This window comes from Peromyscus eremicus, chromosome 5, assembly GCF_949786415.1.
Source record: "Peromyscus eremicus chromosome 5, PerEre_H2_v1, whole genome shotgun sequence".
Classification (NCBI taxonomy): domain Eukaryota; kingdom Metazoa; phylum Chordata; class Mammalia; order Rodentia; family Cricetidae; genus Peromyscus; species Peromyscus eremicus.
This window is the reverse complement of record NC_081420.1, coordinates 47,762,528-47,906,706: the sequence shown is the minus strand read 5'-3', so window position 1 is coordinate 47,906,706 and position 144,179 is coordinate 47,762,528. Positions and strand designations below refer to the sequence as shown.

The window sequence follows — 144,179 nt, the reverse complement described above, 5'->3', positions numbered from 1 at the left end:
TGAAGGGTGTGAGGGGAGATTCAGAAGCGGGAGATGTAAGAGAGGCTAAGAAGCGTTATAAGTAAGAGAGGTAGGCCTGGTAGCACAGGCCTGTCATCCTAGATACTTGCAAGGCTGAGGCGGGAGGGTGGGAAGTGGAAGGCCCACGTGAGCACAAAGTGAATTCAAGGCCAGTGTGCAGCTCAGGGAGACCCTGCCTCAAAACGAAATGTAAGCAGAGGATTGGGCTGCAGCTCAAGGATAAAGCGCTTGCTCGTCAGGAGCAAGGCCCCAAGCTCCATGTCTAGAACCCCCAGGACCACAACAAAAGTAAAATGAGATGGAGGACACACTGGGGAACCCCACAGAGAAGGAGCGGAAAAATTACAGATGCCCACCCCCTCCAGTCTTGCTCCCTATGGTTGCCATGGAGATGTAGCAGGCTGGACCAGTTTTGCACACATGACTGACTCTGGAAGTGGTTCACCCTGGATTTGGCCAGGACTCATGTATACTTATAGAAGGGTGAGGGAGGGCTGAGAACAGGTAAGACACCCCCAAAAGCACAGTCCCAGGCTGATGGCCTGGACCTGGACAAGGGCTTCCACACAACACCCAGGTTAGGCAGAGAAACCAGGGGACAGCCACATGACTTTGGTGCCACTATGGTGCTTAGGTAATAAGGTATCCCATCTCCTCACTTGGTCATTCTTTGTTAGGCCTTAATATCCAAATAAACGTGAATAGCCAGAGTTTAGTCACATCTGACAGACAACGGTAGATCAGTGAGGGAGGCTGCGAAGGACAGCTGCCTCCCGTCCCACACTGCTATTGTCTCTCCAGGGGACCTCCAGCGTCTTGAGAAGTTTCTTAATGTCCAAGTTGTTTTTTCTTTTTTTTTTTTAAATTAACTCCATGGGGACTGGAGAGATGCTTCAATGGTTAAGAGCATCAGCTGCTCTTCCAAAGGACCTGAGTTCAATTCTCAGCACCCACATGGCTGCTCACAACCATCTGTAACTCCAGTTCCAGAGGCTCCAACGCCTTCTTCTGGCCTCTGAGTGCACCAAGCACACAAGCGGTGCCTATAATGGAGGCAAAACACTCATGCACACATACAAACTCCATTTTAAAAATTAACTTCATGGCCTGGGGAGATGGCTCAGTGGTTAGGAACATGCTGCTTCTCCAGAGGACCCAGGCTCAGTTTCTACCATCTACATGGACCTGATACTTTCTTCTGATCTTCACAGGTTACAGGCACATACATACGTGCAGGCAAATCATTCATACACATAGAATAAAATCAGTAAGCCTAAAAAAATTTTAGTTAACTTCACAAGACAGCATAATGATATATCCCCTCCTGTGCGTGTGTGTGCGCGCACAAGAGGGGGGGGACTAAGAATTGGACCTAGGGCCCCATGCATAGCAGGTCAGAGCACTCCACCACTGAGCTCTATCTTAATCATGTGTGTGGGGGAACAGGTCTTTTTTCTTCTTTCACTTTGCAAGGTGAACTTAGTTGACATGTGCCACTTGGTGAATAAATTCCTCAGGAAGCAATACAGGAAGAACTTTTTTCCCCCTCAGTTTGAAGCAATTTCATTAACTTCTGTGTCATCCATTCATCCACTCATTTCTGCACTCGCTGAAGTAAAACGTGTCTCCACGGGGCTTTGTGTGTACTGGGTACTGTGGTGGGACTTAGGGGAGAGCTACGGGCGAGGCAGGCGCGTTCTAGCTGGAGCTCACTTCCCAGTGGAGAGAGTGACACCGGCCAAATGGAATCTAGAAACAGTGGGAGGAAGGTTCCAGAAGAGCCGAGAGAGTGCTCTCGGGCTGGGCGGGGGCCGGGCCTGGAGAAATAGGGGGTATGGGGTAGGGAAGGAAGGGTACAGGGAGATTTCCAGGTGGAGGAATCCCTGGGAGCCAGAGGCCAGGAGGCACATAATACAGAGCTTTTCAGAGGATAGAAGGGAGGCAGTGTGGCTGTCATGCCAAAAGCTAGTGACAACAGTTTTAAAAGGCTGGGTAAAGGATGTCAGGATGGATGGCACAGAGGAAACCTTCCAGGGTCTGGAATTTGTCCAGAAGTGAGTCTAACAGGAGGGTCACAGATATGCCTGATCAAGAATAATTCACTCTGACCGCCTTTTGGAGGACCGTTGACAGAAAGTGTACATCGGTGTGGAAACTCCAGAATGGTTTCAGAAAGCCAGGAGAAAGAGCGTGGTCTGAGGTTGGAGAGCTGAAATTTTCAGTCAACCCGCTGTAGATGTACACATCGGCACCACCCATGTGTGCACTTCAGAAGTGGAAGGGCCAGGTGGGGTGTCTGGATGGAAGCGCTCATGTGTCGAGACATGTATTCCATGGAGGAACCTCCTTGATGGATAGATTCCCAGGAATGGGAAAGGATATTCTTAATATCTCCCGGGCCTGAATATGTTCTTCACCATTCCCTGCCAAAGGGCCCCCCGAAGGAGGCCTCCTTCCCCTTTGTGGGGAGCGCCAGTCCATCTCTCCCTGAAGAGTTCACCTAGAGGTTTGGATTCCACCTCGTGAAGTGAGAGACACACTGGCTACAGGTCACCCTCTGTTCACACTACTCCACACATCCAGAGATTTGAAGGTCCCTTTACTGCAAGTTTTGGGCATCCATTCAGTATGGGCCAAGCTAATGAAGACCACAGCCGTAACTCTAATCCTATAACTCTGTAACTGTCTTCTAAGGTCATATATCTACCCCCACATACACAAGGCTTTGTGTGTGGGGGGTATATGTACATGTTCATGTGGGTACGTGCACGTGTGCAGGTGCTCATGCTCCTTTGTGTGTACAGACTAGAAGTCAGTTTCATTAACTGCTCTCTGTCTTGTCTGTGTGTGTGTGTGTGTGTGTGTGTGCGCGCGCGCGTGTGCGTGTGCGTGTGCGTGTGTGTGTGTGTGTGTGTGTGTATGTGTATGATGTATACGCACATTGTATGCAGGCATACGCAGCTGTGTACACATGTAGGCCAGAGGAGGATGTCAGGAACCCTGCTCTATCATTCTCTACCCACTTGAGACAGGGCCTCTCTCTGAAGCTGGAGCTAAGCTGGTGGCCAACAAGTCCCAGGGATCTTCCTGTCTCCACCCCACTCTCCACACTCTCCCCAGCCCTAGGGTTACAAGCATGGGTGCCATGGCTAGGGTTTTTATGTGAGTGCTGAGGATTTAAACTCAGATTAGAATTCAGGTTCACACACTTGAGTAGCAAGCTCTCTTTACCCACACAGCCATTGCCCTAACCTCTCTCCACATTTTGAGACAGGGTCTCTCACTGAACCTGGAACACATCCATTTGCCTTGGCTGGCTGGTCAGTGAGCTCCTGGAATCTGTCTGTCTGTCTGTCTCAAACAGTCCTCCCAGCACTGGGGTTACAGGTGGGCGACACCATGCCTGAGTTTTAATATGGGTGCTGAGGATCAGAACACAAGTACTCATGCTTGCTTGCTTGGCAGGCACTTTGCTACCTGAACTGTCCTGTTGGCCCTCCCTGAGGCTTGTTACACTGATGTCACTGCTGAACTGGTTTCCACCGCCCTCTCCCCACACTTTCTCTGGTGCCAGAGATGTTGGGGTGCAGCTCGGGCAAATGTTACCGGTATCCTCCTCACCCAGTGAATTCCCTCTCTCCATCTTTAAAATCCCCCCACCAGTATCATTTAATAAGTCTGGGATCATTATGACTAAAATCGGCCCCAAACACCCCTTGGCATCTTATCAATAAGGTTCTCAGCACAGGAAGGGTACTGTTGGGAGTAGGACCAGGATGAGAGAATCGTTCCCTTTATTTCCCATTCTGTTCTTGCAAACAATGGGAGGGATGGCCAATTCGTTTCAATTGATAGCCTTCTGATCATGCCACACTTGAATAATTTGGTTCTTTCTTCGATGTCACCAGTAAACAGCCCCCTCCCCAAATCAGCCCTTCAAGGTGTCCATGTGGCCATTGGGCTTAATCTTCCAGCCACTGCCAGACATATGGTATCTCCTCAGTCAGGTCAAGCCATTAATCGGGGCTGAACAGCTGAACTCTGTCCCTGCACCGGCTCAAGAAATGAAATGTGAAACACAAGCAGTCACATCTATCCCAGCAGTCCCGACCGACCGGTCTGGTTCTGGATGGCTCTCACCAGAGCTTCCAACCTCAACAAAACCAGAGAGACCCAGTGTACTCCGAGGGACACCCCATCCATTCATCAGGCGTGTCCCACAAACACCGATGAAATGTTTAGCTAGGTTGCAGGAGGACAGGGGGAAATCCCCGGAAGATGAAGTTTAAAGAGAATTTTACTTAAATGCACGCAGGGAGAAGCGATAGAAAACTCTAGGTGCTGGCCTCAGGTATAAAAGCACAGCGTTTTTATGTACTAACGGGACTAGAGGCCTCCACGGGTGGGGTCTGCGAAGGTAGGCTCGGCCTCGCGGCTCTGTGGATAGTATAATAGTTTATACTACAGCTCGGAAGGTAAGTCTTAAACAGAAGCAAAACCATCTCAGCAAAGTGGAGCCAGGAGGGAGAAGGCGTGTGAGTGGGGAGCAAGGGAGAGCCTGGGAGGGGGCGCAGACTCCTTCGGTGTTCTTCTCTGCCCAAGGTTTGCCGACTTGTTTCAACCTGGCACCCGCGTGGCCCAGAACAAAAGCGCTCGTCTGGGCCTCCGCGTGGGGAGAGGAACCACGCACACCTTGCCCCCGTGTGCAGGAGGCGAGCAGGTCAGCTGCTGCTCACAGAGGGGAAGCACAGGGGTAAGAATGGGAGAGGTAGGGCAGTGTGCCACCACTGTCCTCATCCAGCCTGGCACACATTTGGCGCAGGCCCTGGTGTCCTGAAGCGCTCTCAGGGGTGACTGGGGTTCAATCTCACGAACCCAGCTGGTGGTCACGCTCCAAGTGCCGGCGCAGCACGGTGCCACTTTACCTGAGCGCAGAGGGTCATCCGGAGAAGCCATGAAGACCAGGAGGTGACAGACGAGTGTCCGAGCGGGGCTGGGCAGCCTCTGGGACCCCAAAGAACAACAGCAGGATCGCCGGGACCCAATCTCCTGCGTGGCAATGCGCGACTCTAGGGCTCTGCGGGCTGCCCTGCTGCTGCTCCTCCTCCTCCTCCCTTCCCTCCTCCTCTTGATCTCTGCCACTTCTTCCTCGTGCTCACTTCCTGCAATTAGTAAAGCCCCTTCCCGGCGCGAGAGTCTCTCCAGAACTCTGAAGAGGATCCCGTGGTTGCGGTTGGACACGAGAGGACCCGGGGGTTCCGGAGCACGTGTCCTGCCGGTACCTAGGGCCTAGTGCGCAGGTCCCACCACGGGGGGCACACGCGATCGCAGCTGGAAGGGCCTTTCAGCCAACCTTGCACCCGCTGCCGCACGCGCGGGTGGCTTTCCTGGTTCCTAATCTCGCCCTCAGCTAGGACACCAAAGCGCTCCCAGCGTGCTCCTTGCACAGGCCCGGGCTGAGACGCCTGCCGGCGATCTGATGTTTGAACAGTTTCCTAATCTTCAGGCAGGCTGAACGGCTGCATGACCGCACATGCTAGCACTTTCTATTTTGATGTTTCTTTGGCATTAGTTACTGCCTGACCTCCTGGGTGAGCGCTACACAAAGGAGCGGGAAGAAAAGCCAGTCGCAAGGTCTCTTGCTCGCTCGTCTGGAGGAAAAAAAAAAAAAAAGCACAGTATAAGGTTCTGTCAGAAATGCAGAACCCATTGGCCTTTGAATGAATTAAGACTTAGTTTAAGTGGGATTTTATGCTAACTAAGCGATCAGAGAATGTGATCGTTTAAAATGGCTATATTTTATTTTATTTTAAATTTTAAAAAGTTATTTTTATTATTTTTAAACCACAGGGGGAAGGTATGTACAAGTGAGTGCAGTGCCTACAGAATCCAGAAGAGGGCGTTGGATCCCCTGGAGTTGGAGTTGCAGGTGGTTGTGGCCATGCTAGGAACTGAACTGGGGTCCTCTGCAAGAGCAATAAGCACTCTTCATGCTAAGACACCTCTCCAGCTCTAGTGGCCACATCTTCACTAACTGTTGGGTTACAGACAATTTAAATTTAATAGGGATCTCGGAAAGGTATCACATCATCTGTATCTGCCCTTGGACATAACCATAGACCTATAAAAAGGAGTTGAAAGGAGACAGCAGCCCGGGATGTAGTTCAGTAGTAGAGTGCTTGCCTGGCATGTGTAGGCCCTGGGTTTAAAACCTGGTACTGCAAAAATAAACATTTTAAATTAAAAGTTCATTTTAATCCCTGCCTGATGATGTATGCTTGTATTCCCAGCACACAGGAGTTTGAAACCAGCCTGAACTTTATGGCGTAATGCTATCTAAAAAAAAAAAAAAAAAAAAGTGTATGTGTGAGGGGGTGGGGTGGGGTGGGACATGCTCTTCAGAGAGGAGGCTACAATAAAACATGGGACTGTGGACTGTGTGGAAAGGAAGATCACAGTCCTCATCGGAGCTCACATAGGAAGGGAATTATTTTAGATAGGGTATTTTCTCAGGGAATTTATTTTGAGGTTTGCCTTGTGGTTCCTTCTGGACTTCCCATGGAGATGGAATTCTGAGGTTTGATGGTCAGGTACCACATATCAAGATCGTTAGCACAAGATCAAGTGACTTGTTTTTCCTAATGAAATTGTAGATACGTCTTCCTATGACACCCATCCTTCACTGAAGAGAAGATGATTCTAGAAATGTGTGTTGCCTTTCTCTCTGTCTCTATGTGAGCACGTGCCATGGGAGCAAATGTAGAGATCAGAGGGTAATCTGTCCAAATCAGTTCCCTCCTTCTACAATGGGGGTCATCGGGGTCAAACTCAGGTCATGAGGTTGGGCTGCAAGCATCTCCCTTCACCTGCTGAGCCTAGCCTCGTTGTTCTCTCTCTCTCTCTCTCTCTCTCTCTCTCTCTCTCTCTCTCTCTCTCTCTCTCTCTTTCTCCATTTCCTCCTCCTCCTCCTCCTCCTCCTCCTCCTCCTCCTCCTCCTTCCTCTTCCTTCTCTTTTGAGAAGGTCTCACTCTGTAGATACGCTAGCCTCAAACTATGATAATCTTCCCAATGCTTCACCCTCAAGAATTCTGGGATTACAGTGAGCTGCCACAGCAGACCAAGGTTAATTTTTTTTAACTTTTATGTGTGGGGTGTTTTGCCTGCATGTATGTCTGTGTACAATATTTTTTTTTTAAGAAAGATGGATCTGATGTTTTGGTGTGATTCTTTGGCTTCCGTTCCTATCGACTACAATGGCTGTCATCATCCTGTTCTTCCCCACATGTTGTGTGATCAATGAAGTATGATAGAAAACAGGATCTACTAGGGTTTTAGTATACAAAATAGTAATTAACAATATTTCTCATCCTCTGAAGTTCCCGTGCAATCCGTTTATTGTCACATTAGACTTCTCGGGGTCTGCTTCTGTTGCTCCCAGACAGTGTCACGCTTGGTAGTGGTGGTGGTGGGGGGGCAAGAATCACATGACCCTTTCAAAAGTATCTTTTAAGACTTATTTCTATTTGTAGAGGATGTGTCTATGTGTGTGTCTATGTGTGGGTATGTGTATGTGAGTACAGGTGCCCACAAATGCCAAGAGAGGGTGTCTGATTGCTGAGAACTGGAGTTACAGGTGATTGTGAGCCACCCAGCATGGGGGCCTGTGAACCAAACCAAACTTAGAGTGGCAAGTGCTCTTCATTGCTAAGCCACCTCTCCAGCCCCTAAAATAATATTTTGTTACGTTTGCTGATTTGGGGTGTGTGTGTGTGTGTGTGTGTGTGTGTGTGTGTGTGAGCTTGCATGTATGTGTGCACATGTGGAGGCCAGAGGACCGTTTTCAGGAGTCAGCTCTCTTTTCTCCTTGTGGGCCCTGGGGATAGAACTCAGGGCATCAGACTCAGCAGGGAACGTCTTCATCACTGAACCGTCTTGGTTGTCCTACACTTGTAACATTGGGCATTGGTGACATTTTCTTATAGTGCCCTAAACCGCATCGATCTTGAAGTCCTTTGTTAAGTTTCGTATTTCCCTTGCTTTAATGCTTTTGGTTTTGGTTTTGGTTTTGTGTGTGTGTGATTTATTTATTTGGGGGTTGGCATTGCGTGTGTCTTATGTGCTTGGACATGAGAGGCCAGAGAAAGATGTCAGGTTCTTCCTCTATTGCTCTCTCTCTCCTTTCCTTCCTTCCTTCCTTCCTTCCTTCCTTCCTTTCTTCCTTCCTTCCTTCCTTCCTTCCTTCCTTCCTTCCATTCTTTCCTAAGACAGTGTGTCTCTCTGAAGCTCATCATCCTGGTTAGTCTGGCTGGCCAGCAAGCTCCAGGGTCTGCCTCTCTCCACAGGCACTTGTGGCCATGCCCAACTTCTACAGGAGTGCTGGAGGTTTGAACTCAGGTCCTTTTGTTTTCATAGCAAGTGCTCTTATCCACTGAACCATTGATCCAGCTCTGTTTTTTTGTTTTGGTTTTTTGAAACAGGATTTCTCTGTGTGTAGCCTTGGCTGTCCTGGAACTAGTTCTGTAGACCAGGCTGGCCTCGAACTCATAGAAATCTGCCTGCCTTTGCCTCCTGAGTGCTAGGATTAAAGGTGTGTGCCACCACTGTCTGGCTATGTTTTGTGGAGGAGTTGTTTGTTTGCTCATATATTGAGAAAGGGTATCATGTAGCCCAGGCTGGCCTTGAATTCTCTATGTAGCTGAGGATGACCTTGAGTTTCTAATCCAACTACCTCCATCTCTGAGATTACAGGCAGGCATGTGCTACTGTGTCCAATGTTGTTGCTTTGGAGTTTATAATTGACCTCCATTTGTCCTATTCTGACTTGGTCATCTCAGAGCCAAACCAGCTGGCTTTGACTCTTGGGCATGAAACCACAAGCAAGGAACCTACTCTGAGGTGGTTTGTGGGACTGTGAACATTTACCGAAATAACAGGGACAGTGGGTATGACTCAGGGGAGGAACATTTGGTTAGCATGTTGTAGGCTGTTGGTTTGATATGAGCATTGCCAGGAAAAGGAAGGAAAGAAAGAGGCAGAGAGAGAAGTTGAAGGGAGAGTGAGAGAGGGAAGAACAGTGGAATAAGGAAGATGGAGGAGTAAGCCAGTGGCTGTCCCACACGTAGGTGGCTGTCATACGGCACACATTTTCCTTACAATTTAGGCTACTGAGAGCAGCTTTTGTTTTCTTCAATTTTTAAAAATTAAATATAAGTATATTTTTCCCCCGCCCTTCTCCTCCCTACAATCCCTCCCCTTCCCATCTCCCCTTGGCTCCCTTCTACATCCATGCCTCCAATCATTATTGTCACATAGATGTAAGTATGACCTTTTAGTGTTGCTTAGATGTGTGTGATTTCGTGGATGACCAGTTGGTATTGGATAACCAATTAGTGCAGTCATCTCTGGGGGAGACTATTTCTCCCAGTCTCAGCGTTTCATACTTGCTTTTAGTTCTTTATCCAGGGGTGGGCCCCGTGAGATTTCCCCCTTCTACGTTAGCCGGTCTGTTGGTGTTGTCATTGTTCAGGTCTTGATTAGGCAGCCATATTGCTGAGGTACCATGGGTGTAGCTTCTTTGTCATTTCTAGGAGACACAATCTCACAGCAGACTTAGGCTTTTATTGTCCTTTTCCAATAAATGTTTCAGTATATTTTGTTTTTACATGGCAGGGACCAGGAGAAGTAGATGATAGCATTCATTGATGATTTTGAGAGGGATTGAACCCAGGACCTTACGCTGAACTGTACCCCCAGCCCTTATTTTAGTTTTTATTTTGAGACAGGGTCCTACTGAGTTGCCCAGGCTGGCCTTGAATTAACACTGTAGCCCAGGCAGCAGTCCTGAACTTGTCATTCTCCTGCTTTAGTCTTCAGAGGTGCTGGGATGACCGGCTTACATCACCAGGACCCGCAAATATTTTCTTCAACTTGGTTCCATGCATCAAGCAAAATGCCAAGCACTGAGGCTGAAGAGATGACTCACGGTTTAACAACATGTATTGCTCTTTCAGAGAACCCAAGTTCGGTTCCCAGCACCCATGCCAGGGAGCTCACAACTGCCTACAGCTCCAGCTCCACGAGGATCCAACATCTCTGGTCACCACAGGCTCATGAACTCACACACACACACACACACACACACACACACACACACACACATACATACAGAGAGAGAGAGAGAGAGAGAGAGAGAGACAGAGACAGAGACAGAGACAGAGACAGAGACAGATTAAAATAACAACAACAGAAGAAAAAAAACCAAGAACTGGGATGGTACTTTGTGGCTGAGCACTTGCCTGGCATATGTATGATCTGAGATTCAGTTCTCAGGACTGTCAAATAAGTATCTACATTTTAAATTCTAATTCATTATAAGATATAAGTGGAGCAGCTCTGAAGGGAAAGGCTTCCCCAGCAGAAGTATTCTACTCTGCTGCAGCTGGGAAGGTTTCCCCAGTGCAAGTGTTACAGCTCTGAAGGGAAAGGTAACCTGGCAGTCAGGAGCCAAGGAATACCACCAAGTCACACCACACAACGAATCTCACACAAGAGATTTATTGGGAGGGAGAAAAACCAGCAGGGAGCAATGAATTGCTCCATTCAGGCAACAGAAGGTCATCACTCAAACCTCATCCAAGAGATTTATCAGGAGGGAAGAATCCAGGAGGGTGACTGCCTCTCCCAGGGTGGAAAAAGGCAGCAGCGAACTGAATAGGCACAGAGCTTATGCAGGGCTTCTTAGGGGTGGAGTTTTTCCAGGGTGGAGATTTTCAGGGTGGGAATTGGTCAGATTTCAATCCCTGGGCTTGGATAAGCTCAGAGATTGGCTGGATTTCATGCTAAGGGCTTACTTGCTTTTGTGCTCAGGAGTTAGTTGGTTTTTGTATTGAGTTGGTCAGGGGCAGAGTGTGTTTCTTTGGTCCTGGTTTCAGGGCCAAAGTGTGTTTCTTTCACTGGTTCTAGTTTCAGGGACAAAGTGTGTTTCTTTGGCTGGCTCTGGTTTCAGGGCCAGGGTGTGTTTCTTTGGCTGGCTCTGGTTTCAGGGCCAGGGTGTATTTCTTTGGCTGGTCCTTTTACCCTACACAGAGTGCTCTGTCATTTCTCCCTCTAACTTTCCATCATAGTGCCCCAGTTTTCTTCTGAAGACTCACTGTCCTGTTCAGTTCTTGGCATTTGGTAGGTTCAGGTGGTGAGTTGTCAATTTGCCACAACCTTGAATCACCTAGGAAGAGAGTCTCAAAAAAGAGTTAACTAGATCAGGTTGGCCTGTGGCATGCCCATAAAGGCTTTTCTTAGCAGGATTAACTGATGTGAGAGGGCCCAGCCCACTGTGGGTGGCACCATTTCCTAGGCAGGTAATCCTGGACTGTATAAGAAAGGGGAAGGCTAACCGAACACTAGCATGTAAGCAGGCAGGCCTTCGTTTCTCTCTGCCGGCTATGGACTATAGCCTGGAACAATTAGTCAAAATCAACCCCTTCTCCCTAAGTGGTGGGTTTTGTTTTGGTCAGGGTATTTTTTTTTTTTTTAATCACAGCAACAGAAATAAAAACAGGACAGTGGTGGACAATATCACCTCTAACCACTGACCCCAGGAGGTGGCAGTTGACTTTGTCACCGCCTCTCAGAACATAGCCACAGAAAACATCTATGGGGAACTGAGAGTGACTTGTCGGATAATTAGCCCAGTCATGCAGCTGGTGGCGGAAGAAACCGAGAAGAGGGAAACATTTTGGAGGATCTGCAATCTAGAGAGCCTTGAGCACCAGGCAGAAGCGTGTAGGACTAGTTTGTAGACAACAGGAAGTCAGGGAGCTGGGTTTGGGGAGGCAGAAGAAAATTGGTGTTTTGGAAAGATTAGTTTGGCAGCTGTGCGTAGGGGGAACAGAGAAGAGGAGGTAGGTGGGGAACTAATCTTTCCAGTACACTGTAATTTTTAAAAATTGTGTGTGTGGTATCTGTGTCTGTGTGTAAGTGTGTGTGCACACAGGGTGCACGCAGAGGCCAGAGGAGGACTCTGCCTTAGACCTTTGAGACAGAGTATCACACTCAACCTGGAGCCAGGCAGGTAACCAGCAAGCTTTAGTGGTCCCTCCGTCTCCACCCAACACAAGTCCTGAGGGTACAGGTCAGTATGAAGCCATATGTGGCCATACCTGACTTTTTTTTTTTTTATAGGGTTGCTGAGATCTCAGGTCCTCATGCTTATTCAACAAATGCTCTTACCATCTGAGCCATACTAGCCCCAGGCCCTCAGGACACCGTAGTTTCTTAAAGCAAATTTATGCCTTACTTAAATGGGGCTGTTATGATTTAAATGTGAAATGTCACTCACAGATTCATGTTTTGAACACTTGGTCCCCAGTCAGTGGTGCTATTTGGGAAGGCCATGGAACCTTGGGGGCATGGTGTCTGGCTAGCAGATGTAGGGGGCTGGTCTTTGAGGGTTACAACCCAACCCACTTCCGATGCAGCTCCCTGCCTCCTGATCTGCATGGCTGTGAACAAACTGTGACAGATGCTCCTGCTCTCATGGATAAAGCCACCGACCGCATCCACTGTGCCTTCCCTGCTCTGATGGCGCATACCTGGTGAAGCCAGGAGCCAAGATCAGCTGGCCCTCCCTGAGGCTGTTTTTTCAAGGAGTTCTCACAGTGGTGAGAAAAGGTGCTGGTGTACGGTGGGAACTCATCTGAAGACCCTCAGTGTCCTGATGCTTCTGAAAGCAGCCGTAGCTGCACACCAATCAGTTGCCTAGTAGATTTGCACGTATCCAGAAAGTAATCTGGAAAATCCCTATTGCAAAATGTTAGCCGAGGGACTAAAAACTTTAAAATATCTGCTTTGCTGGTTTGATTTCTGACTGTGAGAAGCACACCATCATTTTAGCATAAATAATTATTTTCTCATTTTTCTTTTTTAATGATTTTTTGTTTTCTTTTTCCTTTAATTTTTTTTCCCCCAAGACAGGGATTCTCTGTGTTGGCCTGGCTGTCCTGGAACTCTTTGTGTAGACCAGGCTGGCCTTGGACTCAGAGATCCACTTGCCTCTGCCTCCCAAGTGCTGAGATTAAAGGTGTGTGCTGCCACTGCCTGGCTTCTTATTTGTCTTAGCATATAAAATAATTGGTTTCAGTATGGCATTTTCATGCATATCCGTCATTGTAGTTTGTTCACTTGCACTCCCCATTGTCCTCTCTCGTCACCCCACAAGTCCCATCCCCCCCATCATGTAGTATTCCTTCTGTGTTCATATCGTATATGTGTGTATGCATGCCACATATAAGAGAAGACATGCAATATTTGGCTCCTTCATTCTCTCCATCACCTTCTGTTACCCCCTCTCTTTAGATCCTTTCTTTTCTGTTTTTTAAAGATTTATTTTATTATTTATTTTTATGTGTATGTGTATTCATATACACCACATGCCTGGGGTGCCCCCAGAGGCCAGAGAGAGTGATGGATCCCCTGGAACTGGAATTACAGGTAGCTGTGAGCTGCCTTTTGTGGGTTCTAGGAATCAAACTCAGGTCCTCTGTAAAAGCAGCAAATGCTCTTAACCAATAAGCCGTCTCTCCAGCCCCAGACTCCTTTCCTCTCCACATATAAGTCTGTATACTTTTCTCTTTGTATGCATGTGTGTGTGTATGTGTGCACATACATGCACATTCATGTGATCTGGGTGCAGGTGTGTCTGTACCACGGGTATCTGCAAGCTCAGATGACAACCTCAGGTATCGGTCCACACTGTCTACCTTCTTGGAGACAGGATCTCTAGTTGTTCACCATTGTGTACTCTAAGGCTAACTGGTCCATGAGCTTCCAGGTAACTGGTCCATGAGCTTCCAGGGATTCTCCCATCACTCCCTCCTGTCTCAATGTGGGAGTCCTTGGGCTATAGATGAGCATCCAGCTCTTCTTGGATTCTGAGGATCTGAACTCAGGCCTTCATGCTCATGCAAAATACTCTACCCACTGAGCTGTCTTCTGAAGCCAGAAGTGGGAATAATTTTTAAGTGTTTCCTTTTTGGTTTTATCCCTTCTAAGCACGTGAGATGAACTTGTCTTGCAGTTCATGGTTTATTTTGCATTGTGTATGTATCAGAGGCATGGGCTGTATTTGGTTTCCCACAAAAAGAATGGCAGAAGAGGCTGGAGAGATGGCTCAGTGGTTAAAAGCCCTTGTTGCTCTTGCAGAAGACCTAGGTTTGGTTCCCAGCACCTACACATTGGCTCACAACCATCCTTAGCTCCAGTTCCAGGAGATCCAGTGCCCTCTTCTGACCTCCACAGACACCAGGTACACACAGTACACACACATACACGTAGGCAGACCACATGTAAAATAAATCTAAAAATGAAAGAGAGAGGAAAAAATGACAGTGTCAGCAGGGTGGTGGCACACACCTCTAATCCCAGTGCTTTGGGAGACAGAGGCAGGTGGATCTCAGTGAGTTCCAGGCCAGCCTGGTCTACAGAGCAAGTCCCAGGACAGCCAGGGCCTCACAGAGAAACCCTGTCTCGAAAACAAAGAAAGAAAGAAAGATAGAAAGAAAGAAAGAACGAAACAAACAAACAAACAAAACAGCCATGTCAGTGATTTTCAGTAGAGCACTGCTGACTATACCCAGAGCAGATGGAAAGCAGGAGAGTGGGCACCGGGTGAGTAGCTGCCCTGCCGTGGCTGTGCAAAGGAGAGCTTTTGCATTCTTTGGCATTTTGGGGTCACTTTATATGTACATGGCCATCTACAATGAATGAGTAAGAAGAAGTTGAGAATTTTCTTTTTCTTTTTAAAGAGTTATTATTTTATGTGTATGGATCCAAGCTTACGTATGTATACCACATGCATATAGGTGTTCACGGAGGCCAGAAGAAGGTATTGAATCCTCTGGACCTAAATTTACACACATTTCTAAAGTATGATGTTGGTGTTGGGTACCGAACTTGAGTCATCTGCAAGAGCAGCCATGCTCTTAACCAATGAGCCATTTCTTCAGCCCCCAAAGAATTTTTGATAATGAGTTACTCCATCAATAGGATGGTGTCTTAGATAGGGTTTCTATTGCTATGAGAAAACACCACAATGGAAATCAAGTTGTGGAGAAAAGGTTTTATTTCAGCTTACAGTGTATAGACCATCATCCAGGGAAGTTAGGGCACGAGCTGGAGAAGGAACCATGGAGGAGTGCTGCTTACTGGCTTGCTCCCATGCCTTGCTCAGCCTGCTTTCTTATACAACTCAGAACCACCTGCCCAGGGACTGATACCAACCACAGCAGGCTGGGCCCTCCCACACTAGTCATCAATCAAGAAAATGTACAACAGGCTTGCCCTTTGGCCAATCTGGTGGGAGCGTCTCCTCAATTGAGGTTCTCTCTTCCCAAATGACTCTGGCATATGTCAAATGGACATAAAACTAGCCAGCACACCTGATGAGCCTCTAAACTCACCCTAATGAACTGTAGCGTGTAGGGAAGACTACATGGAGAAGCTCCTGGAGCCCCTCATCACCTCCAGGTGTCTTGGCACCTTCACTTTGGGTGATCTTGGACTCTGCGTTGCTTCCATCTGCTTTCTCAGAAAGAAATTCAGAGCACTGCATTTTCCATGCCAGATTTTAAGAGAGAATCTCTTCAAAGAGGTGGGTATTACATGCTATACCTTAAAGGGTTGGGGTGTGGCTCAGTGGCCAAGCGTTTGCCCAGCATTGCATGAGGTCCCGCTTTAACCCCACACACATGGAAAGTGGGAGGACACTGGAAACAGAGCCAACTAACAGCAGTGAGAGGAGATTCTGTTCTGTGTGTTTTGTCAGTGTTATCAGGGGAAAAGATCAAGTGTGACAACAGTCTAACCAACAGTGTTATTGGTGACCATGATCAACACATGTGGTTTCCTGTACTTTGTACTCCAGGATGAAGGATGCAGGCTTAAATTGGTGACGGGAATCTGCCACATCTTCAACAAATGGTTGTTTGGAATTCACAGGATGCTGAGAAGGTGGGCTTAGATCTAAGTGAACCAGCTGAGAAACTGCTAGAACTATTAAATAGCTACGTCTTGGCAGTAAGATGTTCTACAGCCAAATGAAGCCATAAAGTAACCAGGAACAAATTCAATAAACCTGTAAAAGAATATTACAAAACTAGGAAGCCTTATTAAAAACATTCCTTAAATATCTGACAAAATAGAAGCAGGGCGTAGTACTGAACACCTGTAATCTCAGTTCTCCAGAGGCTGAGGCAGAAGGATCACTGACTTGGAGGCCAGCCTGTGACACAGTAGTGAGTACCAGGTAGGCCAAGATTCAACAGCAAGATCCGGCCTCAAACAAAACAAAAGAAAACAAATCTGACAAAATTGCCATGCCAGGTTAATAGATAAGAAGGCTTAATGTTCTAAATATATCCACAGTTCCCTAATTAAACTATACATTCAGTGTAAACCAATCAAACCAACAATATTTTCTTGGAACTTGAAACTGATTGAAAATTAAACTCATATGGAAATGCAAATTCTCAATAATTTTTGGAACAATTAACAAAGAAGGAAATTTGCAAAATATTGTAAAACAATAGTTAAGTTGGGCTGGATTGATGGCTCAGCAGTTAAGAACACTTGCTCTTGAAGAAGACCCAAGTTCAGTTCCTAGCACCCACACTAGGCAACTCATAACTGACTGTAATTCCAGCTCCAGGAGATCTGATGCCCTCTTCTGGCCTCCTTGAGCACTGCACTCATGTGTAGGTACAGACACATACACATAATAATAAAATAAAATCTTAAAAAGATAATTATGCCAGGCGGTGGTGGCGCACGCCTTTAATCCCAGCACTCGGAAGGCAGAGCCAGGCGGATCTCTGTGAGTTCGAGGCCAGCCTGGGCTACCAAGTGAGTTCCAGGAAAAGGCGCAAAGCTACACAGAGAAACCCTGTCTCGAAAAACCAAAAAAAAAAAAAAAAAAAAAAAAAAAAAAAAAAAAACCCTCTCGTAAAAATAACAAAGACAAGCTGGGCATGGTGGTTCACATCTTTAATCCCAACACTCCAGAGGCAGAGGCAGAGATCTCTGAGTTCAAGGCCAGCCTGGTCTACATAGGGAGTTCCAGGACAACCAGAGCTACATAATGAGACTCTGTCTCAAAACAACAAAAAGCAAAAAGCCCACAAAGACAAAATTAAAAATATCCTTATTAAAAAAGACAGAGTATTAGAAAGGATTGTGAAGCAAGAATCAAGGAGCTGGCAAGATGGGTCGTTGGGTAAAGGCTCGTTGGGTAAAGGCTCTTGCCACCAAGCTCAATGATGTGACTTTGATCCCCAGAATCCATACACCAGAAGGAGACAGCTCTATTCCCAATGATTGTCCTCTGATTTTCATGTCCATATGCATATGCATACTTGCACAGATGCACACAAAATAAATAAATAAGAATATAATTTAAAAACCAAGATCCAAATATGTCTTATCTATGAGAACTCCACTTTAAATGCAAAGATATATGCATTAAAGGGTGGGAGAGATATAAACCATGCTAGCACTAATCAAAAGAAGGTGGAAATAACTACATTAAGTTCTAAAAGAGCAGACTTCAGATCAAGGAAAATTATCAGAGCCAAAGAGGGGAATTGCAGGGCTGGGGAGATGGCTCCATTGGAAAGTGCTTGTCGTGCAAATGAGAGAGCCTGAGTTTGAACCCTAGATTCCACGTAAGAAATCTGGGCATGGTGGCATGCACTTGTAATCCTAGGGCTGGTAGAATGGAGTCAGGAAGATCCTTGTTTTCGTTGATCAGCTAGATTAAGCCTACTTAGTGAGTTCCAGACCAATAAGAAAACTTGTCTCAAACAACATAAACAGCACCTGAGGAACAATAATATCTGAGGGTGTCCTCTGACCTATACGTGCACATACATACACACATGAGCACCTGCACACAACCTCACAAAGGTACATTGCAAAATGCAAAAGCAACTAATTCTAGAGAAAAAAAAAAAAACAGCCACCAAACCCATAGTCTTTAATTGTATGTATGGAACATTAGCACATCAAAATGTGTTGCAAAAACAACTGAAAGGAGACAGGGTCATCCATGGTTACAGTTGATGACTTCAGCGCCCTCTAGTGGACAGGTGCAGCATGCATGAAGAGAGTTAGGAGACAGGTGAATGGAATAGCAAATACCACCACAACGTTGCTAAAATGTCCAGTCAAAAAGTAAGCATTTGGGAGATGAAGAGTTTCTCGGTGGGTAAAGTACTTGCATGAAAACATGAGGACCTGATTTTGAATCCTCAGCACCCTGGTAAACAGCTGGGGCATGGGAGCCCTGTCTGTAACCCTGAAGGCAGAGACAGGCAGATCCTATGGACTTGATGGGCAGTTCATCTCGCTGAATCAGTAAGTTCCAGGTAAAAGTTCCGTAAAAGACAGTCTCAAAAAGTAATGTGGAGAGTGACAAAGAAAAACACCTGTTACTAACTCTGGCCTCTACATGCACCCACATGAGTGAGCACACACACACACACACACACACACACACACACACTCCTTTTGAAATACAGCTGGTGTTAGGAAAGGCATTAATTTTTTTGCACTTATTTTGTGTATGCCCCTGTGCATGTGCGGTGGTCAGAGAGCAACCTGTGGGAGTCAGTTCTCTCCTTCCACTTAAGTGGATTCTAGGGATTGAACTCAAGTCACCAGGCTTGGCAGCAAGAGCCTTTACCCTCTGAGCCATCTCACTGGCCTAGGAGATGCACTTTTGAAAGAGTGAAGTAACTTCAAAACAAGCTTTCTATCCTGAAAGCACTATATTGTAAAAATGGGGGGAAAAGTCACCAATCAACTTGATATAATTGACATGTCTCGTCTACTTTATCTAACAGCAGACTACACATTCTTCTCAGGAACTCTGAGAACAGTCACTGTGATGGCAATTTATTCTGGGTTATAAAACATGCCGTAAGAATAGGCTGAGACGTAGCTCAGAAATAGAGCACTGACATAACATGTGCAAGGTCCTGGCTTCAGTCCCCACAATGACAACAGAAACCTACAGTGCCGTAACAAGTTAAAAAGCATATGGTCGGAGGCTCGAGAGACAGTTCGGCAGTTAAGAGCAGCTGCCGCTTTTGCGGAGGGCCTGGGTTTAATTCCTAGCATCCACATGCAACTTACAACCACCCATGATTCAAGATCCAGAGAATCCAGCGCCCTCTTCTGACTTCTACAGGCACTAGTCACATATGCAGTGCACATGACAAGCATTCAGGCAAAATGCTCATACGTACACAAATACATACATACATACATACATACATACATACATACATACATACACACATACATAAAGCATATGGTATCCACTCTCAGACATGGAAATGGAAGAGGAGGAGGAACAGGAGAGATAGTGAGGGGAACAACCTATCACATATTGTCTCTCATTTAATCTAGATCAAATAAATGTATGCACATACACTCATATAGACACACAAACACCGTGATGGACTCTAGAATCACCATGGAAACACACACGTAACTATGAAATGGAAGCAGAGTGAGTCTCTTTAGGGGGAGGAAAGGGGCCAGCTCGGGGGAGGGCAGGGGAGGTCATGGAAGGGAATAAGAACAAGTTACAGTGATTCATAGCTATGGAAATGTCATAAAGAAGTCATTCTTTTGCATGCTAAAAAGTTATTTTAAGTCAAGAAAAAAAAATCCCTGGGCTTGCCTGGTACTTTAATGTGAGTCGTTTGTACATAAGCCAGCGTGTGCCTGCTGGAAAGGCACGGCGATACCTACTTGGCATCTGAGGAGAGCAAATGAACGGAATAAAATGTGCCACATCTAGGCTTTTAAGCATGTAAATGACTTAGAGTTGGTCTACAAAGGGGGAAAAATAACAGCCTTATAAAACAGGATTACAAAGGCAAACCTTAGTGTCTTAGACGCTCTAAGCTTGGCAACCCAGGGAGTTGAAGAAAAAATGTCTGTAGCTCTGGGGAGGGGTAATGAACCTCTCACTCTCCTCCTAAGCAACACCCGAAGCTGATTATCTGAACTGCCAGAAGAAGCAGCAGAGAGATAAAAGGATGCATTGTCTTTTAACAAGAACTCAAATAGAGCACAGTTGAGTGACTTTACCGAGAATAGTGTCCTTTCAAAGCACTGACCTTTGTCCTGGGTTGTCCTTCACGTCCTTGTGTCAGCAAGGATTTAGAATCACTATGGAAAGATGCTTTTTAGCATGATTATGCGGAAGCTTCTAGATTGAGTGAATTGAGGCAGGAAGATTCACCTTAAATGTGGGTGGCACCATTCCATGAGCTGAGGTCATAGACTGAAACAAAAAAAAAAAAAAAGGAGGAAGTGAGCCATGAACCAGTGCTCTCTCCCTGCTTCTCTCTCTCTCTCTCTCTCTCTCTCTCTCTCTCTCTCTCTCTCTCTCTCTCTCTCTCACACACACACACACACACACACACACACACACACACACACGCAAACTTAAATCTAGATTCTGTAATTAAGAGAAAACATGTATTTCTCTAAGTCTGACTTATTTTGTTTAACATGATTTCCTCAGTTCCATCCATTTCTCCTGCTAATGTTGTATTTTCCCTTTTACTAATGACTGAATAAGATTCTGTTGTGTATAGGTGCCACATTGTCTTTGTCTATTTGTCTGTTGTTTGGCTTCTGGGCTGATTGCTCTTCCTGGTTATTGTGAATAGTGCAGCAATAAACATGGATGTGCAAGTATCTCTGTGGTGTGCTGTCTTAGAGTCCCTGATACATACCCAAGTGTGCTGGATAGTTTTATATCAACCTAACAAAGCTAAAGTCATCTGAGAGAAGGAAACCCCAATTTAGAAAGTGCCTCCATAATATTGGGCTATAGGAAAACCTGTAAAGCATTTTCTTAATTAGTGATTGATGGGAGATGCCCAGCCCGTTGTGGGTGGTGCCATCCCTAGGCTGGTGGCCCTGGGTTCTATAAGAAAGCAGGCTGAGCAAGTCATGAGGAACAAGCCAGTAAGCAGTGCCCTTCCATGGCCTCTGCATCAGCTCCTGCCTCCAGGTTCCTGCCCTGTTTGAGTTCCTGTCCTGACTTCCTTTGATGATGAACACTGATGTGGAAGTGTAAGCTGAATAAACCCTTTTCTCTCCAACTTGCTTTGGTCTTGCACAAGATTACAGTTCCACCAAGACTAAATAAACCTTCCTCCCCTCCCCCATTTTTGCTAGCATTTGCTACCTTTTCCCCACTGAGGACAGCCATTCTGAGTGAGGCAAGATGGAATCTCAAAGTGGTTTTAATTTGCATTTCTCTGATGGCCAAGGATGTTGAATACATTTCAAGTATTTGATAGCTAATTGTATTTCTTCTTCTTCTTCTTCTTCTTCTTCTTCTTCTTCTTCTTCTTCTTCCTCTTCATCTTCTTCTTCTGTTTTTGTTTTTGTTTTTGTTTTTTGAGATAGGGTTTCTCTGTGTTGTTTTGGCGCCTGGATCTCGTGCTGTAGACCAGGCTGGCCTCGAACTCACAGAGATCCGCCTGGCTCTGCCTCCCAAATGCTGGGATTAAAGGCATGTGTCACCATTGCCCGGCCATATTTCTTTTTAAAAAAAAATAATTTATTTTATATATATTGGTGTTTTGCCTGTGTGTATGCCTGTGTGAGGGTGTTAGGTACTCTAAACTGGAGTTACAGACAGTTGTGAGCTGCCATGTGGGTGCTGGAAATTGAACCTGGGTCCCCTGGAAGAGCAGTCAGTACTCTTAACCACTGAGCCATAAATATCCAGTTCATAAGCCCGTTTAGTGATTGAGAGGGGTTTTTTTTTTTTTGGTATTTAATTTGTGTTGCTCCTTGTATACATTCTGTACATTGATCCCTTATTTAAAGTTTAGCTGATGACTGTTTCCCCCATTCTGTAGGCTGTTTACTCTGTCAATGGCTTCCTTTGCTGTCCAGAAACTTTTCAGCTTCACATAATCCCATTTGTCAACCCTTGGGGTTGTTTCCTGTGGGGCTGAAGCACCTTTCAGAAAGTCTTTACCTGTGCTTTCCTTGTAGCAGTTTCAGGTCTTACTTTAAGGTTTTTGAAACATTTTGTCTTGATTTTTGTGCAGGGGCTGGAGGAGATACAGATCTAGTTTCATTCTTCTCCACGAATACTGTAAAAATGGCAATAGGGCTGGAACTAATGTACAGATTCAACTCAACCCCATCAAAATCCCAGTGATGTTCTCAGAACTGGAAACATGATCCTAAGACTCACACAGTAACAAAACAGACCCCAAATAGTCCTTAGCAGAAAGAGCAATGTTGAGGGTATCATAATACTCAATTTCAAATTATATTACAGAGCCGTAGTAACAAAACCAACAAGTGATGGACACAAAAACAAACGCATAGACCCACGAATATACAAGAGGACCCAGAAATAAACTCACACAGAGTTATGGCCACCTAACTTTTGACAAAGCTGTTAAAGTCATGCGTGGGGGTAAAGGCAGTCTCTAACAAACGGTGCTGTCTGCAAGCGTTTCTCAGACATACAGGTTCTATGGCAGTATATGACCAGGAATTGGCTTCACAGGCGCAGAGCTGGGGACTGAGTAACTGGCGGAGCTGCTGGGACAGTGGAGTAGTCCGCTCAGCTTGACGGATGTGCTAGCTAGTAGGGGAGTTACCCCTAACTCCATTAGTACAAACCCTTTACTCTTTGCAGCCTGCCAGCCCTTTTATTAACTGTGAGCTGATATGGGAGAAGCTGCTGGGACCCCGTTGTTTGGACACCAGCCCAAATCAGAAGAAAGCTATAGGCGGCAGCACTAGGAATGGGAGTAATATCAACACAATTAAACTTGAATGGGCTCCTCCCGGGGTTCTTTTCTTAGAGGTGACATTCATCAAAAGGGAGTCTTGGGGAAGAGGCAGGCGTCTTCCACCCCGGTGATTACAGTAGCTTCCCTGGACTCCAGGTGGAAGAGCTGCTCTCAGGCAGGTCTGAGTCTGTGGTTTGCACCTGCACAGCCACCAGGATACCTAGTTTCTGAAATGAGCTTCAACTTAAGAGCCTGTATGTCTGAACAAGGAGAGTCCCGGTTTTGGAAAGCCTGAATCTCGGTTTGGGGAGCCAGCACGCAGCATTTAGAGCCCAACACAAGATGTTGGGAAGAAGACCAGAAGGGGGCGAGGTGGCCACCGAGGGCGTAGGAGCGGGCTCTGCTGTCACACTCCACCCTTGTTTTGGAGGCCACGTGGTTTACAGTCATTGGTCGCGGTGGAGCCATGGGCGGGGCAGTGGAGTAGTCTGCTCAGCTTGAGGGGTGTGGCGATGCAGAATGGGCGAGGCATCTATGCAAATGAGGTATCCCAGCTCACTCGGACACTCAGTTTCCTGGCTACCCCCTGTGGGTAGGGGCCTCCTTTGACCTCGGAGTCACAACCCATCCCGGAACTCCGACCTGGAGGACGTTATGCAACTCGCACCCAGGTGTGGGCAGCGCAGACACAAACCTGTGGGCTGGTGGCTTTGGAGCTTATGGGAAAAGCGAACCCGGGAAAAGCCCAACCGCTAAGTCTTTTGACTGTGGCTAGGAGGGTGAGCAGGCAGGGGGGCAGCGCGTCCATGGGATGTCTGAGTATCTGTCCTCCCCGATGCTTTTTTTACGCATCTCAGTGGGTATATCCTGTCATCCCTTGGGGCGCCTTGTGGGACGGTTCCAGCTGTGGGTTTGTTTCTGCAGCTGTTTCAATTTCTAAGATCTTTGGGGAATGCTTTTTCCCTAACTGTCACTTCTTGATAGGATATTCTTGCTGGTGCCTGTTCTTTAATTATACAGAGTTTGATGCCTGTTATTATAACTGACGTTCAACGCTGTGCTTTGTGTGAACAGTCTGCAACCAAGAGGAGGAGGCAGGGAACTGGCTTTACCAGTCACTCAGTTTACTTGTTTTCATCCTAAGAATAGCACTCTTTAATCTCTAGCCTACACAGTGTGTCGGTTATACAAACGAACTTTCTTCAAACTGACAGCTCTCGTTTTGCTCGCCTTTTTAGAACCGTTAATCATTTAAAACTTCATCCCGAATTTATCTGATTTATCTTCCTCTCCATCTAGTAAAGAAAACTTGAGTTTTATAGCTCTGTAAATAGACAGAAGGAAAACAATAGGCTCATTCTAGTTCCTTTTATTTTGAGAACTTGCCAAAGAAAGAAGAAAATAAATGCCAGCCATCTTATCACCAACCACAAATTACAAGTTATGCCTAAGTCAAGATGTAACTCAGTACATAAATCATCAGCCTCCTTAGAGGTCTATCACCCACCTCACAATATCTGTATTATGTATGCCGTGTAAATAAAAGTAGTTACCAGACCCCTGATGGCTTGTTAATCATAGCTGAGCTTCCTTCCAAAACTCCAAAGCTAAATTGCCTGTTCCATTTAATCCCACGGCCTTGACACTAACCCAGAGTGAGATGATTCCTAAACCAGCAACCCACAACATTCAAGTGGCAACAATACCCCTGATTGTATCAAGAAAATGTAAGTTGTCACTGCAATTTTCTTAATAATACAATTGCTTAACCATTGTAGTGACATAGAGAGAACCATGCACTTATATTGTCTGTCAAGCAGGCGCTGACTAAAGGAATTTTCCTTTGCTCTTTAGATGGCAGTCCCTGACATGGCAAACCCACACATGTTTGGAAGCCTGGTGGATTATTTGCCCGATGAATAGTATGCCTATGTTTTAGCACCATAAGCCTTTTTAAAAAATTAGTATTTATTTATTTGTGTGGAGTGGGTGGGTGTGCATGCACATATGTGGGTGGGTGTTCCATTCCTCAGGCACCATCCACTTTTTTAAAAATGAAAGATTTCCTACTGGCATGGAATTTGCCAAATAGGCTAGTCTGGCTGGACGGCGAGCTCCGGGGATACACCTGTCTCTCCCTCCCCAGCACTGGGATTACAAGCAGGTGCTGCCACTGAGTTTTTTACATTGGTTCTGGGAACTGAACTGGAGGTCCCATGCTTGTACAGAAGGCACTCTACTGACTGAGCCGTCTCCCTGGCCCCCCCTCCTAGTTCTTGACAAATGGTCAAGTGGGCAGTTAATTTACAAGATCAGAGTTCAGTGTGGGGCTATTCCGAACTTGCAGGTGAAGGGTATGACCCTGGATGTGAGCAGCTTATCCAAGGTTGAGGCCAGGCTAGCACAAAGGTGAAACTGGAACCAGGTCTGGATGCTTATGGGATCTGCCTGGTTGTGAAGTCAGACATTCAGGATTCAAACCTTGCTTCTCCTCTTTGCTATTTCTTGGTTTGTAACCCTGTTTCATAAATTATGAACTGAGGCTCATAATAGTCCCTGCCTGGAGGGTAATTGTTAGTGTTACATGTTTTTGATCTTGCCAGGCATTCATCACAGTTCTAAATGCTGCACACACATGCAAACACCTGTTAGTCCAGAAATGTCCCAGCATCGAGGTACCTTATCAGTGTACTTTGTACCCATGGTTGGTGGCTCTTGTGTCAAGCAATCATTAAAGAAGTTTTTTTTTTTTTTTTTCTGGTGAGATACTGAGCTAAGCTGTGAATGCAATGGGAATGCAGCACCTGGGGATTTTGTAACAGTTGTGGGTTGAGATTAAAAGTCGGCATGACAGGCTTTAAGGCAGCTCCTTACCCTCATGGATATCGATCATGAACTTTCAGTAACTTATCTCCCAGAGAGTGTCTAGGATAGGCTGATAGTCTGTTCAAATTTATCATTTGTTTGCCTGGAATTTTTGTCATTGTGTGTGTTTTCGTGAGAGTGCAGGTGTACCGGAACCGCCAATGTACGTGTGTAGATCAGAGGACAACCTCGGGTACCAGTCTTCACCTTCTACCTCTTCTTTGCTGTTCAGCACTGCACACTCCAAGCTGCTGGCCTGTGAGCTCCTAGGGAGTCTCCTGTCTCACCTCCTATGAGCGCTGGGATTACAGATGCAAACTACTTTGTTTGGCTTTATGTGGGTTCTGGGACTCTGAACACAGGTCCTCATGCTTACATGGCAAGTACTTGACCCACATAGCCACCCTCCCGGCCCAAATCAATTGTATTGACTCAGGATGGTGAGGCCCATGCTCCTTAGGAGCCGTAGAACCTTTTACCAGGCCTGGGCTCCCCTGGCGTCTGAGGCCAGCCTAAGAAAGATACAGAGGTCAATTCTGATCACTGTGTCTGAGGCAGGTTCCTAGAAATGGGGACTAATCAGGACTGAGATGTTGTCTCAGGGACATATTGTCACAGGGACTGGATGTCCTCAGCAATAGATGGAATAGCAAGGCAGATCTGCAGATATTGTAGAAGAAGACACAATAGTCATCCAAGCAGAGGTCCCTGTGGCAATTCAGGCCTGTGCATGACCACAGGGACACAGTGGTTCCTGTGACCTCCATGACTGTAGGGCTACAGTGACTCCTGTGACTCTGGCAGCTGGCTTTCCTGGTACCTATGCTCATACCCAGATGAACAAAACAGTTGGTTTTCAGTTTTCTAGTTCCAACTGCTGCCTACCCTTTCAGTGTTAGCAGACTGCTTCTCCTTCAAAGGCAGTGTGTACCTGTTAGAATTTGGGGTGCTTATATGCACAGTGGGGAGTGGCCAAAGGTTGGGGCCATGGGTATCTGAACCTAGCCTCCACTGTCCTTCGTAGACTAGGAAGTTCAGTCTTGTTCATCTCCTAGACCCCCATCTGTGGAGTTATATGAATGTGGTGGTTTGAATGATAATGATCCCCACAGGCTCACACATATGAATGTTTGGTCCCTAGTTTAGGGACCTGTTTGGGAAGGATTAGGAGATGTGGCCTTGTTGGAAGAGGTGTGTCACTAAGAGTGGGATTAGCTCTCTCTGTTTAGTTGGAATTTTCAGCTTGTTCCTGCACTATCTGGAAAGCCCCATTCCTATCTCTCTCCAAACCCCACCTACTCAGGGAGTCTCCAACAAAGAAAAGGTACCAAAAGACCCAGTTCTGTAGTTTTGGTAACTATTGCTACTTCCTCCCCTGTTGTGGATAGCAGCCCAAATTTCCCTCCCCCTAAGCGTTGAACTTTTGACCACACTTGGGCACAAATACACGTTGTGGCAAACATGTCATCACCCCTCACCTACAACCTATATAACCTCCCTGATTTAGCTCAGGGTTGCAGCTTCTCCAGCCTCAATCTCTTAGACTAGAGAACTCGCCCTGGGAGTTGCTTTGCTTAAGTAAACCTGTTATTATACTTTTTCAATTTGGCTTGATCTGGCTTACTGTTCAGTGGAAAAACCTATTAGCAGGGGAAAGAAAACCTATTACTCTCTGCCCCTTGATTGTGTCTCAAGATGTAAGCTCCCAGTTACTGCTCCAGCACCGTGCCTGCCTGCCTGCCTGCCTGCTGCCATGCTGCATACCATGATGGTTATGGACTCACCTCTGATATTGTAAGCGCCCAATAAATTATTTCTTCTTATAAGTTGCCTTGGTCATGGTGTGTTACCATAACAATAGAAAAGTAACCAAGGCAATGGTCTTAGATGTTAGAAAATTTGTCTGTTTCTGTTATTCACAGCCTGATACAATGCCCCTCCACTTTAACAGTAATTAATGCTACTAGTTTTGTGCTTCTAAAGAAATTAGGGTATTAATTAGCTAACCTTTGCTGTTGTGTGTCCACAAGGTGCTAGGTGCTGTGGATTTAGTGAAACAAGACTGACATTGTCATTTAAGGAAACCCGATAAAGCTCACTGTCATCTCTGTCCTTGTTTGTTGTTTTAGGGGAGTTACTTAAGGCCATTGGGAGTGTTCCAGCTGGCACATGGCTGATGGTTCTGCTGTAAAGAAAGGTTGTTTTTTTATTCCACAAACTCAGGGCTGAGCGCAAGTTGATGAGTTCGGGAAGAGGCAGGGGTCCAAAAGTTCTTTACCTACTTGAGTTTCTGTAGAATCTAAACATAGCTGGCCCACCTGCAATCCCAACACTTGGGAAGCTGAGGCAGGAAGATCATGTGATTGAGACTATCTTATGAGAGAAAGAGAGAGAGAAGTCTCAGTATTAGACTCTCCTGGACATGCCTATTACATTAAACTCCAGTGTAGAACATATTGGTTACTTTAGAATGTTTTTTCGCCACAAAATGTTATTTGTTAGAAATTTTAATGATACTAAGGTGAGTATATAGGTAGAATAGTGGGTAGAGTGCTTACCTAGCATGCATAAAAACCAGGATTTAGTCCCCAGCGTCATATAAATTGGGGTTGGGGCATGCCTGCTATCTCAGTACTTAGGAGGAAGTCAGGAAGATCCAGAGTTCAAAGCCATCCTTGGCTACATAGGGAGTTTGAAACAAGCCTGGGAAAGAAAGAAATTTTAATAATCTGGAATTATCTCATGATTTTCTACATTATACAGTAAAGAGAAGAAAATTTTATAGTCAAGAAGTATTTCAGGGGGATGAAGAGAAAGTCTCTTTTACTCTGTTGACTTTGTGTTTCTATGACTTTTCAAATGAAAGAGAAATGGGCAAGAGAGTGGTGGCACACACCTCTAATCCCCACCCCACATTCAGAGGCAGAGGCTGGAAGATCTCTGTGAGTTCTAGGTCAGCCTGGTCTATATAATGAGCTCTAAGCTATCCAGGGCTTTGGTGAAACCCTGTATCAAAAAAATACAAGTAAGCAAGCAAGCAAATGAGAGAGAGAGAGAGAGAGAGAGAGAGAGAGAGAGAGAGAGAGAGAGAGGGAGGAGAGAGAGAGAGAGAGAGAGAGAGAGAGAGAGAGAGAGAATGGAAGAAAAAAGTCATAGGAAAAGGTCAGAGAACTTATTGCAAACAAGAACTTACAGATATAAATCCAAGAAACAAATCACTAGCTGGTCCTTTATAACACAGAATACATAAGCATCAATATACAGTTGGCTCCTCAATCCAGTGCTTCTTGCTATTTAAAATGCAAATTGGGTTATTATGTTTTCAAGGTAACACTTTTATGTTGAACCAGAATTGTTCTTCAGCCATTTCCTCATTCATTAGAATGACAAGTAAACCACAAAATTCAAAAGTGAACCTGTTGAGTAACCCTGCATTTGCTAGCACTAACCAAATGAGAATACTCAATGAAATTTAATCACACTTACCCTTGTGCACAGAGCAATCTAACAGCAACTCCAAAACCTCTGCTACAAATAACCCCTCCCCATCCTGAGAAAACCTGGAATTAACAGGATTGTTAAATCTCTTGGACTGGAGATGTAGCCCCATTAGAAGAGTGCTTACCTAGCATGTACAAAATGAAGTCCTGGGTTTGAAAAAAGAGATTAATTCTCTCATATTTTTAAAAGAAAATGGAATTCATTGTGTGTCCTTGAGGTATTAAAATGATAGTATGGGGTACATATAGTGAAAAGATTGGAAGGAAACTAACAGATCCACATGCATTAATTATCCACATACCACATAGTTACTCATTTTGCTTCCATGACAAGAGCAGCTAACATCTATTTATTTGGAATCAATCCCAAATGCAGTAGATTTGTATTATCTAGTCTTCTCATGATACATTAGACTTGCTTATCTTACATGCCCACTGCTTTGTACCTCTGTCTCCTCTGTTCTGCTTCTTAGAACTGTTTATTCTCTCTGTGTTTTTGAGTTCTCTTCTTCCCTCCCTCCCTCTTGTCTTTCTTTCCTTCTTTCCTTCCTTCTGTTGGTGTAAAAACCACAGCTCTCATTTTAAGTGTATGGGGGGAACAAGAGATAGTTTATCCTGGGGACATTTTTAGTGACCATGGCCCTGGAACACAGATTTAGGTTACCCCAAATTCCATGTTCCAACATGCAAGCAGTTTCACGAAGTTGATAGTTTTACAGAACAAAAAATGTCATAAATCAAGATAAATTAAAAATACATTGGAGGGTACATCAGAGAGGTGGTTACGGCAAGATGGGGGAAGCTTTTCTATAGGCTCAAGATGTTCTCTGATGACATTCTAAGCTTTGGGGTTGGAGGAAGCTAGTGGTATGTTAAGTTAGTAGATTATAAAAGGTATATATATATATATTAGTTACAGGATTCAGAGGGGGCAAGAAATGGCTGCTCTGGAGAGCTAGAACTTACCCAAGGTAAGATAATTAGCCCCTGGACATATATTTCATGAAATCATGAAATACTTTTCCATGTCTGGGGTGATGGTTAGTTTTAAACATCAGCCACAACCTAGAATTGCCTAAGAAGGGAGTCTTAGTTGAAGGATGACTAGATCAAGTCAGCCTGTGGGCATGGTCTTGACAGTTGGTATAAGACCCAGCCCTCTGTGGGTAGTTCCATCCCTTCAGCAGGTGGTCCTGAACCATACATCACGGGAGAATGATGGATGGCAACAAACAGGAAAGCAGCCTGGCCACTCATTTCTCTCTGCTCTCAGATATGCTATAACTAGTTGCTCCCAGTTCCTGCCACCTTGATTTCCCCTCAATAACAGACTGTGGTTGGAACTGTAAGCCAGGTAAACTCTTTCCTCCCCTGAGCTGCTTTTGCTTACAGTGTTTTAACACAGCAACAGAAATGAAACTAGAATATTTGGCTTATTTCACATCCATGTTGTAGCACAAAGCAAGTTTTTGTTCATATTCTTCAGAGCTGAATCGTATTCCACCGTTGTTATGTTTTGGATCTGAACTCGCCCTGTGGTGATTTGAATGAGAAGCTTCCTCATAGGCTCAGTTTTCTGAATACTTGGTCCCCAGTTGGTGGTGCTGTCTGGGTAGGTTTAGGAGGTGTGGCCTTGCTGGAGATGATAGTATGTCACTTAGGGGTGGGCTTTAAGGCTTCTAGAAGCCTGTGTCATTTCAAGGTCACTCTCTGTGTTTCCTGCTTAATGTTCAAGGTGGGAGCTCTCAGCTTCCAGCTCCAGCTGCCATGTTACCTGCCTGCTGCCAAGTTGACCCTCTACTGTTGACCCTAACCCTCTGGAACCACACGCCCAAATGAACTTTTTCTTCTATAAGGAGGTGTCGGTCATGGTGTTTTGTCACAACAACAGAAACAGGACTATTAAACTCCTCCATACCTCATGTTTTGAAAATTTGGTTCCAACTCATGACATTCTTTTTGAAGATCGTAGACTCTTTAGGAGTTTGGCTGGTGGAAGCAGGTCAGCAGTGGAAAGCCTTTGAACGCTATGCCTGCCCCTGGTTCTGATATAGTACTCTTTGCTTCTTGTTTCTGGTGATCTGAATGAGCCATGCTACAAACTCCCAGCTCCATGAACTCCATCATCTCCTTTCTTCTGTGTGGAGTAAGACCCTCTGAAACCACAAGACAAAAAGGACCTTTCTTCCCTGGAGTCATTTCTGTCGAGTAAAACCTAACGGATTCCACTACATCCGCAATGTATCATGGCTTCTTCATCTGTCCACCCATCAACAGACACTTGGGTTGTCTCCATATCAGCAATCTCTTTTCCACGGACACTTAAAGGAAATGAAGTCACAACCTTGTGGGGTTATCTGCACTGCCGTGTCCTCTGCAATGTTGATCTGATGACCTTTTGAGTGAAAGAAAGCTCTGACGTCTTTTGTCAGTCAAAGGTCACTTCTCTCATGCTGCCTTATCCAGAGTGCCATATTTAAGCCTTCCAAAAGAAATGCTCAGAACATTGGAGAACCTGGACTCACATTGTACTTAGAAATAGTTTTTGTAGTTGTATGTGATGGTGTACACCTGTGATCTCAACACTTGGGAAGTGGGAGGAGAAAAAACAGGACTCCAGGGTCAGTCTCAGCTGAATAACAAACTCTATGTGTTTGAGGCCAGCTTGAAACACATAATTTTTAAAAATATGGTCCTTTAAAATCATATAATTTATTTTGAGATAGGGTCCCACTATATAGTCCTAAATGGCCTGGAACTTGCTACGGAGACCAGACTGGTCTCAAACTCACAGAGATCCATCCACCTGTCTCTGCCTCCTGGGTGCTAGAATTAAAGGTGTGTGCCACCGTGCTCAGCTGTAATGTATTTTTCTGTAACAGGTACGAGAAAGCACATAAAGAACTTTCTCCTGGGCAAGTGAATTCACGAGAGCATATCCTGGTGAATTTATAAAATGAAGTATGAGGTCATAGATGGTGACATAACCACCATGGTAATGCAGTAGGATGATGTAAACGTTAACATTTAGGTATGTTAAATTTCGACAGCAAATGAAAGCTGAAATTGCGTTTCCTAATAAACACATAGTAAGTGCAGTGTGCAACCTGACACTCAAAGTTTCTGTAGAAGGGAACAACATAGTTTGTACCTAAGAATGGATGAAGGCCTGGTTAGTACTTGAATGGGAGACCACCTGGGAATACCAGGTGTTGTAGGCAAAAGAAAAAAAAAGGAACAGATTAGGGAACTGGAGAGATGGCTCTGTCAGAAACGTACTTGTCCTGCAAACCCAGGGGTCTGAGTTTGACCTCCAGAACCACGTGGAGAAAGCCACATGTGATAGCATCCTTGTAATCCCAGCACCAGGGAGGTAGCCATGACATAGACCCCTGATGCTCACTGGCCAGCCAGCCTTGCTCATTTGGTGAGCCTCGTGAGTGAGAGACCCTGTCTCAAAAAAAGGTGGGCAGCATCCAGGTATGACAGTGAAGGTTGTCCAGTGGTTCCTACAAGCACTCCTTCATATGTGTACCTCCAAACGTGCATGCACACAGATACACACACAGAGAGAAGAAATATAAAATAAAAATGAAAACCACAAACAAGTTAGTGCAAGACAATGATTCTAATAAAAATGCCCAGAAATTCATCTTGGTGATGCTAAGAATAAGATTATGTTCAGAACTTTACCTTGTTTGGAAGAAGTGCTTTTCTCCTGGTGTTGCCATAGTGATCCATCAGTAAATACTTTCTAGCACGCCCCTTTTCTCTGCCTATGAATGACCATGTTGTATTGTCAAAAGCGTGCAGATTGATGTCATCTTCTCAACAAAATACTGTCATATTTTGTTGAGATCTTTTTGAGGTCTTTTGATGGCTTCAAATTTAATAACTTCCAAGTAAAAGTACCCAGGGCTTATAATTTTCTCTTACTGTGAAGGATGCCAATTCTAGGATGGCTATTGTGGATATCTAATGGAAAATGTAAACAGTATTTGATTCTAGCAGTGAATGCGCATTGATCACTGAGAGACAGAGAGAGAACTCTGATCAGTAAGGGGGTTACCAATTAAGGATTCTCTCACTGACAATAAAATAGGCATAGAACACAAACCTAGGTGGTAAGAGTGCATTGTGGGCTACATTAGCCCCTGGACTTCCTCACGGTTACTCATTTTGTGTGCATGTGTGGATGCCTGTGCACCTGCCGTGGTAAGCATGCAGGATCAGAGGAAAACGTTCAGGAGTCCGTTCTCTCCTTCCACTGTCCAGGTCTCAGGAATCAAACTCAAGTCGTCACACTTGGTGGCAAGGGCAGTCACCACCTGAGCCATCTCGTCAGTCCTGACCTTGGACTTGAAGAGAGAAATTGCTCTGGCCTGTGTCCCGAGGATCTGAGTTCAATCCCCTGGCCCCACACAGTGGAAGGGAAGAACCCACAGGTTGTTCTCTGACCTTCATATGCGTGCCGGTGCCTGCTCACATTCACCCACAACATATAAAAATAAAAAATAAAAACAAAAAAATCCACCCCTAACAAAAAACAAACCTTGATCAGATATCAAACAAATCAAAAATATTTAAAAATGTATTGAGAAAGCCAGGAGTTGGCTGACCAATATGCTCTCTAGGACTTCATGGAGAAAGTAAGTCAGCACTTAAAGTGTGCAGGAGCAGTGGCAACTACATTGGTGTCCCGAGGCCTTGTAAATCAAAACTAGGGGTAGGAGAAAACAAATGATTGATAGTTCACTGCCTTATTTATAAATATTGGGCCGGGTGGTGGTGGCGCACGCCTTTAATCCCAGCACTCGGGAGGCAGAGGCAGGCGGATCTCTGTGAGTTCGAGGCCAGCCTGGTCTCCAAAGCAAGTTCCAGGAAAGGCGCAAAGCTACACAGAGAAACCCTGTCTCAAAAAAACCAAAATAAATAAATAAAATAAATAAATAAATAAATAAATAAATAAATAAATAAATAAATAAATAAACAAATAAATATTGGTGAAGTACTTGTGGGCTTTGCATGCTATGGTGTTTGACCCACAGGATCCTGACTTTGAATTTGGCTGAGTGCATTGCTATTTTGGTAATCACCACATTCTGCCACCTCTAATAGCTGGTGACACTTCTGTTTGGTTTTGCTAATCTGTATGTTGTATTTTTAAAGATATTTTATTTGTTTACTTTTTTTTATCATTTATTAGTATTGACAGGGTCTCAGTATGTAAACCTCAGCCGAGTACTGGAATTATAGGTATGTGCCGCCACACTCTACAGCTGGTAAAAATGTCTAACCATCATCATTGAGGCGAGCTGTTGCAAGCTTTAGCCTGGTAGCATCCATGCAACATTAGATGAGAGCCTGGGCACCGTCTGCCAATAGCTTTGAGTCTCACAACTGGGACGGGGCTTCAGACCCAAGCAGGCAGAGCCCAGGAAGCAGGGGCCCCTCTTCACCCCGACAGCAGAAGTCTCTGACCCAGAATAACCATGACAGAGAGGCACTGTCATAGTTGAAGGAATGCCAAGACTTGGAAGGATGGGAGCACTGGCCGCAGGTGTGGCGCTCTTGTTCATGTCCTCTCTGTGTCCCTAAGGTCAGGAAGATTCTTTATGTCACTACACAGGAAGGGTTTCATCAAGGACAGTGTCATGCATCTCACTTGTCCCTCCCCAGGGTATGCTTTTTGCATCATGGGAAAGCTCAGAGCTACAGACCTCCCATCACCCAAGCTGCTGCTCCCGGTGGTAGTGCTCAGCTTTCCTGGCTTGCCATAATGCACAGTGAACCCCGGGTTAGCACCTTGTCTGAGGTGTCCAGCTCTCTGGTGGTGTGTCAGGAACCTTCTTGGGCTCCTTTCTTCTGAGAAATGACCCAGCACTTTTTTCCTCCTCCAGGAGGTACTCTCTCTGCAAGTGAATCTGTGTTCTCTCAGCTGGCCCTGGCAGCATCATTGTCTATGGATTCTCTTTTATTTTCTGTTTGCAGGGGTGTGTGTGTGTGTGTGTGTGTGTGTGTGTGTGTGTGTGTGTGTGTACGTGTGTGTGACACGTGGGTGGGCACAAACACCTATGTGTATGAAGGCCAGAGGTCATTCTTCCGACACTGCCTACATTCCTTTTGGAAACAGGGTCTCTCACTGGGATCTGTCTTCACCTCTTCAGTGCTGGGATTACAAACACAACCTACCATGCCTGCCTTTCTTATGGATTCTGGAGATCAGACTCAGGTCCTGATCCTAGTTCAGCAAATTACTGACTGAGCAGTCTCCCCACACTGGTTTCCTTTTGATGTAGAAGGAAGCAATGTGATAATGAATTTGGGGCTGTAAAACCTGGTGGGAAGCTTTAGAGAGAATGATCCAAAGGCTTTTGCAGAGCCCCACTTTGAAAACAAATTGTTTTATGGCAGCAAAAAACCAGGTGACTTATGGAAAGTGAAGCATAGGGAAACTGCAGGAGACCTGTGACATTGCCTCTGGGCAGCTGAAAGGCTACACAACAAAGGTTTTTAACTTTCTTCTTCCTCTTAAAAAAAAAAAAATGGAATTCTTCTTTGCACAGTGGGTTTTGAAAATAAGTCAGAAATGAATTGGTTAGGGCTGCGGATATATCTCAGTTGATAGAGTGCTTGCCGAGCGTGCTCAGCCCCAGATTTGAACCTCAGCACCCCATAAAATGGGTGTGGTGGTGCATGCCTGTGAGTCTGACACTCAGGAGGTGGAGGCCGGAAGAGTAGTTCAAGTCTTTCCTGGCGACATAGGGAACCTCTCTCTAGCTCCCACAAGGGAGTTTTAATCAGCCCTAAAGAACGACATTATGTCATTTTCAGGAGGATGGACAGATCGGGAGATCATTGTGTTAAGCAAAATGAGCCATCATATATGTATGACATGAAAGTGGATGTGACCTATGTGGGGGTAGTTCTGAGGGAAAAAGGGAGGGAGAACAAGAGAGGATGATGATGGAGGAAGAGAAAAGTACTGCATGCTTCTTCTCAGAGAATTGGGATTCTCTCTCTCTCTTTCTCTCTTTCTCTCTCTCTCTCTCTCTCTCTCTCTCTCTCTCTCTCTCTCTGTGTATGTGTGTGTGTGTGTGTGTGTGTGTGTGTGTGTGTGTGTGTGTGTGTGTGTAGAGAGAGAGAGAGAGACAGAGGCACAGACGTACATAAGGGAAACTATTTGGGGGAGGAAAGTGGCTAGGAGGAGGAAACAGGACTAGGAGGGTAATGGGTCAGTATGAGGAAAATATAATATGATATACATACATAAAAATGTCATAACAATGAAACCATTATTTTATCTGCTAACTACAATAATTTACAAAATTCACATAAAGAATTTTCATGAAGCAAATTCTTTGCTAGGTGTAGTGATGTGTATCTGTAATCCTATCTATTTGGAGGCTGAGGCAAAAGGATCCCAGAAATCAGGCATTTGAGAACAGCCTGGACATCACAGCAAGAACCTGCCTCTTAGGAGAAGACAAAACTCCCTCTGAAGGATTCTGTCTTATCACTTTTGTGTATGCCAGTTCAGGAGTATTTGAGGAAAACCCCTTAACAAGTCAGCAAAACTGGGTCGTGACTACAGCTTTCTACCGACATGCCACTGAGGTATTGTGCTGGTTTGAATAAGAATGGTCCCCATATACTCATCTATTTGCACACTTAGTCCCCAGTTGATGAGCTTTCAGGGAAGGATTAGGAGGTGTGGCTTTGTTGGAGTAGATGGGTCTTTGTTGGAGTAGATGGGTCTTCGTTGGAAGAGGTGTATTGCTGGGGATGGGTTTTGAGGTTTCAAAAACCCATGCCGGACAGGGCCACCAGTGCTCGCTGCCCTGGTGATGATGGACGAAGCCTCTGAAACTGTCAGCAAGCCTCCGGTTAACTGCTTTCCTTTGTAAGAGTTGCCTTGGTCATGGTGTCTCTTCACAGCAGTAGGACAGTAATTAAGACAAGTATATTATCTATACAGTTCTGGCATCTTGATTTAGCAGTTTCTCAAAAAGGCCATTTGTGAAATGAAAACCGAAATAAACTTTTAAAAAATTATCCTACAGTCCTAAAAAAGTATATAAAGATGATGCATTACAAAGTGTATCCTGCCAAAAGGCCATTTGATAAAAGAGCCCTTCACCACTTACACCAGCTCCTTCACAGCCTCTGAGGAGATGTTTGCACTGATATGAGCCTAAGGGGTTCTCTTCTTACACCCGCACATAGTCCATAATTGACCCTAATGGAGTGGACAGTCATCACCCAGAAAACTGACAGGCGTCTAAGAAAAAGGGCTGATGTCAGCGGAAAGCCCTGGGAGGCTGCGATCAAGGCAGCCACTTCAACGCCTATTAGCAGCTGGTAAGTAAAGACATTGGCTGCGTGGGCTGCTGGGGTCAGAGGGGGGATGAGGAAATGATGTGTATCCCGGTGCTAATGGCACAGTGACTGCGGGTTTGGCAGCTTGGATATTAATGTAAATTGCCCTGACTGCTGAATGTTGGCAGCTGATTCAATGTTTTTAACAATCTGGGGGCCGTACTTTGTAAGCTAAACAAAATAGTTCCATGAGTCCCATGAGGCCATGGGTCACCATTCTGAGACCCAGTGGTTAGAGCATTTTGTAAGGGAAGTTGAGAAACCTTGAGAACAGAGGTTGCTCTCTCCTCAGGTGAACCTGTTGCTGACGGTGTGGGGAGTTCTCGTTTTTGTTTTCTGTGGATCTTCTGTAGCTAAGGTTTATTCGAGGAATGTTTCTTGGAGCTAGGCCAGCTTCCTCCCTGTAGATGGAGTTCAAAGCCAATTTAGTCCCTTAACATTGTGTGTGTGTGTGTGTGTGTGTGTGTGTATGCATGTATGTGTGTGCTCTTGAGTGTGCACATGCGTGTGCACCTGTGTATGGAGGTCAGCTGTTAGCATCAGATGTCTTGCTCGGTCACCCTCCACCTTCTTTTTGAGTCAAAGTCTCCCACAGAAGCTGAAGCCACACACAGATCTGGCTAGACGGGCTTGCTAGCAGACCCCAGGGATCTGTCTGTCTGCTTCCTTGGTGACTGGATTATAGGTGTATGACACTTGGCCTAGATTTTTTTTTTTTAAACAGGTGCTGAGGAGCAAATTCAGATAGTAATTAGTAAAGTGCAAGGCAAGCACTTTACAAACCAAAGTATCTCCCATCCCCTTTCTCAACATTTTTTTTTTCAGCAAGCAGAGACCCTGTCTTTTTCCAGTAGTCACAAGCCAATCTTCTGAGTTGAATTCAATTACAGGGGATATGAGTGCCGTTTCTTCGGCGGTTTCAAAGCCTGGAATGGTCTCTATTTCCCTCTCGTATATTGATTCAGACATGGCTTCCCAGTTGCACATGATGGGATTGTGGAGTTTGACAGCCAAAGCAGGGAGCCAGGAGCAAGTGTCAGATCCACTAAGATTCCACAGTGGCGTAAACTAGAGCTCTGGGGAAAATGCCTCTTTCCAATTCTGATTCCTCCACTGATTTTGAAGCTGCCTGAATTTAGACAAGTTGTACAAGCCATCTATGATGTGTGAACAGCAAAATGCCTACCAGCTAGGACACTGCTGTGAGGATTAATAAGTTAGTAATCCTAACACAAAAACACTATGTTGTTAGCTATCATCATAAAAATACTATTTTGAAGGGCCGGAGAGGTAACTCAGTGGTTAAAAGCACTGCTTTCCATAGGATCTGGGTTCAATTCCCAGCACCCACATGGTGGCTCACAGCTGTCTGTAACTCCAGTTCCAGGGGACTGGCACCCACTTCTGGCCTCTCCAGGCACCAAGCATGCATGTAATGCACAGACACGCATTCAGGCAAAACACCCATACACATAAAGTTAAATTTGAAAAGTTAATCATATTCACCCTCTTTATTATTCTTTTCAGCTTGGAGTTATCTATAAGGAAGAAATGTTTCTGTTTAGCAAACAGAAAACCATTCCTTCTAGGCTATTCACCTATTCCAACTTTATGTCTTGGTGGAAAGTAAGTACAGAACTAGCTGACCCTGTTGAAGTAGAATGGAGAAACATGCTAAGAGGCTGAAGGGTAAATTCTAGTCCACAAGAGTAAGGAAGCAGTTGTAGTATGAGAATAAATTTGTAGAAATATATTGGAATTGGAGACTAAGATCCTTGGGAATCAGTATTTCCACTTCTGCTCTCTCTGATGCCCAGGTAGATCAAGGAATAGACAGTATATTGATTCCTGAAACTGGAGATGGTTGTGAGCTGCCATGTGGGTGTGTGGCATTGAACTTCAGCCCTCTGGATGAGCAGCCAGTACTCTTAACTGCCGAGACATCTCTCCAGCTGAGGGTGAACATGATTAAAAGTACACTATGTGTATGTATAAAATCATCAACTCCTTGCTCTGTACAATCAATATATGATCATAAGAATGATAACATATAATAAATAACTCCAAAGATTTCTTTTTAAAGATGTATTTTATTTTTGAGTGTGTGTGTGTGTATGTGTGTGTGTATGTGTGTGTGGTGCACTACCATGCTATGTTTACACAGTACCAGGAATGAACCCAGGGCTTTGTGCATTCTAGGCAAGCACTCTAACAACTGAACCACATCCCTAGCGCTGTTTTTATGTTTTTAAATAATATATTTCTAATTGTGTATATATGTGCATGAAAGTGCAGGTGCCCGCAGAGGCCGAAGAGGATTTCCAACCCTCTGGAGCTGGGAACTGAACTTGAGTCCTCTCAACAGCATTAAGCACTTCTAACTGCTGAGCCATCTCTCCAGCCCCCAACTTTGGGATGTCTGGGGGTCATTAGCAAGTTTGGGGTTTCAGCAAGAGTCAACTATGCTTTCCCCATTGCTAGGATATTTATCAGAGTTTCTTATTTGCTTCATTCTGTGTTGACTAGATTCTCAGAGAGCCCGGGGACCTGGGCACATGGAGTAGAGAGGCATTAACCATGTACCGGATGGTAAGCTGCATGACTTTGAGTTAAATTGCTTCTGTGTAGGATCACACTTTACTCCTCCAGTCTGCCTCAGCAGAGACACAGCTGTTACCAGCTTCGGCACTCTTGCTGCCCGGGGCCCTAGGAAACTCCTTCATGGTTGCTGCGTTCCTTGTCTTATTATTATTCAGCTGTTTTAACTAGGAACCCTGTCCTCCCAGCCAGGCTGGTTCTGTTATCCTCGTTGTTCCCAAGGTTATTTTTGTGCACTGGGCTGCAGGACATTTATGGACCTTGAGTTGGAAAGTCCTTGGCAAGACTGCTATGCTGTCGCTCACTAGGTCAACAAATAGTTACTGAGTTACTTCCTTGTGTCCAGTGCTCTGTCGTGTGCTGAGGAGACAGCAGAGGACAAATCAGGCAGGTCTCGTTCCCCTCCGTGGAATTACATTCTAGTTGAAGAGAAGGCCATAAGTTGGTCTAAAGTCAAAAGACTGGCAGATCTGGATCATGGATTGCTGTCTACTTGTTGTGTCCTTACATGGTAGAAAGAATGAAGATGCTTTCTAGAGTCCCCTTACACACACACACACACACACACACACACACACACACAGGTGTGTATATATATATATATATATATATATATATATATATATATATATACACATATATATGTATATATATGTATATATATATATATATATATAGAGAGAGAGAGAGAGAGAGTTAATTGCTTTTATTACATATGTATGAATGTTTTGACTGAATGTGTGTGCATCATATGAATGCATGCATGTCTGGTGCCCACAGAGGCCACAAGAGGGAGTCAGATCCCATGCAACTGGAATTATGGAAGGTTTCAAGCCACCACGTGGGTGCTGGGAATTGAACCTGGGTCCTCTGGAAGAGCAATCAGTGCTCTTAAACACTGAGCCATCTCTGTGTCCCTCTAGAGTCCATTTAGTAAGGCCACTAATCCCATTCACCAGGCTTCTTTCAAAGGCATGACATACAAATCCAGTTCCATCAGGGGGACACACAGCATTAGATCTATAGTAGACACTCAATAGAGTGCTTGCCACGCAAGGATGACAACCTGAGTTCAGATGCCCAACACCCAGGTAAAGAGACAGGTGCAGCAGTGCATGCCTGAACTCCCAGTGTTGGGGAGGTCGAGACAGAAGGCTCTCTGGAGCTCACTGGCCAGCCAGGCTAGCCAAATTGGTGAGCTCCAGGTTCAGCAAAGGACCTTGTCTCAAAAAATAAGGAATTGATTGAGGCATGACCCCAAATGTTGACTGTAGACCTCTTGGCCTCTGTGTAAATGTGCACACATAGATATGCACACACCAAAATAAGAAAGAAAACATAATTTTCTGAGAAGCATCCAGATATTTTATGGGGCAACAGAATAGAAAGTAATTTTTTGGCTAGGCATGGTGGTGCACGCCTTTAATCCCAGCACTCAGGAGGCAGAGGTGGGCAAACCTCTGTGAGTTCGTGGCCAGCCTGGTCATCACAGCAAGTTCCAGGACAGTCAGAGCTGTCACACAAAGAAACCCTGGCTCAAATAAAAATGTAATTTTTTTTTTGAATCATGGGAGAGGGACAGGCACAATTGGTTTAGCTCATTCTTGAGGAACTAGAGGATTTCCTAGAATGTACCTTACCTTACTATGATGATTCATCACACCCCTATGCAGGAATGTGGGGAGTCACAATCAAGGAGAATCCCATGGGGATTCCAACCAGGAGAGCAATAGGTAAGAAGCATATTCCATACCTTGAAGAATATGTACTAAGCTTGTCTTTTATTCCTCCCCCCCACAAAAAAAATAAGCACAGGATTCATTGTGTGTGTGTGTGTGTGTGTGTGTGTGTGTGTGTGTGTGTGTGTGTGTGTGATTTTATTTTGAACATGTGGGTGCAGGTGCACATGGAGGTCAGAAAGTCAGCCTTGGATCTTGTTCCTCAGAAGCCATCCATCTTGTTTTGTGAGACAGGGTTTCCCATTGGTCTGTAGCTTGCTGACTAGACTAGACTGACTAGCTCTCAAGCCCCAGGGATCCTCCTGTCTCCACCTCCCCACCTCTGGGATTACAGATGTGTACCACCACACCTGGTTTTTCATTTTTTGATGAAACATCCTAAATAAATGCTAGATGACCACCCTTCTCAAGTGGAGAAGATCCTGGTGGGATGTAAATCTCTGAGAACTCAATAGCCTTACACAATATGAAATAGAAACCATCAAGTAGGTGATTCTGTGAGGCTCAGATGGGACCCATGACAAATGTTGGCATGTGTATGAGAATGAGACACAGATGGCCAGGATACTACCCATATGGGACTTCAGAATAATAACCAGACTCCTTGAAAGCAGGGGAGGGGAGTGCAAAGTGATGAATGAGGCAGGGGTGTGAATGTGACTTTTGGAGAACCAGCAACAGCACAAGGCAAGGATGAAGTCATTGACAAAAACCAATGCACTTACCTGATTTCATTCAGGGAAAGATTACTGAATTCTGAGAAATAAATGTCTCAAGGTTCTCAGTGACTGAGGACGGGAACTGACTAAAGGGAAGAATTCAGGCAGTATTGACATACAACCACGCCACTATCTATATAGCTTTGGTCTCTGCCTGTCCCTCTCTGCAGTCCTCATCTCCATGATTGTCTTAGTCACTGTTCTATTGCTGTGAAGAGACACCATGATCAAGGCTCAAGGCAATTCTTATAAAGGAAAGCATTTAATTGGGGTTTACTTATAGTTTCAGAGGTTAGTCCATTATCATCATGGTGTATATCAGGCTTTTTCTTTTAGGGACCACCAACCAGCTTCCAAGTCATGACATGGAGACTTATTATTAGTTTTCAATGTGCATCCTTAGCTTAGCTTTTTTCTGGCTAGCTCTTTTAACTTAAATGAACCTGTTTATCTACCTTTTGCCTCGGGGCTTTTTCCTTTCTTTCTGTATATCTTACTTTCACTGCTTCTTGTGCCTGCTGGCTGGTGGCTGCCTGGCTGGCCCCTGAGTGTCTTCCTCATTCTCTCCTCTCTTCTTCTCTCATTCTTCTTCTCGTTCTTCTCCTGTTTATTCTCTCTACCTGGCAGCCCTGCCTATCCCTCTCCTGACTAGCTATCGACCATTCGGCTCATTATTAGACCAACCAGGTGCCTTAGGCAGGCCAGGTGAAACACATCTTTACATAGTCAAACACATGTCCTTACATCATTAAACAAATGTAACACACCATTACAAAGTTAAAGTAATAGTCTGTAGCATAAACAAATGTAACACTTTGCCTAGTTAAAATAATGTTCCACAGCAATGTTGGGGAGCATGGTGGAATGCAGGAAAGATATGGTGCTGGAGGAGTAGCTGAGAGTTCTACATCCTGGTCCCCAAGCAGCAGGTAGAGAGAGACTGGGCCTGGCATGGACTTTTGAAACCTCAAAGCCCACCGCAGTGACATACATCCTCCATCAAGGCCACACCTATGCCAACAAGAGCACACCTCCTAATCCTTCTAAGCCCTTTAACAGTCCCACTCCCTGGTAACTAAGCATGCAAATACATGAACTTTTGGGGGCTGTTCTTATTCAAACCACCACAAGGGCCTTGTCCTTCTATTTCTATTTCCTCTGATGCTCATTTTTATGTGAAAGAAATATTCCCTGGTGTTCACCTTCACTGAGATTAGCTCTGGCTGGTGTATGGCTCTGTATTAGCTATTCTTCCTTTTAAAGTCTTGCTTGTGTATTGGGGTAGAAGAGAGTGAGTAGGGGCCAGGTTATCCCAATGTATAGGGAGTCATGCAATTTTGTGATGGTGTGGAGGCTCTTGTCTTATAAGGATGAGGTGTACTTACTACTTTTCTTGTTGCTTTTGGCAAAATACCTGACAAAAGCTACTGAAGGAAGGAAGGCAGGGTTTATTTTGGCTTATGGTTGTGAGTATATTTCATCACTATAGGAAAAGATTATGCCATCATTATGGCAGAAGGAGTGTTATGCAGCTGGTCATATTGTAACCGCAGGCAGAAAGCACAAAGCAATGATAGTATTCATCTTGCATTCTCCTTTTATTCAGTCGAGGACCCCAGCACATGGAATAAAATGCTGTCTATAGTTAGGATTGGCTCTCCTACCTCAGTTAACCCAGACTAGAAACTGTCTTATCAGCATCCCCAGAGATTTCTCTCCTAGCCAGCTCTAGGGCTGCCAACTTGACAACATTAACTATCACAACCTCAGAGGTAGAAGATAGCATAAGAACGATTTTAGTTTTTTCATTTGTTTAACTGTCCCCACCCACTATCAAATCATAGTTTACTGGCAAGCCTGGTGGTGCAGGCCTATAATTATAGCTACTTGAAAGCCTGAGGCAGGAAGATCACAAGTTTAAGCCTAGCCTGGGCTATAGCGTGGGTTCAAGGTCAGCCTGAGCAACTCAATAAAACCATATCTCAAAATAGAAAGTAAAAAGAGGCCTCAGGGTGTAGCTCAGTGTCAGATCACTTGCCTATCATGGGTGAAATCCCAGCTTCAACCCCCCAGTATTATAAAGAAAACAAAAGATTATATATTCCCTTTTAGCACAGTAACATACTGAATGTGTTCTACAAAAGAAGGTTTTCTTTTTTTTCTTTTTTTTTTTTTTTTTTTTTTGGTTTTTCGAGACAGGGTTTCTCTGTGTAGCTTTGCGCCTTTCCTGGAACTCACTTGGTAGCCCAGGCTGGCCTCGAACTCACAGAGATCCGCCTGGCTCTGCCTCCCGAGTGCTGGGATTAAAGGCGTGCGCCACCAACGCCCGGCTCAAAAGAAGGTTTTATCCAAATCGCATAAAACCTGTAAGTGCCTTTGGGAATAGCAATGCTTCTTAACAGATTCAAGTCTATCAGCTTTAATGCTCCTTAGTAAACACACTTGAACATTGCAGCTGGGTAAATACTAAGAAGCACAAGGACACTTTAAAGGGAAGAATAGCTAATACAGAGCCATACACCAGCCAAGCTCTTTGGTTTTCATTACTTTTAATTCCAATTCATTGCAAAAGAAAAGGAGAAGAAATCCCCTCAGTTACAATTCAGAAATGTGATCACCAAGCAAAAAGTCCCTTGTAAGTCACAGATGGAGAGCCCATTAAAAAGGAAAAGAAAAAAATCTGTCCCCATGGTCATTTGTTGACACGATGGGGGCTATCAACACAGTTGTTTAAACACATCAGACTGCCACCTTGCAGGCTCGTTAATCACGATTCAGCTTGCTATCAAGAAAAAAATGTCTGGCGTTACTAAATTTCCACTCTATTGCCTTGACTTTTATTCAGAGCCGTTGGTCAGATTTTCCTCATTAGAAGTCAGGCATTATCCATGCCATAGAGCCATCAAAGAAACACAATGCACTTGAAGACACCTTGGAAATGTACATACTTAGTGCAACTTTGTTAAACCTAAGTCTCTTTGGCATCATAGTTATCCACACAGACTTTGCTTTAAAACAAACAAACAAACGAACAAACAAACACCAGCAGCAACAGACATTTCAAGTGGTGCTTGAGGTTACAACAACAAAAGTTAATTTTATAAAGGGCTTAGTTGCATATATTGACCTAAAACATTTTGATAAGACTCATTCTCCTTTATTGTTTCTTGTCCTCTGACACCCATTAGTCATCCTATTTCCCTTTAGGGAAACTGTTCAAACTTAGCTGTTGCAAGCATTGGCAACTCTTCCAGAGGACCTGGGTCCAATTACCAGCACCCACATGGTAGCTCATGACTGTGCGTAATGCCATTTCCAGGGGATCTGATGCCCTCTTCTGGTCTCCTTGGGCCCTGCACAGCCATGTGGTACACAGACATACATGCAGACAAAACACCCATACACATACTTAAAAAAAAAAAAAAACCTTTAAAAAAGTAATCATTTCTAGTGATGAGATTCCAGCAGTGTGACAGTCTGTTATTTTTAGTCTTTTTTTGGTCTCCAAATATACCTCTGTTCATGTCTTAATTAACAACTGTCTATTTCATTTTACTCCATTTTTTCAGGAATCTTCTTTTCCAAAATAAACTACCCAGCAATCCACAGGAAACATTTAGGGGCCCTAAGTAAGGGGTCCTGGTAAGTTCTAAAATAAATTGAGATAGTGAGCAACATTAACTACTAATCAACAAATATACACATCGATTGCTGTACATAAGGATTGAGATTGAGAGTCACAAAAGAATATAATGCAAGATAGATATGGCTAAAATTGCATACTCTAGGTGGATCCACAGATACAAGAGAAGTGAACTCCAACTTAGACCAGAAGACTACCAGATTTGGATAAAGGTTTGGGTAGGACTGTGGTGATATATTGTGTATCAAATAAAGCTTGCCTGAAGATCAGAGGGCAGAGCCAGCCACTAGATTAAACATAGAGGCCAAGCAGTGGTGGCACACACCTTTAATCCTAGCATTTGGGAGACATGAGTTCAACCCCACCCTGGACTACATGAGATTGATTCAGTCTAGGAGAGAAGCAGAGCCAGGCAGTGGTGGCACACACATTTAATCCCAGTATTTGGGAGTCACATGCCTTTAATCCCAGAACTTGAGATCTCATGCCTTTGCTACTAGTATTTGGGAAGCACACATGCCATTAATCCCAGCACTAGGAAGGAAGTGAAATGGCTAGGTGGAGAAAGGCATATAAGGTGTGAGGAGACAGGAAATAAAGCCTTTTGGCTGAGGACTCAGAGGCTTTCAGTCAGAGGATTCCTGGAGATAGGATCTCGCCTTCTATTCAGCCTGAGAATTCGGTAGTGGTGAGAAGTTTCTCTCTGATCTTTCAGCATTTACCCCAATATCTGGCTCCAGGTTTTTTTATTATAAGATCATTTAGGATTCAAGCAACATAGGACCACCTAGCATTTGGGTAAGTACGGGAATGAGGTGATCAGCTATCCTCTCAGAGAAGAGGGGGATGTGGAATGGGAAGGAGCAAAAGAAATCCATGAGTAGGATGGAGAGAACTACTCAGATTTGAAAGCAGCACAGTGAACCTGAAGGAATGATTCCTCTGCTGTTGTGCATATGTTTGTGACTATAGTTGCAGTGTGAGGAGTGTGTGGGTGTGGGTGGGTGTGCATGTGCATGCGCACTCAAGCGCCAGAGGCTGACATGCAGTGTTTTCAGTTGCTCTTCATCCTGTTTTTTTGAGATGAGATCTCTCACTGAACCTGGAGCTTACTGATTCTGCTAGCCAAACTGGCCAGCAAGCTCTAGGGATCGCCCAGTTTCCATCTCCTGGTGATGGGATAACAAGTGCAGTGCCACCATCTCTGGCTTTTATGTGGGTACCGGGAATCCACGGTCAAATCTTCATGTTTGCATGGCCAATGCTTTGCCAGCTGAACCATCTCCCAGCCCCCCACGAAGAGTGAATCTGAAAACCAGACCTTGTGGCAGAGGCCTATGAGCCCAGCTGCTCAGAAGGCCTAGGAAGGAGGATCAAAATGGCAAGGCCCAACTGGGAAACTTAGCAAGCTAAAATAAGCAAAGGGCTGGAGAGATGGCTCAGTGGTTAAGCCCCATTCACAGGATCCATTCAAAAAGGGGAAACATACTCAGGTCACTTGTATTCATTTGGGTTAGGCTCCTTTGAGAGTCACAGGAAATAAAATCATGGCTTACCGTCTGTCATAATTTGGATATAAAATGTCTGCAGAGGTTCCTGTATTTGAATCCTTGGCCAGCTGGTAGCACTGTTTTGGGAGGTTGTGAGCGCGTTAGAAGCCGGACCTGACTTGAGGAAATCAGTTTCTGGTGTGTGTGTGTGTGTGTGTGTGTGTGTGTGTGTGTGTGTGTGTGTGATGTGAGAGGGGCAATGGGTCAGCATAAGATTTATAGCCTGATTTGTTTCCTAGTCCACTGAGATATGAGCATGCAGCCTCATGCTCCCACTGCTACAGATTAGAGCCTGCTCCCCTGCTTCCGTGTACCTTCCTAGCCCCATGATGGACTCACCTGTTCCCCCTTGTTGCTTCTTGTTGGGTATTTGGTCATAGCAATGAGAAAAATAATACATCATCTGTACTAAGATTGATTCTCCCACAGAGTTAACTATAATCTATCCCAACCACATCAATGAGAAATCATCTCTGTTTGCCCTGAAGGAGTTGTACTAATTGACAAAGCTGGTCCTCACTCTTCCCAGAATTGATCTGGGAGGCTCATATATTTTTTCCACTTAAAAAAAATAATTTTCCTGCAGCTTAATTCCAGATAATTAGGCTTGTCTAAGCCAGGAGGTCTGTAAATAATAAATTGCATTATCCGCAAGAACATATTACTGCTGTGTTTGGCTGGCCAGTGTCCTGATGTATGCTTTTCAGTGTACCCACAGCCCAGGACATGTGAGATAACTTAATGAATGTATGAATGCAAGCCAAGGTAAAGAAAAGTGAATTGAAAGCCAGACCTGGTGGCAAAGGCTGTGATGCTAGCTACGCAGGGGGCTTGAGGCAGGAGAATCAAAACTCCATGGCCTCTCTAGGCAACTTAGCAGGATTTAAAAAAATAATACGGGAGTTGGAGAGGTGGCTCAGTAGTTAAGAGCACTTGCTGCTCCTGCAGAAGCCCCCAGTTCTGTTCCAAGCATCCATATCAGGCAGTTCCCAACCTCCTGTAACTTCAGTTCCTGGGGCTCTGATACCTTACTCTGTCCTCTGCAGGCACTGCATGCACAATGTGCACAAAAAGCAGGCACATACACGTACACGTGAATACAAATACATTTTTTGTCGAGACAGGGTTTCTCTGTGTAACAGCGCTGGCTGTCCTGATCCACCTGCCTCTGCCTCCCGGGTGCTGGGGTTAAAGGTGTGTGCCGCTATTGCCCAGTCCAAAAAAAAAAAAAAAATATATATATATATATATATATATATATATATATAGAGAGAGAGAGAGAGAGAGAGAGAGAGAGAGGAAGAAGAAGAAGAAGAAGAAGAAGAAGAAGAAGAAGAAGAAGAAGAAGAAGGGAGGGGAGGAGAGGAGAGGGGAAAGAGAGAGAGAGAGAAAGAAGAGAAGAGAGAGGAGAGCGAGGCGAGGAGAGATGGAGGGAGAGAGAGAGAGAGGAGGAGGAGGAGAGGAGAGGAGAGGGGAGGGGAGGGGAGAGAGAGAGAGAGAGAGAGAGAGAGAGAGAGAGGAGACTGGGGATATGGCTCAGCAGTACAGTATTTGACTAGCATGTGTGAGGTTCAATCTCTACTACCATAAGGAAAAAAAGTGAATTTGTATATATGACACTCTTTCCCTGGAATTATTAATGAGGTAAGGGAGTGGGTCTCACCATGCATCTGTGTACCTAGCCTATCTTCCCATTCTTTGTAGTTCTGTAGGGTTGTCAATATTTTTATTGTTTCTATTTCTATCTTCTCTTTTCCCCTCTGTCTTAGAGTTTCTATTGCTGCAAAGAAACACTATGACCAAAGACCAAGGTGGGGAGGAAAGAGCTTATTTGCTTATACTTTCAGATTGGGGAAGTAGGGACAGGAACTTAAATAGGGCAGGAACCGGGAGGCAGGAACCTGGAGGCAGGAGCTGATGCAGAGACCATGGAGGAGTGCTGCTTACTGGCTTTGTTCCCCTAGCTTGCTCAGCCTGCTTTCTTATAGAACCCAGGATCACCAGCCCAGGGATGGCACCACCCACTATGGGATGGGCCATGCCCCGTTGATCACTAATTGAGAAAATGCCTTACAGCTGGATCTCATGGAGGCTTTTCCTCAACTGAGGCTTCTTCTTCTCTGATGACTCTAACTTGTGTCAAGTTGACACACAAAACCAGCCAGTACGCCCCCTTTCAGCTAAACTCGAGGAATTTGGATAGGAGAGTAAATGATGAAAAGTAACTGGAAACAACGAGTCAGTACAATGGTAATGTTCTGGAAAAGACTAGCCAATAGTCCCTGCTCCTCTTGGCCCCTGAATTACACCCTGATGGACTCACCTTTCCAGAGCTGTATGTGATGAAGCCTTGTTCAGTCCCATGAGTGGTCATTTTTTTCTACTTACTGTTATTTTTCTTGTTCTTTTTAAATTTAGCTGGATCTGATTTTTTCCTATAGCTTGCCGTTAAAGGGATGTGGTTTGGCCTTCCTGTTTTTCAACTTGCAACCCAGTCATTAGGATGGCAAGTTTGAAACGGAGGATCTTAGATAGGAAGCATGGCTGGCATCATAGAGGCAATGCCTGCCCTAATGCTGGTTGCAATGCAGCTGATTTTCAGGAAAGCAGAAGTAAACAGCAAGGCTAAAACAGTGGAAGGCCCCTTGTTCATCAACTCCTAATCCCCTCACACTGCTCATTCCAATAAACACTACAGCAGATCACAGCACAGGTCAGTGGAACCCTCGGTACCTTTCTCATGAAAAACACCTACTTCTGATTTCACTCACCAAGGGGGAAGAATTGTTTCCAAACATCATGAGTCAAGTTTCTCAGCTGAAAAACAAACACTGTGTGCCACGTGCAAACTTTTTCCCTCCTATCAACTGATCACTCAAGTTTTTCTTCAGTGATAGACCCTGAAGTGCTCTGAATGTCAGGCATGGGTTCTGCCCTTGATACCAGATATTAAAAACTTTGAGATTTTAAAATAGAACAGTTTATGCTGAACAGTGGTGGTGCATGCCTTTAGTCCCAGCACTTTGGAGGCAGAGGCAGGTGGATCTCTGAGTTTGAGGCCAACTGGGTCTACAGAGTGAGCTTCAGGACAATCAGGGCTACACAGAGAAACTGTCTTGAAAAACCAAAATAAATAAACAATAAAAAATAGTACAGTTTGTAACTAATAAAATTTTATGGCCCTGTCCCATGATATATATGTTATCAGGGCCAAATGAAGCACAGAGGGGCTCAAAGAAAGTCCCCTGCATATCCAAAGCACAAAGAAATGAGGCCCACGGAAAGGCAGCTTTGAGAAGCAAGTTCAAGTTCTCTGTTGGTTGTGTAGGGAAAGAAGGCCTAGTCCAGAGTGGAAGCAACAGAAATGTGGAGGAGAAAGGGACAAAGGGAGCTGGCTTCATGAGAAGACTTGCAGAGGTCCAGGGCCTTGCACTTGGTTTATTGCTCTGCTGTCTCTGTCTTGAAATTCCTCACGTTTTTTGAAGAGTCCTTGAATTTTCATTTCTAGCTGACCCTACAGATTATGCAGTAGGTCCAGAGGAATCATGTGTGTGAATGCTCTTTGAAAGATATAAAGCACTGCTGGGTTATTAGTGGGCAATCACCGATGTCCCTGTCCTAATCTGTAGATGTGAGATGGCAAAAGAGTCGTCTTTGAAGATGTGACTAAGGATTTTGAGATAAAGAAATTGCCTGGATTATCTGGTCAAGCCCCATGCAATCACAGGTTTTTATATGCATGGGAACAAAAGAGAGAGGGCCAGAAAATACATGGCAACAGAAGCAGATTATGACACCGTGTCACGTGAGGTCCTAGGTCTAGAAATGCAAGTGATTCTAGAGCTGGAAAAAGCAAGGAAACATTGTTGTCTAGAACACTCCAAATGAATGCAGTACTGTGGATTCATTTTGGACTTCCGGCTTCCAGAATGTAAGATAATACATTAGGTTTGTTTTCGACCACTAAATTTGTGGTCATTTGTTACATTAACAATGACAAATTAATACACACTACCGAACGTATTTCCTACAACCCAGGAATATTGATAAAGCTAGCGGTTACCGTTTATTGAATACTTCCTATTTGCTAGGCGCTACAGGAAGCCTATGTACATAATCTTAATAGTCCTAGGACAATATTTGAGGTGTAATTAAGATCATGAAACTGACTTTGTGGTATTCCTTGGCTCCCAACTGCCAGGATACCTTCCCATCTGAGCCACAGTGCTTATAACTAGAATGTGTTAAATCTGGGATAGCCCATGTCGCTTCAAGTTTTTCTGTGCCTTTATCCCGATTCTTCTTTTTCGCTGTGTAGGTTTGAGTTTATCTTTATGCTTTAAAGTGCATTATAGATTTTTCCGGTGTTGGTAGAGGCATAGGGGAGACACCAAGCAACGGCATTCACTTCTGGGGCGTGTGACTTGAAGGAGGTGCTGAAGCCACCTTGACAAGATGCCAGGCAGTTTTAGGTAACTGCAGAGGTGAAAAAAGAGGCAAAGAAAGCTCTTGGGACAGCAGGTTAAAGCTCTCGCCTGTTGAGAATGTCTTGGCTCCAAAAGGACAAGCGATGACAAGGAGCAACCAGCACAAAGCCAGAAGCCCTGCGGGGGGCCCCCAGCCTCGTTTCCCAGAGCGACGATTCAGAGGCTTCGCCACCATCGCCAACCCCTAAAACAGTACCAAGTCTCCCGCCCGCTCTTGGGTGTTTTGGAGCCCTCGTGGTCCCGCCTCATTGGCCGCCGCGGAGCCCCGCCTCAGGGAGGCAGAGCGACCTCCGAGCCTGTAGTTCTCCATTTTCAAGGCCTTCCCGTTGTGGGGGGGCCTCACGGGGATGTCGGGACTACAACTCCCAGAAGGCTTTGCAGAGAGGGCGTGATCACAACTGAGGACGCCGGGGGCGGGGCCTCCTGGGATGAAGCGGGGGCGCGCAGCACTGGTACATCAGTCGCTGCTGCTGGGAACGGTAGAGTCTTCCCATCCTGAGGCCGGCGCGCAGACCTCGGGTCCTGGAGGCTCCCGGTTCCCGGGCACTGCCTCCGGCCGTCGTCGTCGCAGCGGCCCGCCTTTCCCCAGCTCTGAGCGGCCGAGGTCACCATGAGTCCGGGGTTCCGCCGGGCCGTCGCCGGGCAGGGGGCGGCGGCCGCCGTGCAATTGCTGGTCACCCTGAGCTTCCTCCCAAGTCCCGTCAAGACCCAGGTAAGCCCGAGGGGCGGGCGGCGGGGGACGGGCCGCGCCGGCGTCGCCGAGAGGCCGAGGTGCAGGTGCGAGTGGCCGGCCAGAGACGGAGAGAACCGCACCGGCTAGTGCGGGAAACGTCTGTAAAGCGCGGCTGGCGCGGGGACGCGACACGCGTGGCGGAGGCAGACGGAAGAGGAAGATGGTGACGGCCAGTAAGCGCTAGCGGCTTTATCATTGTGATGGTGACGGGGAGAAAAACCGCGGTGTCTAGAGCAAGAGGGGGATAGAAACCTCTGACACCTTTCCCTCTGGAGATGACAGGCTCTCCACCCTCTTCGTGAGAGGACTAGAGGGGGACAGGACTTCACTTCCTTGAACTTGTGTACTAGAGATTGTCAGGCTTTATCCACTTTATTACGCACCTGTCCTACGTATGCAAAGTGGCATCGCCAGGTAAGCCCACCTAGCGACATTTGGAGGGTCTGGGCCCTGACTGTGGGCCTCTAAGTCTATAGTGAGGCTTGCTGGCTGGAGAGTCCGTTGGACTTTGGGGTTGCCTCGATGGGGCAGATATTACTGTACCGTTCTCTATATGCTAGAAAACCAAGGGTTAGCTGATCACAGCCTCTTGCCTTGAAGAGAGATAGGTTTGTTGCTTTTTTAGGTGAGTAAGATTTGACTAGGTTGCCAGATGCTGCTGCATCTTGTCTGCACCTGCTGCAAAGTGTTAGCTCAAAGAGCCAAAACGAAGCAAAACAAAAGTGTCTCAGATGGCCTGGTAATGAGGGGGCATGCAGTTTGAAGCAATTAACGCTCATTGCTAAGAAAAAAAAATGATGGTAACTATGAGGGTAACCGTGTAAACATGTTTTTCCGACTTCGTTCTTGATGTTATAATGCCCAGCACTAAAACCTAGAATGCTTGAATATTCTGTTCCTGTTTATGTGAGTGCTCCTTAAATGAATAATTTGATAAAAATAGAAGCAACATCTGGGAACAGTGATACACACCTGTAACCCCAGCACTCAGGAGGCAAAAACAAAACAAAAAAAAAAAAAAAGGAGAATTGCCACAGGTTGGACCCTAGCCTGGGCTACATGCCAAGTTCCAGGCTAGCCAGGACTGCATAGAAAGACCCTCTCTCAAAAAAACTAAACAATGAGCCACGCAGAGAAAAAGGAAGGAGAAAGGGAAAGGAAAAGAAACTCTTTATTGAACATGGAGGTTCTCTGACCCCCTTCGATATATTCTGAGTCCATCTGGAACTGAGCAAGGAATCAGCATTTTAAACAAGCCTTGCAAGTATCTGTAATACAGTGTTGTTGTTTTTTTTCCCACTGCATCTTAGCCTGGCTTGGAAAACACTATGATAGAATTCTGGATGTATTTTCTAGACTTAGCAAAAATAAATTTCCCAGGCTGTCAGTGGCAAAATTATTTTCTAGTTACTAGTTTTGTTTGGTTTGAGTGGAATTTACATTTAGATGTTTTCATAAAGTCTGATTTCTCATTTTCTTGCTTAATATATGTCGTATATTAATTGCATACTTTATCACCAGTCTAGAAGCTTCACTTAAGGTTTCTCCAGCTACCAATAATCATACTTATTAGTGTTTTATAATGCACCTGTAATTCTATTTCCTTATATACAAATGACTATATATAGTTCAGCAATTAAATATTTGTGCATTTCAAAGTATCGCTGTGCTAAACAGGCTACAGAAGTGTATGTATGTTTTGTTTCCCAGTGATACTTTCTAATATAGTCTTTAATAACATTTTTAGATTGCACCTTAACCTGTAATGTGCTTAATTATATATTTTGTTTGGTACATATCGCAAATGTAAGGCTGTGGTAAGTGAAGTTCAGAGAGCTTAATTGATTTGTTAAGTGACATAAACTAGGGCCCTAATGTAGTCCCTTCTGCTCGACACAGTATTTACAAATTGGCATGCTTGCTTCAGAGTATAGAGAAGCAGAGACCAGAAAATCAGAAAGTGGAACTACGACAGTATTTTTTTTTAACTTCTCATGTATCCTAAACTTGGTAGAAAGAAAAAAAAAACAGTAAAGATAAAAGGAAGAAATTAGAATTTTTGAAAAACCCCTCTGTTCATAAGAAATCAAAGTCGTTTAAGGAAATAGGTACTTTGCCTTCTATATTGAAAGCAGGAAAATATTTTTGACTATGTGAAAGGATGTTCATTTGTATATCTCATGCCCCATTTTCTTATAAATGAAATGCAAATGTGATTCATCGCATGTTACATACAGTTTTCCTGTAAAGGCATTTCAGTCAGATATATTTGAAATCCTTTAAAATGCCTGTCTGCAGTGGCATAAAAAATCGAGAAGCACACAGCTCCCCACCAAATGGAAGTCAGAAATGTGGAACTCTGTGTGTAACTGTTCCATTACCCTGAGGGTTTCTTTAAAACCCCGAAGATCAAGCTTCTAGTCTCTCAGCTTTGTGGGGTGGAATTGGCAAGAACTTACACCATTGTCTTCCCTAAGCTGGGAGAATGTAAGGCCCCACCACAAAGCCTGGACCCCAGAGGGCTACATCCTTGGTGTAAGGTGAAAGTAAAAGAACTTGCTAGAAGAAAGGGATGAAAACTCAGTGGAGACCCTGCGACTGTGAGTGGCCCTCATGTGCCTTTGCAGGCCAACTTTGTTCCACTTGTGCTAGGATAAGCTTCGGCCGGAAGTTGAATTCACAGCAAGCCCAGGTTCATGTACCCAGGTTACCAGAGAAAGCAAATGCCTGTTCCTCCTAGAAAAGAGTATTTTCAGCTTAAGGACTTAAGATTTTTTTTTTTCAGAGATAGTGTTCAGTGGAATAAACAGCTAGCAGTGTGCCCAAAAAAGTAATTGCAAAACTGAAAGGCAAGAGAATGCTGTGATCAGATACGGATAGCCACTGTGTTAAGATGCTTGGATTTACAGTAATTTTTTTTTAACTTTACAGATGTTAGAAAGTTTATCTGCTTAGTAGAAACTACTTCATATTTTGATTTTTGTTTTCTCTGACTAGCTGTGCACTTTAATGCTAAACAGATACAGTAAGCCACAGTTCTCCGTCAGCTATGCTAACACAAGGGTAAACAACTTGTGCTCCCTAAGTTGTCTCCCGTGTTTCTGAGCTATGATGTATGGTAGGTTGTGTGTCTTGACTGCATTTCCATTTGATATTTTTGTTTTAGTGGGCTTATTGGGGGAGGTTTCTCATGGGAAGTTGAGGAACATCCATAGTGGAAACACTAGAGACAGTAAGTGACTTTAGGTTCTGAAATTTTTTATGTAAGTAATTTAAGTTTTAATGTATTCAAATAAAAAACACATAGAAGTCTGAAAAAACAGATTTAAAAGAATGATCAAAATATTAAAAATAATGAAATTGAAGTTTTCAAAGTAAAATGTAAACCAAGTGTGGTGATATACACCTATAATCCCTCTCAAGAGGTAGGAGACAGGGTCATAAATTCAAGGTTAGTCTCAGTTAAGTAGCTGATTCCTTCTTTTTTACAGGGTTTCTCTGTGTAGTTTTGGTGTCTGTCCTGGATCTCACTCTGTAGACCACGCTGGCCTCGAACTCACAGAGATCTGCCTGGCTCTGCCTCCTAAATGCTGGGATTAAAGACATACGCCACTGCCACCTGGCTAGCTGGTTCCTTCTTAGCCTGAGCTACTTGAGACTCTGCTCCCCCCCCCCCCCAACACACACACTCTAAAAAAGAAAAAAAGAAAGAAAAAGTAAAATTTGAAACTCAAAAGATGGATTAAATAGCTGATTACACCCAGCTGAAGAAATTTAAATTACATATTTTTCCACTTAGTTCTTCATCATCTGCTCTTCTGCCCTGTCAGCTCCATGCCTAACAAAAGAGAACTGCCCGCAGAGTGATCCATTTACTGGTCTCTGCCAGCTGTTGTGACTGTGTTGGTTACAACCACAGAGGAGCCATTTGTGCTCTTATAATGTATATTAGGGCCATTTCTTCTTCCCACTCAAGGGTACGGTTCCCTGCGTGTCTTCTATTTCTCCAGGTCTTTAATTTTTTTCTTCCCCCAATGAGTGGTTACTGTCATCCCATGATCTTGGGTTCTTGGTATTGAACTCTGGTCCTCACCAAGCATATTACTGATTGAGCTACCCCCTCCTCCTTTTTAAATTCTGTATCTAGAAAAATTCCTGAGTTGTTTTTATTGCTCCTGTTCTGTTTAGCCTATTTTAGTCTTCTTGTTTTATTTAGCCTGTTCATTACAGTCAGACTGCTACCCTGGAACTGCTCTCTCTTGTCAAGGTTACCATTGTCTTCGTTGCTAAGACTATAATAGTTCTCAGACCTCAGGTTTACCTGTCAGCAGAACGTTTTCCCCACAGCTCAACTCTTACTCTTTAAAGTACTTACTTCTTTTGGTATCCAGGATGCTAACTTTCCTGGTTGACTTCCTCTGAAGTGGGCTAGTCCGTCTTACAACACTTGCCTTGTTTCTCCTCTGCCCTTGATCACTGGTCATTTGAGCCTCAGGGTTTGTGTCTTTCTTGTTCATCTTATCTGTTTGTTTGGTTTGAAAACCCAGCTATGGGCTGGGGAGATGGCTCAGTGGTTATGAGCACTCATTGCTGTTCCAAAGGTCCTGAGTTCAATTCCCAGCACCCACATGGCAACTCACAACTGCCTGATGCCCTCTTCTGGTGTGCAGATGTACATGCTGACAAAGTACCCAAATAAATAAATAAATAAATAAATAATTTTTAAAAACCCAGCTATACCTGAGTCTCAGGTTTATAACTGAACACAAGAAATCTCAGTTCTAGATCACCATATCCAGTTTTTTATTTTCCAGCGTTTACATTTGGATGACAAGCATCTCAAACTTCAGAATTAGGGAGAAATGAATGTAGTACCTCATTAGGACAAATCCACTACTTCCTCATACCTCTTTGTGCTTTCTTGATTGGTAAAAATTAAACCGTAGATTAATATTAAATATTCAGGAGGGCATGGCTCAACATTACTCCTGATCATTGGTGGTGAGATACTGACCTAATGTAAAAACTTTGGAAGTCAGCCTGCTGTTCACCTATAAAGCTGAATGTGTACTTAGAGCAATTTTACACCTGAGATTATCACCTTTAGAAAGTCTTGCACATGTATCCAAGATATATGTACAAAGATGGTTGTGTACCTTTGTTCTTTAGCCTAATTTATAATCAATACGAAATACATTTGTTTCCTGTTTGCTGCTATAACAAATCTCCACAGTTTAGTTACTAAAAACAATATAATTTTTTTAATCTTATAATTTTGAAGGCCAAAAATCTGAAATTGAGTTTTACAGTGCTAAAATATGACAACAAGGTGGGAGCCCTGGAGGGTATAGATGGGAACTGTTTGTGCTTCTGCCAAGCTTCTAAAGGCATCTTTATCTTTGGCTTGTGACTTCTTCCTATATCTTCAATGTTGGTACTGCATCCTCTTCTAATTTCTCCTGCCTCCTCCTGATAAAAAAAAATCTGTTAACTCTATTGGTTTCCCTTGAGTAATCCAGTATAATCTTCATGTCTTAAGATCCTTAATCACATCTTTAAATTTTACTTTTTAAAATTTTTAGTGTGTGTGTGTGTGCCCTTGCTTGCTTGCACAGCATGCATGTAGAGATCAGAGGAATTGGTTGTTTCCAACTTTGCATGGATTCCAGGGATCAAACTCAAGTAACCATGCTTGCCCGGCAAGCATCCTTAACCCACTGAGCGATCTTACCTGTCCCCGTCACATCTTTAAAGCCTCTTGCTTTGTAAAATAATATCCTTTTTTTTTTTTTTTCCTCTGAGACAAGGTTTCTCTGTGAAGCAGTCCTGGCTGGCCTGGAACTCACTCTGTAGACCAGGCTGGCCTCGAACTCACAGAGGTCCACCTGCCTCTGCTTCCCGAGTGCTGGGATTAAAGACATGCACCACCACCACCTGGCAAAATAATATCCTCTTAAGATTAAGTTTGTGATCTGGGAAGTGATGGTGCACGCCTTTAATTCCAGCACTCAGAAGGCAGAGGCAGGTGAATCTCTGCGTTCAAGGTCAGCCTGGTCTACAGAGCAAGTTCCAGGATAACCAAGGCTACACAGAGAAACTGTGTCTTGAAAAACAAAATAAAACAATAAAAACAACAACAACAAAAAGATTAGATTTGTGAAATAGTATCTTAGGAATCAGGACTTGCATACCCTGGGATGTTCTTCCTTCTGCATGGAGCAAAATAGAATAGATAAGATGTGATTTTTTTCATATTATAAAGCACTATTTATAACAGGGAAAGTAAATGAGCCAACTGTAAGTAAAACTTACCATTATAGACAATGCCAAAGTAAAATGTTAGCAAAAGTAGCACCTTGTGGAAGAATTGAAAGGAAATGATACTGATATTAAAAAACAGAGGAATTGTGAGTATATTATTTAGGGATGCATACAAAGAAAATTGGTTACAACAGTAAGTTTTATTTTAACCTTTTAGGTAAAATGTAATTGAGAAGAAACTTCAAGGATGTGGGCAATATTCACATTTACATTTCAAACGTTTGGTGGCACACAGGGTTTATCTGAATAGTCTTTAAAAGTTACAGATATGTATTAACAGCAGTTTACACTTCTCACAATGAAAATGGCTTTTGTGCATGTGCATACATGCATGTGGAGGCTAGAAGTTGACATCAGGTGCCATCAATCTCTCTCCACCTTATTTTTTTGAGACAGAGTCTTGATGAAGTTGGAACTCATCAATTCAATTGTACAGGCTGACCAGCAAGGCCCAGGGATCCTCAGTCTCTGCCTCCTTAGTGCTGTCTCCCCAGCTTTTTATGTAAGTGTTGGGGATCTGAATTTAGGCTTTTATGCTTGTGTGGCAGGCATTTTGCTGATTGAGCCATCTTTCCAGCCCCTGAAAATATTTAAAAGTATGATGGTTTACAAACCAAAAGTTTTCAGTTTAAAAAAATTACTAAGATAGAGCAGTTACTTTAAAAGGTTTGTTGTTTGTTTGTTTTATTTTGGGGTGGGGAGGCAGTGTTTCTTTGTGTAATCCTGGCTGTCTTGGAACTCACTTTGTAGACCAGGCTGGCCTCAAACTCAAAGATCTGTGTGCTTTAACAAATAAATCTTGCCTGGAGATCAGAGTGAGGAGCTAGCCACTAGAGGCCAGACAGTGGTGTCACATACCTTTAATGCCAGCACTTGGGAGGTGGAGACAGGAAGTGATAAGGCAGGGCAGAGAGAGGAAGTGATAAGGCAGGGTGGAGACAGGAGCTCCACTTCTTTCTAGCTGAGGATTAGATAGAGGTAAGAAGTCTCTCTAGTGGCTGGCTCCTTTACTGATCTTTCAACATTTATCCTAATATCTGACTCTGGGTTTTTATTATTAAGACCAATTAGAATTTGTCTGCCTGCCTCTGCTTCCCAAGTGCTGGAATTAGAGGCATGTGCCATAATGGTAGTTTGAATAGGTATGGTCCCCATAGACTCATGTGTTTAAATGCTTGACCCATAGGGAGTGTCACTATTAGTAGGTGTGGCCTTGTTGGAGGAAGTGTGTCTGTGTGGAGGCAGGCTTTGAGGTCTCATATATGCTCAAGCCACACCCAGTGTGACAGTTTCTCTTTCTGCTGCTGTGGATCAAGATGTAGAAATCTCAGCTTCTTCTCCAGCACTGTATCTGCCTTCCATGATGACAGTAGACTAAACCTCTGTGACCTCTGTAAGCCAGCCCCAATTAAATGTTTTCCTTTATAAGAGTTGCCATGGCCAGGCGGTGGTGGCACACGTCTTTAATCCCAGCACTCAGGAGGTGGAGACAGATGGATCTCTGTGAGTTTGAGGCCAGCCTGGGCTACAGAGTGAGTTCCAAGACAGGCTCCAAAGCTACACAGAGAAACCTTGTCTCAAAAAAAAAAAAAAAAAAAAAAGAGTTGCCATGGTGTCTCTTCACAGCAATAAACCCTTACTAAGACAGCCACCGTACCTGACTTAGAAAAAGTATTTTAAAAACAGCTCTGTGTGTGTGTGTGTTGCTTGAGAACCTAGAAGTGCAATGAAATTTGGGAGTTAGTAAGAGGATTCTAGGAAGAAGGATGGTAAGTGCAGAATTCCAGAGCTGAAATGCTAGACAACTAACCCTTGTTCTTTATGTAAAGGTAACATTGCTGCCTCCATGAGGGAGGAAGTTGAAAGAGATACTTTCACTCAGGGAAAGAAGAAGGATTGGCTAGGACTTCTACTTCCGTTCACTGCTTGTGTGTCTCCTTCCATCCAAGGACTTCATGAATAGAACCTTTAATAGGCAGAGTCCTGTACCTGTTTTTAATGAAAACCTTGAACTGAGATAGTTGCAAGTGTAGGAAATAATACAGAGAAGTGCTGTGTTCCCTTTACCAAGTTATCACAATGGTAACATCTTGTAAAGATATAGTACAGAGTTATAAACAGGATGTTGCCATTGTAGGATGATTTAGTATTTTCCCGAATCTGTGTCCATTATTTGTATGTATTCACATTTTTATTACATTGCAGTTTTGTGCATTCACCACCACAGTGAAAATATGGATCAGGTTAATCACTTCAATCATCTATGCTGCTCCTATCCTCCTCCCCCCATCATTATCATCATCTCGTGTGTGTGTGTGTGTGTGTGTGTGTGTGCGTGTGCATGCGTGTGTGTGTGTGTGTGTGTGCGCGCGCGCGCGCGCCCGTACACCTGCACAATATGTGCACAATCCACCTGTGGATATGGACACATGTGGACGTCAGATGACAACTTTTGGGAATTGGTTCTTCCTTTCCACCGTGGGATCCAGGGATTGAACTCGGGTCGTCAGGCTTGGGGGATAAGTGTTTTTACCTGCTGAACCATCTTAGTGTCTGTATTGCCTTGCATTACCACACTATCTTGTTCCCACTCCAGCTCTTATCCCTACCTAGTCTCTAAGCCCTGGAGACCAGCACACTTTTCACCATTTCTAAAACTTTTCAGAATGTTCTGTACATGGAACCATAGCATGTAACTTTGGGGGATGCTGTTTTTTACTCAGGAGACTTCTCCCATCATTAATATTAATTCAAGTTGTACACACACACACACACACACACACACACACACACACACACACACATTGAGAGTCATTTTTAATAAAGCTGAAGAATGTCTTAGGGAATTTTTTGGACTTAGAATTTACCTCTTATATACCTGTTTCTCTTCTTGGATTCATGGATACAGACTTTAAAGCCTGGTAGATTTGGGCGTTAAGTTCTGTAGGTATGTAAAACAATCAATGTAAGCTTGTTAAACCATAATTTCCTTATTTTCAGGATAGTTTTAAAGAGTAGATGAGGTGACGTACTAAAGCTCCTAACTCCATGCCTGGCACATAAGTGACAGCCTAGAGGAAAGATGCAGGTGGTCTCAGCAGTGGCATCACACTGCGGCTTCCAAGTTAGTCTGGGATCCAGTGGCTCCTTGCATTTTTATTGGTGTTGAGGCAGAGGAAAGGCAGAAGTGTCTTCCATTTGGAGCCCTAAAAGGTTTGGTATTTCAAAGTAGATATATGTGACTTTCTTGGTTTTGTGGTTGTTTTTTAATATTCAACTGCCATAGTTAAACAAAATGACTGCTTTAATGTCATGAATCTTAAAAGTAGTTTTTACAGTAGTTATTTTGTGTATGTGTTGGGGGCTGAGTACACATGTGGCATGGCATGTATACAGAAGTCACAGGATAAGTTCAAGAGTCAGTTCCTGCCTTCATCTCTGTGGAGGGAGATTGAATTCAGGTCATCAGACTTGGCAGCAAGCACTTTTTACCCACTAGGCCATTTAATTGGCCCTAATGTTATGAATCTTAATCAGTAAAACTGGCCAACTTGAATGAATAAATTATCTTTTAATATAATAGACTAGATTTAAAACATTAGTGATTTGTATATCTTGTATCTTATACATATGTACGTTCTAGGTGACTGGAGTTCTGGATGATTGCTTGTGTGACATTGACAGCATTGATAACTTCAACACCTACAAAATCTTCCCCAAATTACAAAAGTTACAAGAACGAGACTATTTTCGTTATTACAAGGTAAGGTGGAAAATTTTAATTCTGTTAATCCAAAGATTTCTATGTAGTTGTCTGCAAATGTGACTTGTTTTATTATGTTTTTCAAAATAAATCTTTTAAAAATGAAACTTTAATAAAAGTATCATAGTGGAAAAATTATTTTATTACATACCAAGAATCTGCACCCCTTCCTATGTTTGAGGAATCACTCTTTCAGTTTTGGTTTTGAGATGAAGACTCCTCCTCTACAGACATTTCAGTTGGGCGTCATGTTTGTATAATGGGTGTGTTGTAAGCAATGCAGAGTAACAGACTGTCACTGACCTGCTGTGTGGGGGCTGCAGACCAAGTGATGTTACAAGTAGAACAAACCCTTGCAGTAATTCTGTAGAATCTGTTTTTAACCTAGCGTGAGTCTCTAGGCCTTCTGGAAACACCAGAAAAGGCAGTAGCAGACTTTTAAGTATGTCAGCAATCAGAACTCAAAGAAACAATTGCAATTTTACATTTTTAAGGAGAAAATACCAAAAGTGTAGTCTAGTGAATTAAAAAAATTATTAGTGTATATCCACCAAATAGTGGGCTTCATGATGGCCTTTTGGTTCACGTCCATCATGTACTTTGCCATAATTCACTCCCTGTTCCTCCAGTCCATGTCCTCTGTGTGTGTGCACAGCTCTATTTCACAACTAGATTTTAAAGCTGTGTTTGACTTTGGTCTTGTTCTTGCTTTCAGGATTTAGTTGGTATATAATTTGATTTTCATTTTAGTTTGTTCTAAAATTTAAACATGGTTTCCTTTTTAATCTTGATTCTGAATAGATTATCTTAGCTCTTTAAATATTTTTGAGGGTGAAAATTTTAATCTTTTGGCAATTGTAGGTTGTTCAAGAAGATAAATTAGAAAATTACAGATTTGGGAACCAATTCCTTTGCCCACAAATACTAAGAATATCCAGAAAGGAGTGAATGTTTCTCCTTTGTACAGAATCTGTTAGGAGTTCAAGGACAAATCTGTACCTAAACTATGGCTGATCTTTCATTTCTCCTTTGTACAGAATCTGTTAGGAGTTCAAAGACAAATCTGTATCTAAACTATGGCTGATCTTTCATTACAAATAAGATAGGTGCTTCTGAGTCCCAGCATGAAATCACTGACTGTATGTGTAGCTGTTTCTTTTATAATATTAGAAAAATCATGTGAAGTTACTTTCATATTTCAAAATGGTTGAACATACGAACTTCATGTGGTTCAGTCTAATGCAGTAGAAACTTCCTGTGTGCTGTCAGAGACTGTGCCTTCATCGGGTGTCCAGGTGACATTGCCACTGACTCTGTCCCAACCCTCACTCATGTGCACCTCCCTTTTGGGATTGCATTTTCTATTTTTGTATCCATACAAGGCCTGCTCCATTGAGGAATTGAATATTTGGATGAATAGATATCTCATTTACTCTTCATATGAAAATTTTGTTATTATCCACATTTTTAAATTGAAGAAATCATAGGCCTGAGTTTCCTAAGTAGGGTACTTGTGTTGAGTAAAAAAACAGAAGTTTGAGAAAGAGAGAAAATAATTAAGTAGTGTATGAAATTTAAAGACTGACTGAAGTAGTACACTTAAGAAAAGATGAAAGTGGAGCAGGCACTAGTGGCCGTTCTCTTTAGGATACCACCAAAACTTCGTGGTGGTTGAATCTAGGCTATCTGGCCTGTTAGGCATCTAGGCAAGCACTGTTCCACTGAGCTGTGTCATCGGCCCTACAACTTCCGGGCTGAATGAGCTGTTTTCCCGTAGTTTTTGTTCTTTATACAAGAGTCAAATTTCTAGAGGAGAGAATCATGATTGGTCCAGGTAGTCATGTGATACCTTTACCAAAAGAAGGAAGTATACTTTGGATGACAGTGCCATTCAAAGGAACATGAGGAATCATTGTTTATCGAGGAGAAATAAGAAGACCTCTCCAGAAGAAGGGAAAATGAAAGTTAAGTAGGCAAAAATAACAAAGTTGATTTCAAACACACACACAGATAGATACTTGGATTCAGCAAACAAGGAAGTGAGGTAGAAGCAACCACTCACCTTTGCAGCTGGGCAATTGGTCGCATTGATGACTTCATGACAGCCTCTAGTCTTAGTACTGTGGATACAGCAGTGAACAAGACAAAGCTTTGTTCTGCTTAGAGGGACAAACAATAAGTAACTAGACAGTGAACCGTAATGTCAGATGTAAGGTGAATGCTGTAGAGAAAAAGCAGGAGACAGTATAAATGGGGCAGCGTAAGGGATATAGAGATAAGTAGCCTTGCTTTGATGAAATGTTCAGGAAAGGATGGTATTTATGCTAATGTGACATTTGAGCAAAGACCATCCTAATGTGAAAGTATAAGTGTGGTGAGATCTGTGGAAAACATTCCAGGGAAGTTGAATGAGTAGGTTGAAGAGTTTTGACACAGGAGTGAGCTTAGTATATTTGAAGAATTAGAAGAAGGCCTAGGCCACAGAAGCAGGTGAATGAGGAGGAGGATTAGAGAGGTAGGTTGGGGTCAGCTTTAAAAGCATGAGCATGTACACATGGCACATACACAAATACATATACAAACACACACAAAAACTATACAGCAATATATTGGGTGGTGGTTACATTCTAATTACTACTTTAGAGGGTCTAGCCAAGGCCTGCTGCTGTTGAAAGACCTCAGTAAGGTGGAGAAACAAGCCCTCTGTAGGAGCAATAGCAGATAAAGAGAATGGGCAGTATAGAGGCTTTGGGACTTAGGAACCTGGTGTGTCAAGCAGAAATGTAGTGTAACAGATGAGGTAAAGGAGACAGAGGACAGTGGCTACAGAACGGCACCTGTAGAGCTGCTGCAGGGTTGGGTTTGCTCCTCCAAGGGGAGGAGAAGGCACAGGAAAAGCTCTGAGCAGACTCTGGTAGGGTCTGCTTGCTTTTGATGTAACTGTTGCTGTGTGTAATACGTAGTGGCAGAAGGTGGGGAACTGTTGCAGCAGCTTAGGCAGGAGACAAATGGTGGTTGTGGAAGTGGTAAAAAAATAAGTAACAAGTAAGAGAGGAAACAGAAAACGTTGATTTTTAGCTTGGGCAATACATCTGTAAGTCCTGTTGGATTATCAGCTTCCTGTTGTATGAAGAATTTGGAAATCAGTAACCTCTGCCATTTTGTCCATTCTTTGGCTCCTAACAATGGTGGAACTGGTGGTTCTTCATTCTTTTTTTGTTTGTTTTGTTTTTTTGAGACAGGGTTTCTCTGTGTAGCTTTGCGCCTTTCCTGGAACTCGCGTTGTAGACCAGGCTGGCCTCGAACTCACAGAGATTCGCCTGCCTCTGCCCACCAAGTGCTGGGATTAAAGGCGTGTGCCACCACCGCCCGGCGGTTCTTCATTCTTAACACCACAAAGCTCTCCATTGCTATAGCCAAATACACATGTCCCCCACTTTTCATCTTCCTAAAGTATGACCTCCTCAGAGGCTCCACCCATCAGCATCACTACTACACAACTCTGGGTTCTCCTTTGGAACATGTACTACAATTTGCAATGAAATAAACTTGTTAGTATTTGATTTCTCTTTTCTTCAGGATATTATAAGTCCTAGAGAGAGAAAGCTCTCTTTTGCCTTGAGCCTAACCTGGTGTCTGACAGATAGCCAGTGCTCAGTACATACTGACTAAGGGAGTGTGGGCACCCTGATGCTAAGGTGGTAGTAAGTGTTTGGGGAATGTTAAAGTCATTCTGAAATGCTGCCCAATGACAACTATGCTTCAGAGAAGCAATGAACTTAAATGCTGTCCCTCTTTTCCAGTGTCAGAGAACCCATAGCCATTTGTTTTAAAAGTTAACCTGCCACCCAGCTGCAGTCATTTAATATCTGAACTGTGTACGTGCCACAGGACAAGAAGTTTCTCCCTCTTATCACAACTGTGTTACCATGCCCAACATAGTGACATTGGCAAACATTCTATAATTATCGTACTCAATTGTTAATGTTGATTTCTTCTTCCTCGAAAGGTTAATCTGAAGCGACCATGTCCTTTCTGGGCAGAAGATGGCCACTGTTCAATAAAAGACTGTCATGTGGAGCCCTGTCCAGAGGTACAGTAAGTAAGAGTATAATAATGGGGGGGGGGCTTCCTCTTGGGCTTTCAAAAAACCACAACCTCTGTATCCTTGTATTTGGATTTATTCACAAACATCATAGGCTTTCAGCTCTTATGAGTAGACCCCTTGAAAGATGAGTTGAGGAATTCTTGTGTCCAGTCCTGTTGGTGATGGGATGTGAACATAAGTCTTGATTCTAAAATGGGAGGAAGATCAGAGCCTTGTTCTAGGATTAGACCTGCAGTGGCCTTCACTGATCTTGCTTCATAGGCAAAAAGAAAAGTTCAGGACTTTAAACTCTACATTTAAAATGGGAATTTCAGTACATGAAGTGAGAAAATCCAGCCTAGAGTTTCATTGCTTTTTTTCTTTAAAAATATGTTTACTACCATATAAATAAAGCATAACAATGTTTTTTACCAAGGGACTGTTACATTTTAGAGATGTGTGGGGGTGGGGGGTAGGGGGTTGTCAGAGAGACAGACAGACACACATACACATATGTATAGGAACCTACATTCTCACACATACCACTGAGATACACCCCAAGTTCTGATACTTCAGTTTTGACCTATAACAAAATTTAAAATTATTCTCCCTCAGTAACAATTAGTTTTAAGCTATATTTCAGTTTTCAATTCTTTTCTTACCATATCAGGCTAGTTTGTGGGCCTTAAAAATAGTTTTAAAAAAGAGCATCTGGACCAGTGTCATCCTAAATGGAAGATTCTTTAAAAATGATCTTTCTTTTCCAACAAGAATAAGATATTCATGGAAAGTGGTTTTAGTTTTAAATGATCTCAGACTTGTAGGAAAGTTCTAAGAATGGTTCAAGGACCCTATGGACGTGTTATTCAGATCACCTGGATGTACATGTTTGCTTTACTCCCTGAACCATTTAAGTGTGCTGTAGACTGGTCCTTTATGTCTGAATACTGTTGTATTTCATTAGAAGCAAAGCTTTTTTTTTTTTTTTGTATATATGACTATAGCCAAATTAACAAAATGAGGATATTAATCATTTTGATAGACAGTAATTACATGTCATCTGCTGACTATGTGTTGTGCTTTGTAGCTTGTCAGTCCAGTCCGATATAAGGGCTGCATGTTGTTGTCCTGTTTCTTTAGTTCCTTCTCCTCTGGAATAGGAGCCAGTATTTTTTTTTCCTTTTGGTGCTAGTGCCGAGATCAGAACCCAGGGCCTGTGCATGCCAAACAAGCACCTGGCCACAGAGCTATACACCCAGGCCTGCCCATTTTTAAATAGTTTTCTTACTGTTGAATATTAGAAGTTCATTATTTGGCTTTGGTTTTGTTTGAGATAGGGTCTCATTATGTAGCCCAGGTTGGCCTGGAAATTGATATGTTCCTGCCACAGCCTGTGCCATGTAGCTAGACCTGACCGATTTGACTTTGATACTCTGTATTTGTGTGTGTGTGTGTGTGTGTGTGTGTGTGTGTGTGTGTGTGTGTGTGTATTTGGATTTGGATTTTTGGAGATAGGTTCTTTCCCTATAGCCTAGGCTGGCCTTGAATTCATGGCAGTCTTCCTTCCTCAGTTTCCTGAGTTCTGGGATCACAGGTATGAGCCACAATGCTGGCTGGCTCATAATAGGTTTCTAAGTTGAGTGTTTAATTCCTAAGTTCAAATAACCAGTTACTTTCCATCTGTAGTGCATTATAACCTCTTCTGTGCTATATTTCTGATAAGAAATAAACACACTGTTGATCAAAAACTCACAACAGAGGCTGGAGAGGTGGCTCAGGGGTTAAGGGCATTTGCTGCTCTTACATAGGTCCTGTCTTTAGTTACCAGTACTCACATGGTAGCTCAGAGCCATCCATAACCACAGGTCCAGGGGATCCAGTGCCTGCCCTCTCTGGCTGCCACAGACAGTAGGCATACACATGATGTTCATGCATATATGCTGGCAAAACACTCATGCACATAAAGTACACATTTTTTAAAAAGAGAAGTCATAACATAGGAAACAAAGCACATAGGCATTTGAGATCAGTTTCTTCTTGTTCCCCTCCTTTCCCTCTGATAGCAGCCATCCTTTCTGATTGTCTTCTAAGTAATGTTACTGTTTTTCTTTTAAGAGCAAAATTCCAGTTGGAATTAAAGCTGGGCCTTCAAATAAGGTAAGTTACTTTTCTTCCTTGAGTATTTCTGAATACAGGTGGGCCACAAGTTTAGCTGAGCATGGAGACACTTGGCCTCAGAATTCAAGTCGTTAACTCTTTTTTTTTTTTTTTTTTGGTTTTTTGAGACAGGGTTTCTCTGTGTAGCTTTGCGCCTTTCCTGGAACTCACTTGGTAGCCCAAGCTGGCCTCGAACTCACAGAGATCCGCCTGGCTCTGCCTCCCAAGTGCTGGGATTAAAGGCGTGCGCCACCACCGCCCGGCTCAAGTCGTTAACTCTTGAATCAAGCAGTGAGACCATGCATTCCTAGCTTCTTTTGAAATGACATCCGTTTGCAGAATCTCTAGATGAAAAACTCTCAGTTGTAGCTGCAGCAAAAATACTAGCAGCTATTTTCATTCTTCTGTTTCAATTAGTGTCTGTTAGGTTCAGATTACATTGTACAAAGAAAATTATTACCATCATATTTTGAGCCAAGTACTTGGAAATGGTGTTAAGGTATTCTTTGTGCCTCCTACCCCCTTTAATGAGTAAGCTGTGTTCTTAGCTGGCAGTTAACTCTCATTTTCCACTGCTGCACATACATGACGAAGATCTTCTTTCTCTGCCTTCTTGTGTACTGTCTCCTTGTTCTATCCATCTCTTCCATGCATTGTTGATATTCACTCGCTCACATTTACTTTGGTTTCAAAGCTATAATAAACAAAGCAGTATCAAGGTAGTGCACCTGCTGAACACCATTCTAATCCCATTTTACTTCCTCCTCCCCAGAGCCATCCATTTCCTGAAGTGACTTATGTAGTTCTGCTCTGACTACATATGTATCTGTCTATAAATAACACACTTTCAGAGCATGTGTCTGCAGTACAGTAATATACAAATTATTTTATGGAAAGTTAAACATTTTAGTAATTTCTTCAAGTTGAAAATACTTTTCAGTTTACATTTTGGCTCATTGTTTTTGCTTCTAAACTTCTTTCTCTGTTGACACATTGGATCTTGTGCATTTACCCTCACGGCAATATGCTAGTTGTTTGTTTGACTAACAGTAACTCCCCTGCATGTGGACATTTAGTCATTCTGGTTCTTTGCTCTTGCAGTGAAGCACTGGCATTTTTATCCCCGGCTTCATTGTGTGCACATGAAAATTTCCCTAGTACTGTGTATAGAAGTGGGATGCTAGACAATAGGGTCTGTGTATCTCAGTATTTTAAAATGATTCAAAACGCTAAGATGGTTATAATATTAAAAAAATGTTTCCTTGGGATATGGTCTAAGTTGAAGACTCCATTCTAAGGACTTATGTGTCTGTAAAATTATAGATACATATTTATCCAATTTCTTTCCTGGATGACATCATCACCAGCATACACATGCTGTTGCATTTTTAATGCCTTTGCTCACTTAATGGGTAGAGATTTATGCCTTATTTTTAAGTCTTTCTTACAGTAAGGATTTTGATGATAGAACAAGTCATCATTGATAGATTTTCTGCTGAAGAAGAGCTAATCACTGTCATTCAACTTCATATGAATTTTCTTGTAGTACTTGCAAGTGGCAAACAATACCAAAGAGCTGGAAGACTGTGAGCAAGCTAACAAGCTGGGCGCCATCAATAGTACATTAAGGCAAGTTTAGTTGTACTTTGTTTATATCAATGACTTTTTTTTTTTTTTTCCAAGTCAGGTTTCTCTGTGTAGCTTTGGCTGTCCTGGAAGTCACTCTATAGACCAGGCTGGCCTCGAACTCAGAGATCTGCCTGCCTTTGCCTCCCAGTTGCTGGGATTAAAGGTGTGTATCATTACAGCCCAGTGTGCCACCACAGCCTGAGTTGTGATTTTGATATTTGGGGCTTGGTATTTGGGGGTTCTATAAATATGGAAGCAATTTAAATTTAAAGAATTCAGAAAACAAGCTAAACTACTTTAGAAAAAATAACATTATTACATTTGTATGTCAGTTGAGTTTTGTATATAAGGGCTTGTTATATGTTTTGTAAATTAAATTCAAAATAATTACTAGGGCTAAGAATCATTTTAAAGTAGTTAGGAAATATAAACAACTTATCGAAAGTGATAGCTGTGTTTTTCATGTGACTTTTTAATCATTCCTTTATTTAACTACTGCTAGAATTTGTGGCATCATCTTCTGAAGAAATGATCTCTATTTTTGTTCATTAGAATACAATGTTAAAATGTCAGCTCCAAATGTAATTGTTTTTTATTCCTCCTTCCCATAGTAATGAAAGCAAAGAAGCATTCATTGACTGGGCGAGATATGATGACTCACAGGATCACTTTTGTGAACTTGATGGTAATAAAATAAATTGTCATCATCACTTTAACCTGAAGCCTTTTATAAGACAAACTGTTGAAAATATGACCTAAATTAGTGTTTAACACTAGATTTCTTTACGGAGACCTTACCATTGGTAGTGGCATTAATTGTGAGAGGTTAATAGCAAGAGGCTAAGACATGATTCAGTCTTAGATCTGAGTCCCAAACCTGTATTAACATTCCAGCATGCCATCTCCTGTGGGCCTTCACTTCAGATCACTTGGTTCTGTGAACAGGCCATGAGAATTTGGGGGAGGTCTCAATAAACCATAACAATTCCTGCAGTACTAGGGAGGACTCTGACTTGACTTCCTCATAGCCCTCTCTTTCCAAGCATCCCTTGGAAGGATACATAGGCAGGATGGGGTCAGACAAGTAATTACTGCTCCTCTTAACAAAAGAAAATTACAGTAACTCAGAATTGGCTGAGAATATTTCCACTGTGTTGTGCATTCAAATCATTCATTTGGCTTCTCTTCAGTTTTTAATGCAGTGTTAACTTGTGGGAAGTAGGAAAGAACTTGAAACTCAACCTACACAGACGGAAATGGACAGCAGCAACTTCCCAGTCCTTTAGGAATCTTAAGGTGGTCATGCTGCTTTGTAACGAATTGAAGAAGATTCTTAGATTGTCTTAGTTTTCTATTGCAGTGATAAAATACCTCTACCAAAGCAGCTTATACAAGAAAATTTAAAAAAGAGCATTTAACTGGACTTCATAGTTTTAGAGGGCTAGAGTCCGTGGTGGTAGAGTGAAAGCATGTGGCAGGAATAGCTGAGAACTCACATCTGGATCCTCAAGCACGAGGCAGAGAGAGGGAACACCAGGAATGGCTGGAGTCTCTTGAAACATCAAAGCCCACCCCCAGTGACCCAGCTCCTCCAACAAGGCATCTTCTGATCCATCCCAAAGAGTTCTACTACCTGGGGATCAAGTATTCAAACATATGAGTCTATGGAGCCATTCTCATTCAGAACACACCAAACTGTGCTGTCGTGCACTTTAAGATGGAGTAAGTTACGAGGGCTCATGCTGTAGAAGAGTCAAGATGAGAACTGAGAGCTGAAGTGTTACCATGGTTATCTAGATATACAAATAGACAACCAGGGCAATGTGAAATGCCCTCATTGTGATGGTTAGAGTTGATGGTTTGTCAGAGCTACCTTCTGAGGGGAAGTACCTCAAGTCACTGTTTATTTTGCTTCACTGTTCTTTCATTTGCTCTGGTTGACACTCAAGTATGCTTACCAGAGAGGCACTTCTTAGTGCCACGACTCATGCCTGTGATCCTGTACTTGGGATATGGAGGAGGGAGGATCAGAAATTCAAGGTCATCCTTGGCTACATAGAAGTCAAGGCTAGCTTGGCTACAGAGACCTTATCTCAAGGTAGAGGCAGGACAGACAACTGAGGTTACCCTCTGATCTCTATGTGGTTAGCATGGTCAAATAGAAAAGATAGCTTTGTAGAGGGAAGAAAACTTTCAGGGAGGGGGACATAGGAGTTATAAGGCACATCAGTGTAAAGAATACAATTTCTGTTTGAATTAGTTAGAATCAATGTCATAACTGACTTGCGGGGGAGGATAGCCGTAGCACCACTATGGGAACTAGCTGCATTGCTCACTCTGGACAGAAGGAATTCTTTATCAGTGTGGGTCAGAGGTTGTCAAGTTTTTTTTAAAAATATCAGGTAGAAGTCTTGGGTTTTGTGAACTCTGTACCTGTGGCACACTCTCAAGTCTGGGGTGATGTGAAAGCGGCACTTGAGCACATGCTCCGTGGTCTTCAGGACCTGTCCTTCCCAGCCCCAAGCCACACTCAGCCCCGAGTAGCTTGCCAACCCCCTTGCATAAGTTAACAAATCCTACCCTTTCCATGATTTGAAAAAGTATTAAAAAAATTTTTAAATGAAGGAAACCCAAGAATAAAAGTTTTATTTAAGGAGTTTTTTTTAACTGATATAATTTGATTATACACTTTTTAAAACTTTTCCTTAAAATACTTTATTAGATGACTTGTGTGTGTGCATGCACACATCTGTGGTGCTGATTATCAAACCCAAGGCTTCATACGTGCTAAGCAAGTATGCTTTCACTGAGCTACATTGCTGACTCACTAAAATATACTGTAAATTGTAGCTGTAAGTTTTCTCTGGTCCCACCTGCCCCACAGTCGGTGGCTGCTTATAAAATAATCATTGGGAGGCTTGATATTATTTATGAACTGGATGGCCTATGGCTCAGGCTTCTTGCTAGCTAGCTCTTATAACTTAACCCATTTCTGTTAATCCATAAGTTGCCATGTGTTCCATGGCTTACTGGTACTTTCACATCTTGCTTCTCCTGGTAGCAGGCTGGCGTCCCTGCCTTTCTTTTTCCTGTCTCTCTCTTGGATTCCCTGCCTAGCTATAACCTGACTTGCCATAGGCCAGAGCAGCTTCTTTATTAACCAATCATAGCAACACATATTCACAGAAAGACCATCCCACAGCAGTAAATTGTCATGGCTTGATGCCAGAATCTTTTTTTCCTTTATAGTTGTTGAGTGGGTTTTCTGTGGTGAGAAGATTGGTGCTAGTCCCATCCACACATACATATCAGACCTGCACATGTTTAGTTTCACACGTATACACTCAGAAAGTATAGATTGTGTGTGTGTGTGTTTGTACACGTATGCATGCATGTTTATATCAGAGAATACAGTAATGGCATTCAATGATATTCAAGAAGTTTTCTATATAATGGAATCTGCTTTACAGATGAGTTTAAAAACAGCTAAAAGAAATTAAAAATGCATAACTGAGGCTGGAGACATGGCTCAGCAGTTAAGAGCACTGGCTGCTCTCTCTTCCTGAGAACCTGGGTTCAATTCCCAGCATGACGATGTGTAACTTCAGCTGCAGGGATCTGACACCCTCTTTTGGCTTTTGTGGGAACTGCACGCATGTGTTGCACAAACATACATGCAGGCAAACTACCCATACATAAAATTTTAAAAATGAAAGATACAAAGCTTAGAAATAAATGAGTCAGGCCATTCTGTTCCTGCCCTGGCCACTGCTCCTTTGAAGTGTACTCAGTAACCTTGTCTTTTTTTTTTTTTCTACTTTGGAAAAAATAGAAATTAAATAATAAATTTTAACAATTCTTATTGTTTAATTACAAAAAAGAAAAAATACACTTTTTTTCTTAAGGTTTGTGTTTGTTTGCAGGTATCAAAAACCACTTAGCTACATCTTACATTCTTAGCCCTAAAAAGCAATGTTTTTAAAAACCTCATGGCTTGAACTTTTATTTTTTATTAGGATTTTTAAAAGTAATGATTTCAGTTCAAATTAAATTGCTTGTGAGCTTTTGTATATCCAGTTGTAACTTGTTTCCTGTGCCTAAATTTGTGTAGTGTGATATCTTTGTGATTAGAATTAGAGATCTTGCATTCTGTAAAATCATGTTTCCATTATCTCTGTTATATTCAGTCTATTTAATAATGACAATTTGTTGTTACCATTATATTCCTCCTACAGCATGATAGCAGCAAGTAGCCTTCAAAGAGCGTGGGTCAGGTTGCCGGTTTCCCCTATAATTATGGGGGTGGTAGTCATTGAATAGCTAATGAATCTTGTTCAGTGACAGAAAATACACTACCAGGTAGGAAAGGAAGAGGAAATTTAATGATCAAATTATTCTGTAGAGAATTATGGAAAAATCTTTGTAATATGAGATGTAACAAAATAGTGTTTCCTAGTCTATGTTGAGATAGATCATTATAGAAAGAAAAAACATCACATAAATCTGATTCTGTTATTTCTTTTTATTCCTGGGTGGTTACAACTAAGGTAGAGAATGTTACTTGAGTGAACTTTGAAAAGCCAAAGAAAGGAAGAAGTTGTTCTTTCCTCTCGAGTAATTTGTCCAAGTTCTATAAATTCAGGGTCAAGTGCGGTCACAGGGGTTAACCACCCAACAGTGCGAGCTGGATGTGACTTGAAGCAAGCACTTCTCTGGTTGGGGAGTCACTGCTTTGTGATGCCAAGCTGTAGGTGAGTAGTGAAGTTGAGTGGTCTTTCTTACCACTTGTTCCTGGCAGATGAACGATCTCCTGCTGCACAGTATGTGGACCTGCTGCTGAACCCAGAGCGGTATACCGGCTACAAGGGCTCCTCGGCATGGAGGGTGTGGAACAGCATCTACGAAGAGAACTGCTTCAAGTAATGGAGGGCCAGAGAGGGAGAGGCAGATGGCTGTTTCTGTTGGGAGAAGGTGACACATAACAAGCCAAACGGTTTTACAGCTGGGCTTTGTGCTCTCTTCCAGGCCTCGGTCTGTGTATCGGCCTTTAAATCCCCTGGCACCCAGCCGAGGTGGGTTTTCTGTACATTTCATGCATTTTCAAATTGAAAAAAAGTAAATCAGCAATTTATATTTTACTTAATTTTAGTGATTAACACAAGTATGAGTTAATAGGCTAGATGTCTTCTGGAACTCTGTGCCAGGTCCTAAACTAGGAGCCTGGTGTAGGATGGATTAGAAGATGTGAGGGATCTGTACATACCTCAGATTTCCTGAAATTTCAAACTCTGGAGGCCCAGGTCCTGCCCCATAACAGTAAATTAAGAAGCCAGAGAATGAGGACCCTGTCCCCATGTTTTTAAACACTCTAGTTCAGGGGTTCTCAACCTTCCTAATGCTGCGACCCTTTGATACAGTTCCTCATATTATGGTGACCCTCAGCCATAAACTTATTTCATTACTACTTCATGACTGTAATTTTGCTACTACTATGAACCATAATTTAAATATCTGATGTGTAGGATAGCAGATATGTGACCCCTGACCCACAGCTTAAGAACTTCTGTTTGCTTGGTGATGTGCAGCAAAAGTGGAGAGTTGGGGGCTCATCACAGCTTCTCCACAGTGCGCACATGTCACCTGGGAGCCAGGTGAGCTCACAGCACAGGAGGCTGGGCCCCACCAGAGACCTATCTGAAGGGTTCTCCGGGGTCCTACCCATGCACCACGCTCTCTGCGCAGGAAGGATGATGAGCGTGCAGGTACTCAGGCTGCCCTCAGCACTGCTCTAGGCCCTGTACTGTTCCACTAAGTAACCAAGTGTTTGTATGGTCAGTGTGAACCTGAATTTGACATTTTCAGTTTGGTTCACTTGATTATAAAGATGGTGGCAGTGTCAGCTGCCTTTGTCATCATAGAGAACTTCCATGTTTGGGCAAAGCTCTTAGCCCACAGCACATGATGCTGAGGTCTTACTGTAAAAACATATGTAAGGTACATTTTTGGCCAGTGTGTTGTTCAGGTGGTGTAGCATGCTGAGGTCAGTGGGGACATCTTCGTCCTCTTCTCTTTCTTTTTTTTTTTTTTTTTTTTTTTTTTTTTGTTTTTTCGAGACAAGGTTTCTCTGTAGTTTTGGTGCCTGTCCTAGCCCTTGCTCTGTAGACCAGGCTGGCCTTGAATTCCCAGAGATCTGCCTGGCTCTTCCTTCCGAGTGCTAGGATTAAAGGCATGCGCCACTGCCGCCTGACTTCCATCCTCTTCTCTAGGAGCAGCTAATCTCTGGGACTGACCCTGTAGCTGACCTACCATTCCAGGGTTTAGGCCAAGACTGAGTGAAGACGTTGACATTCCTGAGTAGATTTGTGCCTTCTGGCCTGAGGCCCAAGTAGATGTGGAGTGGTTGAACATGAGCATTGCTTTTAGATGTTGGCTCTGTCGGGGCAAAATGCTATTTTCCAAACTCATTCTGAAACTGACTGGTAAAAGCTGGGACTAGGAGCAGAGTGGTCCTGACTTCTATATTTTGTCTCTTTTGCTGTTTTTATATCATAACTTTTATGGTTTCAACTTCAGTGTCTTAATTACACAAAATGTTATAAAAATTGACACCATGGAAGCTGTATAAAGGACAATAGGACGTCCCTCCTTCTGTTTCCTGTTACAGTTAAGGAGGGCATTTCTTCAGACCTTTTCTGTAGTTACTTTGTTTCAAAGTAGAAAATACAATTGTTTGTTTCACAAAAGATGTCAAATCCAAAGAAACACTTTGTTTCCATTTACCATACATTAGACCAAAACCTGCAGCAAAGATGAGGAGACTTGGGAGGGGAGAAAAGAAAAACATGGGAAAGACAGTTAGAGACAAGCCAAGGCAGTGAGAGCGGGCGCAGCTCTTCCGGGCTGCTGAAGGAAGCCTGCAACTCTGGCTGCCTTGGAGGGCTCCCTGCTGACATGGCGGGAGGGCTCTGCCTCCTCAGCCGTTTCTTCCACTGTGGTCCTGAAGCAGTGGCAGCTCTAGACTTCTGTATTTTTCCAAAAGTCTTTGAGCAACAGAACCTTTTTCTGAAAAATAAACTGTTCTGTCAGAATCTGTCAGGCGAAAGCAACAAAAGTAAGCAGTAGAGGAGCCAGCTCAGCCTTTGGGCCGTTCCCATCCCAGGAGAGTGCCCTTGACCCTCTTCTTCAGGCTGTCTGAGCAAAAGAGTAATCATCTAGAGAAGTACTCAGCATGGACAGGATCCTGTCCACAGAGGTTGGGGGGGAAGGGCCTGAAGGATATTTGTGTATCTGCTAAGCACACTAACATTTTATCACAGCTATATCCCCAGCTCCCTAGAAGGCTACTCCAGCCTAGAACTCACCTCATAGCCCAGGCCTTGACCTCAGAGATGTTGTCCTGCCTCAGCCTCTCTAGGATTATGCACCTGTGTCCCAGGCTCAGTTCCTTTTCCCTTCTCAGTTTCTTCCCGTCTCCCTCCTCTTTTCCCCTGTTTGTTTTGTAGAATGTGGGAATCTTGTACTCTTTGGCTTGCAGACAAGGCTCTTATTTGTAGGATGCCTGCAATAGTGATCAGAGTTCATGGTACAGTGAACAGTTTAACAGTGAGGATAAGCCATGTGTTAACATTAGCAGGACTGGAATCTGAACAGGGTAAGGCTTTTTGTAATGTCTTTCTCTTTTCTCCTTTAGGGGAAGATGATGGTGAGTTGAAACTCGTGTTTACTTCAACCATGGAAGAAACCTTTTTACTATTAAATTTTGGTGTTTTTCTTCTTTTCACCAAAAGCAGGTGGCTTAGCCTATTTTTTTTTCAGAAAAGAATAGTGAATGGTGATAAAAATGAATTTTTTTAAAAAACAGAATTGTCTTATGTTAAAAAAAACAGACCATTTTACTTAAATGTTTAGAAAGTATAGAAAGTACCACTTTCCTATTTTCTGTTAACAAAATCTTGAAAGTTGGTGGTAAAGACACTTTCTGCCAACCTTGATGGCCCTGAGTTCAATCCCCAGTACCCACATGATGGAAGAAGAGAGCAGATTCCCTTAGCTGTCCTGTGACTTCCACACATATGCTGTGGCACCATGAGCCCCACCTCCCACCCACATACACAATGAGTAATAATTTTTTAATCTACATGAAGATTCTGAGGAAATGTAGCAAAGTTTTTTTAATCAGATAATTTGTGACTTCTTTATTTACTTATTGACTTTGAAAGTTACATTCTCAGTTTTCAATATAGTGCTTAATCTTATAAAGACTATTTACTAGCATTTGGCTGCAAAACGGCCAGAAAATTATTCCAGTTGCTGTCTCCTTGCCTGTGTTCAGTAGCATTAGCAGAGTGGGGGGATGTACAAAGTGCACACTTTCCCTCTGTGAGCCGAGGACGTGCAGAGGAAAGCAAGTGCCGTGCACAACCACCACCACAACACACGGAAACTCGGACACCCCGCACCCCGCCCCAGCACGTGTGACTCAGTTCGGGTGAAACAGCACCTCATGCATGATGAGACGTGATGGGAAAAGCTGCCTGGAAGAAGTGGCCTTTAAGATGAATTCGGAGTTAAAGGAGCAGGTGTAGATGAGTAGAACTAGCTAATACAGGCTTGTCGGGGAAGTAGCATGAACCTGAGAGCTGAGCAGGAGGTCTGGTGTGTCCCTGTAACTTGTTTGCAGTGGGAAGGCTGAAGTCGTCTAAAGGGATGGTTTCTCCAGCCCAATGGGAGCTGGTAGTTGAGGTTATTTGAGGAAGCGAGGTAGTAACAATCCTTCACAGGGTGGGTGGAGTGGTTGACCGCAAAGCTGTCTGCACTGTGCTATGGTGGAATGGGGAGGCACTCGGGAGGCAGCAGAGCACCCAGGGTTTATCCCTGAGACTGGGCAGCACCTCTGTGGGCTGGGTTTTCTGTCCTCCTCTCAGGAAGTCCAGCAGCATTTCCCCTTTCATTCCCTCCCTAACTCAGAAGAGCGTTGTTGAGCCAGAAACGGTTCTTCTCTCTTTTAATGACAAAATTAAATACATGGATCAGCAGTGTTTTGAAGCATGTGTCATGGGAAGTGGCTAAACAAGATCAGTGCTATATGTATTTATTTACATACTTAGCTTTTGTTGTGTCAAAAAACACTTAAAATCACTCCAGAGTTGGTAAGAACACAATACATTGTTGCTAATTCTAGTCAATGTGCTGTGCAGAAGACCACTGGAACTTACTGCTGCTCTGGAACCCAAGTTCTGTGTTTCTTACTACCTTCCCCTGGGTGCTGGGGAGATGTCTTAGTCCTATACAGATAGGTTATAGTCTAAGCAAGATGGGTCACACTCTGTGCAAGAATAACACTGAAATTTATCCTTTGAAATTTACTCTTAGATGACTAAGGAAACACACCTAGCTTTATTGGCTTAGGAAAAATTGAGTAATTATAATTTAATTTTTGTATTGGTAGTTTGCTGGCATAATTAAATACTATGCTTGTTACCTCAGACTGATTTAAGTTTACTAAGTGTTTGCCCCCATGCGTTTGGATTTAAACCTCCACTGAATAAGATATTTTAGTATTTACATAATAATTTAATAAAATATATGTAAGAACACTCTCCAGAGTTATTTAAATTATATATGGGTTTTTCTAGAAACATATGCCCATTTTACTATTTAGTCTAAAGGAGTAGACATTCCTAGAGGTAGTCCTCAAATGACCTAATTTGTTGTTTATACACAAATACTTAAAATATTTTAACCAAATTCTTTTTTTTTTTTTTGAAGGAGAATCATTCTATACATGGCTAGAAGGTAAACTTTTTATCTGTGGTTGATTGTTTAGACAACTAATATTTAACAATATTTGAAATAAAATAACATGATTTAGTTTGTTATATTTTGTGAAAAAATTATGTGAAAATCTTGAGGGTATTGGGCAGCCAAAAATCAGTACCAGATGAATACACAGGCTACACAGATTATGTTTTTCTAACTGGCTCCTCAGTCTGCACCTATGTTATCCACATTTTACTAGTTAGTAGCAAACAAGTGTGCTTTTAAAGCAGAAGTATTTCCCTCTGCAAGGAAAGTGTTTCTGCAAGGAAACACTTATGATGTATAAAACAAGGCAAGATGAATTAAATGCAGAAAACTGTACATATGTACCCATGTTTATACAGTCCACATTCATCTATGAAAATGTAAAGCAATATAGTTTACAATGCATTTTTCATTCTTCATATTTTCCATATTGGAAATATAAAATGCTGTGAGTTAAAAGCTAAATGCTCTAGGAGTTTAACAGCTTTGGTTAGTAACTGGGGGTATGATGCTTTTGAAATTATGCTATACTGTTTTATATTAGTGGATGATTAGCAAGCTTGATGGAGGGAAATCATTGTTTCATAGCCATAAGCTTCCAGCAAAGCGTTAAATTCTAAGTAGTTGATTCTGACAGTTGTTAGTTGGCTGTGTTTCTGGACATGATTTCTGTTTGTTCTTAATCACTTATGTATATATTTTGGTTATTTTAAAGTGAACATGTATGAATACTGTTATGAGTTGTGTTGGAAAACGACCTTTAGTAGAAGATACATAACTTAATAAGTCTACTCTAAAGATGAACATTGTGGAAAGTAATTAAGATCTGGGCTGTCCAACATTTTGACACTGACGTGATACTGGGGTCTACAAATGTATTGGGCTGCATTTATAGATATCCTTGGATGCATGCTACACATGAACCAGAAGTTGGACCCTCCTGGTTGAGACTCAGATAGACCCTTGAATGTTGATAATGGAGGAGGAGAACAGAATCTGTCAGTGTTTGACCTTAGGCACTGTGTATCAACTACTCTAGCAGCACCCTGCTCCTTGGAGTCGCTGAATGTGAGCATGTGGTTCCAGAGAGCACATCTTGTTACTAGCAACTGGCTTAGTCTCTTCTGAAATTGTTTCCTCACCTGGAGGTGGAGATGATACCAGTCAGAATTCCTTGAAAACAGCCAAGAGATATTCAAATGCAGAACAGTTCTGTGACAGTAGAAAATCTAGCACTCTTATGAGAAACATGTTTACATATCTTCAGTGTCCCCTAAACCCCCTGTTGAAAATGAATTTGAATGCTATTAAATCTAGAAGAGATCTCCCTAAATTGGCTAGTCAAACTTGCTATATATCATAAGAACTAGAAGTTGGTGGAATTGCCTTTATAGGAGAGCTTTTTGTGTTACTTCAGAGCAAGAGGTGGAAGCTTTTGCCTGCTCTCTGAAGGCATAGCCCCTGCCATCTGGCACCAGGCTGGGCCTACAGGTCTCCAGCATCTCCACCCAGTGTTGTCTTATTGGTGCAGTCATTTGGCACATCTTTGATGTCAGCATTTTGCTTGAGGTCACCCAGTTCACAGAAGCATGTTTCTGCTCCACCTTCCTCACTTACAGGCTCTGTGAACGCCTCTTGGGTTTCCAGGCTCTGGTTTTTATGTTTGTGAATTTTCCTGACCTTTGCTTTTCTTGCTGTCGCTTCTCTAGACATTGACCATTTTGTAAGGCAGAAGCAATGCCTGTACAGGTAGGTTAGAAGGAATAGAAATTGAACCTCAGATTTGACCATTTGCTTCTTGACTAGGTATTTGATGGAAATTTTTCTTGATGTTAGTACTTAATATTTTAGTAAATTTCTTCATTTTACTTGTAGCCCTTGTTACAAACATTTAAAATTGGCTATATGCTTTCTGGAGGACACTACAAAATACATTTTAATTTCTCTGTTTTGGTCTCTATAACATTTTGAATTAGAGAATGAGATCTCAGAAGAATTGTTTTTCCTATTGTGAGGGTGTTTGCTTCAGAACCATCTGTGGTAAGACACAGAGTAAACTAATGATCTGAGAGTCCTTGAGAAGATGCAGCAGTACGCCAAGGAGATGCTCTTATAGTAAGGAAATTCTCCTGGCACATAAATGAGATTGTACACTAATGTCACATTTTCCCCAGTAGGAAGGGCATTAAAAAAGAAAAACAAAACCTGTTGAGTGGTAAAGAAAAGCTGCATCTAATGGATTCTTAAAATTTTCTATTCGGAGGACATGAGAGAGGATTCTGTGATTTTTGCAGAGGACTTGAATTTGGTTCCTAGCACCCACATGACAGTTCACAGCCATCTGTAACTCCAGGTCCCTGGGATCCAGTGCCCTCTTCTGACTTCCACAGGCACTCACTACACATGCACATAGAACACACACATACATACGTACAAACATTCATGCACAGAAAGTAAATCATAATTTACATCTTTTATTCTTATTTTCATTCATTTTTTAAATTTCTATAAAGAATATTCATCAAAAAATTTTCTTTTTTATTGTGGCATAACAAATACAGTGTAAATGGCCACGTTAGCCTTGAGGTTTTATTTATTTTTTTACTTTAGTCCTGAGAGTTGAATTCAGGGTCATGTGCATTCTAAGAATATTCTCGGCTACTGAGCCTCACTCCAGCTCCATCTTAGCCGTTCTTAAAATTACTATTTGGTGGCACTAAGTGCACTTACAATATGTGTTACTATAAGAGAAAAGCTTACAGGGTAGCAGGGTAGGTAGGATTGTGGGATTATGTTGGTATTTGCCATAAATTTTTAGCAGAAATCTGTGTGGGTTAAGGAAGCTATATGAAGTGACTTTGCATCATGTCCTTAAATTCCATATGGTGGTGGGACTTGTAAATATTCAAAAGATTTTTTCTTGTGTGTGTGTGTGTGTGTGTGTGTGTGTGTGTGTGTTTGTGTGTTAACATTCCTGGGGTCTTTTTCTAGGTTTTATCTCTCCTTGTAAATAGAGTGATACATCATTAGATAGAACATCACAAGGCAAAAGGCCCTTCTTTTTACACCACAAAGTAGATTCAAAGAAAGAACACAGAGGGAAGGTATAGGAAGGCACAGCTATTGCTAAGACAAAGCAATGCCTTTATTGTTGTAGTTGTGCTTAGTACATTCTTAGTCTAAACTACAACCTGTGCCACTACCTGCTTTCTGGGTAGCCTAGGAACTTTGCAATTGCATCCAGTAGTGGCTGGACCACCTTCGAGGGGTCAGGCCTTTCTGTCTTGTTTTATTTTAACTTTTCATTATACTCAGTGGTTAAGTCCATTCTGAAACAAGAATCTTACTGTTTTCTAGTGAAAATCTCCATCTGATTGTATATTATCTCTGAATTTGTTTCTGATGTCTGTGTTAGTTACTTTCATGTCAGGAGACCAACATAGCTGACAGAAACTTTTTACCTACAGAAAGGTTTATGTTGCTCAGAGTTTCAGAGGGTTCACTCCATGGCTGTTTGGCCCTGAGCACATGAAAAGAACATCATGACAGGGAATGTGTGGCAGAGCATAGCTGTACTGCAGATCAGAACCAGAGAGTGACAGGAAGCAGGCATGAATAATAACGCCCCTCAGGCCCTGCCCTCACCGCTGTATTTCCTCTAGCTAGGCCCCACCAGAGCAACAAGCATCCCAAACCTAAGCCTGTAGGGACACCGTATATTCCAACCATAACCTGAATATTAACCGAAACCCATGTACTGATTTTTTTGATTAAATATTCTGTATCTAATGGGCATGGGTTCTTTTTCCATGTTTTTCTAAATAGGTTTATGTCTTGAAAAAAGAGTCTTCTACAAGCTTATATCAGGACTTCATGCCAGCATCAATTTACATCTGTGTGCAAATTATCTTCTGGAAGGTAATCAGATTTCTTAAATAGAAAGTACCTTACTATTTTACTTGTAAGATACTGTAAAAAGTGTTGGAATGTAAAATACATATTTTGCAGAGCAAAACAAAAACCCTTTTTATACTAAAAGACAATGTGTTTCTCTTTCTTTTCAGAAAACTGGGGCAAACCTAGTTGGGGACCTAACATCAAAGAATTTAAACGCCGCTTTGACCCTGTGGAAACAAAGGGGGAGGGTCCAAGAAGGCTGAAAAATCTATACTTTTTATACTTGATTGAGCTTCGTGCTTTGTCAAAGGTGGCCCCTTATTTTGAGCGCTCAATTGTTGATCTTTACACTGGCAACTTGGAAGAAGATGCCGATACCAAGACCCTTCTGCTCAGCATCTTTCAGGACACAAAGTAAGACTTGGTTTTCAGTGTCTTGGAATCCTCCAAACACTAGAAAAAAGAGGTGTAGAGCCAAGGAACACGGGAGCAATATTACCACTGTAGTTCTTTGGGTGCTGAGTAAAAAGCCTCCCTGAAGTTTGGCTGCAGAAGTGTTTACACTTGAAAACAGGCCATGTATATTTTAATAAAGAACTGAAGATTTTATGTAGCATCAAAATGCTCTACCGGTTTGGTATTCTTTCACTTACTGTTTAAACTTGTATAATGTAAAAGCATTACAGTGAACATACAAGATGTTATTAGCTCCCTCCAGAACATAGCCTTTTAAATCATCCATAGTCTGTAAAATACCTTCACTAGTGCTACAACAAGCATGAAGGAAAAGGTAGATGGAGAAGGACCTGAAGTAAACTACATATTAAAGTATATAGGAATACTTGGAGATTGCGTTTCACTTTTAAATAATTTTACTAATTTCCTTAAGATATTGCAGTCTTACAAATTACAGAGTCATATGTAGCTTGCTGTAGTCTTATTAGTGTATATGTGAACTGTCCCCTCCTACATTATAAATAGCAGATTTTAAGTATTTGTAGGGCTACAGAATTCTAGCAGAGCTCTAAGACAAGCACTTGGACTTTTCATTGGTAACTTGCTAATGGCCTTGCCATTTCAGGTCCTTCCCCATGCACTTTGATGAGAAGTCCATGTTTGCAGGTGACAAAAAGGGGGCCAAGTCATTAAAGGTAACGGGGGCTTTGGGGGAGCATTTGTTGTGTTTTCATCCTATTCATCCGAACTTCTCCAGTTGTCCAACATTCTGATGTTACTCCAATTAGAGTTTGCTATAAATTGAGATCATTGGTTGTTGAGTACCTATGTCACAGCGTGGCATTGAGTGATTTACAACTGGATCTGTTTTAGGGCCAACATTCTGAGTTATGTTTTACATTAGTTACTTTTTCTGTGGCTGGGAGAAAATACCCTGACAAACTAGATTTAAGAAGCTATTTGATGTTAGCAACAGCTCAGTTCTTACAAGTAAAGGCCTCACACTTTCCAGCCCTTCATTAAAGTGCCTCCTCAGTAAATTGTGTTGAATATGTACCATGAATATTAGCTCCTATCAATGTCTCTTGTTTTAATATACTATGTTGTGTATACAAAGTCAGATCTTTTACTGCTGAAAACAACTTAATCACTTGTAAACTTCAAAACTTTATTTTATATATGTGATTCAACCAAATGTAACTTAATCTCAAAAGGCTAATTCTGGTATTTTCTGCATACCAGGAGGAATTTCGGTTACATTTTAAGAACATCTCGCGTATCATGGACTGTGTCGGATGTGATAAGTGCAGATTATGGGGGAAATTGCAGGTGTGTGTGATCTTCCTTTTCAGACTGTTCATAGCCGTACATTTTTCTGCTTGCTTTAGTTTTTAGTTTTTCGAGATAGGGTTTCTCCATGTAAGCCCTAACTATCCTGGAGCCAGCTGTGTAGACCAGGCTGGCCTTGAACTAACAAAAATCCACCGGGCTCTGACTCCCAAGTGCTGGGATTAAAGTTGTGCACCACCATAACCCAGCTGCTTACTTTAGTTTTGGCAAGATTTGTTGTTCAATGTGTTTGGAAACAAGCAGAACCAAATGTGGCTTTTCTGTATTGTTATTGAAAGATAAATGCTACTAAACTGTGCTGGAGGTCCATGAACAAGGACATCTTTGTGTTCTGTGTCTTGGTACCATCTTAGATTCATTTTTAAAGTTAGTTATGGATAGAGAATTTTATATATATAAACTAAAACACATTAAATGAAATTATATTTAATTTATATATAAATTAAACATCAAATTTTGGACATGGTTTGTTTCAATGGTAAAAGGCTGCTTAGCACAAAATGCAAAAGTTCTGTAGGGCAGACCTTAATCTTCAGTATACAGAGGATTATTTGATTTTCTTCCAAAGCTAATGATAAATACAGAAAATCAGAAGACAAAATTAATTTTTGTTTGTGTGGGTATTTTTCCTTTTTTTTTTAAAGACAAGGTCTTGCTTTGTACTTGAGGCATCAAATTTGTGATCTTTCTGCATCCGCTGGGATTATACAGTGCTAGTGAGATAGGATTATTTTAAAGGCAGCTGTGCTGAAATCAAATTTTCCTCTAGTGCTGAGAAATAACTTAGTGTAGGGTCACCTTGCAATATTCTTGGAACTTTGAATTGCTAAGGGTTGTAAGTGTAGCCGCTGTGTTTAATGGGTCTGTGGTGTAGAGCTGAAGTAGAGCAGGGTTTGATCCCTTAGCACTACAAAACAAAAATGTGTTTTCAGGATTACAAGTCAAATGCTGTGGTTATGATGATAAAAACAGGCATTTTGGCAGTCTGGAACAGAAACATGTTCAACAAGCATCAGGTTGCTCAAGTTTTCCTGAACAGTGTTGTGTTTATGTGTATGTGACCTGTGAGGGGATAGATACTGCTTCTTGCATAGTCCAGCACTATGTTATAAAGCTCAATTCATAGGATTTAAAGAAGAGATTATTTCTGCTTTAGGGGTGTGTGTGTGTCCATTCCTCCGTCTGTCCGTCCGTCCATTAGAAGGTGTCAGATTCCCTGGAGCTGGAATTAGAGGTGGTTATGAGCCACTGGATGGAGAGCAGCAAGCATTCCTAGCTGCTGAGCCATCATCTCTCACCTCCCTCATGTGGTTTTCAGGGTCCTTACTGAGTAGTTCTTCATAGCAGCTATTGTGTAAAGTTAATTGTAAGTTTATGAATATTTTCTTTAGACTCAGGGTTTAGGAACTGCCTTGAAGATACTATTCTCTGAAAAAGAAATCCAAAAACTTCCGGAGAACAGCCCATCTAAAGGCTTCCAGCTTACTCGGCAAGAAATAGTTGCTCTTTTAAATGCTTTTGCAAGGTAAGAATTGCACCTACAGCTGAGACCTGACTCTCCCACAGGTTTCAATATACTGCAAAGATTGTCTTTTCCCCAAAGGTATGCTTCTTGGTTTGCTACATAGATAAAGATAAAATGATGGGTGTGATGGCACACACTCTTAACCCCAGCTTGAGAAGCTGAGGAAGGCAGATCATGAGTTCAAAGCCAACCTGGCCTATGTAGTGAAGAGCCTGTCTCAAAAACAGAGCAAAACAAAACAAACCCAACTTATAATCATTGCTCAGTGTGGCCTCCAGGCTGACAGCCAGTTCTCTGTCAGTACCGGAAAGAACTGATAGTTTCCAGTACCAGTACCTTTCAGTTTGATTTCTCAATTTCATGAGGGAAATAGTCTCCTAATATTCTTTTCTTTGGCTGGCTACTGCCTGCTGGAGTACAGTAGTAGACAGAAGGAAAATGTGATCAAGAAGGTTATCAAAGACATGACACTTTCTCTGCTCTGTATTGCCTAATCTGAGGAGTCCTCTCCCATACATCCCTACCCCATTTCTTTCTGTGATATATATTGTATGTATCATATCAGAAAAGTATACAAACACATACACTTTGCTTCTTATATCAGAAATTGTTTTAAAAACAATTTGAATTTGCCTACAGAGAGATTTATGCTGTGATGAGGTTATAAAGCAGAAGGAAAAGAATCATAGAAAGTAAAGCTGTGTTGTAACAGGGCAAAGTAAGTCAAATTATGGGAGAAAGTTTATTTTTAAACTGGAACCAAGTGACAGAGATTAATGTGTATGTTTTATGAGTGTGGTTTTAAGTTCAAAGGAGACCAATCACTTAAAGATAACTTAGATATGTCTCATCTTAATGCCAAGCCTTCCCCTACTTCCTCCACATATTTGCTTTTACCTAGGCAGGATTTTACTCTCATACAAGCTGACCTGGAGCTCAGTGGTCTATCTCAGCCCCTGGTGCTAGGGTGTGAGCTGCTGTGCCCTGCTCTTCTCTGTATGTGATGTCTGTGCTAATTGAGATATAACCCACAAGGTAGTGGCTGATGGTGTTTTACATCTCAGGAAACATTCAGCCTACACATTTTTGAGATCTGAAGAAAAATAACATAAGAAACTAGGTGAAATGTAAATTATTTGAAATGAAAAAGATCTTCAATAACGTAAAACATTTTAAGCTCAAACAATTAAATTGAGAAAGAAAAAATTAAACTGAATATTTCATCAAAATTTCACTGGCTCTCAGAAATGTCTCCTTCTAGCTTCAGTTCTGTCTGGAGCCTGTTCTCCCTGTAGTGGGTGCTGGCCAGGAGACAGGTTCTGGAGTCCTGGGATCCTGGCCTGCCTTTGCCAGCAGTACATCTCAGCAAACCTTGGCTCCCTGTTCAGAACCCACCTGTTAGCTGGGTATCTTAGGGTTTTTATTGCTGTGAAGAGACACCCATGACCACGGCAACTCTTACAAAGGAAAACATTTAACTGAGGGTGGCTTGCTTGCAGTTTCAGAGGTTTAGTCCACTACCATGGCGGGGAACATGGCAGCATGCAGGCAGATGTGGTGCTGGAGCTGAGAGTCCTACATCTTGCAGACAACAAGAAGTTGACTGAGACACTGGGTGGTATCATAGGAAACTTCAAAGCTCACCTTTAAAGTGACACACTTCCTCCAACAAGGCCATACCCACTCCAACAATAGTGCTACTCCCTAGGTGATTATGAGGGCCAATTATTTGAGCCTGATTTTACCTAAAATGTAAAAGCAAAGTCCTAGCTACCTTTTGTTGTTGCATTCTTTAAGTTAATTGAGTATGTACACTTGACAGGCTCAGATCATTGCCTGGAACCTCAATAAACAATAAGCTCTCAATAAACAGGAAGTCTTCAAGTACTGGGGTAATGAAAAAGAGTAGTTAGCAGTATACACTGTATCACTAGGCCATAGAAGAGAAATACTGAAATTGTTTCATTAACCATGAATTTTGTACATAAAGGAAAAGTGAACTTGTAGGTTTTTCATTTCTTCCCATCTCAGAATTTTACTTCTGGGTTTGAGCTCTTTATTTATTCATTGAGCCAATAATCCCTTACCCAATACGTAAATGTGGATAGGTGCTGGGAGTTGGGAGGGACTGTGTAGGAGACAACAAATATTTTTGAGCCTTTCATGGCACTGTTTCTATGACTCATCTACAGTCTTTTTGTTATTGTTTTGTTTTGAAGACAGGGTTTCCCTGGTGTATCATCTTGTAGAGCAGGCTGCCTCAGAACTCAAGAGATCCATTTGCCTCAGCCTCCTGAATGCTGGGATTAAGGGCGTACACCACCACACCTGGTTCTCATCTGTAGTCTTGATGTGAAGATGAATTGGCTGCTTTTGCCCTTCTAAGCAAGCCCAAAGAACCAAAGCCCCATGATCTCTTGTCACTTTTAATAGAGTTACAGCATATCTATTTAAGATGGAATTCTCAATGTTCAGTGTTTGGTTCTTTTAGATTTTGCTTCCAGGTTCTAGAGCTCAAGGATCCAGGATGAACTATGAAATGTGTGCACATCCCGCCAGCTGTGTGTACTAACACGCACTTGTTTTCCTCCTGTAGGCTTTCGACAAGCATAAGAGAATTACAGAACTTTAAAGCATTATTACAGCACAGGAGGTAATGAAGACTGTTCTGTCTCCGTAGACATAACGGACTGTGTGAAGCCTTTTAGCCTTGGACATTGAGCAGAGAGACTAAGTGTCTAAGACTTCAAGAATTCTGAACTCTTAAAGAGAAAATTCAAATGTTCACTTGAATATTTATGATCCTTAATAGATTATCAATTAGAGATATTTATAAATGAAGTATATACTTTAAAATTGTAAGTTATACTAATCCCATGTTTGTTTCACATTGGTTTTATTTGTATTGTATTACCCTTCATTCCTAGTTGTCAAACTTGAAATGACTGTGTCTAACCTGAGAAGACTATTCAGTCTGTTATAGAAAAAGAACTAGGGAACCAGTGCTGCCTAGGGCTGGTCTCAGTGACAGAAATTTGTCAGTGCTGTAGTTAGTGTTTTAGCCTTGCCTAACACTGTGTGTCATCTTCTGTAACACAGGGCTGTCACTATAATGACTAGGCCTTTCAATGACTAGTGAGCGAGGTTCTGGATGACTTCCCAGGACTTCAACCATTTTAAGATGTTTAGTTGCTGTTGCTGCTTTGGTTTTGGCCTAAAGGGTCCTGCCTCGGTGAAGGTGGGTAAGTGCCCTCCCATGTTCACTTGGCCAGATGTCCTGTGTACAACGGGCTGGCTCAAGAGTGGAGTGTCCTTTACCTAAAGCCTACAGCTCCCCCTTCTTCTGACTTCTTTGTTCCTCTCCTAATTATAAACATTTTCAGTTGTTTTATGAAAAGCCCTATTTATTTAATGGATTGTTTATTCATAAAATTTGAATGAGATCCTATGGGTTTATAATGCTACTTGCATTATACACAAATTTTGCTGTTTTAAAGTAAGCATTTTCAATGTTTGATTTTGAACACAATCTATGCAATCCTCTACCTCTTTGTGTGATTCTTTCTGGTGAGATGCTTCGGCAGGAGTGTCACCACCACCACCACCACCACCACCACCACCACCACTACCACCCTCACCACCCTCCCCCACCTCCCATCCTCCCTCACCCCCCCACCTTCCATTCATCCCAGATCAGCCGTCCTTGGTGTGACTTAAGACAGTAGAGGACTTGAAGGCCCTAGACTGTCATTTTCTAAACCTGGGATTTAAAGTCTTTAAATGTTTTAAATCTTGGTTCTTTTAAAGGTGGCAGTGGATAATGGGATTACTTGAAAGGTTTTTATCTATGTGGAAGTAATTCGAGTCCAAAGTCTCTTCTCGTTAGATTCCATCTTGCTGAAGTAAGTGCTCTTACCCACATTTTATCTGCCAAAGTCTGGACTGTGTTCCTTGTGACTTCATGGTGTGTGCAGATTGAGTTGCTCGGTCTTCTTGATGCTTCATCATCCACTGTGGAGGTGTGACCGGGGACTGGGGCCTCACTAGTTACTTCCCTCCTAATTTCTAATCTTTATAAACTTCATGTTTTGTTGATAGTGGAGAATTTTGTAGGTTGATTTTTCTTTTAAGCTGGCTTCCAGTTTTCCTTTTTCTATGCTTTTTATTTTTAGAGTTGTGCTACCAGGTGATGGGAGTGAGCCACTGTAAGACAAAAAGTCTACAAAGTGAATACCAGTGACCTTGCTAGTACATCAGTAACAAGTGTTCTGTAGTGTCCATTTAGAATGTAAGGAAATGTGAAAATTTTGCACTTTGTCTATTTTTATTTTAAATGCAGAGGTCATTTTGATAATGTCACTTACCATTACTGCAGTTAGATGCTATTGTTTTAAACTATTTAATTGAGAAAAAAAATCTTAATTTCCACTTGAATTTTTCTTAACTATGGTTTGCTTCAAGTTTAGGACACACAGTAGTATTAGAGTGTGTTCTAGGGAATTGAAAAGATGTGGTAAAGTTAAAATATACTCAAAGCTTTACTGAATTTCCTCAGTAAGGCAAGTATTTTGAAGTTGATATTTGTTGGACAACTTTTACATACATTAGGATTGTGTGCATGGCCTACATTTCTGCTGTCTGAGGACTGTGGAGATTGTAGGCTGGCCCTGGTGATGAGTCTGGTCTTCAGGAGGCTGTCGGCCAGTTCTGTCACCAGTGCCAGGGGGAGCACTGCTTAGCTGAGAGTGCCCGACAGCTGAGCAACAGATGCTGTCTGTCTGTGTCTCCCCACCTACTGCAAAAATCCAGCATCTGACGCAAAACATGACGAAATCAACATGAAGAAGAGGAAGTATTTTCCCCTGGTGGACTACGTTGGCTTTCCTTTAATGGTATCTGTTTTAGACAGATTATACATACTAAATGGTCAATGTTCAGTATTCGGTATTGGATTATGTGGAGGATCAGCCAAAACAAGATCAGTTTTGAAACTTGACAGGTCAGATGTTGGGCCCCTGTACTGTGTGTATGAACCGCTGTGCCGTGTTTCTTGACTCTGCCTAGGTGCCACTGTATGTAAGGAAGGACAGCTGTGCTGGTCTTCACAGCATTGCCTCAGCTGGACATCTGGAAACAGTTCACAATAGGCCTCTCAGCAGTTTGCAGATTAAAGTTCCTGCAGAAGCCATAGCTAGTCACCAAAAGGCTCAGACCAGGTACACAGTGTCATGGAAACTCCTTGGTACAAGCCAAGCACAGAAATCCACATGTCCTTTATTTGAAATAACATCTACAGGTGCAGCTTTGAGTTTTCTGAGCAGAATTCCAAATAATTCACTGTTGTACCCACCAGAATCGAGACCATGAATTAAAGTACATGTTTCTGCAATCTTTTGTTGCTTTGTTTTTTTTTTCCCTCCTCCATTTCAAGAGAATGTGATTATAACTTATGAATCAGGGAGAAAATATACCATCTGCATGGTCTGAGGGGGACTCTTCTTGTAGCACGAATGGCAGATATTGGCAGCCTATGCTGAGGACTCCACATGCAACAACAGCCTGTCACCAGCACACTAGGTGGGAAGTACAGTTATTTCCTGAAGTGTGACAACAGATGAGCTCTGAGACTCAGCCATAGTCACAACTCATGCCACCAGAACCCAGGGCTCCAGAACCTCTACTGATTATCGGGCCATTTGTGGCATTTTTGTAATGGCCTATTATCACTCAGTCAAACTGTAGGAACTTCGGTGGTTTTTGATTTGTACTGAGCCATAGGCTTTAAAAAAATGCTTGCTTTATTTAACTTTCTGAATAGGTGGTACATTCATATGATTAAAAAACACATTTTATACCAAAAATACAGTGCCACAGTACACACACATGCCCTCCCTCCTTGGCTTTTCTATTTCCATCCATACTTTTTTTTTTTTTAAATATGCCAACATATACAAATATAAAGCCTTCTTTCTCTCTATCTTTACTTGGAGTGACATCACATACACACCATCTGCTTTTTATCACCTAATATTCAATGGCCACATATCACCAGATAGCTTTTTCACTTTAGTGGTTGCTTGGTATCCTTACTGTGGCTGTCATTATTTAGTTGAGCAGTACCATTCTCGGGCATTTGGGTTGTTTCTAGACCTTGTCCACATGTCATTACACGTTTGTATACGTACATCTCTACAGTAAGTATTCAGAAATGAAAGACTACACACACTGAGTTTGGAAAGGCACTGACTCAGATGCTGCCCTCCACAGTTCACATACCATCTACAGATGGACCGTGCTTGCTCACCCACATCACCATCAGAGACGGCATTCAAATGCTAGACTCGGATGTTCTGATAGTATATAAATTTAAAATATTCATTTGTTGCCTAACTGTATAAAATGAACAACTTTTAATATAGGAAGGAGTCTCCTGAACTTTGTCCACTTTTACCACATGGCCATTAGAACCTCACCTGTTAGAAGGATGAATCCATTGTGTGAGGAATGGCATATTCTTCCAATTTGTTTTTTTGGCTTTGCTCTAATGGTTTTATCATGCTGTTGTATGGTCTGATTTACCAGTTCTTTGGTGATTTCTGTATTAACTCATAAAATGTCTTCCTCACTTCAGACCAAGACAGTTAATCCACCAGTATTTTTTTTTCTGATTTTCATTGATGGTTTTGCTTTTTAAATTCTGATCCTTTGGGATGGATTCTAGTACAAAATACAGGTTAAGAAACCACCCTTATCTTCCCTAGAGGATAACCTGGTTGTTCCTGAACAGCCCATCTTTCCCATGACTAGTTTGAGGCTACATGTAGATAAGACAGATCTCTGATATTTTCGTGGATTTAACTCTTTATCTAGGTTCTGTTCCATTTCATCAGTCCATTTTCTATATGTACCAGTAGGCAGTTTTAATAAATAATATTTAACATTAGTCCTCAGCCCTCTCATGGTGATGCAATATTAAAAAAAATAAACATTCTGAGGACCGGACTGGAACTTCTCATGGACCTCATGGCCAGAGTTAGTACACTCTGAGGTCACTTATGACTTAAGACTGCTATCCTACTGTGTGTACTCAGCTGTTTGTTTAACCTGCCTTTAAGAGAACAATGTTAACAGTCACCCTTACTTGCCCTTGGAATTCCCAATGCAAAGCTATAATCTTTTTCCTTTTTTCAAATAATTGATTTAACTTTATTTTATGTGCATTGGTATGAGGGTGTCAGATCCCCTGGAACCAGAGATACAGTTGTAAGCTGCCATGTGGGTGCTGGGAATTGAACCCGGGTCCTCTGGAAGTGCTCTTAACCACTGAGCCATCTCTCTAGCCCAGCACAACTATAATCTTAAGTTACGTACTTCTTCATATCCTTGACCCAGAGTAATGCCTGTGTATCATTTGCTGAAAACAGCAAATACAGAAGATGAAAGCAATCTTCTAAAATGAATATCCACCATAAATGTTGAACACAACATTTAAATATTGCTTGATAAACAATAGTGTTTGAAATACTGTCATGTGGGTCAGTTGGGGTTAACTGGAGTCTGTGACTTGGTCCTTGTAGAACTCCATTAAAGATTTCTGTAAAGTGTCACCAAGTCCTTCCCCCATGTGATGCCTTCTGTGCTGCTCAATAAAGAGCAAAGCCCTTTGTGAGGGATGAACACACAGGGATAGATTTACAAGACAGCCTCAGGCAGGCAGATTCAAACTGATAGGGCAGAAGACACAGGGAACATGAAATAGAAAATTCAAATCTGGGCTCACTCTTGGTTAAAAGACACCAAGGGGAGTGCTTTGATTTTTCCTTAATGTGACACCACATATTATCGGTGAGTCGGAGTTTACTGTGCGTCCAAATTGACCACACCTTCTCCTTCTTTTCCCTGCACCCTTTTGATTTGTTTTTCCTCCATTCCGTTTGATTCCACATGAGCTTTGAAAAATTCTTTTTAGCACAACAGAACTCTGTCAGACTGTTTTTTGGGGGTCTCTTTTCCTCCCTCCCTTTCATTACTTTCAAGGTCTCGTGTGTCTCAGGCTGGCCTCAAACTCCCACTTCTGATCCTCCAACTTCCAAGAGCTGGGATCAGAGGTGTAAACAATCATGCCCGTTTTGTGCTGTGCTGGGGATTGGATCCAGGGCTTGCTACCCATGGACAAGCACTCTGCCTACAACTACATCCTTAGATGCGAAGGCTCTTAACCTTGATGTCTTTATTCTTCTAACAGCCTCACATGGTAAAGACCCTTTTAGGTTTTAACTACCTGGGGTAATTCTTTGAGTACTCTTACTAAATGGAGCAGTTAATAAAGGTATGATAGCACCCATGAGGTCAGAGTTCACCTTGTAAGACAAAGTCTCCAAGAATGATTTGGGGCTTACCTTCATATATTAAAAAACAAAACAAAACAAAACAACTCCCTCCTCCATTTATTTGTTAAAAAATGGATATCTGTTAAAGACTCATAAGTGGGGGAGCCCTTCAGTGAGTGCTAAACTTGGTAAAAGTGCAAGTGCAAAAGTTACTTAAGGGCAGCTGTGAGTATGGGATTTGACTCTTCTGAGGTCTGGAAATATAGCAATATGTGAAATAAACACTCCTGCCACCACACAGCTCAGTCTTCATAGCCCAACCAGATTCCATTCCATTTATAGTTAAGACTTCACCTGAAGAAAATTCTACTGAGGCCACATGCCACCTAAAAATGTTCCCGGCGGTACAGGTAGCCTCCTGATGCTACCAGCACACTGACTCAGGAAAGCCATCTGACAGCTACCAGTCAGGGCCTCACCAAACCATCCTGCCCAGGATGGACCTACAGCTGGGCAAAGCCTTTGATAGGCCCTTGCCCTATAGACTTGAAGCGTGGACGGGGCCAGTGAGTTTATCTATAGGAAGTACCTGAAGGATGCTCAGTTACACAGACACAGCAGCCCTGGGAAGGCACTGTTTATCTGAGTGCAGGCACCCTTTCATGCTTTAGTGAGGGTCTTGAAGAAACCATGACTGGGAAGTGACTAGTGGGTGTCAGAATCATGGGTAACAATTATATGAACAAGGTTGGTAGAAAGGAATTTTGAGGCTCATATAAGCTGAATAAAGTGGGCCTCTAAACTCCAGTTCTAGTTAATGTTTGGAGACATAAGGTCTATTCGGAGTACAAAAATAAAAAAAATCAGGATTTGAGGGGTTAACCAGATGAGGCTTAGGGGAAAAGAAGCCACTGGTAAGGAAGGTATCTACATCAAAAAATGGAGCAGGGGAGTTCGAGGCTAGCCTGGGCTACCAAGTGAGTTCCAGGAAAGGTGCAAAGCTACACAGAGAAACCCTGCCTCGAAAAACAAAACAAAACAAAAAAACAAAAACAAAAAAAATGGAGCAGGGACAGATCAAGGTTTGAAGAAGGCAAATGTCTATGCCTATAGGAGGTGCCAAGACCCTACATTTGGATCCAAGGATCACAAGCATGGACTGCATGAGTCCATACTGAACACAGTACCTACCCAGGGCAAGATGAGGCAAAGGTAGAGGAGTCCAGTAGCTTGACAGGTATTTTGTTCTTTGGGGAGAGGGTTTTTCATGTCTCTATCATAGTTCTCTGGGAACTATGAGTAAGTTAATGTGTGATCCTCTCGGTATGATCTCAAATCCAAACTCAAGACAACTGCCCAGTCCGGCACTGTATAGCAGAGATACCCAGTAGACCCCGTGAATTCCACAGCCTGTCTTCACAGTCCCATTTAAATGTTTTTCTCACTTTGTCTTATTAGTTTAGTCTTGGCTGAGAACTCTGACTCGAGCCTGCTCCTTTCAGCAGCTCCCTATCTGGTCCCATCAGAAGTTGTGAATAGCTCGTACCTACCAGATAAAGTGGAAATGGACATTGATATGTTTCTGCCCCAGTCTCTTAAGATCTCTGCCCAATAAAAGTGAAAGGATCCTTTTTCTAAAATAATTGGCTTAACTTGTAAATCTTGATAAATTATTTGTAACCTTGTAGAACAAACAACAGGCTGGAATGTGTGTAGCCCAGTGGCAAAGCACTTGCTTAGCAGGAGTAAGGCCGAGATCTGATCACCACTGTGCAGGTACACATGCATATGGGTACACAATATTCTAGTAATACACAATATAGATCCAAATGAGATTCTCGTAGTGCTTCTGAAGCACCCCCAGTGACGAATGCTTCTTTTGCTCTTCATAGGGGTGAAGTCTTGGTTCAACACTACTGTTCACAAAAAGCAGTTGAGTTTTAGTGAAGGAGGAGTTTGGGGTACACTAGGATTTACCTGATCTATGCAGATAAACATGGGACAGAAGAGTTATTATGAGTGTGTCTGGTCGTCAAGACTGAGTTAACAAGAGCTGAGAATACAGCTCAGTGGTAGAGCATTTGCCATATATGAGTAAGGCCCTGGATTCCATCCTTGCGGCAGCCACAGAAAATAAATTCGTAAGTGTGACTGGGATGTATGCTGTAATAACTTGTAGTTCACAACTCAACACTCAGATGTTAACTGTCTAAAGGAGTATGTGCCAATCAATGATAGGTATGAACATAGCTTGGCCAGAATTATTAGCTGTGTGGGCAAATGACTCTTCTAGCATTCAAAAACTGTGTGTCCTGGCCTTGTTACAGCAGACCTCAATGCTGGTACACATTTACCACATTTTCAGTGGTATTCTCTCTGTCCCATATACTTGTTCATCTCAGAGTATTTCTATAGCCCAGGCTGGCCTCAAATTTGACCTAGTGCTGGGATTACAAGCATAATACCATGCTTGGCCCCATGCACTTTAAGCTTAATATTACCAGGGTTTTACACATGATCTTAGCCAAAAGGCTGAGAAGCAATTTACCAGGGTTTTAATTTCATGGTGGTGTACACATGAACTTTTCTTTTCCTAGGTTTAATCTAACACATTAGGAAGTTTTGTTAGCAGAGAAAGTAAGGGAGAAGGCTCAAAGGCAACTCAGAACTCCTTCCCTACATGAGACCCACAGCCACCGGGTTTATATTCCAGCCTGTGGTGACAGCATTTAAGAGTTAAAGTCTTTTTTTTAAAAAAAAAAAAATTGTGAGAGTCAATAGACATGTCATTTTGTCCTTTCCAGAGAAAAATAAATAGCTGCCGTGAATGCTGACAACTTTATCGTAAAGTGATCATAGCTTGTTGGCTAATGCTGGGTGTCTGTTTTCTTATAGACAATTGTAAAGTGTGCATGTGCTACAAAATTGAATGCACACAGCACTGTCTTGAAGATGCTGTGCTTTTCAGAAAGCCCTGCCCTTGGCTGCTGATGGATAGACTTGCTGGAGACAAGGACACAGGGGCTGTGGGCACTGGCTGCAACAGCCGAATTGTTGCAGGGATAGCGACAGATAAGCTGTCTTGTACACTCTTATTGTAAACTACTGACTTAGGCAACTCATGCGGGCTTTGCTTCAGTGCGGAACTCACCCTGGCAAATAACTATTTTAAATGGCTGGTAACCCAGATGTTTGCTCATACTCAAAAGCAAAGACGTGGGCTGTGCAGAGTCTTCAACTTTGTGTGCTATACAATGAAAACCCAATCACAACCCGTGTGAAATTGGGGATCCCAATTTTAAATACATCTAAATAGGAGAGAGTGGGCTTGTCCCTGTTAAATCCCCAAGATGGGTTTTTACCAAACCTTAGGACAGCAGAAATGTGTGAAGTGGGCTAGAGCCTGTGAGCAAGACTTGCCTTTTGGCTCTGGTGACCAGATGATGCATTTTGTGAGAAGCCAGAGCAACCAGCCTCCAGGATGGCCATTTGGTTCTCAGAGCCCTGAGATAGCACATGGGGATCATTGTCTGGAACGCTCTCTGGCTGAAACAGGGGTCCTGCTACCACCTAGGCAGAACCCACTTTTTCATACACATAGCTTTCAACAGACGGTCAGAGTATTTAAAAATAACAGGCAGTGAGCACATGTCAGTCTCCTACAAGTAGCAGGCATGTTTTACAGAGAAGCTGTCAGGAGTCCACAGTCCTTTAGCTCGAGGGCCAGAAATATTTATTGTTAACACTCTGTGGAGACCTCTTGGCTTGTCATTGACTATAGCGAGCAAGGGCTGAGTCAGGGAAGGCAATCTTGCCATCCTACTGAGGTAGTGAGTATTCAGTTACACTGGGCTAAAGTATACAAAATGGCTACACACACAGCCAAGGAGGCTGAGTAGTGTCGGTGACTGCATCTTGACAGTATCCACTTGTTACTGGAGTGCTTATAGTAGTGCTCTCGGATGAAGAAGCACCAGACTGTGGGCAAAGTTCAAGAGAAACTACTACCGTGGACATACAGACCGTGACACTCTGCTTCCTCTTAACTTTCAACACTGGAGTGGCAGGTAAAAGGAGTCTACCAATGTGGAGCTCACAATCACAGTGACATTCAGTGACCTTCAGAGGTAAGGCTTGAGGAAACTTTTGTCCAAAAGCTTTAAATTATTAGACCACGTATTCTATACGTTTTAAAGTGAATTATGCATGAAAATCTGTGCAAACTACAACATACATTACAATAACAATCAAGGAAAAACCTAGTATACTTTAGCATTAGTATTTAAGTTATATAAAATACATCTTTATAAAAGTACAGAATCTTTTTAAGTTTAAATTATACCCACTGAAATAGCCAGGCTCTCTGCTAATACTAAAGTAAGGGTTTAGCGCTCTAAATTATTGCTTAGTCCGATCTAGCCATAAGAAAGCTATAGGCAAAAAACTGAGTCCTGTTTCATAAGGAAAGTGTCCTAAAAACTCAGCTGTCATCCAGTCTGTCTGGCTGAAAGGTTTTCAACAGAGGACTCTTCCATAGGACTGGCACCTGGTGCTACCCTTGGCTGGCTTTGTCCGGATCCAAAGTGGAGTCTTGTTGCAAAGTTCCTGCTTGTGCCGGGGAGCTGTTACTCTGTTGTCCCCAGTCGTAGTAGTCTGGAGCAAAACTTTAAACAAACAAACAAAACCAGTTTAGTGGCTTGACACAGAATACTGTGTGTACTGTGTCCACGTGGCTTGTGTAGTTTAGCAACAGACCTGAGTTCTTCACACTGTGTCTTGAAGCCCATTTTTCCACCAAACAGCTACACACAGTGCTGGCAGCCTGCATTCAAGTCCACTGAACCCTGCAGTGCTCAGAAGTTTGGAACCACTAGAACCTAAAGTTAGCCACTGTGGAGAACATAGTTTTAGCAAAGGCTTGTGTCTGAACCCCAAGGTGGCATTATAGGTTCACTACCCATGTGTTTTGGATGGATAACTTGTATGTCTCAAGTTCCCCATCTGTGGGACAGGAGTGACATCAGTAACTTCCTTGTTGGGCTGTTGTCAGGGTTGAGTGAACACCTACAGAAGTCCTCAAGAGCAATATCTAAGATCTCATTAGAACTCAAAATACTGTTTTCATTTTCCTCTCTCATGGAAAAGGGTCTTTTCTCACTCTGTGTATAGGGTGAAGTACTCCCCTCTCTGCTCTTGTTAACTGCAAATAATGGTTAGGGATGCTCCAGCGGGGTAGCTAGATAAGAGAACCATTTTAGGAAGAAGTGGAGCTCAAACTCTGGAAGGGTAACTTTTGACCTTGAGAAATCTTTGTAGTTGGCTTGCTTCCAGAGTCTGTACTTTACACATGGCTGCTCTGTGTTTTTCCCTAACAGCTACCTTGTTTTTGGTTTTTATGTGATAGGATCGGGGGTCTCTCCTCCCTACCCGCCAAGACAGTAATGTGTTCTGCCTCAGCTCTGTATCTCAAACCAAGGTCCTTTCAGAGCCCTTTTCCTATTCCCAAGGCCTTTCACTGGTAGTTATACAGAGTGAAAAGCAAGCACAGCTTTTTGAACACTGGGCAGATTTGGGTGCACAGGGAGAGGAGGAACCAAAGCCATGAAGGGTGCTCCTGGCCCTGGCAAGCAGGTGCTTCTCATCCTCCTTCTCCTAGCTGTTATCCAGACTCTGGAACTCGTGGGAGGCAGCCAGGTTCAGCTGAAGTTTACTGTCTTGAGCGCACACACACCATTGTGAATGCTACCATGTGTAAGTGCCTACCCCCAAAATAGACTGAGCCCAGTCTGCTAGTGAATTTTCAAGAAAAGAGGCAGTGCCCATGTGCTTGGCACTGAGTGTGCACCAAGGCCAACCACACTGCTTACCCAGCAAAGGGAATCCCACAGACAGGTCTTGAACCATGAGAACTCAATTATACTGAACTCAAAGGGCTGTAGCAAACACGGAATGAGGTGACATTTGTGAATATCTTAGTAAATAACTTTAAGAATCACAAATTTCAAATTCTGGCTCTTACAACATATTCACTCTAGTGATTTATTGTTCATGTATTCTCTGGCTTTAGAAGAGGATCCGAGATGTCTGCCTGGATGTCCCAGATCATGTTCCACTGAGTGATTCCAGCAGCAAATGCCCTGGCTCTCTCTGGGTAGGCTTGGAGAAGTCATAAGGTTGATTTCTTTAAAATCAGCACAGCTATTAAGCATTCCATGGAATACTGACTAGGAAAAATGCTACAGGAGGGAATCTTTTAAAGATCGTTTGTTTTCTCCCATGCCTGGTTATATCCTGTGGTGAACCTGACCCTGCAGGACAGCTCTGTGCAGGAGTAGTCTTCCAGTTCAATCTGTTCCAGTGGCCTAGCAGTCTCCAACAGGAACAGGCTCTTACCTTCCCTGAAGTCCCTGAGGAGCAACGTTCCAGGCAAGATCATCATCACTGTCATATCTTCGGGGGTTGTCAAAGAAATAAGATCTGGGACTGAATCCATGGCTGGGGACCATCCCAGGGTTGGTCTAGAAGAAGATGTTGTCATTTAGCATCTGTGCAGACAACTGCCTGCTAGCATGAGGAAGAAGTACTGTCATTAGCTAGAGTGTTGAATGTGCTGTGTATGCTTTTTCTGTTTGTTTTAAGGACAGGGTCTCATGTATCCCAGTCTAGCCTCAACCCTAATAGCCAAAGATGACCCTGAATTTTTGATTTTTTCCTCCTGCTACCTCTCAGGTGCTAGGAACTGAACCCAAGTTTCCGTGCATGCTAGGCAAGCATTCTACCAATTGAGCTACCATCCTCAGTCCCCAAACTACAGCATGCAGGAGGGAGGGGCTGTTTTCTTTAAGGATCTATAGGCAGTGTGTGAAAAAAGGACCTGAAAGTAGGAACAGAACAGATTAGTTGGTGAGACAAAGGAGGTCAGTGGGAAGGAGAGAGGGTAACTGGGAGAGAAGATGAACAAAATATATGCCTATATAAACATCACAATGAAATCCATAGCTCGTATTTCCAATAATGAATCGCTGTTTTCATTTCTCACTGATATGTCAAACTAGCCAGGCATGGTCATTCATGCTTATAATCCCAGCACTTGGAAGGCTGAGGCAAAAGGTTTTATCTCAAGGCCTGCCTGTGTTCTACAGCAGGATTGTCTCAAAACAATAAAGAGTTTCCCAAACTAAAGCAGACAGTCCATGTGGAGACACACCTGTATAGTCACACAGGCTCTCGGGAGTTTCTTCCTTCAGGACCCTCCCTCGATCCTTTCATCCTTTTGCCCCAAACCGAATTCTCAAAAAATGCAAATAGACATGGCTGGAGTCCGTCCTGGCAGGGAAGACACAGCCAAGTTGTACTTCATCTCCCACCTCACCCTGGTCTGTTTCCTGTGCCTGGGTCAACAGTGACCACCCAGAGGTGAGTAGGGAAAAGAGCAGCAATCTGTCATTACCCGGGTATGGACCAGGAGCTGTGCCTATGTGTCTATGTGCATCATTCTGTGCCCCCGTCACTGCTCACACTGGCCCCCGCTCCTGAGTGTATGGCTCAGGAAAGCAAAGCTGTATTCTAGCTCGTACGGTGCAGCAAGGCTTCCAGGGAATTCTGAACTTGACTTGGTTTTCTCTTCTATAGGGTTGGTTCAGCAGATGTGGCCAAGCACAAGTGGGTGGCTTTAGCATGGTCACGCTGATGCCACTGCACTGCCCTCCCACTCTCTGATGAGCCGTTGTCACTCTGGGGATAAAGTGAGTCCCCATCTTGCTTTTTTTTTTTTTTTTAAACAGTCTTTTTCAAATAAGGTATCATGTAGCTCAGGCTGGTCTTGAACTCACTATGTAGCTAAGGATGAATGAACCTCTGATCCTCTTGCTTCTATCTCCCCAGTGCTAGGATTACATGCCTGGTTTTATGTGGTGCTGAGGAGCAAACCCAGGGCTTCATGCATGTTAGGCAAGCACTCTACCAACTGCCATATCTCCAGCCCTCCATCTTCTGCTAAAAGGGCAGCATACGTGTTTGGAGGACACTAAATACCGTGTGGCATTAGGAATCACTAGTCCCCGGGCCATGAGATGTACCTTAACTTTCATTTCTTTTGTAAAATAAAGCTAACCCCCCACACACATTTAAGAGAATTAAGGGGAAAGAAGATTCTAGTTGAAAGGGTCATGGATGACTGACCTGACAAAGGGATCCAAGAAGCTTCACTGAAAAGCTGGGAGGAAAATCCTACTTGCCAGTTTCGGGAGGATTAGGGATGCCAGCAAACAGACAGCGGGTACTTACAAGGTCCTTCGTGGGATTTCTGACTCGGAAGAAGTACACCACCAAGGTGGTGGGTAAGAGCTCCCACACGAAAAGCACCACGCCGAACACTACATAGCCCGCATCGCCCAGCTGGCTCTTCAGATCTGCCTGTTCCAGAGTGGGGAAAATGAAGTCATGAGATCTCAGGCAACCAGTGATGGAGGACACAGAGCAGAGGACACTCCTCGCGACAGTGAAGTGCTCCCCCTAAAGCCTACACTTGGAAACCTGGTCACAGTGATGGGTCAGGCCTCACTCAGCTGGAGGACGGTGGAAACCATTAAGGATGGTTATTTATGACGGGCCACTCACTTTTGCAGTTCAGGGGATGAACCCAGAGTCCACACCCCAGCCCAGACTCCTCCTAATGGACAGCAGCTTGTCTGTGCAGAGTCCTATCACAACAGCCACACGCTGCTCTCCATGGGAGCTGACCACGGGCAGTTTGTCCAGGAAGAGTCCTCTGAGTAAGGCAATGCCCAAGGGGAGGGCCATGGAGGTTTCATGGAGAGAAGGTCCCAGAGTAGAGAGACACCAGATGTGGCAGCTTCTCAGCCCGTTTCAGGGAAGATAACACTGAGGCACAGCCTGGCCTCCGGCCTTCTCTAGCACATCGTGCTGGAAGCTGCCTCGCTCTTTCCCAGGGTGATGGCACTCATGTCTCCTCCTTCTCCTAGACCACCACAGCCCAGCCCAGCGCTATCTCTGCCTTTCCTCAAGGAGGCACAAATGCTTGAAACAACCAAAAACAAGCATTTCAAAACCATCACACCCCAAACATGAAGGTTTTAAGTTCTTGACTGGGAGAAAAATGGAAGTAACTTGTTAAGACCAACTCTGTTGCTTGAAGAAGCTTCAGTTTGGAAAGATGAAAAGGTCAAGAGGGCAGTACTGATGGCTTGAACGTGAATGTACCGATGCTACTGGTCTGCTCTTGAAAACCCTTGTGTACGATGAACATCTCTATAACCTTCCACTGTGTGCGGTGGTCTAGGGATCTCATGTCTGGTTTTTCTCAAACGGCACAAGGACCTGAGCATCCTTGCCCAGACTTCTCCCCGTTGCACCTGTGGGACAGGCTTGGCCAGGGTTACTAGGTTACAGCCCTGGTTTCATCTTTCCCAGGGATATAGCCATCGGAGATTTAGCTCACTGAGGTCATTTTATTTTTATCTCACTGTCTTAAATCAGCTCCAGCTGTGAGCACTGGTAGGATTTTTATACCTGGGCTTACACACTTTTGGGTATTTGCTGTTGTTCTAGATAACACTAAGGAGTATTGCAAAGCAATCCAATAGAGTCCTATTAGAGGGGTTCATTTCTCCACAACACAGGTTTATCTGTGTCTGCACGGCAGTGACCCATCAACTCCCATGGGGCAGGGAAGATACCTGTTTCCTTCTGTACACCCAGCACTGTACAACAGCAGAAACAGGGAGTCTGACCTTCCAGCAGGCAGCACTCACTGCGTCCTACTAACCTGGTCCCTATGCAGGCAGCACCTTGGCATGCCCCACTGACCTGGTCCCCACTGACACAGCACCTCACCACCACATCCCACTGATGTGGGATGCAGGCAGCACCTTGTCATGCCCCACTGACCTGGTCCCCACTGAGACAGCACCTCACCACCACATCCCACTGATGTGGGATGCAGGCAGCACCTTGGCATGCCCCACTGACCTGGTCCCCACTGAGACAGCACCTCACCACCACATCCCACTGATGTGGGATGCAGGCAGCACCTTGGCATGCCCCACTGACCTGGTCCCCACTATGACAGCACCTCACCACCACATCCCACTGATGTGGGATGCAGGCAGAACTTTGTCATGCCCCATTGGCCTGGTCCCCACTGAGACAGCACCTCACCACCACATCCCACTGATGTGGGATGCAGGCAGCACCTTGGCATGCCCCACTGACCTGGTCCCCACTGAGACAGCACCTCACCACCACATCCCACTGATGTGGGATGCAGGCAGCACCTTGGCATGCCCCACTGACCTGGTCCCCACTAAGACAGCACCTCACCACCACATCCCACTGATGTGGGATGCAGGCAGCACCTTGGCATGCCCCACTGACCTGGTCTGATACATTGTACCAGTCATAATCAAAGGAGTGGACATTCTTGATCTGAGAAAATGACAAGATGAACAGGTTGTAGCAGGCCCTCGAAGCATAGAGCAAGATGACAGTGACACCTATGGCAGTCACCTGACACACCGATGAACCCTGGAAGACAAAGCCAACAGGAATGGGCCACTGCAGACACACCAGCCCCTTTCTTCCCTCTGGTGTCACCCAGTAAGCCTTGATAATTGAGAGCCTTGGCAGGCAGCCAGTTCTGCCAGAGCACTCCACCCCAGGCCTCGCTACATCTGTACCCCTTCCTCTCAGATTTCTGTTACCTTCATCTAAAACTTGAGACTGCGAAGATGCCGATAGGAGGATTAACTACGGGCCTTTCCCCAAGGCCTTTGGTGTATGTGTGTCTCCGTGTCTTCCTCGATCGCACTCTAGCCTGTTTCTGAGAAAGGGTCTCACTGTCCCTGGAGCTTGCTGATCCTCCTGTCTCCTCTGCTGAGCACTGGGATTACGAGCACATGATGTTGCACTCAGCTCCTAATGTGGCTTCTGGTGGAATCGGAGCCAGGCCCTTGTGTTTGCACTTTACCGGCTGAGGCATTGCCCCAGCCTACAAGGCCCTGATCTTAAGAGCCAGAATGTCAAAAAGTTCATGAGATCTCTTAAGTCCCACTGTTCAGTAACACGATCCTGGCTGATTGCCTTGTACAGCCCGCAAGCCCTAGTCAGGATGCATACGGCCTTGTTCAAAGTCTAGAACCTTCTAGGCTGGGAGCACAGGAGTCCTGCTCGGTCTCTGGGATGGGGTCACTTGAGTATCTGTGGCTTATCCCTCTTTATGAAGCTTTATCAGTTTCTGCAGACAGTTAAAGGACCCCCCAGCTAGTTAAAAGAACCAAAGGAAAGCAGAGCTGACTTGCGTCCTGTGAGGAGGAGTCATTACCTAAATCAAAGTATCATCCATATTGTCACAGGGGTCAGCTAATATCTGACAGTCTATGATTTAATCCTTCCTTTTAAAAGCTACACTTTCATTTTACAAAATTTTATTCATAACTCATGTATGAGAGGTAAGATAATAACCTTTATGGCAAAAATTAAGTGTAAAATTCATCAAAATTTACAAATGAAAGAACTGGCCCAGCTGAGGTGGAGGATTTTCATGAATCCAGCTGAATCACTGGGTGCCCTGTGAGAGCTGGAGACAGAGATTTTCATCTCCTGACCAATTCTCAAGACAACGTGGCAGGAGCCCAGTTGCCTTGCAGTCTTCAGGTCAAAGTCCCAGAGGAAGGCAACAGCTGGTCTGTCACAGGGCAACAGGCTCGGGAGTAATCACAATCTCTTCACAATGACAGGGCCAGGCCACAGGAGTGATGAGGGTAAGGATGGAGGTGAGGGGCCAGGCCCCCGGCTATCCAGGACCAAGTGCTGGGAACATTCCTACCAACAAGGAGAGGCTGAACAGAGACACAACAGGTATTGGAAGGCCATGATCCCTGGCCCTCATTCACTGACCTAGGACAAGCTTCCTGACCTCTCTGTGCATGGCTCTATTTCCTTATCCGTTAAGTGGGGATTTAACACACTACCCACTCCCATGGAGATGGGAGGCTGACATTAGCTCAGGCACTAAAAATGTTCATCAAGTCGGGCCTGGAGGTGTAAGTCCATAATCCCAGCCACAGCAGTGGTGGCTGAAATAGGAGGATCACAAGTTAAGTCCAGCCTGAGTTCAAAGCCAGCCTAGGCAACATGGTGAGACCCTGTCTTAAAATGATTTGTTTTGTTTTTTAAAGGCTGGGGATAGAGCTGAGTGGTACAGATGTTGCCTAATACACGAGAGGCTCTGAGTTTGATCCCATTACCCTCTCCCAAAAGGGTGTTTATCAAGGGGCCAGGAACACAGTCAACACTGGACACATGCTTGCTATTAGTGTTTGTACAGCTATCCTACTAGACAGTTAAGATGTGGTTCAGCCAGTCCTAATGGCACATTCCTCCAATCCTAACGACTCAGAAGCCTAAGGTGGGAGGATCACGACTTTGAGGCCTGTGCTGAGTTCAAAGCCAGCCTGGGCAACTTACAAAGACCTTGTCTCCGAATAAAAATTTTTCAAATGTGCAAGGCTGTAACTCAGTGGTTGATGCTTGCCTAGCATGTATGGGCCTTGGGTTTGATCTCCAGTGCCACAAAAATAAGTCAACAGTTAAACAGATGTAGTTCTGACCCAGACGGAACTTTCCCAGACTTTACTACCTAACATATGCTAAGCCACCCAGACACAAAAGTTCACACGAAGTTCAGTGAGCCACAGGGTGAGCAAGATCGGTTGTGTCCTAAGTGCAAACCAGGAAGCCATTTTCAGGGTAAGGAAATGGACCACGGTACCTTTGACTCCAGGTAGATGTTGGCCAAGGACATCTTGGAGATTTTGTAGAGGCAGATGGAGAGAGAGATGGCACACAGCACGAAGAGTGTGTCATTGATGGCCACTCTCACAGAGACGATGACCTTCCTCTCCCAGGTTCCTGTCTTCACCAGCACAGCACAGGTCAGATTCACCAGCAGGAAAACAAGGCTGATGAAAAGTGAGGCCAGGTAGAGGGGTAACCTGGGGAACACCAAACACACCAGGATCTGTTACTTCATAGTAGCTACACATTCTGGGTCACAGAATCTATCCCTCGCAAATGCTAAAGGTCGGCTGTGTGTGTGTGTGTGTGTGTGTGTGTGTGTGTGTACACACACACACACACATATATATTGTTTGTTTGTTTTTCGAGACAGGGTTTCTCTGTGTAGTTTAGGTGCCTGTCCTGGATCTCGCTCTGTAGACCAGGCTAGCCTCGAACTCACAGAGATCCACCAGGCTCTGCCTCCTGAGTACTGGGATTAAAGTTGTGCGCCACCGCCGCCCGGCCAGCTGTATATATATTTAATACAATCATTTGCATATGTGTTATGCCCCCACCCCACCTCGAGCTCACCAGCTGCAGAATGCTCCCTGTGAGTAAAAACTTGCCACAGGTACTGGAGACATGGCTCAGCAATTAAGAGCACTAGCTGCTCTTCCAGAGGACCTGGGTTTAATTCCCAGTACCCACATGACAGCCTACAACGGTCTGTAACTCCAGCCCCAAGGATTGCCTTTTAGCTTTTACTGGAACCAGGCACACATGAGGTGTACACACAAGCAAAACACTCATGCGTAAAATAAAAGGTTTAAAAAAAAAAAAGACAAAACAAAAACCAGCTCTGCCGCAGCTGGGCTGGGAGGATCGCTAAGTGGCTGAGCACTTGCCTAGCACAGAGACCAGATCTGAGCTCTAACACTGCAAGAAAACCACAACACAAATCTACCACAGCAACCCCACAGCAACTAATAAATGCTACATGGATAAAAACTGCCCTCTCTTTTCTTATTTTTCTTTCATAGTACTGTGGATTGAACCCAGGACACTGCACGCCCTTGGTGAGTGTTCTTATCAAACAACAGAGCCCAAGCCCTAAACCGTTCACTTCACTGGCGGTTTCATCCTACAGTTTTCCAGAGCTACACGTGTGCAAGAGGCCTGTGCACAGGTGAGGCCGACTGCTCACACTCACTGACACTCAAGGCCTCAGCCTCAGGTTCCTCTCACAGCTCCCCACGTTATGTTCTCTTCTGGCAGACCCATATGGTAGACACACAAAAAGGAGTGAAATCATGGGGCTCAAAAATGGACTGGTGTGAGAGCTTGGCTCGCAGGTGATCCATGAGTTCAAATCCCCAGAACATACACAAAATGGGCATGGCTATACACACCTTTACCCCAATGACTGGGGGTGGGTAAAGTGATGGATGGGAATTGTTGGCTGCCAGCCTAGCTCCAGATTCAGAGAGAGACTACCTCAAAGGAATAAGGACAGAGACAGATCTGGACACACAATGTCAATGTCCTCCTCTGGGTGCACAGGTGGATACATATACGTGTACTTACCACACCCCTCCCCCCGACAGACACACACACACACACACACACACACACACACACACACACACACACGACTGGTGCAGGTTGCTTATGTCTGTAATTTCAATACTAGTTAGAAGCCATGATCCTAAGAGGCCTTTTTCTCTGGCTTCCAGTACAGCCTGTAGCTCAGCTCAGCAGCTGCCACAGAGACCTTCACGGACTCTGACCGTCCCATACCAACAGACATGCATGCTCCATTTTCTCTGCTTTCCTGAGTCCCTTACACTTAAATTCCACAGGTTTCTCATGGCTTAGAACCAAAGAGATGAAGAATCAACTCATGCCTGCCTCCACCTATACAAGGTCCAGAGCCTGAGGCCTGGCTATGCTCACACCAAGCAGGCAGGGCTTCTTGCCACTGTTGTGTATGTTTTGAGATGGAAGAAGGAGGCTGGGGATGTAGCTCAGCTGCTAGCATGCTTGCCTGGCATGTATGAGGCCCTGGGTTAGAGTCCCAGTGCTGTGTTAGCTGGAAGCAGTGGTGCACGCCTGTCATCCCAGCACTTGAGATGTGGAAACAGAAGAAGACCAGAAGTTCACAGTCATCTTCAGTGACATTAGAATGAGTTGGAGGCTAGCCTCGAACCCTTACCTCAGGAGGAAGGGCTCAAGCCCAAAGCCCTGTATGAGATACCTGAACCTGGCTCCCTCTGGCTCCCAAAATACAACATCCTCTTGTTGGAGACAATTTGGCATGGGCTGAGGACATCTTTCCAGGTAGAGAGAAAGGACCGTGGATGCCTCTGCACAGCCCTGTACCCAGAGCCACATGCATCTCCAGCCCATCTGATGAAAGGGGGAACCACACAGGCCAGCCAGGTCTAATGACAAGGAGCTCAGAGTGTGTGTGTACACCCTGGAAGGAGGGACAAGCCATGTGGCCCAGAGAAATGAGATCCCAAATACCAGAAGGAGTATGTGATTGGGTTGGACACTGGCCCTGGGGGGCTGAAACACCATCTCAGATCTCCACCCCTACCCCACCAAAACAGAAAAGGAAAGGTCGGAGTGCAGACGGTCAAATGCTCTGTCTGGAAGACACAGAACTCAGACATCACTGCAGGTCCTGGGAGGTGGAGGGGCTACAAGAAGAGGCAGCCTCAGGAGTTTTCATGTCTTTCCACGTGTCAACGTGGGTTGAACATCACTAATCCAGGAGCCACAGAAGTTAAGCAGGGTCAGCCTGGTGAGTACTTGAATGGGAGATTACAGTGCAGAGCACAGACGAGCTGGTTTGTTACCATTAGACAGCTTTCTACTCGCTACCAACAGTATCCCTCATCCAAAATGCTTGTGACTATGCAAAGCCCTGGTTTAATCCCAAGTACAATCAATTAATTATAAAATTGTTTTAAAGTTGTTTTAAAAAGCTGGGAATGTCACGTTAGAGTGAGATAGCCGGGGAACAGACCCCAAGTGTAAACAACAACAAAAATCTCTTCTGTGTCATATGCACATTCAGGTGTTTCGGAGTTGAGGGTATTTGTGATTTTGAGATTAAGGCTACTCCACCTCCTGGCTCCAACATCCCAGCATCTTAATGGATTCCAAAGCTCCGGGTCAACGGTGTGATGGAAACACACAGAACCACACAACAGCAGTGACAGAAGTCAGAACAGACAAACTTTGGGACAGACAGTGTCGGGCATGGACTCTCAATCTGTGCACAATTTTCCAAACTTGTTTCCTAGATACAGACTGGGGATAAAAAAGTAACTCTTGCTGGGCGGTGGTGGCGCACGCCTTTAATCCCAGCACTTGGGAGGCAGAGCCAGGCGGATCTTTGTGAGTTCGAGGCCAGCCTGGACTACCAAGTGAGTTCCAGGAAAGGTGCAAAGCTACACAGAGAAACCCTGTCTTGAAGGAAAAAAAAAAAGTAACTCTTCTTAGAGGCTGAAGAGATTGCTCTGTGGTTAAGAGAGTGTATTACTTATCCAGAGGTGTGGGAGACCAGCTGGGAGACTGGCTCCCACATTTTATCCCAGGGTACTCTTGAGGAGTCAGTGAGAAGAGATATAGATAGAAGGATAGAGTGGAGAGAAAAAGAAACACAGGATAGCCTCAGGAGGGCCTGGATACTTATCCACCAGCCCCTCCTGGCTCTTCTAAAGGGCTTTTAATAGGAATGCCAAGGGGTGGAGCAAAAGACCTCCCCCTTGCTCAGCCAAGTACAGACCCTTCCAATCACCTAGAAACCATGTACATGGTCAAGCAATACTCTAATGTAGCTCTTCTGAGTAAAGCAAGCTCATATCTCACTAGTAAACCTTTGTGGGCCTCCACACAGAGGACCTGAGTTCAATCCCCAGCACCCACAGCAGGCATCCACATAACTCCAGCTCCAAAGGATCTAACACCTCCAGCCTCCTTGGGCATCCCCATAAACATAAATACACTGATACAGACAGACAGACAGACAGACAGACACACACACACACACACACACACACTCACACGCGCGATCAAAAGCATTTAAATTGAGTGTTGAATAAATGTTGTCTGTAGAATCCTCATTACATACACAGTCATCTCTTAGTATCTACAGAGGATTGATTCCAGGACACCAAAGATACCAAAATCCAAGGATGCCTGGACAACCCTTACATAAAATGGCTTATTTGCATAGAACCTATGCACATTCTCCTGTATAACCTAAATCAAGTCTGTGTCATGCAGGATCTCAATATAATGTAAATGCTGTGTAAATAACTGACAATAAAATATCTGTACATGCTCAGTACTGATGCAATTTCTTTCTGAAGGTTTGGGGGTGTATTTTGGTGTGTGTGTGTGTGTGTGTGTGTGTGTGTGTGTGTGTGTGTATATGCATTGTTCCATAGGACTCCAGTAAATTCTATCAATGTGCAGGCTCTCATGAACAAGGAGAGCATTCCAGTAGGGAATCAGGACCACTGTGGGGCTGTTTGGTGTTTACAGAGGGATAAATGTACACACTCCAGCTGATGAAACAGGTTTCATGGACACTTTCCTTTCACTTTCTGTCGGAAGAGCAACGTTCTGGCGTACTTACCGATACTTGAGTAATTCTGGAGAATATTTTGACTTGGCTTTGAAAATCACCTGCAATGACAGAAAAACATGGTAGGTTGGGGCACAAAGTGTTTAGCAACAAAATGTCACCATCACTTGGAGTCCCCTTCTTTTTACAACCAGGTACCAGGCACTTTTCCCTGACACTGAGAAGCCTCGGGAGGCTGAGGTAAAGAGGGTACCAGGTTCAAGGACTGCCTAGGCTACAAGTGAGTTTAAGATCAGTTTCAGCAACTCAGTGAAACCCTGTCTCAAATAAGGACTGAGGATACAGCTCAGTTAAGCACTTGCCTAACATGTGCATGGTCTTGGGCTTAGTACTGAAGAAAAATAAAACAAAAAAAGCAAGCGACTTCATTAAAGTAGCCAATGAAGACAAGACAGAAATCACACTATTTTAAAGGAGTGTTTTTGAAGCAGGCATTCAGGAGATCCAAAAGTTCAAGGCCAGCCAAGGCAAGACTGTGTTACATACAAAAAGGATACTTGATCTTATCATGAAAATACATCATTTTGTTTGATGCTGTGCCACAGTTGGGGGCTCACTCAAAGTATGTAACTTTCTTTAACGTACTATCTACAAGTTCCTAACGCTCTAGTGGTGTTACTGTGGGACTACCCATCCCTACCCACGTGCCTCCGGGAGCTGCACTGCCAGCCAGGGCACAACTGAGTGACCCTATCCAATGAGCTCAGCTCCATGCATGATGCTGTCAGCAAAGAGACAGCAAAGACCAGCCCTGCCTTCAGCGGCTCACAGTCCCACGGAAGGAAAAGGGTCCAGATAGACAGAGCTACCAAAAGAGTCTCTAGGTGCAGCGGGTGGGAGCACAGACTTACAGGCTGTGGACTCAGCCTCAGACTGGGCCACCAGAGGACTCTGCTCTCTCTCAACAGTGCTGCAGGTGTGGCCTAGGTCAGGCGAAGACATGGGACAGACTATGAGTGGATTAGAGTGAACCCAGGGCTCCTGTGGGATCCCAGCTCACTCCCAGCCTTGGCCAATGCCGTGTCTGCTTTCTCTGGAACCTGCAGAATGATGTCCTCACTCAAGAGATACAAAACAGCCGCACCATCCCAGGGGCAGTATAGCCCTACCAACTCTGCACTATAAATAAGGAAACAATTTTTTGCTTCCAGAAGTCCCTGGCCCCACAGCTCTGCCTGCCCACTTTCAGTGAAGGACACACAGAACGGAGCCAGGAGAGACCCAACAACCCCAGCCAAGACCCATGAAAATCCATCCCCAGTGCCACATAAAGGACAAGGTTCCAATCTCCAGCACATGAGCCTTGGAAACATTCGCCTGCTTCAGCACAGCAACCAGACCTGAGGATTGGCTCTAAGACAGAACCTTTACCTTTAGCTATTCCAACAGAACTGGTAATCAACAATAAGCAGTATTAGAAATTGAAAATGTGCTGGGCGGTGGTGGCGCATGCCTTTAATCCCAACACTCGGGAGGCAGAGCCAGGCGGATCTCTGTGAGCTCAAGGCCAGCCGTCTACAGAGCAACATCTAGGACAGGCACCAAAACTACACAGAGAAACCCTGTCTTGAAAAAAAGAAAGACAGAAAGACAGAAAGACAGAAAGGAAGAAAGGAAGAAAGGAAGAAAGGAAGAAAGGAAGAAAGGAAGAAAGGAAGAAATTGGAAATGTGGTCATGTGAGCAAATACATTTAGAAACATTAGAAAAAATATTTATCTTCTTGAATTATTTGTGTGTGCATGTAGATGGGCACAGATGTGCTATGCGTGCAGGTGGAGGTCAAAGAACAACTTCGAATCCGTCATGTGGGTCCCAGGGATCAAACTGGGGCCATCTGTCTTGGCAGCATGCATCTTTACCCACTGACCTATGTTGGGGGCCCAGTGCCTGTTCCCCTACAGGAACTCTCATAGCCTTTAAAAGACTCCTATAACATCAGTCTCCAAGAGAAACATGCTGTACAGCAGTTTTCCAAATGTATTTAATCACTCAGTCTTCCTAATGGCTACTCAGGGAACAGACGCGGGGAACACTGCCCTGTGGTACAGATGGGATGTTCACAGCAGCCTGAGAAAGAGCAACAATACCAACAAGGATGCCAACAATAATTAGGAAGGGAAAGTTTAAAATGATATCCAAGTTTTAGCCCCTGGACATGAATCCAAGTAATGAGTAACACACTAAGTAGGAAAGCCCCTCCCCTCCCCTGCCACCACCAAAGATGGCACTAACCTACCAACCCTAGTCCCACCCCTCCCCTGCCACCACCAAAGATGGCACTAACCTACCAACCCTAGTCCCACCCCTCCCCTGCCACTACCAAAGATGGCACTAACCTACCAACCCTAGTCCCATCCCTCCCCTGCCACTACCAAAGATGACACTAACCTACCAACCCTAACTCACCTCACCATTAAGGTCTCATCCCTGCCTGAAGGGAAGAAGTCATCCCAGATGATAGAAAGACACCACCATGATCCTCCCAAGTCAACAAATCAAGATCAAAACAAAAAGCTCCATGTGCAGCAATTACATCTTGTCTGAATTCAGCCAGGCTCCTCAAGCTGTGCTCAGAACTCTTCCTTCATCCTTAAGTTCCCTCAAGTTTCTAGAAATCGCTGACAATTGAAACTGAAATAATACAAGTGAAGGGAGAAGGGACATTTGATAGATAGCAAGCTTTATACATCAATACATATATAAATACATTTTGAGCATAATTTTGTCCTCATTTATTAAAAGACACACACGCCTGAACTAAGTTGTAAAATGGTAATGATAAGTCCAAGCTGTCCTGAGCTCCCACTGTCTGCAGGGGCTTCCCTAAAGATTGATGAAAATTCAGCCTCACGTGACCTCTTGTCCTTGGGACCTCTTATCCCACTACCCATCTCCATGAGCCTGCGCTGATCCTAATGACTGGCAGGAATTCAGCTGGAAGCAGAGGAAGCTCCTGTCGGGGAGGCAAACAAAGGTGAATCACTCTGCTGCAGTCTACAGTCTACGAACACCCCATGGATACAAAGTCGGAGCCACAAAAGGCACAGGGCGAAGACTCCCGCCATCCCACAGGTTAAGGGGAATTCAACAAGAGAGTAAGGAAACAGTTCTAATGGGCCGGTCAAAGGACTCGCACAGGGTGCCAGGCACTTGGTTGGCCTCGAAACTGTGGAAAGGAAAAGCTGGTTCCTGACCTGGAGACAAGACAGGTTTGTCCCTAAACAAGCACCAGTGAAGAATCGGAGAAGAAGGAAGAAAAGACGTAAAGTAAAGGAAAGTGTGAGATGAAGAAGACATGAGATTAACCAGGCATGAGCACAGTAATGAGGGGTGGAGAGATGTGAGATACAGGAAGGTCTGAGGAGAAGTGGAAAAGTGTGAGGAAATGTGAGGAGCAGGAAGGTCTGAGGGGAAGTGAGGAGATAGGAGGTACAAAGGTCTGAGGAAAATAGGGAAGTGTGAGGTGAACACAGGTCTGAGGAAAATAGGGAAGTGTGAGGTGAACACAGGTCTGAAGAAAATAGGGAAGTGTGAGGTGCAGAAAAGTCTGAAGAGAAGTGGGCAAGTGTGAGATCTGAGAGGTGTGGGGTGTGAGGTAAAGGAGGTATCAAACGAAAGGAGTTATCAAAGGCGGGTGTAGAGAGATGTGAAGTATAAGAAGGTGAGGAACTGGTATGAGATGTGAGGTACAGGGAGCTTTAGGAGATGAGGGGAGGTGTAGAGAGTTATCAGAGGAGGGTGTGGAGAGATATAAAGTATAGGAGGGTCCTAGGACATGACGAGATGTATAAAAGAAGCTCTGAGGAGATGAGGGAGGTGTGGAGAGATGTGAGGTACAGGGAGGTCTGAGGAGATGAGGGAGGTGTGGAGAGATGTGAGGTATGGGGAGGTCTGAGGAGATGAGGGAGGTGTGGAGAGATGTGAGGTACAGGGAGGTCTGAGGAGATGAGGGAGGTGTGGAGAGATGTGAGGTACGGGGAGGTCTGAGGAGATGAGGGAGGTGTGGAGAGATGTGAGGTACGGGGAGGTCTGAGGAGATGAGGGAGGTGTGGAGAGATGTGAGGTACGGGGAGGTCTGAGGAGATGAGGGAGGTGTGGAGAGATGTGAGGTACGGGGAGGTCTGAGGAGATGAGGGAGGTGTGGAGAGATGTGAGGTACAGGGAGGTCTGAGGAGATGAGGGAGGTGTGGAGAGATGTGAGGTACAGGGAGGTCTGAGGAGATGAGGGAGGTGTGGAGAGATGTGAGGTATGGGGAGGTCTGAGGAGATGAGGGAGGTGTGGAGAGATGTGAGGTACGGGGAGGTCTGAGGAGATGAGGGAGGTGTGGAGAGATGTGAGGTACGGGGAGGTCTGAGGAGATGAGGGAGGTGTGGAGAGATGTGAGGTACAGGGAGGTCTGAGGAGATGAGGGAGGTGTGGAGAGATGTGAGGTACAGGGAGGTCTGAGGAGATGAGGGAGGTGTGGAGAGATGTGAGGTACAGGGAGGTCTGAGGAGATGAGGGAGGTGTGAGGGGTTGTAGGGAGGTGTGGGGTGGTGTCAAGATGTGAGTGCAAGGAGATGAGGAAAGGTGTAAAATGTGAGGAGGGATGAAGAAAGGAAGGGAGGTGAGGAGAGAGAACTGGGGAAGTATGGGGAGGTTTGAGGTTGAGACGTAGGGAGTGTGAGGAGACATGGGAAGGTGTGAAGAGCTCAAAGATGTGAAGATATAGAGGAAAGGTGCTTGGATTTGTGGATTCTGGGGATTTGACAAGATGTAGGGAAGCAGACGATACAAAGAATTATGTCCGTTGTGAAGACATGGACGCGGAACAGCGAGATGTGAAGTACGAAGACACAGGAGACGAGAGGAGTGGAGATGTCAGGAAATCTAAGAAGGTGTGAAGCATGAGGGTGTGGAAGTGTGAGTTGTGAGGCTGGGGAGCCTCCTGGAGCCCTGGCACAGCAGAAAGGCTGGATCAGGTGGTACCATGAGACACCAGTCTGGCACTGGATTGGGAGTGTACATGCCCTGGTTAAGAGCCATGGAAGGACCTCAATGAGAACAGCCGGTCAGCAGAAACAAAAGACCTGCACAAAAAGATGTGTGTGTTGGTGGGCAAATCAGAGCCATGCTGTGGACGGGTGGCTGTCTAGGCTGGAAGGTGGGCAGAAAGTGACCACAGGTGGACACAAGACTTCCTTTTGGGGTGACAGGTGATTGCGGTGACAATTGTACAGCTCTAATAAATACAGTGCCATAGGGGAGTCATGTGGGGTGTGAATTATCCCTTAGTTAAGCTGGGTTTTTGTTTTTTGGTGTTTTTTTGTTTTTGTTTTTTTGGGTTTTTTTTTTTTTTTTTAAAGAGAAAAGAGGAACAGAGAGGAGTCCAGGAACAGCCTACTCAGCAGTCAGGGTCAGTCTGCTGAAATGTGGGAACAAGGAGGGTTGTCCTATGTGCTGAGAGGTGAGACATTATGAACTGACTGTGGCCACTGGGCCTGGCAGCTGGGGAGGGCCTGAGGGGAAGTGCGCACCCAGAACCGCAGGCAAAGGGAAGTGGGAGCCATGAGTCAAATCTGGACATAGTCACTCTTTAAAAATGTGTGCAGGTGACATGTCAGGCAGAGGTTATTTGAGAGTGTGAGGCCCTTGTTAAAATTTTAAGACCGGGAGACCTGAGCAGGACAGAGGCAGGCACTCAGCAAAAGGATGGAATAGTCAGGCCACGGCCTGGGGTGGTCTGAGTTAGAGTGGACCCCATAAGGAAACAGGGTCCAGCTGGCCATCTCTTGTCACCAAATGAAGCTTCCGGTACCAGGATTGACCCACAGTCAGACATTACAAAGAGAGAGACCTTGAACACTCAGCCCTAAATGAAACGTCTCCATCAAATCCTTCCCCTCAGAGCTCAGGAAACCCTGTGGAAGAGGCAGAAAGCATATAAAAGCCAGAGGGGATGGAGGACACCAAGAAAACAAGGCCTTCTAAATCAACATGAGTTCATCTGAATTCAGAGAGTCTGAGTTAGCATGCACAGGGCCTGCCTGGGTCTGCACCAGGTCCTCTGAGTGTATATTATGGCTTCTAGTTTAGTGTTTTTATGGGATTCCTGAGTGTGCCAACAAGTGGGCCTCTTATTCCTGTGCCTTCTCTTGGGCTCATTTTCTTCTGTTGGTCTGTGCTGTCCAGCTTTGATGTGGTAGTTTTTGTTTTTGATAGTTTTTATTTTATCTTATTACATTTTACTTGGTTATATTTTTTTGAAAATGAATGAACGAGAACCTAGTCCCTAAGGTAAAGGTTAACAACTAAGTTGTCACACCTGCTGTGAAAGGGAAAATCAGTTTTCTCCAATGGAGTGATACTGGGCATATCAACCACTCCAGGACAGGCCTCATGTTCGGGAGTAGTTGACCAGCATATAATGGACTCCACAGTTTTTTGTATGCTTTTATTTGATTGCAGTTTGGTGTTTTGTTTTGTTTCTTTTTGGGTGGTGTTTTCTTGGTTCGGGTTTTTTGTTGTTGTTGTATTGAGTTTTTGTTTTTTGAGAAAGAACTTAAAGTTGGGTGGGTAGAGATGGGGAAAGGATCTAGAAAAACTTGGAGAGTAGAAGAATATGATCAAAATATATTTCAAGTTAAAAATTGTTTTAAATAATAAAAAATATTTCAAAAAATGATTTAAAAAAAGAGTGCCCCCATAGATTCATATATTTGAATAGCTTAGTCATCAGGGAGTGGAACTGTTTGGAAAGGATTAGAAGTATTAGGAGGTGTGGCCTTGTTGGAGGAAGTGTACCACTGGGGGTTTGAGCTCTTTCTCTCTCTCTCTTCCTGCTACCTGAGGATCAGGATGTAGAATTCTTAGCTACTTTCCCCAGCACCATGCCTGCCAGTGTGCTGCCATGCTCCCCGCCATGACGGACGAACCTCTGAAACTGTAAAGCAAACCCCCAATTAAATGCTTTCTTTGATAAGAGTTGCCTTGGTCATGTGTTTCTTCACAGCAGTAGAACACTGACCAAGACAGACTCCCAGGCGCTGAGAGGCTGGATCAGGAACTGGGCATTTCCTCCTTCTCTTCCCAACCCTGAGACCAGGGCTCTCAGGAGATCCCCCCACAGTGGGGAGAGAGAGGCAGCAGGAGTGGCCAGAGGAGGAGGAGGAGGAGGAGGAGGAGGAGGAGGAGGAGGAGGAGGAGGAGGAGGAGGAGGAGGAGACCAGTCTCTTCAGAGACTCCATAGGCTTGTCACCTCGGGTCTTATGGGTCTTACAGGCCTGTCACCTCAGGCCTTTTCCAAGACCAGTAAAGGAGCCTGCAAATGCCTTTGAGTTTTAGCTTCACCTCATCAGCCTTTTGTCATCCTTGTGGGGAGGGTGTGTCAGTTAGCACAGGCTAGCCTGAAAGGCTCAATCCTCCTGCCTCTTGTTTCTCAGGCACTGAGCTTACAGACCGACACAACCACACCCAGTTCCTCTACTTCTTTAAGTTCTACCAGGAGCTGGTCACTTAGGAGGCTGAGAGAGGAGCGAAGTTCAAGGTCTGCCTGGGCTACAGAGGTGAGTCCAGAGCCAGCCTGGTCAACTGGGTGAGGACCTGTCTGAAAATGGAAAGAAAAGAGGGGCTGTGTACACAGCTTAGTGATAGCATGCTTGCCTCGCATCCAAAAGGACTTGGGTTCAATCTCCAATAGGAGAGACAGGGAAGGAGCAGAAAATAGGAATGAAGTCTCATCAGGGTCTGGTCTGTCCTAGCAGAAGTAGGCAGGGTTTCACACAGGTCTTAGATGGCACTCAGTGACTTGTTCTCTATGGTGACGGCTGGACATCTGAGTTTCAGCCTTAAGAGGCTCCAGCTGACAGATGATGGGAATGCGGGGGTCATGCATGGTGGGACCCTGCATGGTTTCCTGAACTGGCTTCTTCACTACCGTCCAACTACAGGTAACCTTAAAACCCCTGAGGAACCCCAGGCCCTTCACCACACCCTTCTAGATGACAGGGCCCGATGAGTGACGCAGTTCTTTTGAGAAGTGGCTGACCTCTGTCTCTCTCCCCTAATAAATCACAGGCCGTTGATGTCACAGGCCGGCTCACACCCTTTGAACTCCTGATGACCTGTGTTTTCAACCACTATTTCAAGTTGGCATTGACATTCACTTTCACAAACGTCATAATAGTTGGTCCTGGTAGAAACAGCCCACACTACCCACCTTTCTACGTGTGACAGTGTCCCTCTGCAAGCCTGCTGTCCCCAGAGACACAGCTGGGCCAATGAAGGGATCCATCATGCTTCCTAAGTTATACTTGATTTGGAATTCCTCCATTGTTTTCAGGAATGTGGGTACACACCTGTAATCCCAGCATTTGGAAGGCTGAAGCAGGAGGATCACTTCAAGTTTGAGTCTAGCCTGAGACTGTATATTGAGACCCTGTTTCCAAATCACCCACTACCACCAAAAAGAATTCTCCTATGGAAACCTTTCAAAATCCTTCCAAAACATAACCTCCTTAAGAGTCCCCAGTTCTGTACCCAACCTCATGAAATGTTGTCCCATAGAAAAAGACAGGCTTAGGGGACACAGCAGAATCCCCACACCCTCTGCAGGCCACGGTCCTGCCTGTGGCCTGAAGGTCCTGGGAAGCCCCTGGAAGTAACTGAGAAGCTAGACGTGTGCACAGGTTTGTAGCTGTATGTAAGTGAACTCGTCTGGGAATGGTAATAGACAGGCTTGCATTTTTACCATTGAATTACCACATCCCTTGTACTCTTTTCCCTATTTATTTTGAGACAGAGACTAGTCAGGTGCTTAGGTTGGCCCTGAACTTACTCTGAAGAGCAGACAGGCTATGAACTCCAGACCCTCCTGCCCAGCCTCCAGAGTAGCTGGGATGACAGGCCTGCACCACGGCATCTAACGCCCATACACCCTTTTTCTTGGTTCTCATATATGCTACACAAGAGTGCTACCACTAAGCTATATCCCCAGCCACTTAGACATTTTATTCCAAAATATTCCATATACATACACAGAGAGTAATCCACATGCCCACCACTCACTTCCAATAGTAACACTTTGTATGTCTGTTCCAAGTATGAGAGAAAGAGGGGTGTGTGTGTGTGTGTATGCCCCAGAGGTCAACATCACAAGTCTTTCTAAATCAGTGTCCAACTTATTTTCTGAGACAATATCTCTCACTAAATTTGGTAATTTCCAATTAAACTAGGCTGGTTACCCAGGGAACTCCAGAGATCCTCCTGTCTCTGTCTCCCCAGTGCTGGGATTACAGGTTTGTGTTACTGTGTGTGCCTGGCTTTTTTTTTTTTTTTTTTTTTTTCCCAATGGATGCTGAAGATCAGAAGTCAAGTCCTCATGTCTGGGCAACAAGCACCTCATTGACTGAGCCGTCTCTCCAGCTCGGCTTTGTTTTTAAGAAACAAAACTGGCACAATTGCCAGCTAAGCCTAGATTCTGTTCCTGCCAGGGTGATTCCTTCCCTGGGGCTGGTGTTTTTGACCCAGGCAGACTTGAGACAGGGTTTCTCTGTGTAGTTTTGGTGCCTGTCCTGGATCTCGCCCTGTAGACCAGGCTGGCCTCGAACTCACAGAGATCCGCCTGGCTCTGCCTCCTGAGTGCTGGGAATAAAGGTGTGCGCCACCGATGCCCAGCAGGCTTCTACTTTCACTGTGTACATGTATGTATGCAGAAACAAACTATGGGACTGTCACACACAGGTCTGTATTTCTTATGAATGTATCCATACCTCCCAGTCTTCTACAGCTGGCGTGTCCACCCATGACGACGACACCCAGAACACAGAGCTCTCTAGGTCCTGCATTTTCACCTAGTACCACATTGACCGTGTCTTCACAGGCCACCTGTACATATTCATCTAAGCAGAGGAACATCTAGGGGAAGAGTGGGGAATCTCGATAGCTTTACCAATTACCAGCACCTGGGGTAGGTACCAGACCTCACTGCTCAAGTATCCATAAAATAAGATGGATAACAGCACCTGCCTGGTGCGTTTCTGAGGCCTAGGTGAGTAAAATGTGTAATGGGATGATTGGTCAAACGCCCGCCTCTTGATAGGTACTACGTAGGCCTGTGCTGCCCAGGTGGTTACTAGGATTGTGTATCATCGCATGATTCTAAATGCCGAAAGACTAGCCTGGATGCTTTCTTGACCATAAAAGGAACACTCATACTCAAACAGGTGAGGGACTCAATGGCACATGAGCATCTACTCACAGCCCTGCTGCACTGCCCACTTCCTGATATTCTAGGGAAATTACATAAACCCAGAAGCCCTGGTCTTCCTCTTTCCTCCCTTGTCTCCCAGCACCAGCCATCCTCCCATTGCTTTAGGGTGTATGTCTACAGGCTTTGAGCTTCCCACTTCACCCAGCAGGATGGCAGACGGCCAGCGTCCCTGAAATCAGATTCAGTGTCACCCTTCCTACAGGACTCCCCGGAGAATTCGGAGCCGCTCTGTGGAATCTGCAGCTGAGGTCACCAGGGCAAGACAGCAAAGTGAGAACATGTTTCTGCATTCTTTGCTAGTCTTTCCTTCCAGATGAGAGCTCCGACTTTGGGACTAGAGAGGGTCTGCAGCCCCACACCTATCCCTGCGCCCATGGCTACATTGTATGCATGGTCCCACAGGACAAAATCATCCCCTGTCACTTAAGGAGGGCAGTTAGAAGCTGGATGTGGTGATGCATGTCTCCAATTCCAGTCTTAGGGAGTCTGAGGTGGGAAAATTATGAGTTTGAGGCCAGTATGGGCTACACAGTGAGTTCAAGGCCATCCTCCTATGGGAAGTTCTTCAAGTTGAACCCAAGTCACACCAGAGGCTGCTCATTGGTACCCCAGCTTCTCCCTGTTCTTGTCTGCTGAGAGCTGGATCCAGAGAGTCTGCTCAGACCCAGGCACAGGCTGTTGAACTACTCAGGCTCAGCATCTGTCATATAACTGGGGTGGCACAGATGCTCATCTGGGTGCTGTCCCAGAGATGTCTGTCCCCCTGTCCTTAGCTGTCCACGAGCATCACTGCAGCCTCCTTCTAAGGAGCCGTGCCCATTGGCTCTACTTCTACCTGTCCAGTGAAGAGACAGGGGTGACCTAGCAGCTTCAGTCTGAGCTACACACCGCCCTGCCCTCCTGTTACTGCCCATCCCAAGCTGACTGGAATACAGCCGAACAACCGAGGACGGCCTCTCTCACAGGATCTCTTCTCAGTCCCAGGAGCGACAGGGCTGTGGTTGGCAGGGCCCTGCGATCATAGTCTCATCGAGAGCCACGATCACAGCTTCAGTTCGGTAACCAGGGCTGCTCAGCTGCCACAAGGATCCAAAGGAGATTAACCAGGCGACAGGGAGGATGGCGCCTCATAACAGTAGGACCTAGCTAGTCAAAGGCTTCACAAAGGAGGGTCACTTGGCCAGCATGCCGCAGCAGCAGCACACATCTTACCACAGGATATTCCCTCCTGGAAAGCAAATTATGCAAAAGCTACAAAACAAGTTAGCACCCAAACCGCCCAGGTTCCCCCCCACAGAGTGAATTCTATTTCAAAGTGAGGCAAATGTGGAGGTTTACAGACTTTCCCAGGAACCCATGACCTTGTGGTCATGTGGTGTTGGATGGTGTTCCTCGTGTTCTACAAAGAATGAATGGCTATGGGAAGTCCTGAAGGGGAAGCGGCCAGGCTGAGGCTTTTTTTTTTCCCCTTTCACACTGGGGATGGAACTTGGGGCCTTGAGCATACTAAGCAAGTGCTCTTCCACTGAGCTATATCCCCAACCTCCTCTTTACATTTTTATTTGAAGACAATGACTTACCAAGCTGCCTGGGCTAGCCTTGAACTCATTCTGTAGCCCAGGCAGGCCTTAAAATAAATGTTGATCCTCCTGCCTCAGTCTCTTGTGTAGCAGGGTTGACAGGCCTGTGCCAGCAGGCCCAGCTACTGGGTAGGACTTTAAAGGACAGCAACGAGGAGGGAAGGGACCAGTCCACGTCGCATCAGAAACAAGGAAAGGCACTAAGAACGGATGTTTTCCAAGTAGAAAGGCAGCGCTGCCTAGTGGTCCAGGCCTGTCATCCTAGCTACCTGGGAAGATGAGACACAAGTCAGCCTGCCTGCACTACAGCGTGAGTTCAAGACAGCCCAGGCAACTTAGTGAGACCCGGCCCCCAAACAAAAAGTAAAAAGAGAACCGAGAATACAGCTTAAAGGAGTGCTTACGTGACATGTGGGAGGCCACAGGTTCAATTCCCAGCGCCGTGAAATGAACAACAAATACATAATAGACTAAGGGGGAGACGCTAGACACAGAGGCCCCCACGCTGTATGATTCCTTTGATATGCGATGTCCGGATAGAAAGGGTGGTGTGGGCTGCCTGAGGCCGCCGTGAAGAAGGGGGGGGGTGGGGTGACACTCAATGGAAGCCACAGACTGGATGTGATTTGCCCCCGGGGATCTATCGGTATGTGGGAAGTGCAGTCCCTCCTGGGGCTATACTAAGAGGGAGTTAAAACTTTGGCACTGAATGGGCGATACTCTCGTGAGCAAAGCCAAGGCTTGCCTGTGACTTGCCCGCCGCAGGACTTGCTTCGGCAAACCCCACAGACTAAAGGTGGGCTGAGAGCTAGGAAAACCAACAGGTTTGTCCTGACCCCAGGGCTGGCCAACTACAGTCCACAGACCGAGTCCGTCCTGAAGGCTGTTTTTACAATCTGTGTGCTAGGGATGGTTTTACCTTTGTGAAGGGTTATTTAAAAATAGAGGAAAGGGGAGAAGGGATATGTGACAGAGACCACATGTGGCTCATAGGCCTGACGTCCTGGCCAGCACCTGGCATCCCCGCCTTTCTCAACATCTTCCCCGTGAAGCCCGAGGAATAGGCAGCTTGGTGAAGAAACTACTAGGCTTCCCTCACCCCTCCCAGGGAAAGACCTCAGCTGAAGAATGAACCGGAATCTCTGAGGCCTCGTAGGAGCTGCTGGAGCTGCTGTGCAGCTATTTTTCTGTCTTAGGAGCCATGGCCACCTGAAGCTCAAGGCTGGCAGGACTTCCAATCTGGAAGCGGCTTCCTCCTCACAAGGAAATTCAAGGTGACCAGGAAGGGCTGAAGGAAGTGGACACAAGATTGGATCTTCCCCAAACGCCGGATCATGGCAGGGAGGTGCTGCAGAGGGCCGGATGGGGCGGTGCTGCAGAGGTTTGCATGGGGCAGTGCTGCCTGCTCAGCCCTTCTCCTGCTCCCTGCCCCGCTTCAGCTCACTCTCATGCAGGGCTCAGAGCTGCAACTACCAGGAGGAACATCTAACAGACAAGGGGCAGGGATGGGACCTGGAGGCGAGCCTGAGGACAGTGAATGTTGGCAGATGCACCCTGGTGTAGGTCACTGAACTCATCCAGGTGATGACACCGACTTAGGACAGGGCCCTGTCCTGATGTCTGTTTGTGTGACTGTGGAAAGGCAGGGGCTGAGATGTAAGGGACCAGCATCGGGAGCTCCTACAGTGACTACTGCTGTGCGGTCTCCTCAGCCAAGCCTGTGCTGGGAACCAAGGTCAGAGGACCAGAACCACTGACACAGAGGAGTCTGCTGTTCCCAGAGCGCCAGGCATGCAAAGGCAGTTTGGGGAAAAGGAGGAAAGAGCATGCAGACAGTAACGATGCTGAAGTCACAGCTGGTAACCCAAGCTTGCCATCCCAGCTACTCACCAGCCTGAGTCAAGAGTTCAAGGTCTGCCTAGGCTACATTGCAAATTCAAGGCCAACCTTGGCAACCTCGTGAGATCCTGTCTGAAAACAAACAAACAAACAAAAAACAAAAACAAAAAACAAAAACAGCGCTGAGGGACAGCAGAGGAGCCTGTCTTGCTCAGATAGGAGGTTCTACCCAGGAGGTACTGGGTATAGAAGCAATAACAGTGAGTGCAGGCTCTCCATGAGCATATACACACAGACAAACAAACACAGACAGACATGCGCCCTCTCTCTCTCTCTCTCTCTCTCACACACACACACACACACACACACACACACACATACACACACACACACAGGTATCCAAACACTGGCACAGGCAAACATGCGGAGGTGCACACAGGTGTACATAAACTGATATTCAGAGACACACATGAGCATTCATAGCAAGCATGTACTCAAAGATGCACATAAGCATGCATACTTACATGTACATAGGTGTTCACACATAGACATGCACAAAAGCATACACACAAGTCATAGACAAGCACGTACACACAGGCAAGTTTTCACAGACCTACACTGACACATATAGGGTTCACATCCAGGCACACAGATACACAGGTACATGCAGGGATTTGTACACAGAGACACACAAGCATACGTGCATAAACAACTTCTCACAGATGCACACAGACACTGACAGATAAGCAGGCACACAGGTGTAAAACCCTTGCACTTGTGGTCACACATGCAGGTGACAAATGCACACCCAGAAATGGACACAGCTCTGGTGCACAGCCAGGCTAGACATAGTCCCAGCTCTGACATGAGATACCCGGGAGTCAGCAAGATCCGTCTCCTCTGTTTCCCAAGCTTTAGACCACTTCACAATCACCAAGAGACCTGGAAGCTTCCCCCTCCCAACTCCCAGAGGCCTGACATACAACAGATATTTGATAGATAATTTTGGACTGAACTGACTGCTAGAAGTCATAATAAGTACACACTTATTCCAGAATCCACTACCCTGTTTTCCTGGTGGTGTGGTGACATAGTTCACAGTCTTGGATTTCTGATGTCTCCTACTTCCCAAGACAATGTCCATTTACCACACCACCTCTCCCCAACAGAGAGCTCACTCCTCCATTTCTCTTCTCAGACCACATAGGGTCCAAGAAAAGCCTGTGCCCGCTTCCTCCAACCAACCTCAGGAGCCTCCAAAATTGGAGTCCTGGACTGGAAATTCCTAGGAAGGTGTATGGGACACACAGCAACCAGGATTCCAGAGCCCCAACCACCTCATGACCCTCAGCTTCTGCTCTGAAGGCAGACCTGCTCCATGCAGAAGTTGAGACTTTTTGCTCTGGACCATCTGTCCTATAACCCATTGAGGGGACAATCCAATGCCCCCCAACACAGGAACTTTCACAGGCCTCAGTCTCAAAAGCCTTATCCTGCCCTAACTACAAAGAGAGTGATGTGACGTGGTGCTTAGCAGACTCCAGGTCCAAGGCTTCCGTGTATGTCTGACCCTCCCCTGCAAGCTGTGTGTAACTCAACTGTCCCCGGAAGTTGGTGTGAGGCCTCATCACTGGGAACAATGGGTATATCAAAGAGACCTCAAATATTTAGGGATAGCACACACACTCACACTGCAGATAGCTTTCTTCTGATTAGCAGACAAAGCCAGCCACTGGCTGCCTCTCTATCTTTCTGGCTACATCAGAAGATGAAGCCGAGATGGAGTCTCACGAGCCCACTGGCATGAGAACCCCTTCTTCCAGGTCCCTGAAGAGCCTCAACGGGCACCTGCTGATCTGAGAACATGTGGGCCCAATGGGTATAAGTATCAGAGTAAAGTGGATTGCTAAGAGAGTTCTGGCAGGGTGAGCCCGGGGTCCTGCTCCTGTCTGTTGTCTGCGCATGCGCAAGGGGATGGTGGCGGGGTGGGGGGGTGGGGGGGTGGAGGCACTCCTGTCAAAGGAAAAGTGCCCACATGGGGGATCCAGAAGACACTAGTAGGTGCCCTGCCCAATGTCTGTGTGGCTAAGCAGTACAGGGGATCCTACTACCATTAGGGCTTCATGCGAAAGAATCAGAAAGCAGGCCAGAATAAAGCTGACGCCCACCCCGCAGACAGAGCAGTCACCCACACAGGCAGAGCAAGAGCAGCACCAGGGCAGACAGGTTGAGCTACCAAACAAGGTGCTGCTCCCCTGACTGGCCCTCAGAGGAGACAACAGGCTGAGGGAGGACACACCCTTCTCCAAACCGCTCTTTGTGTACAACAAAAATACCGTGGAGCGTTCCAGGGGTGGGGTCATTCCACACTGGCTGCTGCTGTGGTAATGCCTCCCGTTTCTGAGTCTTGGGAGGAGGAACAGTTCATGGGTTATAAGAAAGGCTAAGTGACAAGAGTGTGTCAGGCCTAAGGATGTGACAATAGAAGGCAGCTTCCTCTGCTTCCCAGACTCCATTCTTGATCACTTCCAACCTCTGGGCCTTCTGGCTCTCTTCTACCCAGTCTCTTGCCTCAGGACCCCCATCGCTGGGGATGTAGGGACTGCACTGTGCAGTCTCCTGGTCCTCACTCTTTTCAGTCCCTTAAGTCATGGCTGACAAGTGGGCATGTACACACCTTATCACTGCAACTGGATTTGAATATTTTTAGGGGGCACTGAGATAAGTCAAACTCTAGGCGGGTCTTGAACTTTCAGCAATCCTCCTGTCTCTACACCCGAAGTGCTGAGACCACAGACACATACCACCAGGCCCCGCTAGCGTACACTTCTTAATTGGTAGTCGCCACCCCCTCCTCCACACTTGGATTTACATGGTCTGAGACGAGCTCAGGAAGAGTGATCCCTGGAGAGCGACATTTCGGGCACTTCTCGTGACTGCAACCCACATGTCACAGAACAAGCGGTGGTACAACAGGCTGGAGACCAGGAGCCAGCTTCCTAACTCTCCAGAAGGACCAGAATTCTAATTCGGAAGCTAGGAATGCCCTCACCATGCTGCCGCCTTCTCCTGCCAGCTACCTCTGACAAAACGCCCCTTGCCACTGTGTCCTCCCACCTGGGGGACATAAAGGAAACAAGGACAGTGACTTGGGTCCTCCTGACCAGTGGCTCTGTCTGCCTGGTCACTTTTCCCCTTGCTCAGCATTTACTCAACAACCAGCAGATGGTGCAGAAAATGTGCCGGCTGGCCCCTAAGCCGGCTCTAAGAGCAGGCTTGGCATGCGATAGACAGAGAGCCAGGGCAGCATGCTCAAAAGGGATCAGAGATAAGCTCTCCATCTGAGAAACCGTTTTCCAGGTGACACCACCTTACCTCACATTTGCAGCTTGCAGGAACCACCCCATCTTTATCCAATTACAAAACCCGTGTGTCATGAAGCTGATGGCCAGGATTGGTTTTCAGGTTTAAAAGCTGCACTCAGACAAGCCACGCCCATTACCCCTGGACTGGAAAATATGCTGACCAAGAGGACCACTAAGAAGGCTCCGAGGAGAGACCCTATATATATACACACATACATACTCCGCTAAATATTACATCTGATTGGAGGAGGGGTGCAGGGTCTCATGCTGTAGCTCAGGCTACCCCAGAACTCATAGCAATCTTCCTGGCTTAGCTACCCAAGTGCTAAGATTACAGGTATGAACCACCACAGCTAACATGTCTGGTCTCTTTCCTCCTCTCTTCTTTAGTTTCCTTTAGACTCCCGACAGAGTCTCATATACCTCAGGGTGGCCCCAAACTTGCCATGCAGCTGAGGCTGGCCTAGAACCCCTGATCCTCCTGCCTCCACTCATTAAGTACTAGGATTTCAGGTGTGCACCAACCTAGCCGGTATCTATCAGTCAAAAATATTTCTTCCAAATTTTCAGTCGGCAGTTTCTACCATGCAAGGACAATTCTGCCCCTCGGCGGTCAGACCCATTGTTCACGGCACCACTGACCTACACCCCAACAAGAACAATTTTTTTTTTTCATCAAAACGTTTTCTTTGGAAAAACAGAGATTCTGTTCAAATGGCTCCTTGCACGGCGCCTCTTCCAAGGAGACACTTAAATCACCCCCATCGGGTGACACAGTTAGAGCTTGCCCCCTGGGCATAGTACTAGTAAAAATGGACATTTTAGTGCCCAGAAAGCTAATGGGAACTGGAGAAGGCAAGGATAACGTCGCAGTGTCATTACGCCTTTGTGAAATGCTGGACTTGGTATTTGTAAAGCCTCCTGCAATCACTGTACTCTCATTAAGTAAAGACACAGCCACAGGAGCCCTCCTGCCGTCCTTTAGCTTATTAACTCCAGGTCTCATAAAATGAAGCTGGTGAGCCTGTAAAAAGAACCCAGGTTCAATTTTATGGCTTATTTCTTGGGGCTTCTCCGATGAGCTCAGACAGCACGCCTTAAAAAACCTCCTGCAGCTGGGGAGCTGGGTGTGCCACCAGACAGCCCTGGTGAAGCAATCCTGTGGAATGAGTTACTAATTCACAGTACAGTAGGGCTCCTAATCCCAAAGGTTCAAAACATCTCATCAAAACCAAGCCCGCCCCACCATTACTCCCAACAGGCCGTGTCTGGCCCCGAAGTGGGGCCAACACGCAGATGGCCTTTCAGGCTATGGGGTAGGTGTCTTAAGATGAGCAAGGGAGACAGGGCAAACGAGTTCAGGCACCCCTTGCATCAGAGAGAATACGATGTGCACAGAAGACTCCTGGTGGGTCCTCCCTACTTTCGGGAACAGAGTGGGGTCACCTGCGATTAGAGTCCGAGGATAGGATGGCCCCAGGACCCGCGCCTCGCCCCCACCCTCTCCACCTGCGGCTGAGGAGACCTGTCCCTGGCCGGAGGATGGAGGGCGACTCGGGCAGGTGAGCGTCTCTCGGGACTCACCTGCGTGAAGTATAAGTTCATGAGCGTGAGGGTGAAGAACTGCAGGCACACGGGGAAGCAGTAGAGCAGCCAGAAGACGAAAGGGCTGAACGAGTTGGCCGCCACGAAGTCTCGGAAGTAAAAGGAGAAGAGCACAGTACGCAGCGAGGCCCAGAAGAGGCAGAGGAAGAGGAAGACGCTCTGGTAGCTGAGCCGCTTGTGGCGGTAGCGCAGCACCAGCCAGAGCTGCGCGTAGATGAACACGAAGAGGAGCGCGTAGAAGGCGGTGTAGACCGCGGTGAGGCCGAGCTTCACATAGGGCGGCACGGCCGGGCTCAGCGTGGGCGGCAGCGAGTCGTTGCGCACCGGCTCCCACGGAGGCGGCTCCATCGGGCTGGGGCCGCTCGGGCTTCATCGGGGCTCGCCGCCGTCCGCTGCCGGGTACCCGCGCATCGCGCCGCACCCGCCGCTCCAGAGCCCAGCCGGGAAAACAAGCCGCACTTCCTCCCGCCGCACCACATGATCTGCTGGGCGGCCTTTGTCTGCGATTGGCAGCGCCGCGCCCCCAGGAGCGCGCGCCCGCACCCGGCCCGCCCATCCCGGCCCTGCGCGCCCTTGGTGCGCGCGCCCCGGGGACAGCGGCCCTGGAGCTGAAGCTGGATCGGTGCTCGGGTGCGTGCCAAGTACCCTTGTGACTATGCTCACCCACGGCCAAGACTAGGGATGATCCTCACGCCGGCTCACAGCGCCTCCTAACCTGAGTCCACACGCCTCTCGGGATCCCAAGGCTGGGGTTGGAGAAACATCTGTGCCCCCAACCCGTGCGCTCCCCATTATCCCGCAGCTGGCGCTGGGGATGGGACTGGGAACATCCACGTCTGGGATCCATGTATTCCCCCAAGATCCCATCGATGGCGCTGGGGAGCATCCGCGTGCCCCTGCACTGTGCGCCCCCTTATAGCACGCACCCCTTATAGCACGCACCCCTGATCAGTGCATCTCTTTGACTTCTCGCGCCGTCTAGTGACAGGGGAGATCTGTGCCCCAGACCCGCGCATCCCCTCTCTCACATGCAAACTACGCGCCCCTGATTCCACTACAAGCTTGCGCGCTCCAGTTGTGCGAGTCTGTGGTTGGTGTTTCGTTGGGGGTGTGGCTTGGGGGCGTGTCTGCGCGCTTGACCTCGCGTTTTCTGCTGCTGCCTGGTTTTTGCACTTCACTCTTTTATTTAAAAACCAAACCACTTTGCAAGTTCCTTCTCCCGTACACCCACGCGGTCACCCGCCTTTAAAAATAAAATTGTGACCACGAGCTGGCCAGCTTCTGCAGCGCCGATGAACTCTAAATGGCCAAATGGCTGCAATCTCGCCGGCCTGCGCTGATTAACTACTGCTTTTAGACCTAGCTGCAGTGTTCTTCCAGAACACCTAACTGCAGGCGGTAGTGCGGCTGCGCTCTTGTCCCCAGAGCAGAGGAGCACTAAGGGTTAGGTGAGACAAGAGCAATCTGATCCACCCAGATACCCTGTCCTTCCTCTGGGCTGCTGCTGCTCAGAGGTTCTCTCCTCTCAGGTGAAGTTGACTCAGTTTATTCCCGACCCTGCGCCACACTACCTATTTTATAGTGGTAGTGTTGGGAGTTGGTAACTTCTGAGCCCTCAAGAAACCAAGTTGCCTGTATGCAGGTGTAGCTAGGGGAACAGTTAGGATAAGCAGAAGGAAAACGCGGATTTTCCAAGAGACAGTTCCGTCTCTTCTGATTCCCTTTCTCATTTTTTTTTTTTTGTTTTTTTTTTTTTGTTTTTTCGAGACAGGGTTTCTCTGTGTAGCTTTGCGCCTTTCCTGGAACTCACTTGGTAGTCCAGGCTGGCCTCGAACTCACAGAGATCCGCCTGGCTCTGCCTCCCGAGTGCTGGGATTAAAGGCGTGCGCCACCACCGCCCGGCCTCATTTTTTTTAATTAATATTCAATGTCGTTCCTAAATACATGTTCTTTTAGCTTAAGAAACCAGGCCTAAGATGAAACTGGCTTTTCCTTAAAATTGGGATTTACACACTCTCTCCCAACTAAACAGGTCAACATGCCTTTGGAGTAGAGTCCCTTATCTGATTCTAATCTTCCCCTGTAGATGCCGAGCTGGTCTGCCTCTTCTGAATTGATCCACATCAGTGGGTTCTGCACAGAACAGATGACTCTAGCTTTCTAAATCGCATCGGCCTGTTATTCTCAAGCTTGAGTCTAACTGCACCTTCTCAGGATCGGGAACCCCTCACTGAGCTCCTGAGGAAGGGTGAACCGTACCAACGCCTGGCAACTCACTGAGCAAGACAACTCTTTCATGCCTTCCTCAATCTCTCACCCAGTCCTTTCACCTCTCTGTATGGGGTCATTTCCTCCAGAAACTGTTTTCAAGACAGGTCTCAATTTGTACCTCAGGCTATCCTGGAACTCACTGGGCTTTGAGCTCAAGACCACCCTGCCTCTACCTCCTGGAGCACCAAAGCACTTAATAGACCACAACATCTACCATGTGCTGGCCACTTAGGATAAATGCTCTGTGTCTTTCCAGAACATCCCTGTCTAATTGGCAGTCATCTTGACATCTGTGTAAGTTTCATTGGGATAGAAATACTGTCTTGTTTACCATTGGCTCTCTTGGCACATTGTAGAAACAAGTCTCCATTTTATTATACTGAAGGAATATAATTTGTCCTTAGAAACCAACCTTTAAAATTTGTCCTATACTATGCAAGACTATCTCTTGATCCAAGGTGGCTGCTTGCTCTCCAACTATTGTGTCCACAGCCCATGCAGGCATCAGAAAAAAACAAAACTGAAGAGTATTTTACCTGTCTTGTTTATGAAGTCATCCCAGAAATTATGTACATGCATCTGATTTCTACTCATTAATAGACTTTGATTACCTTAGTAAGCTAGCTACAGAAGAGGCTGACTAATATTATTCATTCCGTATAGTGCTGTACAGTTCTGACAGTCATACTTCTGATATTATGGATGAAGGAGAATGAACTGAGAGAGGAACAATCCATCTACACCACATGTTCAAAAGAATGCCAACAATAGCTAGGCATGGATGATGCTTAATATTGATTGTTGACTTGACGGGATCGACAGGCAACACACTTCTGGGCATGTCTGTGAAGAAGGTACTAAGTTGAGTTAATTGAGTTGGGAAGACTCATCCTAAACATGGATGGCACCATTCTATGAGCTGGAGGCACAGGCTGTATAAAAGGAAGAAAGTAAGCTGAACACCAGCATTCATCTATTTCTACTTCTTGACTACGGATGCAATGTGACCAAATATTTCACATTCCTTCTGCCATGCCTTCTCCACCATGAGAATCTGTATCCTCAAACTGTGTGCCAAAGCAAACCCCTCCTTAAATTGTTTTCACTGGGTATTTTTCCATAGCAGCTAGAAAAGTAACTAACACAGATGGTTGCTTTTCTTAAGTATTAAGATGCCTATCACTAGTTGGTCCTGTAAAAAAAAGTAGAAGAAAACAGATGGGAAAGTATGACTACTTCAGACAGATAGAAACATACCTAGGACATGGCAAGGACAAACTAAAGCAGAAGTTAGAGTCCTTATTGCACAGACGGTCCTAAAGCTAGGGATGGTGTTAGTGACTCCTCACTTTGAGGCACATTATGTAATCTCTGTTTCCTTTTTATGTTGTTTTATGTGTTGTGGATGAAACCCAAGGTCTGGTGAGCACTAGGAAAGTGCTCTAACTTTGACCCACAACCCCAGTCCTCCCTGTCTCTCTACCAGGTCCCTTGTTGTAGCCCACTAGGTTTCCTAGTGGCTGTACCCACTGCATAACAGGTTGATTAGACCACGGACCTGAGTATCAGATGTTTGGAAGGGTCTACACTTGACTGTAACTAGCAAGGGGGAGGTCTTTTGCTCCACCCCTTGGCATTATTATAAATAGACCTTTGAAATAAAGTTCGGGGCCAGTGGATAAGGATCCAGGCCCACTTGAGTCTATCCTGCATTTCTCTCTATTTCTAACTTAGTCTCTTATTCCTCATTCCTCAAGAGTCCCTAGGGAAAATAAATGTGGGGGCTGGTCCCCCACAGTTCCTTGTCAGGGGGATCCTCATGGGGTCTTAGCTTGTGAGTGTTTGCCCTTGGATGTACCGCTAGTGGGAGGGCACATTTGCATGGCTGGATGTCATCCACTCATGGATGTCATTTCACTCATCATATAAGCACAACCCTTGATCACCACTGTCATCAGAGCAAATATGGTCATCATAATAATGACTGTCATCAGCAGCAGCATAGTCATCACCATCACCGTAGTCAATACTGTCGTCCCAACTGTTACCATCATAGTCTTCACTGTCAACTTAGTCATCACAGTCTCCATAGTCGTCACTGCCATCATAGTCATTTCCATCATCATGGTCATCACTGCCATCACAGCCGATACCATCATCATAGCCTTCAAAATCATCATAGTCATCACCAATATATCCCATCATCATAATCATAGCCATCACAGCCATCATAGCCATCACAGCCATCATAGCCATAATAATCATTATAACCATCACAATCATAACAGCCATCACAATCATCATAGCCATCACAACCATAAGAGCCATGACAGTCATGATACCCACCACAGTCATGATACCCACCACAGTCATCATGGCTGCCACAGCCATTGTAGCCATAATAGCCATCACAGTCATCATAACCACCACAGCCATCATAACCACCACAGCCATCATAACCACCACAGCCATCATAACCACCACAGCCATCATAACCACCACAGCCATCATAACCACCACAGTCATTATAACCACAGTCATCATAACCACCACAACCATCATAACCACCACAGTCATCATAGACACCACAGTCATCATAACCACCACAGTCATCATAGACACCACAGTCATCATAGACACCACAGTCATCACAACCACCACAGTCATCACAACCACCACAGTCATCATAGACACCACAGTCATCACAACCACCACAGTCATCATAACCACCACAGTCATCATAACCACCACAGCCATCATAACCACCACAGCCATCATAACCACCACAGCCATCATAACCACCACAGCCATCATAGACACCACAGCCATCATAGACACTACAGTCATCATAGACACCACAGTCATCATAGACACCACAGTCATCATAACCACCACAGTCATGATAACCACCACAGTCATCATAACCACCACAGTCATCATAACCACCACAGTCATCATAATCACCACAGTCATCATAGACACCACAGTCATCATAACCACCACAGTCATCATAACCACCACAGTCATCATAACCACCACAGCCATCATAACCACCACAGCCATCATAACCACCACAGCCATCATAACCACCACAGCCATCATAACCACCACAGCCATCATAGACACCACAGCCATCATAGACACCACAGTCATCATAGACACCACAGCCATCATAGACACCACAGTCATCATAACCACCACAGTCATGATAACCACCACAGTCATCATAACCACCACAGTCATCATAACCACCACAGTCATCATAATCACCACAGTCATCATAGACACCACAGTCATCATAATCACCACAGTCATCATAACCACCACAGCCATCATAGACACCACAGCCATCATAACCACCACAGTCATCATAACCACCACAGTCATCATAACCACCACAGTCATCATAACCACCACAGCCATCATAACCACCACAGTCATCATAACCACCACAGTCATGATAACCACCACAGCCATCATAGACACCACAGCCATCATAGACACCACAGTCATCATAGACACCACAGTCATCATAGACACCACAGTCATCATAGACACCACAGTCATCATAACCACCACAGTCATGATAACCACCACAGTCATGATAACCACCACAGTCATCATAACCACCACAGTCATCATAATCACCACAGTCATCATAACCACCACAGTCATCATAACCACCACAGTCATCATAACCACCACAGTCATCATAACCACCACAGTCATCATAGACACCACAGTCATCATAACCACCACAGTCATCATAACCACCACAGCCATCATAGACACCACAGCCATCATAACCACCACAGCCATCATAACCACCACAGCCATCATAACCACCACAGCCATCATAACCACCACAGTCATCATAACCACCACAGTCATCATAACCACCACAGTCATGATAACCACCACAGCCATCATAGACACCACAGTCATCATAACCACCACAGTCATCATAACCACCACAGTCATCACAACCACCACAGCCATCATAACCACCACAGTCATGATAATCACCACAGCCATCATAGCTATCATAGCTGTCACAGTCATTATAACCATCACAGCCATCATAGCCATAACAACCATCATAGCCATAACAACCATCATAGCCATAACAACCATCATAGCCATAACAACCATCATAGCCATAACAACCATCATAGCCATAACAGTCATCATAGCCATCACAGTCATCATAGTAATCACCATCATCATAGTAATCACCATCATCATGGCCATCAGAGTCATCATAACCACTACAGTCATCAGTGTCATCATGGCTATCATAGCCATCACAGTCATCTCAACCCCTCAGTAATCAGAGCCGTCGATATCATCATAGCTAGCGCTTCTTCAACCCACTGTCATGAGGAGTCTGAGAGAGCCAGTATCTATTTCCAGAGAACTGTGCCAGAGTCCTCCAAGTAGAGGAATACCTTTTGACTCCTGTGTTAGTTAGTTTCTACTGTCAACTTGACACAAACTAGAGTTACCTGGGGGGAGGGGATTTTCAGATCAGAATGGCCTGTGGCATTGTCTATGAGCTATTGTCTTTAGTGATAGTTGATGTAAATTGATGTAAGGGGGGGCGTCACTGTAGGTGGTACTATCCTGGAAGAGAAGGGCCTAGGCTGTATAAGAAAGCTACATGAGCCTGGAAGCAATCCAGAGAGCTAGCCAGCAGCCAGCAAGCAGTATTCCTTTGTTCTTTTTCAATTCAAGCTTGTTTCTTAAATTCCTGCCCTGAATTTCTTCGATAATGGACTGTGACCTGGAAGTCTATGGTAAAATAAACCCTTTCTTCCCCAGCTTGCTTTGGTCATGGTGTTTGTCACAGCTCCCGATACTCTCACACTAGTAGGGCCAGAGGTAAAAGAACAGAAACAGGAATTTGGCAGGTAGATTGAGAACTTTTCGTCTTGTAGACATGTGTCTAGATTTTTGAGCTGATGGACACAGCCATATTGATTTCCTTTGGTGCAGCTGTGTCTGAAATACCTTCAAGAGCAACTTGATGGTAGAAGAACTTATTCTGCCCATTCCAGAGGCTCCCATTCATTGTTTCTTGCCCTAAGCACTTGAGCAAAAGTGTACAGTGGCAGCATGGTGTTAGAGGGGATTCTTTACCTCCTGACAGGTGTGAAGCAGAGAGAGGAACAGGAAGGAACTAGGGATGAGATATCACCTCCAAAGGCCCACCCCCACTGACCTAGTTCCTCCAGGTAGACCCTGATAGATAAAATATAAAAGACACTTTAGAAAAGGAAGCTGAGACAACCAACATTACCCTTTACAGGATCTGTATTAGGAGAGTTATAAGAGCATGGCTGTAGGGAGTCACAATGAGGCCCTCAGATGGGAGAGATTAGAAGAGATGGCTTCCATGATGGTCCCAAAGGAAGAGAGATGGGGCCCTTCAGTTCCAGAAATTTCAGGAGTGTTAGAGCACTATAGACAACATGGTGAGGTCTTCAAGGGAGAGTCTTTAAATCTGTAAGACAAAGAGAGTTCCGTCATCCTTAGAGGTTTTCAAGGATAGATAGGCAAGCTCCATGCCACATGATGGTCTGGCTCCTCCTATGTGCTAGGAATTACAAGACAAGAAGGCACTGGATAAAAGCAAAGTTACAATTCAAGGTTGTCTTGAGCTTGCCTGCAATTCCAGAGGGGGAGAGGAACTACAAAGTCCCAGCACAGCATGCTTTCTTATAAACTACCAAGAGAGACACAGGGCATATGCGGCCTGCAGGCCATGCCTGTAATGCCAGCTCTCTGGAGGCTAAGGCAAAAGGATTCCTATGAGCTGGCCGGAAACTCACTAAGCAGCCCAGGCTGTCCTTACGCTCAGGGCAATCCTCCTGCCTTAGCTTCCTGAGTGCTGGGATTGCAAAAATGAACCATCATACCCATCTTTTTTTGGTGTTTTGATGCAAGGTCTTACAGCCTAGTCTGACCTATGAAAGCATAATCCTCCTGCCTCAGTGCTAGGATCTGAAGTGCTAGGATCACAGGTATGCACCACCATTCTCAGTTAAGTGTAAGGAACTTCGGTGAGCTTTCCTTTCCTTTCCTTCAATTCTGATCCCGCAGCTTTCAGAGCATCTCTGGTTACCTTGGGCAGTGATGAGTGTCACAGCCTTTGGGCTGATGAAACTCATGCGCCAGACTGTGGTCACACTCACGTGCTCACAGTTGTAATGGCCCTCATAGTTCAGTCCTCTGAAAGAGAAAACAAGGCCGCCTCAAGGAAAAAACAAGCGCAGGCCAGCTCTGGGGCCCTGGGGACCGGTCACACCCAGGGCCCCATTTACATTTTCCACTGGTACAGAGCACAGTGAAGGCTTTGTGCTTTGGAAGGAGAGTGACCTCCCAGCCCACAGGCCAGAGAGCGCCCAGCATCCTTCATCTGCAGCTCGGGGGTGGGGGTGGGGAGTTGGGGGAGTGAACAAGGCAAGCCTGCGCCCTGGGAGGGGAATATGCTCCATCCCAGGGCTCCAAGGTGGAATCTGACCAACATGGGCCCTGGTCAGGACAGATGCCCTCAGGATGGACTGACCCTTCCAGACTACAGCAAGAACTTAAGCTATAAAGGCCATCTATCTAGCTGCAGCACCTGATACCCCACTGATTGCCAGGATCAATGCTAGTGACCTGGCTGATGGTGTCCCTTTCCTCCCTCACTGCTCCAAAGGTGTCCGTTCCACAGAGTGGCACACTCAGTCAAAGTGGATGACCTTCACCGCAGAGGAGGACCAGTCATTGGCCAAGGGTATTTGAGTAGCTGCTGGAACCTCCAAACAAGCTCTCAAGTATTCTCAAGAACGCAGTGCTCCATCCTGAAGCAAGGGCTTGCTGGTTGTACCCTCAGACAGGAACATGATGAGGGGGTCCTGTAGCTAGAGTTTTCCTGACTGGCCCACAGTCAGGGCAAATCTCTCTCACCTGCCAGTCCCACAGCCACTCAGACCTGACCAAGTAAACACAGAGACTTATATTGGTTACAAACTGTATGGCCGTGGCAGGCTTCTTGCTAACTGTTCTTACAGCTTAAATTAATTCATTTCCATAAATCTATACCTTGCCACATGGCTCGTGGCTTACCAGGATCTTCACATGCAGCTTGTCACGGTGGCGGCTGGCAGTGTCTCTCAGACTCAGCCTTCCACTTCCCAGCTTTATTCTCCTCCTTGTCCCGCCTACACTTCCTGCCTAGCCAATGGCCAATCAGTGTTTTAATTATTGACTAATTAGCAACACATTTGCCATACAGAACATCCCACAGCAGGGTCCCATTCCAAAAAGAACAGCACGGATTTTGTCCATCAGGAATTCAGCCAAAGAAGTTGTCAGACTGGGGAAGAAGGCACCTGGGGAGCCATGGAGCCTTTTCCAGGAGGGGTGGGGGTCTAGGGATGAGTAAGAGCAGCTGTTCCCCTCTGTCCATGGTAAGGAGTCCAAGCCGAGCTAGCCATCACAATGAAGGCCTGTAATCTCAGCACTCAGGAGGTTGACAGCAGGGGGATCACAAGTTCAAGGACAGCCTCAATCCATAGCAAGTTTGAGGCCAGCCTGGACTACGTGAGGCTCTGTCTCAGGAACCAGGAAAAAAAAAATACAAAATCACCCTGTGGCTTCAGTGGCAGTGTTGACCTTTAATACAGGATGCCAGCTCACCATGGCTTGGCTGCTGGGGCATTACCTCTAAGAGTTCCTTACTATGTAGGGAGCAAGACGCTTGCTGTGCCCCTGTGGGTGAATGGAGTACATGTGCTCAGTCAGAGAAACTTCTGGAAGCTGTGAGGTCCACAAGGGAGGAACAAGAAGTAGATGGCTCTGGGCATGGGTGCAACAGACAAGAGCTGTCTCTGGTTTGCCGCAAGCCTGTGAGAATCCCAACTCTCCACTCCAGTGAACCTCAACAACTGTGAAGATGATGGACCCTGGATATGTGTGCCTACAGTGTTGTGACCACATTACAGGATCCCGGGTACAGCAGATCATGTCACCTAGATACAACTCATGGAATAAGGAACATCAAGCAAACTTCATAGGGTTAGCCCGCAGACAGAGGAAGTCACACTTTTGTGAGGAACACTTGGGTCTAGAAACAAAGTCTCATCAGTGAGAACATCCGTTGACAAGAGACGGTGACTAAGTCACTGGGAGAAGTCTCATCAGAGGAGGGTCCCACTTCATTCTGTCAGGAAATCTCAGCCCTGCTTGTACACTTGGCCTGGGTAACTCCACACTGAGCCGTCCCCAACCCAGAGGTTCCCATATGCTCCTTCTTGGTTTTAGAGGCAAGGAAGTTTACTCAGTTCCCTGGATGGTTCCTGTGGGTCTGGTCAGGCTAACCAGTAGGGCACGTCTTCATTTTTCACTTGTTTATCTCTTTTATGCTATGGGATCCATCCAAGTGGATCATACACTTGACCTTTCACATGAGTGTGAGTGCACATGTACACACACACACACACACACACACACACACACACACACACACACACACACACGAAGGCTTTGAGGAGAACAGCAGCAGAGAGATCTAGTAGCGCAGACTGGTGGTGAGCTAACAGTGCCCTGGTGGTCAGAGCTGGGAAAGGTCAGGCATAGACGGAAATAACAACAGGAAAACAGGATGAGCAAGCAAGCAAACTAAAACCGTTTTCTTTTTCAGAGTCTCCCTGTGTAGCTCAGGCTGTCCTGGAACTTACGATCCTCCGGCCTCAGCTTCCAAGTGCCGGGGTGGCAGGTATGCACTCCCACACTCGGCTCAAAGCCAACTGGCTGTTTGCCGTGGTTCTTTGTTTTGTTGAGGCAGGGCCTCACCATATATGCAGCCCCACAGATGACCTTGAACTCCTGATCCTCTCACCTCTACCTCCCAAGTGCTAGGATTATACCACCTTGCCCTGCTAAAACCAGCTGTTTTTCGGGTCTTAGAATGAAATTGTCACAGTGTTCCTTTATCTCCTTAATTTACTCTTTTGCTCTCCTGGCTCACAGGTGTTTAGAGGAGGCCCTGAGAAGTTAGAGGCCTTCCCCCAACCATACACAGCTCCCAGAGGGCAGAGCTGGTGTCTGGGTCTGAGGCACTGGGCAATACTGCCTGTAGGCAATCACCAGTTCCATTAAGCGTGGATGAGACCATGCCTATTCCTGTGGCCCCCAGAGCTGGCAATGTTCCAAGCTGTAGCTCCTCACTGTCCCCACTGCCCTAGGGACTGGCCTGCTGTCCTTTAATGTACAACTAGATGCTGGACTCTGTTCAGCCCCATGAGGTGCATGGGGGGGAGGTTGGGGGGGCGCGGGGAGGAGGGAGGCTGGAACCAGCAGCAGCCAGCTCTGCTCTGCTTGGATAAGGACAGCTCCTGGTGACCGCTTAGCAAGGGCATTGTAGCTATGGGCAG

General features: G+C 44.8%; 2 protein-coding genes across 4 annotated transcripts; one reads left to right on the top strand and one right to left on the bottom strand.

Moving 5' to 3' along the window:
* The first annotated feature begins 52,515 nt into the window (after positions 1–52,515).
* Ero1b (endoplasmic reticulum oxidoreductase 1 beta) lies at positions 52,516–93,447 on the top strand. Of its 3 annotated transcripts, none has more exons than XR_009379361.1 (17): positions 52,516–53,048; positions 63,034–63,153; positions 67,163–67,246; positions 69,356–69,397; positions 70,944–71,026; positions 71,638–71,711; positions 75,825–75,945; positions 76,052–76,098; positions 78,717–78,728; positions 80,795–80,821; positions 84,656–84,748; positions 84,895–85,141; positions 85,809–85,878; positions 86,426–86,512; positions 87,925–88,058; positions 90,655–91,960; positions 93,123–93,447. XR_009379361.1 is itself a non-coding variant. In XM_059263406.1 (17 exons), exons 2-17 carry the CDS (start codon positions 59,794–59,796, stop codon positions 90,713–90,715), a joined length of 1,401 nt encoding a protein of 466 aa, XP_059119389.1. In that variant the 5' UTR covers positions 53,504–53,694; positions 59,787–59,793; the 3' UTR covers positions 90,716–93,447. The 3 variants fall into 3 exon arrangements, 2 of the variants coding, with proteins under 2 accessions (XP_059119388.1, XP_059119389.1); XM_059263406.1 differs by lacking the exon at positions 52,516–53,048 and adding exons at positions 53,504–53,694; positions 59,787–59,892 and having other exon boundaries at positions 90,655–93,447; XM_059263405.1 differs by having other exon boundaries at positions 90,655–93,447.
* A 6,657-nt stretch (positions 93,448–100,104) lies between these two features.
* Positions 100,105–132,835, bottom strand: Gpr137b (G protein-coupled receptor 137B). Its single transcript, XM_059262406.1, has 7 exons — positions 132,466–132,835; positions 113,838–113,887; positions 109,179–109,401; positions 106,784–106,933; positions 104,675–104,803; positions 102,782–102,906; positions 100,105–101,052 (listed from the first exon to the last, which is right to left on the bottom strand). Exons 1-7 carry the CDS (start codon positions 132,832–132,834, stop codon positions 100,941–100,943), a joined length of 1,158 nt encoding a protein of 385 aa, XP_059118389.1. The 5' UTR covers position 132,835; the 3' UTR covers positions 100,105–100,940.
* Positions 132,836–144,179: the final 11,344 nt, after the last annotated feature.

Excerpts from the sequence above, each read along its gene's own strand:
- Ero1b (XM_059263405.1), top strand. The coding sequence starts at position 52,947 with ATGAGTCCGGGGTTCCGCCGGGCCGTCGCCGGGCAGGGGGCGGCGGCC. Across the intron at positions 69,398-70,943 it reads AAGCTGGGCCTTCAAATAAG|TACTTGCAAGTGGCAAACAA; the intron begins GTAAGTTACTTT and ends ATTTTCTTGTAG. Across the intron at positions 85,879-86,425 it reads AGGGGGCCAAGTCATTAAAG|GAGGAATTTCGGTTACATTT; the intron begins GTAACGGGGGCT and ends TCTGCATACCAG.
- Gpr137b (XM_059262406.1), bottom strand. The coding sequence starts at position 132,834 with ATGGAGCCGCCTCCGTGGGAGCCGGTGCGCAACGACTCGCTGCCGCCC. Across the intron at positions 113,888-132,465 it reads TGAACTTATACTTCACGCAG|GTGATTTTCAAAGCCAAGTC; the intron begins GTGAGTCCCGAG and ends CTGTCATTGCAG. Across the intron at positions 101,053-102,781 it reads CCTCAGGGACTTCAGGGAAG|TTTTGCTCCAGACTACTACG; the intron begins GTAAGAGCCTGT and ends GTTTGTTTAAAG.